Consider the following 139,492-nt stretch of genomic DNA (forward strand, 5'->3'; position numbering starts at 1 on the left):
TAACATAAGGACCTTTAAATTTATCAAATAAAAATATACAAATAAGAAACCAAGAATGACAAACAAATGTGTGTGGGACAACATAGTAGATGTTATTTGATTCAGTTCCAACAAAAGAAATGAACACCAATGGAGAAGTGAACAGTGTGGTGTGTACTATAAGGATTTTTAAATTTCAAAAAATAAGCAAGATATTGGATGTTATTTAATGCAAATGAACACTGATTACTGGCCCATGGCACTGGAAACACTACAATAAAAACACAAGTCCATTTGAAATTTATTCATTGTTGCAGTGTATTTTTATTATTATTTTTCATTATGTTGATTCCTGGGACAGCCCTATACAACTATTTCTTCTTCTTCTAATAATAATAATAATATTAATAATAATTATTATTATTAGTTATGACAAATTAATAAAATATCAAATAATCAAATAATGAATGTTTGCTCATTAGTGCAATGGAAAGAACATTTCATGGAGGTGAAAGATGAAATATTCCATTCAATGAGGCCTGCCTTGTTGAATGTAATATTTCATCTTTCACCTCCATGAAATATTCTTACCACTGCACTCACAAACAGTTATTATTTGTATACTATTGTATGTAGCCAAAGCTGTAAGAAAAAAATGAGCAGTTTTTCAGCAGACAGTAAGGGATAGAGAGCAAAAGGTGCTGGGCTCTGCTGCAGGTAACTGTAGTCCTTCAATCATAATCAAACAAGTTACACAATGAATCACAGTTCACAAGATAAAAGGTTTCTCTGTAAATGCTCACAATGTATCACTGTGGAAACGTGAACCCACACACCAACACAAACGCACACATACTCATATTCATTCGTGCAGTCAAGTTGCATTTGCATGAAATTGCTGCTGACATAATGAGAAGAAGACAAGCAGGGACGGAAAGTCTGGACCTGACAACCCGCTACATTGTAATGGTCTGATTATTTAGCTGGAGTGCTGAGGCAGATCACAGTGGATGGCAGGCAAAGCAGCGGAGCAGGGAGGGAGGAGATGCTGAGAGGAAACCAGCATTGTTTCCTGTACAGGTGATTTAGAATTTAGAAATAGAAAGTGGAAGCCTGTTACGTGTCAGTGCCCGCCAGGCCATTACAGTGTCAGGATGCTCAATAAAGCAGTCAGAGGTTGACTGAGTGAAAGAGGTACAATGAGTATACATCATCCTATGAATCATCACCACAATCATAACTATAAAAAAACATGCTCATAGAGTCTGAATCATTGCTGTGGTTATGCACATGAAAGCTGCAGCTGTCTGTTCCAGCAGCTGACACCGTCACACTGCTTAGATGTCAGTGGAATGTTAATTATCTGGTACAGAAAGTCCAGATCCTGCTAGGGTCAAAGAAATCTTCTAGGAAGTAATTCACAGCACATCAGTGCTGCTGCTGAAGAGGTTTTCCTGTTAGCAGCAATTACCAGGACACCTCAGAAAAACACTATTTTTAACAGCTTTGCTGCACTGTTTTTTTTTTTTTTTTTTTTTTTTACTATTTTTCTCTTTGCCATATTGTATTCCATTATTAGTTTCTGTTTTAGAGGGTTGGGTGAAAAGTTCTGTCCCCGATGCAATTATGTGAATAACAAGCTGCTTATAGCTTGGAATGTTCTCTATCAGACAGTGCCTTTGATTTTCTGTGTAGTCGCCTTTCCTTTTCACACATTTATGCAAACACCGGAAACGTTTTTGCATCCTACTGGTGAAGAAATCGGGTGTCTTCTCTCAGCATCAGCGACACACAGTTGCTTGCACCTCTGCCTTATTAGTGTAACAGCGTCTCTTCATGTGTTCTTTCACCTTGTGAAAAAGGAAAAAGTGGGACGGTGTGAAATCTGGACTGTACGGCGCATGTGGTAAGATCTCATGAGATTTAAGCCACTGCAGTGCATCCTGTGTTTGTCGACTCATGTCTAGATGATGATAGGTGCCAGGTTAAGGCACACCTGTGCAATAATCATGCTGTCTAATCAGCATCTTGATATGCCACACCTGTGAGGTGGGATGGATTATCTCAGCAAATGAGAAGTGCTCACTAATAAATTTAGACAGATTTGTAAAGAATATTTGAGAGAAACAGGTCTTTTTTGTATATATAAAATGTTTTAGATCTTGGAGCTCAGCTCATGAAAAATGGGAGGAAAAAAAAAGTGTTGCATTTCTATTTTTGTTCAGCGTAATTCCATTTGCATCACATGTTGCCTGTATGAGAACGTTTTGGAGTTTACATGATGCAAACAACAGAAGTGGTTTATGCACGCTATAGTGACATGACACTTCCAGGAACATGTATGGCACACAAACATTTTCCTCCTGACATTTTTTTGTCTCACCTCCTCTGATACACAGCGTGGTGCACAAAGCTGTGCTGGAATGACAGCACGGCCCTCTTTATATGTTGCTTCACTGTGAGCTGCACTTTTGGTAAGTCAAAGTGTTTCTAAGGATGACTCACTCTAAAGATTAGACCACTAATGCTCCATCTTTGTGTCTTACCGCCCACTTTCTCTTTTTCTGCCTCCCTCTCTCTTGCCTTTGGCTTATTTTCTCTCTGTCTTCATGTTCTTTTCTTTGTCTGACTCTCTCTTGTTCCATTATGTGTCTGCTCAGGCCCTGGACAGGCCACACAGTCCAGTTTGTCTACTTGAGTTTTGCTGACAGGATTACGACATAAGATGTAACTGATTTGAACAGTTGGTTTCATGCCAAAATGTAAAAAGTAAATAACACAAACAGGTAGCACACTAAGACTATCAGGTTTGAAATATGTTGGTGTTCAATGTCATCACTGATCTGCAACACATGGAGAACCACCACCCTTCTGGCTAACAGACAACCTGCTACACTACTTGAGTCACAGTTGCCAAACAGCATATTGTTTTCACATCAGTCGTATTTTAGTTTGTTTGACGATTTTTTATTTTGAGTAATTATATCCAATTCTAATATTATTTGTTTCTATATTCTATACCACTTCATCATGAAGCTGTATAACTGAGGATACAAAATGCAAAACATGCACTGTGCACAATTTCTTCAGTCACAGCCACAGAAGCTTGTAACTTCTTCTGGGCGTCTTGGTGGCTTTCCTCACTCTTCTCCTTCTTGCACAGTCACTCAGTTTTTTAGAACTGTCTACTCCACACAGATTTACCATAGAGTGCCATGCTGTTTGTATTTCTTGATAATTGATGTAAATTAAGTTCAAGACATATTTAGTGACTTGGAAATGTTCATGTATCCATCCCCTGACTTGTCTGAAGAAAACGCCCAATTAAACTGATTATTTACATGTATTATACCAAAGGGGCTGATTACTTATGCAACATATCATCTTGGCTTTTATATTTTTAATTAATTTATATCAAGTTGTAGAGATTTATTTTCAGTTTGAGTCTAAGGAAGATAATTTTAGAAATTTTTATATTGAGAAGCCTGATTTACTTTTTGTATTTGAAATGCCATAACAAATGAAAATGTGTGAAATTTCAAGGGGCTGAATACTTTTGCAAGCCACTGTATGCATCCCATATGACGCAACGTCCTGCGGCACAACACCAGTCATCCAGCGGGACGCACAACACCTCTGTGAGCCTGGAATCATCAGGTCGCCCCAATGCTGCGGTGCAGCTCGTGAAGTTCGACCGCACAGTGTAGGTCATGTGTGGGACACACATGTTCATTCTGACAGCATAGTGTCCTACTGACCGGTCAGTGCACATGAGCGAGGGAGGGTGTGAGAGAGCGAGACAGTGAGAGCGTGGGTGGGAGGTCAGTGATTGACATATTTAACACATATGACATGTTTCCAGTCCATACGTTAGATGTATTTTAACATTCAGTATCGACAGGTCTTGTGAAAAGGGCAGACACAGTGCTGGCACACACCCTCCTCTCCCCATGTTTGTCATCCAGACTTTTAGACATCAGGCAGAAATCGAACCTCATTTGTCCGTCTCTTGGTGTGCATTATTTATAGTCGTAGTGCATTCTAACAGTATTCTATGCAGTCGTACTGTGTTCGAACAACATTTGACCTGCAATCATACGCACACACACGGCCGTGCACGACTCATTCAAGGTGGGATCCGCCCACATTTTAAGTGGTCGCACGGCATTCATACACGACTGTCCGAAAGTCTGTCCCTCCTGACTGCACCCTTGAAGTTTGGCTGCCCCCCTCCCTATTCTGGCTGATTCGGCTGGGCTCCTGCTCATTCATACTGTGATGGGCCTTGACCAAAGATATACGACCAAAATACACATCCAAGAACAAAATGCGAAAAATGGAAAGTGGAAATCAAGTGTAAGTGCAAGAAAGGACAAGCCAACATGAAGAACTAAAAATAAACAAGAAGGCAGTCAGAACCTAAACAATAATGACAACTAAACAATAATCCAAAACCTAAACCAAGGAACACGAGTGTAACATAAACAAGGAACTCAAACGGGACACTGAGTGAAACACCTGAACAAAACCTAAGAACACAGAATGAGCAAACAAAAAGATAGAATGACTTTGAGACAAGGGAGACATGAGGACCACACAGACAGTGGACTGATCACAAGGATGACAAACACAAATGACTGACACACACATACAGGGGAGAGAACACAACAGATTACAAACACACACACACACACAAGGCACAGACAAGACAGGGACCCACACTGATGACAGGCAGTGGAAGACACACACACACGACTCAGACACAAACCACCATTCATTTTGGATGAGGATTTTTTTTTTTTTTTAATGCCTTAAAACTAAAGACAGACCTGAACAAATTGGTATACACCCAAATCATTCCTGGCACAGGTCTTTTAACGTTTAATATTTAATGTGTTTAGATGTCAAAATTCTACATATACAGCTTTAAAATAATTATTTCTTTAGAAACTGCTTTAAAATGCTGCAGTTTTAACAAAAGTGGAAAAAATTTATGTCAGGATCTGCACCAAAATTTCAGGCATCCTTTCTGGGCCGATGCCCATCCTTCCATCCAGTTTTATAAACATTAGTCAAGAGGTTTTGGAGTAATTAAATCTCAGACAAACAAATAAACATAGCTGAAAAATACTTAACCACTTTGCATAACCAATAAACAGAGGAGTTTGGGCTGAGAGCAGTGAGAGCAAGTGCAAGACAAGAGGACAAACGTTAGAATGTAATATGAAACCAAATGAGAGGAAACAAAGTATAGATCCCAGGATGGAAAACTCACTGCAACATCTTTGCAACGCATTGTGGTGGTAAATTCTAAATGGGCACAACTAGTCCATGCTTCCAGATCTGGACGGAAAGCCTGAAACAGGAACTATGGACTTGGTGGGACAGTCGGCTCCCTGGTCTACATGATGGAGCAGGTGAAGCCGCAGCACTCCTTCAGCAGGGTGAGTCCCGTCTTTGTGATGGCAGATGAAGGCTGCTGGACCCGTGACGGTATTCGTTTGACCGGGGCACCTGAGGCACAGTAGACAAGACACAGTGGCGGGGGGGTCCACAGATATAAAGTCACATCCATATGTATTTGGACAATGATGCAATATTTCATCATTTTGCTTCTGTACACAAAACAGTGGAGCTGACATGAACACTCAGTGGGCCTCATGTATCAACGTTGTGTACGCCGATATTTGAGCGTATATGGGGTGTACGCCAAAACGGCTGCGCTACTTGGCATTTATCAATGTGGTCGTTGGCATACGCTGCGCTGAAAATATACACCAGGTTGAGAGGTGGCGTAAATTATACACCAAAATGAACCAGCGCTGGAATCCACATAAAAATGAAGATGATCAACATGATAAACAGTGCCATTATACAAATCAATGCATATGTTACATAAATAACACTTTCCTGATTATACTACATAATAATCAATACAAATCCCGCTGTTGCGGGATTGTTACGGAGCACAATCCGTGGCTACAGCGCTGACTGCAAAGACAGCGCTGCTCGCCTTTTTCTCCAGACTTCAAGCCTGGAGCCAGAGCAGCGCTGAGCTTAACTTCATGTGGTGTGATCGTTTTAGACTATGAAATTGATAATAACAACTGTAGTTTCGTCATTCCCTTAATTCGCCCGTACTGCAACCAGGTTTTGTCATCTCCATTCGGTTGTCACAATAAAATAAATACAGAAATACATTTAAAAAATAAAGAAATCTGACAGATTAGGCGTGTCTTATTAATTGAGCTAGCAAATATCCACATGTCAAGAATTATTGACATGTGAAAAGAGAATACAGTGGTCCCTCACTATAACGCCGTTCACCTGTCGTGGCCTCGGAGTCTTGCGGAGTATTTAGTCCAATTTTGCATGCCTTTTTTTTTTTTTTTTACAGTGTTCTGTGTTCTGCGTATCTGTTTATAAGAATCTTGTTGCCCAGAAGAGAAAAGAGCGCCAACAACTACTCATAACTGTGTTTGTCACACGGAAACAAACACCTGCTGCAGCGAGATGTGAGTGGGAAAAGGCGTGGCGTCAGGACGCAGAGGAGCGATCTGTGACATACTGGTCAGTCACTATTAATAATTTCTTATGTGTCCGACCTCGTTCGTTGATCGTTAAAATTAATTTGTTAGTTCTAAATGCCATCATAATTATTTATAGGAAAATGTTCTATTTTTATTTCTCAAATGTTTGGGCCTGAAAACAGTTTAGTATTATTTTCCTACTAAGGTTTGAACTTTGAGAGTGTTTACAGACGAGAGAAAAGTGAGAAAATGTTCATGCCTGATTGAGAAAGTGTATAAACTGTGTAGTGAGGGGTTTTACAGCTTTGAAACGTCAATAATAATTGTAAAAAAAATAACGCTGACTACGTCGTGGTTTCACGTATTATGGGCTATTTTTTAGAACGTAACTCCAGCGATTAATGAGGGACCACTGTAACACTTTATTGATTATATACTACAAAACAATTGATACGACAGCCGCTTTTGACGCTCTATTGGCACGCGTCGTGATTGGTGGAGTTCTTTTTCATTGCCGTCTTCCCGACTTCCATGTCGTAAAATGAGGGTGTGTCTGAAGCGGAGTCTGAATATTTCTTGGCGTGTTTATTATAATTACGATCGTTTCCACCCGCCGCATTTATCAAGTTCACGTCAGGCGTACACCAGAAATGGGCAGGTGCGCACTGCTTGATACATGTGACGGTGACTTTGGTGTATTTCAAGTAATTTACGCCACAAGTGTGCAACATTGATACATGAGGCCCAGTGTGTGCTTATAGTGTCAATTTTCAGTTTTAATTCAATAGGGTTAAGAAAATACTACATTAATCATTTAAGAATTACAGCCATTTTTATACACAGACCCTCCATAAGTAATTGGAATAATTAATTATACAGGGATCCCAAACGCCCGCTATTTAGCAGAATTCCTCTATTTTTTTAGCCAAGATGATAAAACATTTGTTTTGATGGGTGAAAAGATGATCAGAATGTGTATTGCTCATTTTGACAAGCTTTCATATGTTTTGGTCGGTGTCGGTTGCTTCCGTTGACATTCGGGATCACTCGGGAGTAAAATACCGCGAGACTGTGCGCGATAAAACGAGAAAACAAATGCTAGCTCCCTCGCCGCGTTTTTCGCTAGAAAACATGCTAAACATCGTCGCATTTTTAGGTATGATATGTTTAATAGGTTAAAATACAGTTTGGGTTTGGTATATATCGCGTAGTGCTTTTGTTTTGATATAATAACGTGTTGCTCGCTCGGGTGAGCACGCGAGTATTCACATTGTAAGATGTTGTGGAAGAAAGATATCCTCCATAAGAGAGACAGCGGGACGGTGACAGCTTTGGATGCGGGGATAAAGAATTTGTGGAATTAGTCGTGGTTGGAAAAACAAGTCGACGGATGCACGCTTTCAGATTTCATTTTAAAACACAAAGATCCGGGGAAAGCCCTTTGTAATCTGTGCGATGGAAAGGTGATAAAGTATGGTGGCAAAGGTTGGCTGTCACTGAAACAACATTGTGAGGGAAGCAAGCATGCTGAGAAGAAGAGATTGAGAAAACAGAATTACAAACTACCTGGTGAGTCATTTTCATAAGTTACAATTCTTAGTAAGGAATGATAGGGCATATATACTACTGTTGGCCAGTGCTCTTGAAACAAAAGCTCATGCAAACAGGGTGGCCAAGAAACCTTCCAAAAAGGCACTGCTTAAACACCAAAAGAAAGAGAAAGCCAAGTCAGAGAAGCCAAGGAAAAGATCATCAGATTCCAATGCAGTACAATCTATCAAAAAAGAAAGATTTAAATCGAAATGAGTCAAGTTTTTACTATACATCATGTACATTTGTATATAGCTATCATATATTCATGACTTATAGTCATATAGTGAAGAGATTTTCAAGCAAATCAAAACATTGAACTAATGAAATAAACAATGGATGTTGAACATTTTGGCATTGTATATATTCACTGATATGGTGAAGTGAATGGCTCAACAAAAACAGTGAACATTTGAAATGAACTATGGATGCTGTTGTACATTCTTGGAATGGCTAATATTGATATGGTGATATTTTCTCAATAAAACACTGAGCTATTGATGCAGTGGTACAGTTGCATGAAAAAGTTATTATTAGCATTATTCATCCCATTTGTGTTGGGTTGTATTTAGCGTGCAAATATGGTTCCATTTACCATGCAAATTGGGTTTCATACATTTACCATTGCACGCTGCGAACCCCACCCACGCACACACTAGTGGGGGCTTCATTTAGCTAACGATTTGATCGAGCTAATTGACGGTGCTAATTCTTCTAACACAAATACTCCACTATGCCATAAGCCATCTGTTCGGATGAAAACCTAGACAGATCTCTAACGCAATTTAACGAACGAAATATGTCATGAGGTGAAAGATGGAAAATTCCATCTTTCACCTCATGAAATGTTTTGTTCCATTGAACTCAAACATTCATTATTTGTATTGTATTACAGTTAATACAAATCAACAGTTTAAAAAAACCCAGGGGATTGATACATGAACATTTTCAACAATCATTAAGAAATGCATGCAGTATGGTACTGTCCGGTAAATCTATCTCAAAAACTGACCATGCAAGTAGGACGCTAGTGAGGGAAGAAACCAAGACATCCATGACAACTCTGAAGGAATTATAGGCTTCTGTACCTGTGTCTGGAGAAACAGTGGGGATACTGTAAGTTTTCTCTGTGGCATCACCAGTTATACAGTTTCATGGTGGAGTGGAACAGAGAAGGACTACAAGAAAGCAGATCACCTACTGTATGTGCTTTCTGACAAACTAACTGAGCATTCATATTGTCTATGATATTTTTATTTCATAGATTTTTTAAAGCAAATTATGATTTGTATTACAGTATAATGAATGTCACCAGATTTTAAAATTAATAGTTGTTTTTATTATGTTATGATGTGTCGTTATATACAATCATGTATACAAATATTTTACACAATAAAATAAATTATGAATTATTATGTAAAACAATCCTTGTCTGTGTCACTCCACTTTGAAGCTGCATAACCCATGATTCAACAGCCAAGAGTTGCATGACGAAACATTTCTGCAATCACAGGTACAGAATCCGATAATTCCATCAGAGTTGTGTGGGCATCTTGTTGGCTTCCCTCACTAGTATTTTTCTTGCACAGTCACTCAGTTTTTCAGAACTGCCTACTCCACACACATTTACCATCATATATCATACAGTTTGAATTTCTTAATGACTGAGGAAAATAAGGTTCAAGACATATTCAGTGACTTGTAAATGTTAATGTATTCATCCCCTGACTTGTTTGAAGAAAACTGGTTGTACAAGTGACAGTTTGTATGACAAAGCAATCATATTTCGTTTGTCCAGTTACCTATAACCTCATAAAATAGACTCGTGTGTAAAAATGTCTGTATCTCCTAAAAATGTAAAATTATATTTTTACTAAACCCACTTGAATCAAAGCTGAAAGTCTACACAATACAACATCTTTATTATTTAATTTAATCTCTACTGTGGTGGTGGTCAATGCACTGTCCAAATACTTATGGACCTGACTATAAGTTGTTGCCTGCTCTCGCTTCCTCTCTTGGCCTTGGTGCACACTGAGTTCAGATGAAAAATGACTTTGATAAGAAGGATGCAGACACTTTCCATTTCTGTACAATCCATCCGTGACTATCAGAGACACTCTAAGCAAGGATAACATTTGATAAAAGAATCAAAATTCAAAAAGGAATGAAAATCTGCTGAACTCTTTCTCTGAAGCAGTTAAGAGCCTGGTACCATTGGGGAGAGGATTAATTGTGCATGAACTGAGTATACAAATTTCGGGCGTTTGTTGTCGTCCTTAACAAAATTGGCCTGAAATGACAAATCCTCAGTATGAATTACGGATATAGTAATAATATATAGCGAATTTACAGTGGTGGGCACAGCTAACCAAAAAGTTAGCTTCGATAACCATGAATCACTGAAAAGTTATCTTTTATGCCGATAAACTGCTAAAAAAAAATTATCTTTATTCCAGATAACCGATAACTATTAGTATAGATTTGGACACGGTCACATCAGATTACACTGTCGGCTTCTGATAAACCAGTTTCACTTTAAGCACTGCAGGGGCTGCTGGGTAAATTCAAGGATCACAAACACAAAGAAAGCACGAAAAATGAATAAACAAAAAAATAAAACCCCAAACACTGTCATCATCTTTCAGAAGCAGTAAAACACAGTATTAGAAGTCACAGTTTATCTCGGTATTAGATACACTATCATTTACGAACTAAAAGCTGCTGCTTTTTTCACACGATTTCAGCCCTGCGGCTCAAACAACTGAAATACATCCATTAATACATTGATTGGCAGAGTAAAATACACGTAGTAAATATAAATTCTTACCTGTTAGTTTCAGCAGGGGTGGTGGCCAAGACGCTAATGTGCTTGGTTTCAGTGCAGAAGGTTCCGGGTTCAAATCCCACCCCTGCCACATTTCTCCATGTAATGTGGAGTTGCGTCAGGAAGGGCATCTGGCGTAAAACCTATGCCAATTCAACATGCAGATCCACCTTGGATGTGCTGTGATGTCCCCGAGTGCAAACAAGGGAATAGCCGAAGGGACTTACTTTTTTACCTGTTAGTTTCAGTGGGATTCATCTGAATAAATAATCCACATAAAGCATCCTTTTTTAAATCGAAAACAGTGTCTAAACGTGAAGAAAAGTCCCTCCCTCAGTACACATAGCTGCGCCATGACAGCTCCTCTCCCCCACCGAGTCTTGGCAATTAAATTACAGCCACAAAGAAATAAAATAAAATAAGGTTATAAATAGTCTGTTTTGTTTTTGTGTCGAGTGGACAAGTCACTGTAACGTCCAAAGTGAACCTACCCACAATGCTCTCTGTGTCGACCGGCCAATCACGTTTTGTGCTTAATGATGATGTCATCAGCAAGCGACATGCAGCCAGTCTGCTCAGTGGCTATAAACACACCGTAAACGGACTAAAAAGTTTGATTTTAGGTTTTACAAACGTTTTTGACCGTTAAACTTTACCAGCAAAGAAAATGTTATCGGATTGAAAGTTATCGGAACTAAATTTATCGGAAGATAATTGGTCCGATGATGGTTTTAAAACTTATCTGAAAAGCTAATCCGCTAACAAAAACATTAGCTTTGATAATTCTCTGCTATCAGATTATCTGAACTGTGCCCACCAATGCGAATATATGACGAACAATCATAGATGTATAACGCATGTATTGAGGAAACGGATCGGACGCATTGCGATTATCACGGAAGTATTACAGATGTATTGTGAATGCATCGCGCACGTGATACAGGAACAGTGGTTGTATTGCGCATGCACAGCATCTGCACTGCGGTCATAAAAGAAGTGCACTCGGGCCTTTTGGCATCACTATTCACACCAACACCACAGCCTCTGGAGCAATTGCTGGACTTGGACAAGTTGACTAGTACTGTAATGATCATAGAGTTGATGTTTATGTTGTCATACAAGGGTTAACTTTTCATGAGTTTGGGGAGCGGGAGGAGAGAAGCCACTCTGGGTTGTGAGACGGTGTTTTTTTTTTTAAAAAGAGACAGTTCAGCGTGAGTTGCGGCTGTAACAGCAACTCTTCCTTTTGTTGCAGTTAAATAAACGTTCTGAAAGAGAACCGAGGTCCATGGCTGACTTCTATGCAGCTGGGGTTTTACAGTATGTTGTTGGATGGCAGCAACTCTCACACTGCGTCTTTGGGGATCCATAACTACATCTATACATCTCTACAGCAGGACCGGCACTGACTGGCAGGTATGTCGATTTCTGCCACATATAGTACCCTGGGTTTACGTGATGTGTTATGCAGTAGCAAATTGTCTGCAAATCAGATGCAAAGCAGACGTAATACAAATGCTTTACCCGTGGCCAATCTGTCTGCATTCGCTACAACTTATTTTAGTTTGTGATGTGGACGTGATAGGCACGCTATATATCCATTTTACACACTGTCCCAGTCCGCTGCCAAGCCACAATACCCCGTCAGTTGCGGATATCAGCGGATAACAGCGGATATACAGCGCATAGTTTGAGTATGTAAGGCAGATGTCATCTGCAGCCAAAGTTTTGTGCAGCTCAAAAATCCTGGCAACGCAAAAACATGCCTTTGCAGATAATTGCGGATGTGTGCGGATGTCAGCCGACTCATACAAGCATGTTTCAAGGATATTGTGGACCTTTATAATATGAGCCAATTTTGTGCACAATCCATATGCAAATCTTCCTAAACACCAGTGGGACCGGGCCCGAAGATTTTGCTAACATATTTGTTTTTTGTTTTTTTTGTTTGTGTGTTTTAAGGACAGTTACTGCAACGTGACTGCACTTTGTAAATGGATACCTGTTTTCTTCACAGTTCTTGGGAACTTAGACTTCAGAAAATCAGCCATTTCTTTATCTTCTTCTTTCTCCCTGTAAAAATGGAGAAGACCAATATAAAATACTGTATGTTCTGGTGCACAAGTTGTAAAAATGCCTCTTCAATAGGAAAAACATGTCAGGGTTTGGACTTTGTTGTATTATCTTTGCTCTGTTTAATTAGTTTATTTTATATGATTTCTCTTGCTGGGTTTTTCCTGCTTGGCCTTTGTCTGTCCCTATCTCTCTTGGTGGTGGGCAGGGCACACTGTTGGGCCACACCCTTATTCTGGTGCTTTCCACACACCTGTTCCTAATTGGTAGCTCATCACCATGGTGTATATAAGCTTCATGGATTGCACTGTTTATTCGCCAGCTCTCTGTGCTTTATGCCATCACTTCATAGCCTGTTTCGTAAGTTTGTCTTGACCTGTTTTCTAGCTGTGTTTTGGACTGCCTGCCTGTTTACTGGACCACGCCTTAGCAAAAATCAGCAACAGTGTCAGATTTTTCTGATACTGTTGCTGATTTTTGACTGTCTTTCTGTGTACCAGACCCTGCTTTATGTACCAGTAAAACCCCTTTGCCAAATCCCATCTGAGTCTGAGCTCTGCATTTATGTCCAGCCATTTGGTACCACTGGTTCTAATAAAACTCATATATACCTTAAGTTGCACCATTTTTTTTCTGAATTATCAGCTTGTTAATTTGGGATTTATGTATATTGTGTACTTTGTATTATTGTCATTTTTTCTTTTATTATGAGAGTTTAATTTTGTTTAGTGCTTTGATTTCTGGGAAAGATCAATTATAAATAGTCATTGTAATTATTATTAATAAGTAAGTAAGTAAAATTTGTTTGTATAGCACTTTTCATGATAAAATCACAAAGTGCTGTACAAGAATTTAAGAACACAGAAATAAAAATACAGAAACTAAAAACAGCAATAACATAAAACTACTTAAAAGCAAGTCTGTACAAACAGGCCTTGAGCTTCTCCTTAAAGGTTCCAGCAAATTCCATGGAACATAGGTGTAGTGGCAGTGGATTCCACAGTTTGGGAGCCACAACCTCAAATGCACAGTCTCCTTTGGTCTTCAGCATTGACCTTGGTACAACTAACAGGTTCTGGTCCCAGGACCTCAGAGACCTGCTTGTCACATACGGGTGCAAGAGTTCACTGATGTAGAGTGGTATCTGACCATGCAGAGCTCTAAAAGTCATCACCGATATTTTAAATTGCAGGCTGAACCGAATTTGGAGCCAAAGCAAACAAGACAGAATGGATGTTACATGAAACCACCTAGAAAACCTTGTAAGGAGCTTTGCAGAAGCATTCTGGACCATTTGTAGGCGGTCCAGTGAAGACTTACTGAGGCTAGGGAACAGCTTTTCAGCTTTTTGGTAACATTCCAAAAAATACTGTAAATCAACAATCAGGTGCAACAAGAGGCACTTGGAGTGCATCATTTTCTGCCAAGAATCCTTTCATTAGCTTTTAAATTTTGCAGACATCCAAGCAACACTCAATTTGCAATCACAAAAGCGTGACCAACAAAGCACTGAGCCGTCACCAGCTACTAGCTAACTTTTTTATTTGTATTGTACCCCAGACTGTGATGTGACTGAATCCTTCAGCAAGAGAATGTGACCAGTCGAAGTGACAGACAAGCCAAAGATGCACAACTCGTGTTACACTATAAAAATTATCAGGGTGATTCAACTTAAAAAAAAATTGTTTTTTAAGGCAGCAATTGAACTTAAGTAAACCCAACTTCAAGAAACACTTTTATTCAACTCAGGAAGGTAAGTTATATAAGTTGGCCATGACCCAGATCATTTTTAGTCTGTAGCAGCAGCACTGTGAACCAAGTGAAGACTTCTAACATTGGTGTGCAGCAAAGCACTAAATAAGACATTAAAATAATCAGTGCACCATAAAACAAAAATATAAATCGATGTCTCTGCATCAGCCATAGACAGAATCTTTGCCATATTTCACAAATAATCCATGGGCTGGGTTTGCTTGCCATCCAACCCGATGGAGCTTGAGAGGTGCTGCAAAAAGGAATGGGCAAAACTGCCCAAAAACAGGTGTGCCAAGCTTGTGGTATCATATTCAAGAAGACTTGAGGCTGTAATTGCTGCCAAAGGTGCATCAACAAAGTATTGAGTAAAGGGTGGGAATACTTATGTACATGTGATTTCTTAGATTTTAATTTTTAATAAATTTGCAAAAAATTCAAATCAACTTTTTTCACGTTGTCATTATGGGGTGTTGTGACTAGAATTTTGGGGGAAACATTTAATTTCCTTCATTTTGGAATGAGTCTGTAATATACCAAAATGTGGAAAAAGTGAAGCACTCAAATCAAGTCAATTTTATTTATATAGTGCCAAATCACAACAAACAGTTACCCCAAGGTGCTTTATATTGTAAGGCAAGGCCATACAATAATTACGTAAAAACCCCAACGGTCAAAACGACCCCCTGTGAGCAAGCACTTGGCAACAGTGGGAAGGAAAAACTCCCTTTTAACAGGAAGAAACCTCCAGCAGAACCAGGCTCAGGGAGGGTCTTCTGCTGGGACTGGTTGGGGCTGAGGGAGAGAACCAGGAAAAAGACATGCTGTGGAGGGGAGCAGAGATCAATCACTAATGATTAAATGCAGAGTGGTGCATACAGAGCAAAAAGAGAAAGAAACACTCAGTGCATCATGGGAACCCCCCAGCAGTCTAAGTCTATAGCAGCATAACTAAGGGATGGTTCAGGGTCACCTGATCCAGCCCTAACTATACGCTTTAGCAAAAAGGAAAGTTTTAAGCCTAATCTTAAAAGTAGAGAGGGTGTCAGTCTCCCTGATCCGAATTGGGAGCTGGTTCCAGAGGAGAGGAGCCTGAAAGCTGAAGGCTCTGCCTCCCATTATACTCTTACAAACCCTAGGAACTACAAGTAAGCCTGCAGTCTGAGAGCGAAGCGCTCTATTGGGGTGATATGGTACTATGAGGTCCCTAAGATAAGATGGGACCTGATTATTCAAAACCTTATAAGTAAGAAGAAGAATTTTAAATTCTATTCTAGAATTAACAGGAAGCCAATGAAGAGAGGCCAATATGGGTGAGATATGCTCTCTCCTTCTAGTCCCTGTTAGCACTCTAGCTGCAGCATTTTGAATTAACTGAAGGCTTTTCAGGGAACTTTTAGGACAACCTGATAATAATGAATTACAATAGTCCAGCCTAGAGGAAATAAATGCATGAATTAGTTTTTCAGCATCACTCTGAGACAAGACCTTTCTAATTTTAGAGATATTGTGCAAATGCAAAAAAGCAGTCCTACATATTTGTTTAATATGCGCATTGAATGACATATCCTGATCAAAAATGACTCCAAGATTTCTCACAGTATTACTAGAGGTCAGGGTAATGCCATCCAGAGTAAGGATCTGGTTAGACACCATGTTTCTAAGATTTGTGGGGCCAAGTACAATAACTTCAGTTTTATCTGAGTTTAAAAGCAGGAAATTAGAGGTCATCCATGTCTTTATGTCTGTAAGACAATCCTGCAGTTTAGCTAATTGGTGTGTGTCCTCTGGCTTCATGGATAGATAAAGCTGGGTATCATCTGCGTAACAATGAAAATTTAAGCAATGCCGTCTAATAATACTGCCGAAGGGAAACATGTATAAAGTGAATAAAATTGGTCCTAGCACAGAACCTTGTGGAACTCTATAATTAACCTTAGTTGACATGGAAAACCTACAAAGCCTACTTTTAGTACACAGAAAATTCACAGGAGGTATTGATAAGGGAATCGATAAAGAATAGGATTGATAAGTGAAATCGATAATGGCATCGATATCGATAAAATCTTATCTATACCCATCCCTAGTCAGAAGGCTGATAATGCCGCACACGTCCCTGAAAACGAATGCAGCATAAAAGATGCGGGCGCGTAGAGCATAACATTTCTATGAGCGTGAGAAGGGACACACAGTAGAGACATGGGAGCGCAGTCAGCATACATACACAGTCATGTACGTTTCAGCATACATTAAAGTACACAATGTCAACTGAGGCAAAACACGTGTTCTGTTGCAACACTTAGTATATGCACCTTCGGATATAAAACGTTCTATTCAAGCAGTATGAAAACTGAATTCCATCTATTCCCGCAAAGAAAGCTCCTCTGGTAGCTAAAATAGCCTCATTTTTTGAGTAATTGACTGCTTTGCAGTTCTCCCAATATAGATAGAGAATCAGAAAAAGAGGTGCAGGCGTGCAGCAGAACTGTGAACACAGGAGGATTCGGCAAAGGCAACACTTGTTAATGTTAGCAGCTGCCCTTCTATCGAGATGACTGCAAGTCAAGTGCTGTAGCCGCAGAAAAGAACATTTCATCTTAAAATGAGATTCTGTACCACACGTTGTAAAGTTGTGGTACAGAATCTTATAATCTTAATAATTAGAATCTTATAATCTTATAATCTTAATACAGAAACTTCCTAGCACAGAACCTTGTGGAACTCTATAATTAACCTTAGCCTGTGAAGAAGATTCCCCATTTACATGAACAAATTGTAATCTATTAGATAAATATGATTCAAACCACCGCAGCGCAGTGCCTTTAATACCTATAGCATGCTCTAATCTCTGTAATAAAATTTTATGGTCAACAGTATCAAAAGCAGCACTGAGGTCTAACAGAACAAGCACAGAGATGAGTCCACTGTCTGAGGCCATAAGAAGATCATTTGTAACCTTCACTAATGCTGTTTCTGTACTATGATGAATTCTAAACTCTTCAAATAGACCATTCCTCTGCAGATGATTAGTTAGCTGTTTTACAACTACCCTTTCAAGAATTTCTGAGAGAAAAGGAAGGTTGGAGATTGGCCTATAATTAGCTAAGATAGCTGGGTCAAGTGATGGCTTTTTAAGTAATGGTTTAATTACTGCCACCTTAAAAGCCTGTGGTACATAGCCAACTAATAAAGATAGATTGATCATATTTAAGATCGAAGCATTAATTAATGGTAGGGCTTCCTTGAGCAGCCTGGTAGGAATGGGGTCCAATAGACATGTTGATGGTTTGGAGGAAGTAACTAATGAAAATAACTCAGACAGAACAATCGGAGAGAAAGAGTCTAACCAAATACCGGCATCACTGAAAGCAGCCAAAGATAACGATATGTCTTTGGGATGGTTATGAGTAATTTTTTCTCTAATAGTTAAAATTTTATTAGCAAAGAAAGTCATGAAGTCATTACTAGTTAAAGTTAAAGGAATACTCAGCTCAATAGAGCTCTGACTCTTTGTCAGCCTGGCTACAGTGCTGAAAAGAAACCTGGGGTTGTTCTTATTTTCTTCAATTAGTGATGAGTAGTAAGATGTCCTAGCTTTACGGAGGGCTTTTTTATAGAGCAACAGACTCTTTTTCCAGGCTAAGTGAAGATCTTCTAAATTAGTGAGACGCCATTTCCTCTCCAACTTACGGGTTATCTGCTTTAAGCTGCGAGTTTGTGAGTTATACCACAGAGTCAGGCACTTCTGATTTAAAGCTCTCTTTTTCAGAGGAGCTACAGCATCCGAAGTTGTCTTCAATGAGGATGTAAAACTATTGACGAGATACTCTATCTCACTTACAGAGTTTAGGTAGCTACTCTGCACTGTGTTGGTATATGGCATTAGAGAACATAAAGAAGGAATCATATCCTTAAACCTAGTTACAGCGCTTTCTGAAAGACTTCTAGTGTAATGAAACTTATTCCGCACTGCTGGGTAGTCCATCAGAGTAAATGTAAATGTTAAAGAAATGATCAGACAGAAGGGAGTTTTCAGGGAATACTGTTAAGTCTTCAATTTCCATACCATAAGTCAGAACAAGATCTAAGATATGGTTAAAGTGGTGGGTGGACTCATTTACATTTTGAGCAAAGCCAATTGAGTCTAATAATAGATTAAATGCAGTGTTGAGGCTGTCATTCTCAGCATCTGTGTGGATGTTAAAATCGCCCACTATAATTATCTTATCTGAGCTAAGCACTAAGTCAGACAAAAGGTCTGAAAATTCACAGAGAAACTCACAGTAACGACCAGGTGGACGATAGATAATAACAAATAAAACTGGTTTTTGGGACTTCCAATTTGGATGGACAAGACTAAGAGTCAAGCTTTCAAATGAATTAAAGCTCTGTCTGGGTTTTTGATTAATTAAGAAGCTGGAATGGAAGATTGCTGCTAATCCTCCACCTCGGCCTGTGCTACGAACGTTCTGGCAGTTAGTGTGACTCGGGGGTGTTGACTCATTTAAACTAACATATTCATCCTGCTGTAACCAGGTTTCTGTAAGGCAGAATAAATCAATATGTTGATCAATTATTATATAATTTACTAACAGGGACTTAGAAGAGAGAGACCTAATGTTTAATAGACCACATTTAACTGTTTTAGTCTGTGGTGCAGTTGAAGGTGCTATATTATTTTTTCTTTTTGAATTTTTATGCTTAAATAGATTTTTACTGGTTACTGGTGGTCTGGGAGCAGGCACCGTCTCTACGGGGATGGGGTAATGAGGGTATGGCAGGGGGAGAGAAGCTGCAGAGAGGTGTGTAAGACTACAACTCTGCTTCCTGGTCCCAACCCTGGATAGTCACGGTTTGGAGGATTTAAGAAAATTGGCCAGATTTCTAGAAATGAGAGCCGCTTCATCCAAAGTGGGATGGATGCCGTCTCTCCTAACAAGACCAGGTTTTCCCCAGAAGCTTTGCCAATTATCTATGAAGCCCACCTCTTTTTTCTTTTTTTTTTTTGGACACCACTCAGACAGCCAGCAATTCAAGGAGAACATGCAGCTAAACATGTCACTCCCGCTCCGATTGGGGAGGGGCCCAGAGAAAACTACAGAGTCCGACATTGTTTTTGCAAAGTTACACACCGATTCAATGTTAATTTTAGTGACCTCCGATTGGCGTAACCGGGTGTCATTACTGCCGACGTGAATTACAATCTTAACAAATTTACGCTTAGCCTTAGCCAGCAGTTTCAAATTTCCTTCAATGTCGCCTGCTCTGGCCCCCGGAAGACAATCGACTATGGTTGCTGGTGTCGCTAACTTCACATTTCTCAAAACAGAGTCGCCAATAACCAGAGTTTGATCCTCGGTGGGTGTGTCGCCGAGTGGGGAAAAACGGTTAGAAATGTGAATGAGTTGGAGGTGTACACGGGGCTTCTGTTTAGGGCTACGCTTCCTCCTCACAGTCACCCAGTCAGCCTGCTTTCCCGGCTGCTTGGGATCTGCTGGAGGGGAACTAACGGCGGCTAAGCTACCTTGGTCCGCACCGACTACAGGGGCCTGGCTAGCTGTAGAATTTTCCATGGTGCGGAGCCGAGTCTCCAATTCGCCAGCCTGGCCTCCAAAGCTACGAATAAGCTACACTTATTACAAGTACCATTACTGCTAAAGGAGGCCGAGGAATAACTAAACATTTCACACCCAGAGCAGAAAAGTGCAGGACAGACAGGAGAAGCCACCATGCTAAATCGGCTAAGAGCTAGTAGCTGTGCTAAGCTAGCGGATTCCTAAAAACACAAAGTGAATAATGTGTAAATAATTTAGAGGTGATTCAGCAGAGGGAGTGCTTTAGTTAAGGCACGTGAAGATTACACTGTGAAACAAATCGTTATCTAGTTAACTAGATCAATCTAACTGCGCAGATTAAACAGCTAACAGATACAGCAAAACACCGCTGTGCTCCGGAACAGGAAGTGATACAATACCGCAGTGAGAGCCAACCACCAGTGAGCAAGCACTGTGAATACTTTCCAGATACACTGTAATAACAGTGTATTTAAAAAAACTGAGTAAAGCTCAAAATCCTTATAATAGCTTTTGCTTCCATACATACAAATGCATTGGCAACACTGCACATTTAATTTCAAACCAAAACATGACGAAAAATGTATCAAGTTTGTTATTACTTTACAGAAACTGAAGAAGAAGTAATATTAGGCTGTTCAAGAAGAAAATAGCATTGTGCATTTTTCTTTACAAACTCAAATGCTCAAATGAAGATTTATCTTTCCTGTGAATCACTGAACTAATATTTAGTTGTATAACCACTGGGCAGCACGGTGGCTTAGTGGTTAGCACTGTTGCCTCACAGCAAGAAGGTCAGGTGATCGATTCCCACCTGTGGCCTTTCTGTGTGGAGTTTACATGTTCTCCCCGTGTTTGTGTGGGCTCTCACCGGGTGCTCCGGCTTCCTCCCACATCCAAAGACATGCAAGTTAGGTGGACTGGAAACTTTAAATTGTCCGTAGGTGTGTGTGTGGGTGTAAATGTGTTTTTGTCTATATGTGGCCCTGCGACAGAATGGCGTCCTGTCCAGGGTGTACCCCGCCTCATGCCCTGTGACTGCTGGAATAGGATCCAGCCCCCTGCGACCCTTAATTGGAGTAAGCGGTTGAAGTTGAGTGAGTGAGTATATAACCAGTGTTTCTGAGACCCGTCACATCTGTGTTGCATGGAGTCGACCAACTTTTGGCACCTGTGAGCAGGTATTCCAGCCCAGGACGGTTGGACCCCATTCCACAATTCCTCTACATTTCTTGATTTGCCTCAAAAACATGCTTCACTGTCTTCACAGTGTACTGTGGATTGAATTCAGTTTTTGGTGGTCATCTGACAAACTGTCTCCAGCCCCTAGACCCAAAAAGAACAATCTTGCTTTCATGGGTCCACAGAATTTTGCACCATTTCTCTTTAATCCAGTTGTCTGTGTTGAATACTTGGCCTCCAAAGTCAAGGTCAAACAAGGTTGACGTCCATTGGATTCTATAACATATAACATGATACCTAAATATAACAGATGGTGCAAACTATCCCTTTTTGAATCCCTATCACCTCAACCAATAATTTGTATCACTTTTTACCAAAAATGGAGCATCTTTTAACTTTTGACCTCTGTACAAACTGCAGGAAAATTAGTTGTCAGTCTAATCAGTCCACTGTTCTGACGTGAACATTTTTATTAATCTATCATACAAACCAGTTTTTTTCCTTTTTATTTGCAACAACATGTATTGCTTAATAAAATACATAATTTCCAATAGAATATATCACATAACACCCTATTGTACATGGGCTCAGCAAAAGTTAATATTCAATACACAAGTGCTCCAAATACATAGTCAAAGTAAATGTGCATCTCGATGCAATGCTCCACTTTTTCAAGGCTGTTGCATATAGTTGTAAACAATGTGAAAGGGCTTTCTTTTTCTTGACTAAAACATATGTCTGCTCTATGCTTTGCTGCACATTGAAAAGATAAATACATATATGATTACAGGCTACAATATGTTGTTACTTGTGACCCATTTCAGCTATTATGAGTAACTTGATATTTAATAAACTTCGCTGTGAATTTCAAGGGCAAACATATTGTACATAACTCATTATGTATTGTTAAAAAACATCTTTCAACAGATGAAAGAAGCAGACCTGAGCCGTTCAAACTCCACATCATCCACGAGGAAATCTCTGGTCTCCACCAGCTTGTGGATCTGCTGCAGAAGTTCTTCTTCCTTCTGCCGATCCTCACTAGACTTGTCGTTATCTGCAACAGATATAACTATATCAATTATTATTTATTATTATTTAGTTTAGACGTACCCAGGCAACATCAAATTTACACAATTATTTAATATAAGTTATATAAAAGACATGCAGGTTCGGTGAATTGGAAACTTTAAAATTGTCCAGGTCTCCCTTGCAAAAGAGGTCTCGATCTCAATGGGACTAACCTGATCAAATAAAGTTTAAATTAAAAACACAATGCTAAAATACCCTCGGCCGTATGAGCATAAAAATAGGAAACAGAATGTGACCTTTTGACCTCTTAAAATAGGTCAAGGTTAGCCATCTTTGAACAAGTCCAAAATCTGTGTTCCAAGAATGTTCCCTGTGAGTTTGAAGACCCTGGCTGTAATAAGACTGGAATTACGCTGAGCACAGGGAGACGGATGGACAGACAGATGGACGCAAAGTCTTCGCAATACCCAATGGTCATATTTTGGCCTTGGGTAAAAAATGAGGAAAAGACATTTGACCTACAAACCTAAAGAGAATTTTCAGGTCTATGGAAAGCTTAAATAAAAGTTCCATCTTCTCAAGAGGACAAAAAAATTCTGAAAGTGCATCATGGTCAAGATCGAGGCCCATGTGTTCCTTGCCAACAGAGGTGTCTAAGCCACTGGTTTACACTCAACACCAAGTCCAAGCAAGCAGCGAACAGTGGAGGAGCCAGAACATACACTACCAGTCAAAGGTGTGGACACACTTTCTCACTCAACTGAATGAATCAGCTGGCAATAATGTCCAGCAAAGTCTTGGGGGTCCTGCAAATTCTCAAGACTATTTGCAGCATCAGCTCTTCCCCATTTAGTGAACCTGCTCCCATCCCTGAAGGTGTTGAACATGCTCCTAATAATCTCACCCAGTCTGCTTAGATGTCAAATATGTGAGCGGAACGTAAACTACAGTTAAGTTGCATACTTCAAAAACACAATTATTTAAAGCTCTGAATGTGTCAATCAGGTTCTGGAGAACTTTTTTTTTTTAGCAGTTACACAAGATTCAGCATGTTGAGGAGGTGAGCAAGTTTTTTTGTATTTTTTTCCTGTGTATTTGATTCTTACCTGGTACGGCCACTAATTTGTGCAGCTCCTTCTTCAGACGAGTGATCTCCTTGCACAGTTGAATGTCATCCATCCTGCACAGACATAACACACAAACACTGAAATCATTCAATAAATTGAGCAACATTAGCTGTTTGTTCCCCTCCTCCTCCCAGGGTCTTTGGCCAAGTTCTACCAAACTTGGTCTGTGGATGAAGGTCAATGCCTGAACTGCATTTAAAGGTTTGTTTTGGCAAAGGTCAAGGTCATGAGATCAAAGGTAAAACTTTAGAATTTTCACTCCAATGTCTGTCAGATGTGGCACATATATGTTGGTGAATTTTGGAAGTATCCAGGCAACATCAAATTTACCAATAGTCAATAACTGGTGCCACAGTCAAAGGTCAAAATGTATGTTCTACTCCAATGTCCCCCAAATGTGGCAAACATACATACGAGGTCTGTCAATAAAGTATAGGTCCTTTTTATTTTGTCAAAAACTATATGGATTTCATTCATATGTTTTTACGTCAGACATGCTTGAACCCTCGTGCGCATGCGTGAGTTTTTCCACGCCTGTCGGTGACGTCATTCACCTGTGAGCACTCCTTGTGGGAGGAGTCGTCCAGCCCCTCGTCGGAATTCCTTTGTCTGAAAAGTTGCTGAGAGACTGGCGCTTTGTTTGATCAAAATTTTTTCTAAACCTGTGAGACACATCGAAGTGGACACGGTTCGAAAAATTAAGCTGGTTTTCAGTGAAAATTTTAACGGCTGATGAGAGATTTTGAGGCGATACTGTCGCTTTAAGGACTTCCCACGGTGCGAGACGTCGCGCAGCGCTCTCAGGCGCCGTCGTCGGCTTGTTTCAAGCTGAAAACCTCCACATTTCAGGCTCTATTGATCCAGGACGTCGTGAGAGAACAGAGAAGTTTCAGAAGAAGTTGGTTTCAGCATTTTATCCGGATATTCCACTGTTAAAGGAAATTTTTTTAATGAAAGACGTGCGGACGGATTGCAGCGTCGGCTCGCAGCCGCCGCGACGCTCCGCCACAGGAAAAACACCTCTGTTGGAAGCCTTAAGGACAAGTTGGAACATGTCCAGCTGTTAAACAATTTCTCATATACTCACTCCACTGAAAGCCATCAAAAGCCGCCTGGATTTTACAAATGGTTATCAACACGGAGGTGTTTTTCCTGTGTCGCCGCACCGCGTCAGCTGCGTCCCGAGGAGAGGGAACAAACAGCTAATGTTGCTCGTTCAGCTTGTAACTGATCCATCACGCTGGGTGACTTATTTGGCAACAGTGACTTGAAACTGGATCATGCAATGTCAAAGTCTGTCATTCACATTTTATAAAATCCAGGAAATTGACCCTGGCACTTTTAGAAATGGGTACCAATCTTGGCTGGGGAAGTAACCGGTGTCAGACTGGCGTCCGTCCTGTCCAGGTGTACTCATAGACTCGTCCCTTTCACATTACAATATGCAGGGATAAACACCGACCTGATGGGCCTCAGGGCATACATAGGATGACTACTTCTATGTGCTTTTGATCAATCAGGGTTGTAACAACTTTGTTGCTTTGGTAGACTGCATTCAATTTGCATACATTGCTGACGTGGAGTGACAACACGAGTTGTGAGTGCTTTGCAAACAGTGTGTGACTACAGATGTACAGACCGGTATGTGTAATCTGGAAGGAATCCAGGATATGAATTGTATAGATACATATCTGTTGTGTTCACATTATAGTAGCGTATACTGTGTGCATCTCCGTTATTTGATGTGCAACAAAGGAGGCTTGTCTTGTGTTTGGCACTAGAACTCACTGGAATGAGTTTGTGTGAAATTAACACAGTTAATTAAATTAACAGTTACTTGGACAAGCTCTGATAAGGCGTACTCTTTGCTTGTGAGGGAGCATCAGCCATGATACTTTGGCAATGTTTCATCATACCCATTTCTTCCAGCACGTTGATGCCTCAGTGTGGAGCGCCTCAGCGATTGAACAAAAGCCAAGCAGACGCCCGCGTATCACCTGGCTGTGACAGATGGATGGCTACTTTCAGGAGGCAGAAATAGACCACTTGTCTGTCTGCGGGTGGTTGCCTTCTAGGACTCGAGCCGATTCTGCGGTGCGGTGGATATGGCGACATGTGGCACCAGCACATGCTACCAGACCTAACCTGCTCAAGGAGGTGAACCACACTAAAGGTCTAATTTGATGAATGTAAACATGCTGACCCTTGTACGCAATGATAGTGGTGCAGCTTAGCTCAAATTTCCATAAAAATGGTTCATTTTGTGATAAAAGCATGGAATTTGGCACACATTCTAAATTAACTAATGTTAGTTATCATGTTACGGGGTAACATATACGTCACAGAATCCAGTGAATGTCAACCTTGTTTGACCTTTACTTTGAAGACCAAGCATTCAACACAGTCAAAACTATTCCATTTATTAATCCTTTTATTTCAACCAATAATTTGCACCACCTTTTACCAAAATTGGAGCAACTTTAACTTTTGACCCCTGTACAAACTGAAACTGATCTTTGCCACCATTTTTGCAGTTTTTACCCCATAACTCCAGAACATTCAGTCATAGATAGTCCAAACTATACCTTTTTGGAATCGTTAGAATCAGACAAAAAAATGTGGTATAGTTTTCAACATGACTGGAGCATTTTTAAATTTTGACCCCTATGTAAATTTTTATTGACCCCTAGCTCATTAGAAATCAGCCCCAGGATGCCTCCATATCTGAAAATAAACATTATTTAATATAGAATATGTGTGCAAAATTCCATGCTTTTATCACAAAATGAGCAGCTGTTTTGCTGTGCCGCCCCACTATGAAGAGTGGGGCGGCACAGCAAAACAGTTGCTCAATTGGTGACTGGACTCTCAATGGAGGAGAGGTTAATGCTAACAACAAACATGACAGAATTTCAACAACACATTATTTTCAAGTCAAGACCAAAGTAACAAACATAGACCTCTATGGGGGAAAACCAGCATTCAAATGATCCCGTCTGGTTTGATACACAAAGAGTTTGAAGTCCAAAGTAAGTGAAAATGATGTTATAAACATTTCGCAATGTGTGTAAGCAGAAGAAAAGATAGTGACAAAGATACTTGTGTTTTAGTCAAGATCACAATAAACTGAACACCTTTAGTAATTGCTGTTGCTTTAAATATAAAGGAGCTGTAGCTGACCACACCCCCATTCCTTGCGAGAGCGTCTGTGAGTGTCAGTCGTGGTTCGTGGGTGTGTCTCACCAAGCAAACAAGAGTCTAGGCTTTTAGCACTCACATATATCTGAGCTCTGACTCTCTCCTGACCAGGATGTCCCTGATCCTGTCAATCTTGAAGAGCTCGCCTTCGATGTCGTCCTCTGTGATGCTGGAGTCCGCCATGGACACCACGTCATCCTCTGATGTCACAAAGACATAAGGGACAGGACATAGTAAAGAAACACAGTATTGATTAATGCAAAACACATCTGTGAAAAATATTAAAGATTGTGAATTTCAGTTTTTTTCCAGAGCTCCACTGATCTGCTCCACACTGTAAACACACAAGAATCTGCATTTTAAACTGATTTAAAGTACTGCTGCAAATGAGACATAGGGCGTGCTGCCTGACAAGGAGCAGAGAGTGTCACGGCCAAATTACCATGTGCCGGTTTTACACGACTCACACAGCTGCTCCCCGGCCCACAACACACACACACACACACACACACACACACACACAGATTAATTGAGAAAACTGAGGCCAGCAGGTCAGTTGGGTGGAAGATAAACCCCCCGCCTGCTGCGGCTGTCAGATCCACTGCAGTCTTTTCCACCAGAGGTCAGTTATTTGAGTTGGTGCATCCCACAGGTGCAACTGGTGATCACACAACCGACAAAATAACTAACAATCTCTCACAATGTGCATTTTTCTCCCCATATAGTTACGAAATAGCACATACAAAACCAGAGGACTTTTAATTGGATGTCAGGACTGATTTTAATTGGGCAATGAAAAAAAAATCTTCCTTGGCTGTTAGAGGAAACACTGTGACAAATTCTATTTTTTGCATTGCAGTACACATTTGTGAGCTGAAAAGTGATTTAACACAAGATGCATTTAACTGGATGTTTCACATGAGCACAGAACGTGCAGTTTTTGAAAAGTCCGGAAAATGTGTATAGTCCAAGGGTTTAGAAAAGTCTCAGCATGTAGACAGGATATCTCAAAAACAATAAATGTCATCATCTTATAACTCACCAAATTAGAAGAGCATATAATGAGGAAAAACACTTTGATGCACCAGATGCTCAAATGAAAAATCAACTTTGTTTTGTCTGTGCAATATCCCCTACATGTCACCTTCTGGATAGCTAGTAGCTGCTAGACTGATGATGAATTAGAAGCAGGTGTGGTTGTTGGTGAGGCAGAACATTTCAGAACATAAATGTACTAAATGTTTGTGTTTTTGCCTGTTTCATGGTTTTTACATTCTAAAACTTGAATAGCTTTCAAATTTAAAGGTTTATTGTGACCTTATAGAATATTACATGTACTGACAGCCAGGTTTTACAAAGTTTACCAGGTAGATGCGTTACCCCTTGTCATCAGTCCTGTTTGTAATTTTCATGGACAAGATTTCAAGGCACAGTCAGGGATCGGAGGGTGTCCAGTTTGGTGACATCAGAATTACTTCTCTGCTTTTTGTAGATGATGTGGTTCTATTGGCTTCATCCCATGTGCACTTGGCAGGTTTGAGGCCGAGTGTGAAGCGAATGGGATGAGGCTCAGCACCTCCAAATCTGAGACCATGACCTTCTGCTGGAAAAGGGTGGATTATCCCCTCTGGCTCAGTGGAGAGTTATTATGATCTGGACCATGAACGGAGGTAAGATGGAGTGTGAGATCAACAGATGTATTAGTGCTGCATCTAAGGTCCTGTGGACACTGTAGTGAACCATGGTGTCAAAGAAAAGGCTGAGCCAGAAGGCGTGACTGGATTTACTAGTAAATTTATGCTCCTATCCTTACCTTCATTGTTATCAGCTCTGGGTGATGCCTGAAAGATTAAGTTTGAGGATACAAGCAGCAGAACTGATGTTCTTCCATCAGGTATCTGGGCTGACACTCAGAGACAGGGTGAGAAACTTAACTATCTGGAAGGGACTAGGCATAGAGCTGCTACTCCTTCACATCAAAAGGCGATACCCCAGATGGTTCTGATATCTGGTAAACATGCCACCTGGTCATCTCCCTAGGGGGTCTAGAAGGCATGTCCAGCTGAGAGGAGGCTCTGGGGAAGACCCAGGACATACTGGAGAGATGATTTCACCCATGTGGCTTGGGAACTCCCCAGGATCATCCAGGAAAAGGTAGAGGACTTAGCAAAGGACAGGGAAGTGCTCCATGAGCTGCTCAGTCAGCTGCTACTGTGATCTGGACCTAGATAATTAGCAGAAATTTAATGACCTCCACACAAAAGATTTTGTATTAGTTCAGCCGTAAAGAAAGAGAAAGTGAGTGAGATGGCCAAACGTGTTATATGGTGAATGTAGTCATGAGAGAGAAAGAGTTCTTGCTCAGAAAAAAATGAGTAAAACCACACAGAACTGTTGCTTTCTGATTGTTTACAATAACACAATCACAAAGCCACACGACCCTGTGGGAAGGATTTTGTATGAAAGCAGCCAAAGCACACTTCTTCCTGATCTCTTAGGTTTGGGTTTGAAGGTACACATGACTTGAAATAAGCTTGTTTGTTAGTTTCTTTCATTTCCAAAGAAGTGGAGGCCTGGCGGCCAGCACGGCCACTGCTGCTTGTTCTTACAAGACCCAAATTAGAGCACAATGCTGACAAATTAACATTTACTTTGAAAATCAAACGCATCTAAAATGTTGGGATGTTTAAAACCAACAGTCATATTTAAAGAGTTTTCTCAAACATGAAGCAGGAATAGTGTTGTATTGTTGAGCGTTCTGTGAGCGCAAATGTCTTGATTCTCTCACTGTACTTATTAATTTTAATTTAAAAAAAAATCTAATTTAATCAAATCATCAGTTAATGTTAGAGTGAATCCCTTTTGGATGCATTTTAGACAGATCAGAAAATTACCTCTCAGGGACAAATGTCAAAGTACAACTTAGAACTCTGGATCAGTACAAGTAAACACAATGCAAGGTTGCGAAAGGTTTTGTCCCTCCTGGTAATTATGAAATCTACCACCTAATGGAATGAGGCTGGAGGTTATATACAGTTGTGGTTGTGACGTTTACATGCAGTGGTCATAATTTTGGGCTTTTAATGATGTTTTTGGACTGTTCTTTTGTCATGGTGGAATGCCTGGATCACTCTTCTTGGCAGAATTAGTAAAGTTCAATTAAATTTGTTGGTTTCTTGGCACGGACCCAACTTTAAAGCATAGTCCACAAATGTTCAATAGTGTTGAGGTCGAGGCTTTGGGAAGGCCATTCCAGAAGTTTAATGTTAGCCTGCTTTATGCACCCACAACCAGTTTTGATGTCGTTTGGGATCATTGTCCTGTTGAAACACCCAATTGTGGATGTTTCAACCATCTAGCTGTTGATCTGAGGTAAGGTTGAAGAATTTGGAGGTAGACCCCCTTCTTCATTGTTCCCTCCATTTTGTGCAATGCACCAGTACCACTGGCAGCAAAACAGCCGCAGAGCAAGATGCTACCACCACCATGCTTGACAGTTGGTACAGTGTTCTTAGGTTTGACAGCCTCACCTTTACTCCTCCAAACAAACTTCTTGTCACTGTGGTCAAATAGCTCAGTCTTTGTCTTGTCTGACCAAAAAATCTTTGTCCATAAGGTATTTGGCTTGTCCATGTGGGCAGTGGCAAATTCAGTCTAGATTGAAAATGTCTACTTTGGAGACAGGGATTGTTGGCACCCTCTCAATCCATGGTGATAGAAAACTCACTTCACTCTCGACAGTGACGCTGGTGTTGTTATGTGGGCCGCTGAAGAGGAGGTACTGCTGGCCCACCACCACCAGAGGGCGCCCTGCTTGGAGTGCGGGCTCCAAGCACGAGAGGGCGCCGGACCCTGAAGAAGTGACAGCTGTCATTCATCCCCTGCACCAGCTGTCACTCGTTCATCATCAGCATCACCATCTTAAAAGCCGGATCGGAACTCCACCTCCTCGCTGAGAAATCGACTACCGTGAGGTAATTTTCTCTGCTGACTTTAACACAGTGTTTAGGATTCTGACCTTTTGTTGCAGCCGGTATCCTGTGGTGTTCACCCTTATCTGGAAGTGGCGTGGAGCGTGACGACGACAACCGCGCTACAGATAAGTGGTCACACTAGGAGCTGCACGAGTGTGTGATTCGGAGGTGGAGGTTCTCCTCCTAACTGTGCACAGACTGTAGACCACTGAGTGTAAGGATTTACACTCACTCATCTTTTTCTGCTTTCTGCCAGCAGTACCAGGGTCGACAGCCGAAGACAGAGGTCACCTGGGGATTCGGGACTTGGCGGCTCCGGTGTTCTTCAGACCGTTGGTGGTGGAGGCCGTGTGGGACGCGGTCTCTCTCTCGTCGGGGTCTTCTATCTTCGAGCCTGCCCACACGTCACCTGGTGTTCATTGACTTTGCAATTTCTGTACATTTAGTTGTGTATTGTCACAACAGTAAATTGTTACCTTTTGGCTTACTCATTGTCCGTTCATTTGCGCCCCCTGTTGTGGGTCCGTGCTACGACACCTTCCCAACAGGATTTCTCGGCCAATCGTCATGGATTCCGAGGGGCGTCAGCTCGAGCGTGAACGGCCAATGGCAGAGCCAGGAGCGCAGGCGTCAGCGGGAGGCGTGTTGGGTGAGCTGCAGCAGATCTTAACCGCCTTCACGGCTCGGTTGGATTTAGTGACCGAGCAGAATGTCCTCCTTAATCGGAGAGTGGAGGCTCTCACCGCCAGGGTGGAAGCGCACGATCAGGGCGCTGCTGCAGCTCCTCCTCTGGCTGGTCCTGGGCCTGAATCAGACGTACCACTGGTCGTTCAACAAACCCCCCCACCATCCCCTGAAGCTTACATAAGCCCTCCGGAGCCGTACGGGGGCTGTGTCGAGATGTGCGCGGACTTCCTCATGCAGTGTTCGCTCGTCTTTTCACAGCGCCCTGTCATGTACGCCTCAGATGCTAGCCGGGTAGCTTATGTTATCAATCTGCTTCGAGGAGAGGCACGCGCATGGGCTACGGCGCTTTGGGAGCAGAACTCACGGCTCCTAACGTCTTATGCTGGGTTTGTACGGGAGTTCAAACAAGTGTTTGATCATCCTAACAGAGGCGAGACTGCTTCAAACGTGCTGCTGTCGATAAGACAGGGGCGCCGTAGCGCAGCCGAGTATGCAGTCGACTTCCGCATCGCGGCAGCGAGGTCCGGCTGGAATAACGTTGCGCTCCGCGCCGCCTTCGTAAATGGACTGTCACCGGTCCTCAAGGAGCACCTACTGGCGAAGGAGGAACCGCGGGATTTTGACGGGCTTGTCGATTTGGTTATACGCTTAGACAACCGTTTGACTGAGCATCGTCGGGAGCAGGCCGGGGGGTGTGACCGGGTACGAGCCGTCCCTCCCCCTTCCGGTTCCGATAAGACATTGTCCCCACGCTTCACTGCCAGAGGGCCCCGTGGGGCTACAGCTCCCCCTGCTGAGGAGGCTATGGACACGAGCAGGGCCAAAGTAAAATTAAGTGACAGACAAAGGAGACTGGCCCGCGGGGAGTGTTTTGTCTGCGGCTCTTGTGAGCATATGCAGAGGGACTGCCCTGAACGGTCAAACTACAACGCCCGTCCTTAGAATCTGGGCTAAGGGTGGGCCATAACACACACGCGGAAAGACCCCGCAGATCGGCACGAATCCCAGTGACAATCCTTTGTGAGGAGTTAACCCTTCACGCCCCAGCACTGATAGACACGGGGTCAGAGGGGAATCTGCTGGACAGCAGATGGGCAAGGGAAGTAGGGCTCCCTCTGGTGGCTCTGCCGGCACCATTGCAGGTGCGAGCACTAGATGGCACCCTGCTCCCATTGATCACACATCAGACACAACCAGTGACATTGGTTGTGTCTGGGAATCACAGGGAGGAGATAGTGTTCCATGTAACACCATCTACCTCCCGAGTGATTTTGGGCTTTCCATGGATGGTGAAGCACAATCCCCGGGTTGATTGGCCGTCCGGGGTTGTGACGCAGTGGAGCGAAGCCTGCCACCGGGAGTGTTTAGGATCCTCGGTTCCCCCCGGCACTACAGCTAATGAGGAGGTCACAGTCCCCCCCAATCTATCGGCGGTGCCAGAGGAGTACCACGATCTTGCTGACGTTTTCAGCAAAGATCTGGCGCTCACTCTTCCTCCGCACCGGCCGTACGATTGTGCCATCGATTTAGTCCCGGGCGTTGAGTACCCGTCCAGTAGGTTGTACAACCTCTCACGTCCGGAACGCGAATCAATGGAGACCTACATCCGGGACTCCTTAGCTGCCGGGCTGATCCGAAACTCCACCTCCCCGATGGGTGCTGGTTTCTTTTTTGTGGGCAAGAAAGACGGCGGACTCCGTCCATGCATTGATTACAGAGGGCTGAACGAGATCACGGTTCGCAACCGATACCCGTTACCTCTGTTAGATTCAGTGTTCACGCCCCTGCATGGAGCCCAAATCTTTACGAAATTGGATCTTAGAAATGCGTACCACCTGGTTCGGATCCGGAAGGGAGACGAATGGAAGACGGCATTCAACACCCCGTTAGGTCACTTCGAGTACCTGGTCATGCCGTTCGGCCTCACTAACGCCCCCGCGACGTTCCAAGCTTTGGTAAATGACGTCTTGCGGGACTTCCTGCATCGGTTCGTCTTCGTATATCTGGACGATATACTCATCTTTTCTCCGGACCCTGAGACCCATGTCCAGCATGTACGTCAGGTCCTACAGCGGTTGTTGGAGAACCGGCTGTTTGTGAAGGGCGAGAAGTGCGAGTTCCACCGCACTTCTTTGTCCTTCCTGGGGTTCATCATCTCCTCCAACTCCGTCGCCCCTGATCCGGCTAAGGTTGCGGCGGTGAGAGATTGGCCCCAACCAACAAGCCGCAGGAAACTACAGCAGTTCCTCGGTTTTGCAAATTTTTACAGGAGGTTCATCAAAGGTTACAGTCAGGTAGTTAGCCCCCTGACTGCCCTGACCTCCACCAAGGTCCCCTTTGCCTGGTCGGATCGGTGCGAAGCCGCGTTCCAGGAGTTGAAACGCCGGTTCTCGACTGCGCCAGTTCTGGTGCAGCCTGATCCTGATCGCCAGTACGTAGTAGAAGTGGACGCCTCTGACTCAGGGATAGGAGCCGTGCTGTCCCAGAGCGTGGAGGCTGATAAGGTTCTCCATCCTTGTGCCTTTTATTCCCGCAGGTTGACCCCAGCTGAACGGAACTATGACGTCGGCAATCGGGAACTTCTTGCGGTGAAGGAGGCCCTTGAAGAGTGGAGACACCTGCTGGAGGGGGCTTCGTTGCCCTTCACGGTTTTCACTGACCATCGGAACCTGGAGTACATCCGGACCGCCAAGCGGCTGAACCCCAGGCAAGCCCGCTGGTCTCTGTTCTTCGGGCGCTTTGACTTCCGGATTACATACCGTCCCGGGACCAAGAACCAAAAACCAGATGCATTGTCCCGGGTGCACGAAGAAGAAGCCAAAGCGGGGCTGTCGAACCCCACCGAGACCATCATCCCCGAGTCCACTGTCGTGGCCGCCCTTACCTGGGACGTGGAGAAGACCGTCCGGGAGGCCCTGACCAGGAGCCCGGACCCGGGGACTGGCCCCAAGGACAGACTGTACGTCCCACCAGAGGCAAGAGCTGCCGTATTGGACTTCTGTCACGGGTCCAAGCTCTCCTGTCATCCCGGGGTGCGTAGGACCGTGGCAGTAGTCCAGCAGCGCTTCTGGTGGGCGTCCCTGGAAACCGACGTCCGGGACTACATCCAGGCCTGTACCATCTGCGCCAGGGGCAAGGCAGACCATCGGAGGACGACGGGCCTCCTCCAACCCCTGCCGGTGCCTCATCGCCCCTGGTCTCACATCGGCCAGGATTTCATCACGGGCCTCCTGCCGTCCCAGGGCAACAACGTAATCCTCACGATAGTGGACCGGTTCTCCAAGGCGGCCCACTTCGTGGCCCTCCCGAAGCTCCCGACGGCCCAGGAGACGGCAGACCTCCTGGTCCACCACGTCATGCGGCTGCATGGGATACCGTCGGACATCGTCTTGGATTGTGGTCCCCAGTTCTCTTCACAGGTGTGGAAGAGTTTCTGCAAGGAGCTGGGGGCCACCGTGAGTCTCTCGTCCGGGTACCACCCCCAGACCAACGGCCAGGCAGAGCGGGCCAACCAGGAGTTGGAGCAGGCCCTTCTGTGTGTCACCTCCGCACATCCGGCGGCCTGGAGTCACCATCTGGCCTGGATCGAGTATGCCCACAACAGCCAAGTTTCGTCTGCCACCGGCCTCTCCCCTTTTGAGGTGTGTTTGGGGTACCAGCCCCCATTATTCCCGCTGGTGGAGGGAGAGGTCGGTGTGCCCTCGGTCCAGGCCCACCTTCGGAGATGTCGCCGGGTGTGGCGGACCGCCCGCTCTGCCCTGTTAAAGGCCCGGACGAGGGCCAAGTCCCATGCCGACCGCCGACGGTCCCCGGCCCCCACGTTCCAGCCCGGGCAGGAGGTGTGGCTCTCGACCAAGGACATTCCCCTCTGTGTGGACTCCCCCAAACTGAAAGACAGATACATCGGACCCTTCCCAATCCTCAAGATCATCAACCCAGCCGCGGTGAAGCTCCGACTCCCAGCTTCACTGCGGATCCACCCGGTATTCCACATGTCCCACATAAAGCCTCGCCACACCTCGCCCCTCTGTGCACCTGGACCTACGCCGCCTCCTGCCCGGCTCATCGACGGGGAACCTGCTTGGACGGTCCGCAGGCTCCTGGACGTCCGTCGTAAGGGCCGGGGGTTCCAATATCTGGTGGACTGGGAGGGGTATGGACCTGAAGAACGCTCCTGGGTGAAGAGGAGCTTCATCCTGGACCCGGCCCTCCTGGCCGAGTTCTACAGCCGACACCCGGACAAGCCCGGTCGGGCGCCAGGAGGCGCCCGTTGAGGGGGGGGTCCTGTTATGTGGGCCGCTGAAGAGGAGGTACTGCTGGCCCACCACCACCAGAGGGCGCCCTGCTTGGAGTGCGGGCTCCAAGCACGAGAGGGCGCCGGACCCTGAAGAAGTGACAGCTGTCATTCATCCCCTGCACCAGCTGTCACTCGTTCATCATCAGCATCACCATCTTAAAAGCCGGATCGGAACTCCACCTCCTCGCCGAGAAATCGACTACCGTGAGGTAATTTTCTCTGCTGACTTTAACACAGTGTTTAGGATTCTGACCTTTTGTTGCAGCCGGTATCCTGTGGTGTTCACCCTTATCTGGAAGTGGCGTGGAGCGTGACGACGACAACCGCGCTACAGATAAGTGGTCACACTAGGAGCTGCACGAGTGTGTGATTCGGAGGTGGAGGTTCTCCTCCTAACTGTGCACAGACTGTAGACCACTGAGTGTAAGGATTTACACTCACTCATCTTTTTCTGCTTTCTGCCAGCAGTACCAGGGTCGACAGCCGAAGACAGAGGTCACCTGGGGATTCGGGACTTGGCGGCTCCGGTGTTCTTCAGACCGTTGGTGGTGGAGGCCGTGTGGGACGCAGTCTCTCTCTCGTCGGGGTCTTCTATCTTCAAGCCTGCCCACACGTCACCTGGTGTTCATTGACTTTGCAATTTCTGTACATTTAGTTGTGTATTGTCACAACAGTAAATTGTTACCTTTTGGCTTACTCATTGTCCGTTCATTTGCGCCCCCTGTTGTGGGTCCGTGCTACGACACCTTCCCAACAGGTGTTCCAGCAGTTTCCAGTTCATGGCAGACCTGAGTTGGTGGTTCCTGGGTTGTTCCTGAACATCCTAACCAATTTTCTCTCATCTGAGGGTGACAGTTTGGATCTTCCTCCAGACCTTGGCAAAGTGGTGACACATCAGACTAACTTGCACTTATGATTGTTTGAACTGACGATCTTGGAATCTTTAGTTGTTTAGGAATGGTAGGAATTAGAAATGGCCCTGAGAAATCTTTCCAACCTGTGTATTGATTAATTGATTGATTTTTATTAAAGTGTCATGCATCACTGGACTTATAAGACACTCCATATACAAAACAAGATAACCACATACATTTCACAAGTTCCATAATTTCAAGATACAACAGGGTACAACACCTGTTGCCTCCTTTCCCAGGCTTTATAGACAAAAACAGCAAAAGTGAATGTTTCTTTTTCAAAAATCCAACTCAAGATTTTCTCCCCAGAAAACCAAAACACATCTACATTATTTTTTTGCACACACTGAAATAAAGTCTTAAATCAGAATACAAAGGAGACACACACACACACACACACACACACACATACTCATCTTCAACCACTTAGTCCAATTCAGGGTCGCAGGGGGCTGGAGCCAATCCCAGCAGTTATAGAGCGTGAGTCGGGGTACACCCAGGACAGGACGCCAGTCTGTCACAGGGCCACATATAGACAAACAAACACATTCACACCCACTTGCACACCTATGGACAATTTAAAGATTCCAATCAACCTAACCCACGTCTTTGGATGTGGGAGGAAACTGGAGCACCCGGAGGAAACCCACGCAAACACGGGGAGAACATGCAAACTCCACACAGAAAGGCCACAGGCAGGTATTGAACCCATGACTTTCTTGCTGTGAGGCAACAGTGCTAACCACTAAGCCACCATGCAGCCATACAAAGGACAGTAAAGAACAAAATGATACTCATCTTCCACAGCATCAAGGTCACAAAAAATACAAACTCTCTCCTGTTCGGAAAGACCCTTATATCTTCCCACTTCCACTGCCAGAGGAAGACTACCAGATCTAATCTGGGCACAAAGGGGCTGCTGTTTCAGAGACAAATTTAACTTCACATAAGGCTCAGTCTGGTATTCCTCCTTAAATTGTATATAATTCCTTAGTTTTGTTTCTTATAGATACCATTTTTCCATTGTATTTTATAATAATTAAAAAAATTGTTTTAAGAAATTTAAATTACACTGCAATTTATTCATGTAGATGTAATTCAAATTCTAAATTGTGAATAAGTTAGTTATTTCTTTGGCCCATGGATAATTATTTGAACAATCCCATAAGAAAATTTTTTTGGTCAGCCTATCCTCTGGCAGCTGAATGAAGTGGTTCCATAAATGAAGCATCTCTACTCTTTGCTTTATAACACAGGGCTCCCACCCCATGTCACCTTCTACAGTTAATTTAGCAGCGAACTTATGAACACCTAAGAAGCATCTAAACACTCTGTTTTGAAGACTACTAATATGTTTGACTTGCTCAAAGCCCCACACACCCGCAGCATAAAACAAATTAGAACCAACCATTGTGTCGTAAATGTTGTGTGGGCCGCCCGAAGAGGAGGTACTGCTGGCCAATGCCAGAGGGCGCCCTGCCTGTTGTCGGGTTTCAGGCACTAGAGGGCGCAGTGGCCACCCAGGAGCCAGGACTGACAGCTGTCAGTAATTATCATCAGCTTCACTATAAGAGCCTGGAGGAGACACCACATCTCTGCCGAGATATCAGCTTACCTCACAGGTAAACTCTCAGCCGTTATTGTGCCGTTCACGCACTTTTCCTGTTTATAAGTCTGGCAGTTGTAACCTAGTATACTTGCAGCTTGGAGCTGGGTGGTGGAGATTGGAAGGAGTCTGCGTTTTCTACTCCTCCCTTATCATTTAAGTATACTATTGGTGCTGCACATACTTAGTGTTCCTGTTTCTTGGGAGTGGTGGATTATTCCTTCAGGAGGGACTGGTGACTTATTTTTGCTGACTGCTTACTGGGTGTCCACACACCCACCCTTAACCTGTTTTTGTTCCTGCCAGCAGTACCGGATTTGACAGCTGGAAGCAGAGGCCACCTGGGGACTCGGGACTTGGCGGCTTCGATATACTGCAGGTCTTCGTTGGTGGTGGAACCTTGTGGACCCCGGCTCTTCTCTGGATAGGCGTCTCCTACCCTCGGGCCTGCCCACATGTCACTTATTGTATCTTGTGATCGACTGTCTAAAAGCAGTATTCGACCTGTTGAGCACATTTGCCGCCATATATTGTATTTATTGTATTATCTATTGACCGTTCATTTGCACCCCCTGTTGTGGGTCCGTGCATTACACTTTCCCCAACAGGATATCTCGGCCAACGTCATGGATCCCGAGGGGCACAACCCACCCCTTGAACAGTCAATGGAGACGCAAGGTGCACAGGCTTCTGCAGGAGGAATAATGGGTGAGTTGCAGCGATTCTTGGCCGCCTTCACTGCTCGGTTGGATTTGGTAACCGAGCAGAATGTACTACTCAATCGTAGGTTGGAGGCTCTCACCGCACAGGTGGAAGCACGTGCACAGGGCGCGGCTGCTGCTCCTCCTCCTGCCGACCTGCTGCTCCTCCTCCTGCCGACCTGTTACAGAACAGGGACCCTCCAGTGGCCGTTCAATGGACCCCTCCCATCCCCTGAAGCATACATAAGTCCCCCGGAGCCGTACGGAGGCTGTGTAGAGACGTGCATGGACTTCTTAATGCAGTGCTCACTCATCTTCACTCAGCATCCAGTAATGTACGCGTCAGACACCAGCAGGGTGGCTTATGTTGTCAATTTGCTTCGAGGTGAGGCACGCGCCTGGGCTACGGTGCTTTGGAAGCAGAATTCATGGCTCCTAACGACATACACTGGGTTCGTACGGGAATACAGACAAGTGTTTGATCACCCTAATCGAGGCAAATCTGCTTCCACTCTGCTGCTGTCCATTCGACAGGGGCGTCGGAGCGCTGCAGAGTATGCAGTCGACTTCCGTGTCGCGGCCGCGAGGGCTGGCTGGAATACAGTAGCGCTCCGCGCCGCCTTCGTAAATGGACTGTCTTCGGTCCTGAAGGAGCACCTGGTGGGTAGAGATGAGCCGCGGGATTTAGACGGGCTTATTGATTTAGTCATACGTTTAGACAACCGATTGGAAGAACGTCGACGGGAGCGAGACGAAGGACGTGGCCGGGCATGCGCCGCCCCTCTCCCTTCCCGGTCCGAAGCAGCCCCGCCTTCCCCACGCTCCAGAGCCAGAATGCTCCGTGTGACGACAGCTCCCCCTGCTGACGAAGCTATGGACACGAGCAGGGCCAAAATAAAATTAGAAAACAGACAGAGGAGGCTGGTCCGTGGAGAGTGCTTTTTCTGCGGCTCTAATGAGCATTTGCAGAAACAATGCCCCAAGTGGTTAAACACCAATGCTCACCCTTAGAGACTGGGCTAAGGGGGGGCCATAACACACACGTGGGTAATGCACGAAAATCCGCACGAATCCCAGTTGTGATCCTCTGTGGGGATTTAACCCTTCAAGCCCCAGCACTAATCGACACAGGGTCAGAAGGGAATCTGCTAGATAGTAGATGGGCTAAAGAAGTAGGGCTCCCTCTAGTGGCCCTTCCTTCACCAGTGAGGGCACGGGCACTAGATGGCACCCTCCTTCCACTAATAACACACCAGACACAGCCCTTAACACTGGTCGTGTCTGGAAACCACAGGGAGGAGATCGTGTTCTTCGTAACACCTTCTACCTCCAGAGTTATTTTGGGCTATCCATGGATTAGTAAGCACAATCCCTGGATTGATTGGCCGTCTGGGGTTGTGGCTCAATGGAGCGAAACCTGCCACCGGGAGTGTTTAAGATCCTCGGTCCCACCCGGTGTGACTGCTAAAGAGGAGGTTCGCGTCCCTCCCAATCTCACGGCAGTGCCAGCTGAGTACCACGATCTTGCTGACGTTTTCAGCAAAGATCTGGCACTCACGCTTCCCCCGCATCGACCGTATGATTGTGCCATTGATTTGATCCCGGGCGCTGAGTTTCTGTCCAGCAAACTGTACACCCTCTCACGCCCCGAGCGCGAATCGATGGAGACCTACATCCGGGACTCTTTAGCTGCTGGGTTGATCCAGAACTCTTCCTCCCCGTTAGGTGCTGGTTTCTTTTTTGTGGGCAAGAAGGACGGCGGACTCCGTCCATGCATTGATTTTAGAGGGCTGAACGAGATCACGGTTCGCAACCGATACCCATTGCCTCTATTAGAGTCAGTGTTCACGCCCCTGCATGGAGCCAAAATATTTACGAAATTGGATCTTAGGAATGCGTATCACCTGGTTCGGATCCGGAAGGGAGACGAATGGAAGATGGCATTTAACACCCCGTTAGGTCACTTTGAGTACCTGGTCATGCCATTCGGCCTCACTAACGCCCCCGCGACGTTCTTGCGGGATTTCCTGCATCGGTTCGTCTTCATATACCTGGACGATATCCTCATCTTCTCCCCGGATCCTGAGACTCATGTGCAGCATATACGTCAGGTCCTGCAGCGGTTGTTGGTGAACCGGCTGTTTGTGAAGGGCAAGAAGTGTGAGTTCCACCGTACTTCTTTGTCCTTCCTGGGGTTCATCATCTCCCCCAACTCCGTCGCCCCCGATCCGGCCAAGGTAGCGGCGGTGAGAGATTGGCCCCAACCGGCAAGCCGTAGGAAGCTGCAACAGTTCCTCGGCTTCGCTAATTTCTATTGGAGGTTTATCAAGGGCTATAGTCAGGTTGTTGGTCCCCTTACAGCCCTGACCTCCCCAAAAGTTCCCTTCACGTGGTCGGATCAGTGCGAAGCCGCGTTTAGGGAGTTGAAACGCCGGTTCTCTACTGCACCAGTTCTGGTGCAGCCCGATCCTAGCCACCAATTTGTTATGGAAGTAGATGCCTCTGACTAAGGGATAGGAGCTGTGCTGTCCCAGAGCGGGGAGTCTGATAAGGTTCTCCACCCCTGTGCCTATTTCTCCCGCAGGTTGACCCCAGCAGAGCGGAATTATGACGTCGGCAATCGGGAGCTCCTGGCGGTGAAGGAAGCCCTGGAGGAGTGGAGACACTTGTTGGAGGGAGCTGTGGTTCCATTCACGGTTTTCACTGACCATCGGAACCTGGAGTATATTCGGACCGCTAGGCGTCTGAACCCCAGGCAAGCCCGTTGGTCTCTAATTTTTGGACGTTTTGACTTCAGGATCACCTATCGCCCCGGGACCAAGAACCAGCGGTCAGATGCACTGTCCCGGGTGCATGAAGAAGAAGTCAAAACGGAGCTGTCGGATCCACCAGAAAACATCATCCCGGAGTCCACTATCGTCGCCACACTGACGTGGGACGTGGAGAACATCGTCAGGGAGGCCCTGACGCATCACCTGGACCCCGGCAGTGGACCACCTAACCGTTTGTACGTCCCACCAGACACTAGGACTGCAGTTTTGGACTTCTGTCACGATTCTAAGCTCACCTGCCATCCAGGGGTGCGAAGGACCGTGGCAGTTGTCCGGCAGCGGTTCTGGTGGGCGTCTTTGGAAGCTAACGTATGGGAGTATGTCTGGGCCTGTACCACCTGTGCCAGGGGCAAGGCAGTCCACCAACCGGAGAAGGGACTCCTCCAGCCGCTGTCAGTGCCTCATCGCCCCTGGTCCCACATCGGCCTGGACTTCATCACGGGTCTCCCTGTGTCCCAGGGAATGACAACCATCCTGACGATAGTGGACCGGTTCTCCAAGGCGGCCCACTTCGCGGCCCTCCCGACGCTCCCGACGGCCCAGGAGACTGCAGACCTACTGGTCCACCACGTCATACGTCTGCATGGTGTCCCTGCGAACATCGTCTCGGATCGTGGTCCCCAGTTCTCCTCGCAAGTCTGGAGGAGTTTCTGTAGGGAACAGGGGGCCACCGTGAGCCTTTCTTCCGGGTACCACCCACAGACCAACGGACAAGCAGAGCGGGCTAATCAAGAGCTGGAACAGGCCCTACGGTGTATGACCTCCGCGCACCTGACGGCCTGGAGTCAACATCTGGCCTGGATCAAGTACGCTCATAACAGTCAAGTTTAATCAGCAACCGGCCTCTCCCCATTTGAAGCGTGTTTGGGGTACCAGCCCCCATTGTTTCCAGCTGTGGAGGGATAGGTCGGGGTTCCCTCGGTCCAGGACCACCTCAGGAGGTGCCGTCGGGTGTGGCGAACAGCCCGCTCTGCCCTGCTGAAAGCCCGGACGAGGGCGAAGAGCCATGCAGACTGCCGACGCGCCCCGGCCCCAGAATATTAGCCCGGGCAGGAGGTCTGGCTGTCAACAAAGAACATTCCTCTCAACACGGAGTCACCCAAACTGATGGACAGGTATATCGGACCATTTAAGATCACCAAAATCATCAGTCCAGCCGCAGTGAAGCTTCACTGCGGATCCATCCAGTTTTCCATGTCTCCAAAATCAAACCATACCACACCTCGGACCTTTGCACCCCCGGACCAGTGCCGCCTCCTGCCCGCATCATCGACGGCGAGCCTGCGTGGACAATCCGCAGGCTCCTGGATGTTCGCTGGAGGGGTCAGGGTCTCTAATATCTGGAGGACTGGGAGGGTTACGGACCTGAAGAACGCTCCTGGGTGAAGAGGAGCTTCATCCTGGATCCGGCCATCCTGGCCGAGTTCTACCAGCGACACACCGACAAGCCTGGTCTGGCGCCCGTTGAGGGGGGGGTCCTGTTGTGTGGGCCGCCCGAAGAGGAGGTACTGCTGGCCAATGCCAGAGGGCGCCCTGCCTGTTGTCGGGTTTCAGGCACTAGAGGGCGCAGTGGCCACCCAGGACTGACAGCTGTCAGTAATTATCATCAGCTTCACTATAAGAGCCTGGAGGAGACACCACATCTCTGCCGAGATATCAGCTTACCTCACAGGTAAACTCTCAGCCGTTATTGTGCCGTTCGCACACTTTTCCTGTTTATAAGTCTGGCAGTTGTAACCTAGTATACTTGCAGCTTGGAGCTGGGTGGTGGAGATTGGAAGGAGTCGGCGTTTTCTACTCCTCCCTTATCATTTAAGTATACTATTGGTGCTGCACATACTTAGTGTTCCTGTTTCCTGGGAGTGGTGGATTATTCCTTCAGGAGGGACTGGTGACTTATTTTTGCTGACTGCTTACTGGGTGTCCACACACCCACCCTTAACCTGTTTTTGTTCCTGCCAGCAGTACCGGATCTGACAGCTGGAAGCAGAGGCCACCTGGGGACTCGGGATTTGGCGGCTTCGGTATACTGCAGGTCTTCAGTGGCAGCGGAACCTTGTGGACCCCGGCTCTTCTCTGGATAGGTGTCTCCTACCCTCGGGCCTGCCCACACGTCACTTATTGTATCTTGTGATTGACTGTCTAAAAGCAGTATTCGACCTGTTGTGCACATTTGCCGCAATAAATTGTATTTATTGGATTATCTATTGACCGTTCATTTTCACCCCCTGTTGTGGGTCCGTGCATTACACTTTCCCCAACAGTAAAGTTTTGTAAACGCAGAGAAACCTACATCTGGTAGGATCTTCATTCTACTCTGTATTGATCCTAGAGCTCTCCCAGCAGATTCTGATAAGTGTTTAGTTCCCTCACTAAAACATAAATTCATTAAAAACCAGTCTAAGGTATTTATATGAACTTGGAAATTCTAAAGATAGCTCTCCATACATAAAACTGTATGAGCATCTCTGTTCACATTTCTTTCTGAAGTGAATTAGCTGTGTCTTATCCTTATTCAGAGACAGTAAACCTGTGTAAATCTACAATTCTCCTTTTTAGTGCTTCACCGAGTTGCTTGGACTTTCCCATTGTCCTGAGTGTTGGTCAGTCCAGTGAGTGCTGGCAAACATTGTTTTTATGCTGCCAAAAATAAACTACAGTTGCAGTCAATCATGATTATTAACGAGGAGTTAATAGGCCTTAACGTTGTCATGCAAAAAGAAATTTTTAGGACCTTCAGCATCACTTAAAATTTTTAAGTGAATGTGTGTGTGTGTGTGTATATATATATATATATAAAAGCCTGTATGTATAATTTTGACCCTGTGTGAATTAGAGAAGATTCAAAATAAATTCCAACTTGTGCATTCAGTTTTTTTTATGTATACAGTACAATCATTCCACCCTCGCAAGAGAACAGTTTGAAGACATCTTAAAAGCCCCAAACTACCACGATATTCATACCCATTATGAACGTATGTAAACATCTGACCACAACTGCATGTCCAAAGGACTGTGATAAACCCTACACGTTTGTTTGTGAACAAGGATATGTTTGTTGGGTCAAGGAGCATTTGATGAAATGTTTGTGATTTTTTTCCTTTTATCAGAGGTCAGGGTTACAACCAAAGGTCAGCAAACACAAAGGACAGCATGAAGGTCAAAGCTACCTCTGCCTTTTATTCAAATTACAGACCAGTGAATCTGATAGATACATGCTGATGTAGATTGCTGAATGTTAATCCTGATTCTGACTCTTGTACACATTACCATTTGATCCTGATTGCTGATTCTTTATTCTGTTTGTGATCTTTCATCCAGATTAATGGTCTTTGATCCTGATTCTGACCCTTGTACACATTGACATTTGATCCTGATTGCTGATTCTTTATTCTGTTTGTGATCTTTCATCCAGATTGATGGTCTTTGATCCTGATTCTGACCCTTGTACACATTGACATTTGATCCTGATTGCTGATTCTTTATTGTTTGTGATCTTTCATCCAGATTGATGGTCTTTGATCCTGATTCTGACCCTCCTATGCACTGACATTTGATCCTATTTTTGAATGTGATGACATTTCATCTGAATAGATAATCTTTGATCCTGATCACAAATATTGATTCCAGTCATGGCCCTGTTTGTTGAGCCTTAGCCGTGATCTTTGACCCTGGCCCTTTATCCTGATCTTTGCCAACCTCTGATCTGCCCTCTAATCTGGATCCACTCCAAAATGTAATGGGTTTGTGCTTTGCTGATAGCACCTCGCCTTCACCAAATATCCCTTTTATTAGTTTTTGTGTAATTCTAACACACACAAAAAGCAAACAGACACCAGTAAAAACATCCCATCATTGGCACAATTAAATACAAATTTCCTTCTTTAAATTGATCCATCACCCTTAAACACAAACATCTATTTGCCAAAATGTTTACTCAATATATATCAATCATCACTTAAAAAGATGTTTGTGCTCTGTGCAGCTCATTAAAATCCTGGTTAATCTGTCCCAGTGTCCCCATACAATTTGCTTGGTAGAAAAGACATCAAAGCATGTCACGAATGCAGCACACACACACACACACACACAAAACAGCTGCTAAAACCGGAGTCAAATAACCATTCATTCGGTTTAATATTTCACTGAACTCTCCTGATAATTCTAATAAAATACACATAAATTTCAGTTGGACTGACCTCCAGCTCTGGTAGTTGACCTCAGAGGTTCCATTCAGACTCTTTCAGCTAAATGCAGGAAACCAGAGGAGCACTACTCCTGCCAGGGTCCTGCAGTCCCCTTTATTTTATAACCCTAACCAACCTGTAATCCCCTGTCCACTTTAGTAAACTCCCACATCTAAAAGTACATTTCTGTACCAAAGTACATCTATAAATAGCTAATCATAGTATCAAGAAGAGCTGCCCTTATTCCTTCTTGTGGCCTTATATTACATTACTTACATCAGACTTACATATATTCACCTTTCAGCTTTACATGCGCTTACTTTTATATTTGAACGATTTGATGTGGTTAGTTGGGCAGCACGGTGGCTGAGTGATTAACACTGTTGCCTCACAGGAAGGTTATGGGATCGATTCTCACTTGTGGCTTTTCTGTGTGGAGTTTGTGTGACTTCCTCCCACGTCCACGACATGCAGGTGAATTGGAAACTAAACTGTCCGGAGGTGTGTGAATGTGTCTGTGGCCCTGCGACAGACTGGCGTCCTGTGTACCCGAGAGGTACACAGCTATAGAGGTCACCTTCACACAGACACGCTGACCACTGTTATTACATAAGGAAATGATTTTAAAGGAGGGATTAAAGGAACACCTCCCACTGTGAAAGAGGATCTTTAAAGGAAACATTTCACATTTCAACATTTGACATCATCAAGCAAAAAGCCTTAAAGACATCAAGAGTCATACAGCGTTCTCAAACTGAAAAAGAAAATATTATGACATCATAAGGCAAGAATGTCAACAGCCAACATGACAGAACATGTTTTGACACTGAATCAGCAGATGAAGGAAAATGTTCTGCACGAGACAGATCAAAGAAACTTTCTGAGTCACTACCCGAACGCACGCGCGCGCGCACATCCACACGAAAAGCAAAGTCTGATAACCACCTCAATGGAATCGACCCTCTTCTGTCCCAAACATCTTCACAAAACCAGTCGGCTACATTTTGAATGAGTATCACTACTTTTGTAGTGCACGCGGCATGTGACACGAGGCAAATCAGCCTCCGTGTGATCAATAATCACCATCTGACGTGTACGTCACCCGAGGAGGCACCTGTGGATTCTTGACGTTCGGAGCCTCAAACACACACTTCATCAGGAACTGACAGAAAACACACCATCAGGACAAACATTCTGGAAATCCCTCAACAAACTGCACAGCACGTCGAGCACATGCAGCGCCGATCTTAAGATCGATTAAAAAGTGACTGGTTTCTGTCTGAGGTGACCTGCTTTGCTGGTGGCCGTGGTGGCTTCAGTGCGCTCCAGAGAACCGTACTGAGAAGATCCTCCTCGCTTCTTCTCCATGGATCCAGCAGCAGCTCCCTCACACGAGGGGAAGACGCAGGTCCTGCAGCTCGGTCTGTGTTCAGTCCATTAAGTCCTCGTCTCTCAGTACTCTGGACACACACAGATGTCCCGGCGGTCCAAACACCTCTGGCAGGTGTCTCCGCTTGTGCGCAGCGCCGCGTGCAGGAGACGCGTCCGTTAATACCCACTACCGCCACCTGGCGATCGTGAGGGACAGTTACACCGGAGGAAAACAAAAAAAAACAAAAACAAAAAAACAAAAACGGATTTTCAACTTTTACCACAAAAAATAAATATTTTTATATCATCATCACAATCACATTAGAAACATGTGGTTTTAGTTTGACCTAACAGATTTATGTTAAACAAATTCTTTAATTTTCATACAATAAAAGATTTCTGCAATATTCACATTAACATAGATGAAAAACCTGCTCACGAGACTCAGATATACATCAAAACACGACAAAGTGCAGAAAAACGGTGATAGATTAGTGGTAACAGAAAACAGCTTGTGTCTGTACAGTGGTGTAAATGGTGCAGGGGAATTTGGTTAGAATGAATCTTTAAGTACAATCAAGAAGTGTGACTGGTCCCAGATTCATTCTTCTGCTTCACAATGACCCCAAACGCAACCAAAAATTAGAAAGTAGTGTCTTCAATGAACAAGTGGGTCTTGCACAAGATGGTATGACTCCAAATTATTCAGTCTACAAACAGTTCTCCAACATGCTTGGAACAACTTAGTCCTCAGTTCATTAAGAACAACTTTGTGGACAAGTGCCTCAGAGAATTGGTGCCGTTAAAAGAAAAGGCAGCATCCTAAAAAATGAATTACACCCACACATAGCGGTAACACATGGGAGTATTGTTTTGGACGTCTTTGTCTCTCAAAGAACAAAATAACTGAATTTTGAGATCAGTTGGGCCAAACATCATGGAATGGTTGAGGGTCAGCAAAGGACAAAACGACTTGATTTTGAAGATATTTTTTTAAATGCTGGTTTCCTGTGGTTACTACTAAAATCCACTGTAAAGAAACCATCAGATTTCTTTATTTGCTGCAAATTGATGTTTTGCCCCCCTACAACCAAAGATGTGATAAGACGGGGTAACACCCCCAGTCAATCGTAAGGGCCCAAACCTCTGCAATGAATACTGGATGCAGGAAACACAAATTTGCCTCAGACTCAGAGTCATGTTGCAGACAGTACAAGGCCAGAGTCACAGTCCACGAGGCAGCCAAGACACCTCATTTAAAAAAAAAAAGAAAAAAGGGTTTATAACTACACATATGTAGTGACAACAACGCATCAGATTTTTACATTTTATTATAAAATATAACCACTGTATAATAATGTAATAAAACAATTTTACATAATTACAGGTTGATTCATAACAATAACCTCTTCATATAGGATTTGATTTTACAAAGTGCAAAATACATCATGAATTTTAAACTCATGATTTGAAACATATATACACACACACACACAAACTTGGCCACTGTTAAATCTGTAAACACCCTATGTAGATGAGATGATGAATGTACTGTAGGTTGTAAAATAATGACATATTTACACATGTAGTATGAAGTAATCACATACATAGTACATGATGTATGTTAAACTGGTGCACCAGTGCTCCCTTTAAAAAAATGTGTGTGGAGAGAGAGAGAGAGAGAGAGAGACTTATTTGGGTAAACCTCGATTATAAAACCTCATCTGATAATTACATGGATTTTTCAAGTTCAAGTTTTTGCATTTTATGCATACTGAGCAGCACGTCGCAGCATGCGTTGGGGTAGAAAACTGTCAATGTGGGGACCAACAATGGGCTTTTCATTTTCTAACTGTCCATGTTAGACTATAGCATACAGCAGTTGTCTTTTTTGTTGTTGTTGTAGTAAATCCTAATATTGCTCATAGTTTTAGCTTCTGAATAGACCAGAATGCAGTTTAACAAATTTGTAAAACATCTCTAAGCACTGAGTGCCCACATCATTTATATACTGTACAATGGTGCACGAATAAGTCATTCAAGACAAAAACAACAGATAAACAATCGACGTGTCCTGTCAGCACTCATCGTACCAGTTTTTCAACAATCTACACATTTCAAAAGGGGGTCAAATGATTCTTCAGAGGAGTTTGTACGTCTGCATATTGGTGTGTATTGGTGTGTGTGTGCATGCGCATGTCATGGAGGCAGTTTATGATTAAAAAGTAGTGTGTCTACAGAAAGCCCTCTTGTTCAAATCCAGACTTTAAATTTCCTTCAGACTGATTACTGATGCAGATTTTGTAAAAGACATGTCACACATTCACGACTTGGGGCATGAAGATGTTTCTGAGTTAATTTGTAGGCCATTGATGTGCATTGTGGGGAATGTTGTAACCATTCATATAACATTATTGTAAGTGCTGTGGGAGCCCGCAACAAGTCTGAAACCATGTCAAGCAACTCACAGTAAAGTGTTAACAGGCCATAGCAAACTTATTATCCATACTGGCTGGAACTTCCCAACATATTTTCTGAAACAATGGACATTTGCCAGACTCATGCTTCTCATCCAATGCTTCGATCATTATGGGGAAGCTCCAGCTAGCTGCTAAGGAGCCACTCACATTAAAGAAATAACCAGGTTACAACTTGCCCACGTCCTAAAACTTGAGGAATCACCAGAACCATGGTGAGAAGAGTGTGTGACTGATCAGGGAGGTCGTGGCTGATCACTGGATGAAAACAATGGTTGTGGGTGGTTTTTGAGTATGTTTGCTATCCAGCTGGATCTGAATAGACAAAGTCACTATCTCAGCAGGAGCATGTGTAGTGTGGCTAAAAGTTCCGCTAGCTCTTCTGGTTAAAAGGTCAATTGGGAATAAAACGTAACGAATGAATGCAATGTGCATACACACTGACAATGTTTTACAGGCTTTAAATCTGTAGTATATTAAACTCTCATGAAAATATAAAAGGTTGGATGTCTGTACTTTCATTCTTAGCAAATTTAGTGTGAACAAGTTACAGAATTATTGAAAGGGGAGCAACAAATTTCATGTATTCTGTGAAATGAACCAGTAATACGTTATAGAAGCTTATTAGAACCATTTTCCTGATGTTTCTACTGTTGATTGACATAAATACGACATCTGAATGAGCTGGGATACCGCTTTTTACAGGAAACATGAATGCCCAATGTTTTAAGTAGATCATAACAACTGCTTTAGCAAGATTTTAAAACAAACATAGCTTCTTATTCAGTCAAATGGTGACCAAGTGGTTAGTGCGCTTGGTTTCAGTGCGGAAGGTTCCCGGTTCAAACCCTACTATAACACTTATACTGAATCCTTAGGGAAACTACAACGTGGCTGAACTTTATAAGCTCAACACCTTTATAGACCCGGCAGATGTGCATAAGTCAGCAATATCTTCCCCTAAGAACATGATGTATGGGTGAGTCTTAGACTACAGGCACTTATTATGTCCTTTGATCATATTGTATGAAAAACAGAAAAAAGGGGAAATTTCACACTTTTATAGTTATCTTTACAATGAAAGTGTATTAAGAAATGTGTTCTAGTAGTCTATGATGACTTTTTCACCTTTTTTCAGCATCATTATATGCAAATATTGCCGTTTTGTGCTTGTCCCACACCCAGACTTTTGATCTTCAATGATAGAAATGAATGGTAAAGAAACGTTTTTTCTAATGTTTTAAAATATCTCTGAATAAAATATCAGTAAAATAATCAAAACATAATTGGGGTATTCAATGTCATACAACTGTTGTGATTTTTTTAAACAAAATGTAGTTGTCCCACACTATTGCCGTAATTTCCACCACAACACTGTAATGTCCCTAAACAGTTTGTATGAAAGATTGTTTGGGTAGTTTCTATGGAGATAAACAGTGACATCAGAGCACATGTATATAGCGCCAAATCACAACAAACAGTTGCCCCAAGGTGCTTTATATTGTAAGGCAATGGTGTGGTGGAAATTACATTTACAAGGCCAATAGTGCCCGTAGTTAAAGAATCACCCGTATGTCCTTAAATGCACAAGCTTGTGGATATTTGTGGGGAACTCTTGGTGAACCCACCTGCAGCCAGTCTGCTCTGCGTATGACTGATCCTGTCAGATCTCAGGGATGGGAGACTACACAAGCTGGGTTTACACATAATAATGACAAGTCACAAATGCCACATTATCTAAATTTGTGACCGAGGATCACAAATTTGAAGATTTGGAGCAGAGGCTTCAAATTCTTGCTCTGGTAGTCTGACTTCTGTCTTGGAGTCAAGACAGAAGTCAGACTACCAGAGCAAGAATTTTAGGTGAGGAAGCTTCTGTGACTAGAAGCGAAACGTCCTCCCGTCAAGCAACCCAGTCCAGTCGAAGATTCAAGCTTCTCTACTATGGAAACCACCTGGGCAACTGAGAGCCTTTACAGAAACTCACCTGGCTATATCATTAATGCTCATGACTACTTGAAACAGACATGTGGAGGGATACAACAGTTGTGGTTGGACTGGCAAGTTCATAAAGATACCACCAGGAATCTTTGAGTTTGATAACCTGCACCCAATCAACAATGACCTCCTCCCAAGTCATACATGCATGACAATCACTGAAGTTTGTATGATACGTATGGATCATCATTGGGGTTTTTATATACATATTTTGTGAATGCCTGCTGGATCTGTTCTTTGGAATAATAGAAATCTGCACCTACTTCCTCAAGTATGCACAGTGGTTCACTCATGAAGAGTGAAATTGAGATTCAAATTTAAATTTCAGTGTATTAAGACTATATCCCTGTTCCAGTGAACCCAAGTTCACTTTTGTAGGACTAAATGACATTTAGATTCCCAAAGATTCGCAATGTGAATCAGAGGTTATCCCTTCTCTTTTCATGCATCACACCAGACGCATCATGGAAGCAGCATCTATTGACACACACACACACACACACACACACACACACACACACACACACACACACACACACACACACACACACATACACACACACACACACACACACACACACACACACACACACACACACACACACCGTAGACAGTCCCAACTGTTAAGTCTCTAATCAGGGTGACCGTGTCACACTGAGCATGGGTCAGTTGACGATACCAGCAAATGTGTTAATTGGTAGAGAGAGTCCTTTGCTCATATATTTGCTCAGTCCAGCGTCTTTGTTGTCTCTCAAGTTCAATTTGGATTTCGATCTCATGATTTGCTGGACACAGTATCCAGGATCGAGGCATGGGCTGATGTCAATGCTATAAGGCAAACATCACAAACATCATTAAGCAAAATGCACTATCATCTTACATGTTAAACTTCATGAAGCAAATCTTAATTTTTAAGATGAGGCCCCACCAAAGCAGTGTGGGCACAGCTTGCCCAGTTACAAAATTTATACGAGAAAAAAAAAGTCACCCACAATGGTACTGCTCTCATATTAGCTAGCCATGCTATGTTAGCTAAATTAAGAATATCATTCCCTACCATAAACCATTCCAAAACCAGACTGAAACACATTGCAGTAAGTTGTAAGACTATACAATGTGCAAAAACAGTCACATAATTCATTTGTTATCTGTTATTAGTTTGATAGCTTGGCAAAGTCGCTACAAATGTTCTCTGAGATAACCTGTAAAATGGCTGACATATTAGCTACCCATGACACATAAATGGTCTTTTTTCAATAAGTCTGTCCTAACAAGTACAAACTACTCTAAAAATATACCATGCCATATACCATGTAGTAAGCTCCAAGACCACACTGATAGTAAAATACACCATCTTCACATAATTAATTCATTACTGAGAAATAGCTAAACTAGTGAACTAGCCAAGCCCAGTCAATACAATGGCTTTCAATGTCATTTTAGCTAGTGTTCTAATGATGATTTCCCACAGTTGTCATTCAGATATACAACCCCTGGCAAAAATGATGGAATCACCGGCCTCGGAGGATGTTCATTCAGTTGTTTAATTTTGTAGAAAAAAAGCAGATCACAGACATGACACAAAACTAAAGTCATTTCAAATGGCAACTTTTGAAACACTATAAGAAATCAGGAAAAAAATTGTGGCAGTCAGTAACGGTTACTTTTTTAGACCAAGCAGAGGGAAACAAATATGGACTCACTCAATTCTGAGGAATAAATTATGGAATCACCCTGTAAATTTTCATCCCCAAAACTAACAACTGCATCAAATCAGATCTGCTCGTTAGTCTGCATCTAAAAAGGAGTGATCACACCTTGGAGAGCTGTTGCACCAAGTGGACTGACAGGAATCATGGCTCCAACACGAGAGATGCCAATTGAAACAAAGGAGAGGATTATCAAACTCTTAAAAGAGGGTAAATCATCACACAATGTTGCAAAAGATGTTGGTTGTTCACAGTCAGCTGTGTCTAAACTCTGGACCAGATACAAACAACATGGGAAGGTTGTTAAAGGCAAACATACTGGTAGGCCAAGGAAGACATCAAAGCGTCAAGACAGAAAACTTAAAGCAATATGTCTCAAAAATCAAAAAGGCACAACAAAACAAATGAGGAACGAATGGGAGGAAACTGGAGTCAACGTCTGTGACCAAACTGTAAGAAACCGCCTAAAGGAAATGGGATTTATATACAGAAAAGCTAAACGAAAGCCATCATTAACACTTAAACAGAAAAAAACAAGGTTACAATGGGCTAAGGAAAAGCAATCGTGGACTGTGGATTACTGGATGAAAGTCATATTCAGTGATGAATCTCAAATCTGCATTGGGCAAGGTGATGATGCTGGAACTTTTGTTTGGTGCCGTTCCAATGAGATTTATAAAGATGACTGCCTGAAGAGAACATGTAAATTTCCACAGTCATTGATGATACGGGCTGCATGTCAGGTAAAGGCACTGGGGAGATGGCTGTCATTACATCATCAATAAATGTACAAGTTTACGTTGATATTTTAGACACTTTTCTTATCCCATCAATTGAAAGGATGTTTGGGGATGATGAAATCATTTTTCAAGATGATAATGCATCTTTCCATAGAGCAAAAACTGTGAAAACATTCCTTGCAAAAAGACACATAGGGTCAATGTCATGGCCTGCAAATAGTCCGGATCTTAATCCAATTGAAAATCTTTGGTGGAAGTTGAAGAAAATGGTCCATGACAAGGCTCCAACCTGCAAAGCTGATCTGGCAACAGCAATCAGAGAAAGTTGGAGCCAGATTGATGAAGAGTACTGTTTGTCACTCATTAAGTCCATGCCTCAGAGACTGCAAGCTGTTATAAAAGCCAGAGGTGGTGCAACAAAATACTAGTGATGTGTTGGAGCGTTCTTTTGTTTTTCATGATTCCATAATTTTTCCTCAGAATTGAGTGATTCCATATTTTTTTCCCTCTGCTTGGTCTAAAAAAGTAACCGTTACTGACTGCCACAATTTTTTTTCTTGATTTCTTATAATGTTTCTTAAAGCCAGAAAGTTGCCATTTGAAATGACTTTAGTTTTGTGTCATGTCTGTGATCTGCTTTTTTTCTACAAAATTAAACAAGTGAATGAACATCCTCCGAGGCCGGTGATTCCATAATTTTTGCCAGGGGTTGTAGCCCCTGTGACTCTTAATTGGACTAAGTGGGTATAGAAAATGGATGGATGGATTAAACAGAAATGTTTAAATAACCCTTTGGCATCACTCTACATGTATTTCTTGTTTTAAAACGATGTTTATTTACCTTTGCACATGTTTGAAGGTCCTGCGACAATCTCTGTCCAGTGTAACAGTTAAGGATCTACCTTCAGACGTGTGGATCTTGATACTACTGATCTGAAACTTGAATAAAAATAAAAGAGAGAAGAATTTGTTTTAAGAAAAACTAATTACTTTCAGATTTATGATATATATATATATATATATATATATATATATATATATATATATATATATATATATATATATATATATATATATTTGAGTACTCAACAGGCTGAAAGACTTTCTCTTCTTCACTCACCACAGTGTTATTTTTACTTTTTGCTTGAGGTTCATTGAACGACAGCGTTAAACAGTTCAAATCTAAGGAACAAAAGAGAAAATAATAAAGTCATAAAACGTTTAGAAAGATGCTGTAGTCAGGTGTGCACATAACTGATGCTCAGATGCTCATGCGTGTTAAAAATGAATGATGCACAGCAGAAAGCATGGAGGGAAGTGCTTTCCCTAGAAGTTGTTTGCCATTTTTCTCCTGAGAAGCACTTCCCTGTGTGTCTTTTGATTAGTGTTATTTCTTTTTAGCACGCATAAAGACCTGATCACCAATTATGTGGATGTCTGGTTATATTGTTTTGACAGTTGAATTCCAATTTAACAAATTAATCATATATTATTTAACTGATCCAGGTGCAGTCAGGGATTAAAAAGTGTTCAGTCTGGTGACTTCAGAATCTCTGCTTTTTGCAAATTATGTGGTTCTGTTCACTTCAGACTGTGACCTTTGATGTTCACTTGGCGGGTTTGAAGCAAAATGTGAAGCAACTGGGATAAGGATCATTCACCTTCAGATCTGAGACCACAGTCCTGTGTCGGAAAGGGTGGACTGTCCACTCTGGCTCAGGAGAGAATTACTACACCAAGTGGAGGAGTTCAAGTATTTCAGGGTCCTTTTCACAAGTGGGGGCAAGAAGGAGCGCGAGATCACCAGATGGATTGGGGCTGCTTTTGAGGTCCTGCGAACACTGTACTGGACCATCATGGTGAAGAAAGAGCTGAGCCAGAATGTGAGACTCTTGATTTACCAGTGAATTTACACTCTTATCCTCACCTATGGTCATGAGCTTTGGGCAATGCCTCAAAGATCAAGTATGTGGATACAAGCGGCAGAAATGAGGTTCCTCCATCAGGTGGAGAGGGTTAGCAGTTTTAAGTTCTTGGGTGTGACAGTGACGGAGGACCTGTCCTGGGGCATTCACATTGCCTCAGTTGTGGGAAAGGCCCAACAACGCCTCTATTATCTCAGGAAGCTGAGAAGTGCCCGTATCCCTAGATGCCTGATGGTGAACTTTTATAACTGTGCCATCAGTAGTGTGCTGACATATGGGTTGTTAGTGTGGTTCTTCAGCTGCACTAAGGCTGATCAGCAGGCACTTCAGCGAGTGGTGAAAATAGCGGGGAGTATCATTGGGACGACTCTCCCAGAGATTAACACTATCTATCCCACTCGCTGTTTTAATAGAGTGCGTAATATCCTGCGAGACCAGCACCATCCTGCTTATCACTTTTTCCATCTGTTGCCTTCAGGGAGAAGGTATAGGGCCGTAAAGGCCAGAACATCTAGACTGGCCAATAGCCTGTATCCTCAAGCTGTCAGATTATTGAACTCTACCCTCCCCCCCTCTCTGCCTCCCTCCCACGGACTATAACTATATCAATTGCATTGAGTTCATAATCAATCAATCAATCAATCAATTTTATTTATATAGCGCCAAATCACAACAAACAGTTGCCCCAAGGCGCTTTATATTGTAAGGTAAGGCCATACAATAATTACGTAAAAACCCCAACGGTCAAAACGACCCCCTGTGAGCAAGCACTTGGCGACAGTGGGAAGGAAAAACTCCCTTTTAACAGGAAGAAACCTCCAGCAGAACCAGGCTCAGGGAGGGGCAGTCTTCTGCTGGGACTGGTTGGGACTGAGGGAGAGAACCAGGAAAAAGACATGCTGTGGAGGGGAGCAGAGATCAATCACTAATGATTAAATGCAGAGTGGTGCATACAGAGCAAAAAGAGAAAGAAACACTCAGTGCATCATGGGAACCCCCCAGCAGTCTAAGTCTATAGCAGCATAACTAAGGGATGGTTCAGGGTCACCTGATCCAGCCCTAACTATAAGCTTTAGCAAAAAGGAAAGTTTTAAGCCTAATCTTAAAAGTAGAGAGGGTGTCTGTCTCCCTGATCTGAATTGGGAGCTGGTTCCAGAGGAGAGGAGCCTGAAAGCTGAAGGCTCTGCCTCCCATTATACTCTTACAAACCCTAGGAACTACAAGTAAGCCTGCAGTCTGAGAGCGAAGCGCTCTATTGGGGTGATATGGTACTATGAGGTCCCTAAGATAAGACGGGACCTGATTATTAAAAACCTTATAAGTAAGAAGAAGAATTTTAAATTCTATTCTAGAATTAACAGGAAGCCAATGAAGAGAGGCCAATATGGGTGAGATATGCTCTCTCCTTCTAGTCCCCGTTAGTACTCTAGCTGAAGCATTTTGAATTAACTGAAGGCTTTTCAGGGAACTTTTAGGACAACCTGATAATAATGAATTACAATAGTCCAGCCTAGAGGAAATAAATGCATGAATTAGTTTTTCAGCATCACTCTGAGAAAAGACCTTTCTAATTTTAGAGATATTGCGTAAATGCAAAAAAGCAGTCCTACATATTTGTTTAATATGTGCTTTGAATGACATATCCTGATCAAAAATGACTCCAAGATTTCTCACAGTATTACTAGAGGTCAGGGTAATGCCATCCAGAGTAAGGATATGGTTAGACACCATGTTTCTAAGATTTGTGGGGCCAAGTACAAATCAACAATCAACTACTACAATTACTAATCAATTGTAGTAGCACTGAACTGGTTTTTGCATTGCTGCACATTGTTATTATTTATTTATTTAGAAATTGCCCTCTTCCCCCATGTCCCTCCTTCTGTGGATTATAGCCATCAATTAATAGTATTGAACTGGTTTCTGCATTGCTGCACAGTGTCACCATTTTTATATTTATTTATTTGGTCTGTTCTTACTCTTAATGCATTTTTTCAATAGCTTGTTTTTATATTGCTGTCAAATGTCACTGTACAGATGTTATAAATGTTACATGGGGTATTTAGGGGGTTATTTATTGCACTGGTTGCTCTTTTTAACTACGTATGTGGATGCTCCAGATGTAATTTCGTTGTTCTTTGTGGCAATGACAATAAATGCTTGAATCTGAATCTCGGGTATCTTGGCTTATACTCAGGGACAGGGTGAGAAGCTTGACTATCAGGGAAGGGTGTGGTGTAGAGCCACTGCTCCTTCACATCATAATGAGTCAGCTGAGGAGGTTCATGCATCTGGTGATGATGCCCCCTGGTCATGTTCCTAGGGAGGTCTTCCAGGTATGTCCAACTGGAAGGAAGCTCTGAGGAAGACCCAGGACACGCTGGAGAGATTACATCTCCCAACTGGCTTGGGAAAACCTTTAGACAGGGCTGAGCCAGGTAGAAACTGCCATTTTTTCCTGTCAAGGTTTTCTCAACGGATTCCGGTACTTCAGACCATACTAATCAAAATAAGATTTTGTGCCATCTTGAAATTTGTGCAGAACCCAAGAAACAAAAGGGATTAATGTGTTAGAGACAATAATGAACCTTCTGTTTCACTGGAGGGAACAGCGCTGATGTGAGCCTCCGTCATTCTCCGTGACATTCCTTTGTCCACGTCTCGGCCGCTCAGTGTTACCTTCACAGAAAGACCAAAAACTAAATGTACAAAAATTATGCAAACAAGGGATCACAGGTTATTTATTTATACAAGAGAATCGTCCACAAACACATTCTGCAAAATATAAAACTCAAACATCAAGCACACCTTCAAGAGAAGTAAAAAGGCAATAATGGATCTAAAATGAGCTCACTTTCTTGTAATTCATAGAGACAACAGCTCCACACATGTCAGCGGCCTTCAAGGTGCCCTTCTTCTGCTTTTCTGTTGGAGACAGTGTGTTGTTAACCGTTTATATACAATACACATTACATGTGCATACATTCATAGATCCCTGTGCACAGGCATGTAATTAAACACACTATCATAAAAACAATCTCAGAAAATTTAAAAATAGTAGGTCCCTTGGAAGGTGTCTGCATTGGGATTGATAACATTTCTGCACTTTTGTAAGCCTGTTTATTAAAATAATGCAGCTTAATCCATATTGCAGCTTTTCAGAATATGTATTTCATTGCAACAAATCGAGGACCTGGATTTGCAAGTCATTTTTCTTGTCTGTACAACAGACAGCTTTCATCAAAATCACACAAGTGTTTATGAAATTTATCAAAACATAAAAAAACAAAACACAACAACAACAACAAAACAAAAAAAAAAAAACCTGATCCCATTCCCCGCTCTTTAGTAAACCTGATAATTTACACTCAAGTCACCTTTTAGTGATGCAAAGAGCTGTTTGAACTCTGGAAACACCATATCTAGATGAGTAAGGAACACGTCTTCCACTGTATCCTTTGTACAGGACAAGGACATCTAATAGAATAGACAAAAAGATGTGAAAAGTGGCCTTGTTCAACTATATGTACAATAACTGAAGTTTGGTTAGCACACAGTCCCTATAGTAACAACAAGGCCAATTCATTTGTTTTTGCTTAGCGCTCCTACACACATAGTACGGATGTGGCCGCATTGCACATAAAGCACGAACCGTATGCAATTCATGTAAAATCGGAGCTCCCTCTAACGCCTCGTACAGCTGTCGCTACAATGATTTGCGCACACCAGTGGCTGAAGGACAGAGTGCGCCCTGTGAGAGCCCATTCGATCCCCCTCGCGGCAGGTGTCAGCCAAATTCCAGGTGATACACACGAACATCTAACACCGCTGGCTTGACACTTAGAAAAGCTGTGGTCATTTGGGTTGTTAGCACAAAAATAGTGAGCAGACGATAACTTTTGAGCTGGCTGTGAAATCTGTCTAAGTGCCCCAAAGAGTGTGGCGTTGCAAAACAGCGACACAGATGTTGCATGTCAGTGTTGGCTCCCCCCGCAACACATGTGCCGTGTGTGTGAATCGCGCATGTGTTGCGCTCCCCCATCCATCACACATGTAGCGTTCCGAGGGGGAAGCGCACTTGCATGAACTGCTGATATGGCGCACACAGCACAGTGTGCCACCTCCCAGCTGCTGACCAGAGATTCACCTCAGAAGAGTCCAACAACCACCGGGAACAAATCTGATGTACTCCTGAGAACAGGGAAACAGCTCTTACTTCAGTAATATAGTTATCAGATCACACATTACAACTGTTGTGGTACCCCATGCTCCTGCAGTGCCCCTACAGGACACCTCGAGGGACCCAGCCATACGCCTTCTCCAAATTCAGAAGTAGGAAATTACATGACATCCAGTTTTTCACTGAAACTAGACAACCTTTCTAAAATTCTCCAGTAATTTAATACTGAATGTCACTGGCATGAAAGTGAACAATTAACATCAACACTGAAGTTTGAAAAGATGTCCTCCTTCAGCTTCAATATGGCGTACTCCCCCCCTCCTCCCCCCCCCCCCCCCCCCCCCCCCCCCCCCCCCCCCCCCCCCAAAAAAAAAGCTCTCTGGTCTTCATGTTGGTTCATCCTTTTTACCAACACCTTCTGTCTTTTCAGTTGAAATTCAAGGCTAAAATGGAGTCGATCCACAGTCGGCACAATTTAATGATAGCACACACTTTGAAAGGGGCACACGTGAGACACAAGAAACACCTTTCGGCCACATGCCCCCATACTTTTGCTCACCCCGAAATTGAGTGGTCTGACTGAAACGGTGCTACAGTCTGTGCTGTTGAACACATCTAGATGTAAATACCACGATAAAGAAGCTGACATTCTAAACTATCTTCTCAGTCATGTTTTGACCTCAAACCCAATTATCTTCAGCCTACAGCAAAAACAATGGGAATTGGCCATGTTGTTCCAATACTTGCGGAGGAATCTGTACATGCCTAATGTAAAATTTACACTGAAAATAAATCATGTACCTTAACGGAGTAGATGGTGAAGTAGACAGGCTGCCTCCCAGTTCTGACGTAGTAGGAAATCCAATCTGATATGAAGGGCTCTGCTGGTCTTCCTGAGCTCTCCTTTTGCTGAAGAAGAAAACAGACATGTAAGTGAACCTTCTTTCTTGTATGATGTACCCACAGCCTGCAATTATACAGTTGTGTTAAAAAAAATAATAGCAGTGTATTTAAATAAGTGAGTAAAGCTCAAAAATCCTTACAATTGCTTTTATTTCCCCAAGGTGCTTTATATTGTAAGGCAAAGCCATACAATAATTATGGAAAAACCCCAACAGTCAAAACGACCCCCTGTGAGCAAGCACTTGGCGACAGTGGGAAGGAAAAACTCCCTTTTAACAGGAAGAAACCTCCAGCAGAACCAGGCAGTCTTCTGCTGGGACTGGTTGGGGCTCAGGGAGAGAACCAGGAAAAAGACATGCTGTGGAGGGGAGCAGAGATCAATCACTAATGATTAAATGCAGAGTGGTGCATACAGAGCAAAAAGAGAAAGAAACACTCAGTGCATCATGGGAACCCCCCAGCAGTCTAAGTCTATAGCAGCATAACTAAGGGATGGTTCAGGGACACCTGATCCAGCCCTAACTATAAGCTTTAGCAAAAAGGAAAGTTTTAAGCCCAATCTTAAAAGTAGAGAGGGTGTCTGTCTCCCTGATCCGAACTGGGAGCTGGTTCCAGAGGAGAGGAGCCTGAAAGCTGAAGGCTCTGCCTCCCATTCTACTCTTACAAACCCTAGGAACTACAAGTAAGCCTGCAGTCTGAGAGCGAAGCGCTCTATTGGAGTGATATGGTACTAAGAGGTCCCTAAGATAAGATGGGACCTGATTATTCAAAACCTTATAAGTAAGAAGAAGAATTTTAAATTCTATTCTAGAATTAACAGGAAGCCAATGAAGAGATGCCAATATGGGTGAGATATGCTCTCCCCTTCTAGTCCCTGTCAGTACTCTAGCTGCAGCATTTTGAATTAACTGAAGGCTTTTCAGGGAACTTTTAGGACAACCTGATAATAATGAATTACAGTAGTCCAGCCTAGAGGAAATAAATGCATGAATTAGTTTTTCAGCATCACTCTGAGACAAGACCTTTCTAATTTTAGAGATACTGCGCAAATGCAAAAAAGCAGTCCTACATATTTGTTTAATATGCGCATTGAATGACATATCCTGATCAAAAATGACTCCAAGATTTCTCACAGTATTACTAGAGGTCAGGGTAATGCCATCCAGAGTAAGGATCTGGTTAGACACCATGTTTCTAAGATTTGTGGGGCCAAGTACAATAACTTCAGTTTTATCTGAGTTTAAAAGCAGGAAATTAGAGGTCATCCATGTCTTTATGTCTGTAAGACAATCCTGCAGTTTAGCTAATTGGTGTGTGTCCTCTGGCTTCATGGACAGATAAAGCTGGGTATCATCTGCGTAACAATGAAAATTTAAGCAATGCTGTCTAATAATACTGCCTAAGGGAAGCATGTATAAAGTGAATAAAATTGGTCCTAGCACAGAACCTTGTGAAACTCCATAATTAACCTTAGTCTGTGAAGAAGATTCCCCATTTACATGAACAAATTGTAATCTATTAGATAAATATGATTCAAACCACCGCAGCGCAGTGCCTTTAATACCTATGGCATGCTCTAATCTCTGTAATAAAATTTTATGGTCAACAGTATCAAAAGCAGCACTGAGGTCTAACAGAACAAGCACAGAGATGAGTCCACTGTCTGAGGCCATAAGAAGATCATTTGTAACCTTCACTAATGCTGTTTCTGTACTACGATGAATTCTAAACCCTGACTGAAACTCTTCAAATAGACCATTCCTCTGCAGATGATCAGTTAGCTGTTTTACAACTACCCTTTCAAGAATTTTTGAGAGAAAAGGAAGGTTGGAGATTGGCCTATAATTAGCTAAGATAGCTGGGTCAAGTGATGGCTTTTTAAGTAATGGTTTAATTACTGCCACCTTAAAAGCCTGTGGTACATAGCCAACTAATAAAGACAGACTGATCATATTTAAGATCGAAGCATTAATTAATGGTAGGGCTTCCTTGAGCAGCCTGGTAGGAATGGGGTCTAATAGACATGTTTATGGTTTGGAGGAAGTAACTAATGAAAGTAACTCAGAACAATCGCAGAGAAAGAGCCTAACCAAATACTGGCATCACTGAAAGCAGCCAAAGAGAACGATATGTCTTTGGGATGGCTATGAGTAATTTTTTCTCTAATAGTTAAAATTTTATAAGCAAAGAAAGTCATGAAGTCATTACTAGTTAAAGTTAAAGGAATACTCGGCTCAATAGAGCCCTGACTCTTTGTCAGCCTGGCTACAGTCCTGAAAAGAAACCTGGGGTTGTTCTTATTTTCTTCAAATAGTGATGAGTAGTAAGATGTCCTAGCTTTATGGAGGGCTTTTTTATAGAGCAACAGACTCTTTTTCCAGGCTAAGTGAAGATCTTCTAAATTAGTGAGATGCCATTTCCTCTCCAACTTACAGGCTATCTGCTTTAAGCTGCGAGTTTGTGAGTAATACCACGGAGTCAGGCACTTCTGATTTAAGGTTCTCTTTTTCAGAGGAGCTACAGCATCCAAAGCTGTCCTCAATGAGGATATAAAACTATTGACGAGATAATCTATCTCACTCACAGAGTTTAGGTAGCTACTCTGCCCTGTGTTGGTATATGGCATTGGAGAACATAAAGAAGGAATCATATCCTTAAACCTAGTTACAGTGCTTTCTGAAAGACTTCTACTGTAATGAAACTTATTCCCCACTGCTGGGTAGTCCATCAGAGTAAATGTAAATGTTATTAAGAAATGATCAGACAGAAGGGGGTTTTCAGGGAATACTGTTAAGTCTTCAATTTCCAATCCATAAGTCAGAACAAGATCTAAGGTATGATTAAAGTGGTGGGTGGACTAATTTACATTTTGAGCAAAGCCAATCGATTCTAACAATAGATTAAATGCAGTGTTGAGGCTGTCATTCTCAGCATCTGTGTGGATGTTAAAATCGCCCACTATAATTATCTTATCTGAGCTAAGCACTAAGTCAGACAAAAGGTCTGAAAATTCACAGAGAAACTCACAGTAACGACCAGGTGGACGATAGATAATAACAAATAAAACTGGTTTTTGGGACTTCCAATTTGGATGGACAAGACTAAGAGACAAGCTTTCAAATGAATTAAAGCTCTGTCTGGGTTTCTGAAAGTGACAAAATAGAAAGTGACAAAAAAGGAATATTCAAATAAAAAAATAAATAGATAGATAAATAATAAATAAATAAATAAATAAATAGCAATGTCTGCATTTTTCTGTCTGTGAAAAAAAGCAGGTGTCAAACAGGTGGCACTTGCAGCATATGTTGTACATGCTGGTTGTAGTGCATTTCTCTCTGCAAATCTGAGTAAAACGGGTCATTCCTGACGTTCAGCACAACAGCATACTTCAAAAAGTTGATTGGCGAGGGGAAAACAATAGGCTGCTTAGCTAAAATAATCTCAAATGCTTTAAAATGGCAACCAAAACCAGAAAGACGTGGAAGAAAACGACATGGGGATGTTTCTCATACTATGGTGTTGGGCCTATTTATCACATATCAGGGATCATGGATCAGTTTGAATACATCAGAATACTCAAAGAGGTCATGTTGCCTTATACTAAAGAGAAAATGCCTTTGAAATGAGTGTTTGAAAAAGTCAACGACTCCAAAAGCAAGTGAACAGCATCTTGGTTCGAGACCGTTATGCAGTAGCCAGCCCAATCCTGGGACTGTAATCCAAGAGAAAACTTATGGGGTGACATCAAAAATGCTGTTTCTGAGGCAAAACCAAGAAATGCAGAGAAATTGTGGAATGTAGTCCAATTGTCCTGGGCTGGACCTGTTCATAGGTGCCAGAAGTTGGTTGACTCCATGCAAAACAGATGTGAAACAGTTCTCAGAAACAGTGGTTATACAACTAAATATTGGTTCAGTGATTCACAGGAAATCTAAATCTTCAAGGATTTTTCAGTTTATACAGTAAATGTTTGAGTTTGTAAAGAAAAATTCAGACACTTGCTATTTTTTTGAACAGCCTTATGCTCCCTTTTCACTTTCTGTAAACTATATTTCTGTACATTTGCATGTACAGAAATAAAAGCTATTATGAGAATTTTGCTATTTACTCTTTAAATGCAACTGTTTGAACACAACTGTATATGGTATCAAATAAATATACATTACCGGTCAAAGGTTTGGACACATGTTCCCATTTAACTGAATGAAATTTAACTGATTGAAATAAATACACAGAAAAGTATTCATTCAATCATTTTCTGAACACTTATTCCAATTTTAGGTCATGGAGGGCTGGAGCCTATCCCAGTCGGCATTGAGTCAGAGTCGGGGCACACTGTGGACAGGCAGCCCATCTGTCACAGGACCCACGCACAGACAAACACATTCACGCTCACTCTCAAATACGATCAATTTAGATGTCACCAATTCACTGAATCTGCATGTCTATGGAAGTGGGAGGAAGCCAAGGAGAACATGCAAACTCCACACAGAAAGGACCAGGTTGGAAGTGAACCTGGGACCGGCTCACTTTGCAGAAACAATGCCAACCACTAAGCCACCGTGCTGCCCACATACAAATTATCTTTAACTCTATTTATTTTATAGATAGATGATCTTGTCCATCTGAATGGCAGCAAGGTTTAATTTCCAGGAGTATCAAGGCATCTTTACACTGAAACCTTGTATCATATGAAGATTTTAGATGCAAAACGCTATACATTTTTCTCAATTGGGGGAAAATGTAATTGAGAATGTGAATTCACAGCAAAATGCATTAGGAATTTCACAGGTTTGCATAAATAAAATGAGAATTTACACACTGATAGTGACCTAAGGGGCCAAATGCATGTTGGTGTCAACTAAAAAAATTGTGGTTTGGCCTTATGTGTTTTGCATCTCAGTTCTTCATATTTACATCCCCCATAGTAACAGATTGGATGCAACTTACTGCGTTTCATAATATCCAAATAACAGATGACCCGTTGTCCAAAAGAACTGTAATGATATCTGAGTGTAATGTCTAGAAATGAAACGTACTTCACATATAGAACATGTGTAAGTATTACTATTAGTACGGCTCAAGGCAATTTACCTAGGTTAACGAACAGGACACCTGTGAAACAAATTGCATTTTTCTGAGTAATATTTTACCATCTTCGCTAGTTTTGGAATCATGCAGCCCAAACTCTTGACATTACAGTTGTACCATGAGTCCACCATGCTTAGGTAGGAACCCAGAGTGCAGAGGTCCCTCTCAGAGTCCTTAAGGTTGTCCTATAAAAAAACATAAAGAACATGAAGGTGATAAACATAAATATGCCAACCATCTCAATTCATTATACAATAAGCTTTACAAAGTAATCTCATGTACAGTACCAGTAAACCACACACTTTTCCCAATCAAATAAGTGGGTAAATGCTTTTTGTTCCACAACTGGCTTAGTTCAGATTTGTTTTGTGCTGAAAATTCTGTTTGTTAAACACCGCCCCCGCCGAAGGCAAAAAGGAATGACGATAAGCAGGCGCCAGAAAGGGTGGGTGTTGATGGGAGAAGGAGGGAATGGAACATGTTTCAGTCCTGTGAAAAGCAGTTTATTGTCTTTGTGAGATGAGATAATAAACAGCCAATCTTCCCCAGGCCGAAACAAATCCCTCTGGAGGAGACAGTTGGGCAATTTGACCTTCAGGCTTGATAAGCCTGTAATGTTATTGTTACAGCAGTGAAATCACTTTTTAACAGTTCCACTTGCACAACCAAATCTCAATTATGAATTAAGAATATTCCCAATTATGAATTAAGAATATTCACCGGCCTCTGAAATCTTCAGCTTCAAGTGCAAGGCACGCATCTGCTCCAAGATGTCATCCAATTTGCGTCTGAGTTCAAGAGTCATCGCAGTCTAAGAATGCACTGCCTTGCCAACCTCGTTAATCATGATGGACAAGCGAGGGGCCGTGGTTCTTGATGCCACCGTCTTGCCAATTTTCCGGTAGATCAGGGCAGCACATAAGCCAAAAAGTACCAGCCCTGCTACCATGAGACCAAAAATGAATAAATCCTCGACGTCCTCAATGGAGAAAGGTGTCAAGCATGCCACACGTCAGGAACTCCAGGAGAGCCCGCAGGATACATTCCATCTGGGCAGGTAGGATCCCCCGGTCCTGACCTTCTTGTAGAAAAAATGGTGTCAATAGTGTTCAGAGACCAGCTGATCAATTCCATGATTAATCCAATAGTAGTCCAATAGATCCAGAATCCAATATAATTTGAGGAATTCACAGTCTGGTGAAGTAGGGCCTTGAAGGTCAAAGGCAGAGAACAGAGATAAGAGACAGTGGAGGAGATGCGACCGCCCTCGTCGGAGTCCCAAGCTATGAGCAAGCTTTTTATGCCTTTTGCCACATGTCTGGGGCACTCCATGTTGTAAATTAATGTAAATGACTTTTATTTTCTTTGTAGCAGCCGGGCAGTCAGGCCCCTTCTGCTGGGGTCGGGTTGAGCTCAGCTCTTCACAGCTGCCTGACTGCTGCAAAACATATAACCCTAACATTTGTGATGTTAGGGTTTACAAATGTTTTTGACCATTTGAGTTTACTTACTATGCCAGCAAAAAATGTTAGCAGACTAAAAGTTAGTGAAACTAAATTTAGCGGAAGCTAATTTGTCCGCTGATGGTTTTCGAAGTTAGCTGAAAAGCAAATCTGCTACCAAAAAAGTTAGCTTCGCAAATTAGCAGTGAGTGGAACTGTGTCCACCACTAGGTACAGCCTGTCAGTAACTTGGAGGCAGTGGCCACCAAAGCTCCTGGAGGTGAAAGGTGTAGCAAGGCAAGTCCCCCCCCCCCCCCCCAATGTTTACTCTGACTTTGTTGAATGATTATTTTCAATTCCCTTCGGTTGTTTATTTTACACATATTATGTTGCCTGTCTCAGAGACACAGACAGAGACAGACAGAGAGAGAAACGACACACCAGACATATAGGTCGATAGATGTCGAACTGCATTTATTTTCCTTCATACACATCAGCCACATGGGGTGAGCAGCCAGTACATTCTGAGTGCCGGTCCCAAGCCTGGATAAATGAGGAGGGTTGTGTCAGGAAGGGCATCCAGCGTAAAACAAGCCAAGACAACTATGCAGACTAAGAATCGAATTTCCATACCGGATCAGTCGAGGCCTGGGTTAACAACGTCCGCCACCGGTGCTGTTGCCCAACAGGGTGCTGGTGGAAATTGGGCTACTGCTTGGCGAAGACGACTAAGAAGAGGAGAGGAGAGCACTTCCACAAACAGCGGGAGAAGAAGAAAACTAGAAGGGTGGAAATGGGTAGGAAATGTTGGTTGTATGACTGGTAAAGGGAGAGAGCTGGCTGATATGATGGAGAGGAGAAAGGTAGACATATTGTGTGTGCAAGAGACCAAGTGGAAGGGAAGTAAGAGCAGGAGCATTGGCGGTGGGTACAAGTTGTACCATGGTGAGGACAGGAAGAGAAATGGTGTTGGGGTCATTTTAAAGGAAGAGTATGTTAAAAGTGTGTTGGAGGTTAAGCGAGTGTCTGACAGGGTGATGAGTGTGAAATTGGAAATTGAAGGGGTGATGATGAATATCATCAGTGCATATGCCCCACAGGTAGGTTGTGAGATGAAGGAGAAAGAAGATTTCTGGAGTGTGTTAGATGAGGTGGTGGAGAGTGTGCCCAAGCATGAAAGAGTGGTGATAGGAGTGGACTTCAATGGGCATGTTGGTGGTGGGAACAGAGGTGATGAGAAAGTAATGGGTAGATATGGTATCAAGGATAGGAATGGGGAAGGACAGATGGTAGTTGATTTTGCAAAAAGGATGGAAATGGCTGTGGTAAATACCTACTTTAAGAAAAGGGAGGAGCACAGGGTAACATACACTCAACAAAAATATAAACGCAACACTTTTGGTTTTGCTCCCATTTTGTATGAGATGAACTCAAAGATCTAAAACTTTTTCCACATACACAATATCACCATTTCCCTCAAATATTGTTCACAAACCAGTCTAAATCTGTGATAGTGAGCACGTCTCCTTTGCTGAGATAATCCATCCCACCTCACAGGTGTGCCATATCAAGATGCTGATTAGACACCATGATTAGTGCACAGGTGTGCCTTAGACTGCCCACAATAAAAGGCCACTCTGAAAGGTGCAGTTTTATCACATAGCACAATGCCACAGATGTCGCAAGATTTGAGGGAGTGTGCAATTGGCATGCTGACAGCAGGAATGTCAACCAGAGCTGTTGCTCGTGTATTGAATGTTCATTTCTCTACCATAAGCCATCTCCAAAGCCATTTCAGAGAATTTGGCAGTACATCCAACCAGCCTCATAACCGCAGACCACGTGTAACCACACCAGCCCAGGACCTCCACATCCAGCATGTTCACCTCCAAGATCGACTGAGACCAGCCACTCGGACAGCTGCTGAAACAATCGGTTTGCATAACCAAAGAATTTCTGCACAAACCATCAGAAACCGTCTCAGGGAAGCTCATTTGCATGCTCGTCATCCTCATCGGGGTCTCGACCTGACTCCAGTTCGTCGTCGTAACCGACTTGAGTGGGCAAATGCTCACATTCGCTGGCGTTTGGCACGTTGGAGAGGTGTTCTCTTCACGGATGAATCCCGGTTCACACTGTCCAGAGCAGATGGCAGACAGCGTGTGTGGCGTCGTGTGGGTGAGCGGTTTTCTGATGTCAATGTTGTGGATCGAGTGGCCCATGGTGGCGGTGGGGTTATGGTATGGGCAGGCGTCTGTTATGGACGAAGAACACAGGTGCATTTTATTGATGGCATCTTGAATGCACAGAGATACCGTGACGAGATCCTGAGGCCCACTGTTGTGCCATACATCCAAGAACATCACCTCATGTTGCAGCAGGATAATGCACGGCCCCATGTTGCAAGGATCTGTACACAATTCTTGGAAGCTGAAAATGTTCCAGTTCTTGCAAGGCCGGCATACTCACCGGACATGTCACCCATTGAGCATGTTTGGGATGCTCTGGACCGGCGTATACGACAGCATGTACCAGTTCCTGCCAATATCCAGCAACTTCGCACAGCCATTGAAGAGGAGTGGACCAACATTCCACAGGTCACAATTGACAACCTGATCAACTCTATGCGAAGGAGATGTGTTGCACTGCATGAGGCAAATGGTGGTCACACCAGATACTGACTGGTATCCTCCCCCAATAAAACAAAATTGCACCTTTCAGAGTAGCCTTTTATTGTGGGCAGTCTAAGGCACACCTGTGCACTAATCAGCATCTTGATATGGCACACCTGTGAGGTGGGATGGATTATCTCAGCAAAGGAGAAGTGCTCACTATCACAGATTTAGACTGGTTTGTGAACAATATTTGAGGGAAATGGTGATATTGTGTATGTGGAAAAAGTTTTAGATCTTTGAGTTCATCTCATACAAAATGGGAGCAAAACCAAAAGTGTTGCCTTTATATTTTTGTTGAGTGTATAAGAGTGGAGGAAGGTGCACACAGGTGGACTACAGTTTTTATAGGAGATGCAAGCTAAAAGAAATCAGAGACTGTAAGGTGGTGGCAGGAGAGAGTGTCGTTAGACAGCATAGGATGGTTGTTTGTAGGATGACTTTAGAGGTAAAGAAGAAGAAGCGAGTGAGAGCTCAACAAAGGAACAGATGGTGGAAGCTGAAGGAGGAAGACTGTTGTGTGAAATTTAGCGAGCAGGTGAGAGAAGCACTGGTTGGAGGGAAGCAATTTTAGACAACTAGAAAAGTACTGCAGATGTGGTGAGGGAGACAGCTAGGACAGTACTGGGTATGACATCTGGACAGTGGAAGGAAGACAAGGAGACTTGGTGGTGGAATGAAGAGGTCCAGGAAAGCATAAGGAGAAAAGAGGTTGGCGAAAAAGTTTTGGGACAGTCGGAGAGATGAAGAAAGTAGACAGGAGTACAAGGAGATGCGGTGTAAGGCGAAAAGAGAAGTGGCAAAAGCGAAGGAAAAGGCATAATGCGAGCTGTACAAGAAGTTGAATAGTAAGGAAGGAGAAAAGGACTTGTACCGATTGGCCAGACAAAGGGACAGAGCTGGAAAGGATGTGCAGCAGGTTAGGGTGGTAAAAGATGCACATGGTAATGTGCTGACAAGTGAGGAGTGTGTGCTGAGAAGGTGGAGGGAATATTTTGAAGAGCTGATGAATGAAGAAAATGAGCAAGAGAAAAGGCTGGATGATGTGGTGAGAGTAAGTCAGGAAGTACAAGAGATTAGTAAGGAAGTCATGAGGGCTGCTATGAAGAGGATGAAGAGTGGAAAGGCAGTTGGTCCAGATGACATTCCAGTGGAGGCATGGAAATGTCTAGGAGAGATGGCAGTGGAGTTTCTAACCAGATTGTTTAATAAAATCTTGGAAAGTGAGAGGATGCCTGAGGAGTGGAGACGAAGTGTGCTGGTTCCTATTTTCAAGAACAAATCAAATCAAATTAAATCTATTTATATAGCGCTCATAACAAGGGTGATGTGCAGAGCTGCAGTAACTACAGAGGCATAAAGTTGATCAGCCACAGCATGAGGTTATGGGAAAGAGTAGTAGAAGCTAGGCTTAGAAAACAGGTGAAGATCTGTGAGCAGCAATATGGTTTCATGTTGAGAAAGAGCACTACAGATGCCATGTTTGCTCTGAGAATACTGTTGGAGAAGTATAGAGAAGGCCAGAAAGATTTACATTGTGTGTTTGTGGACTTAGAAAAAGCTTATGATAGGGTGCCAAGAGAAGAGCTGTGGTATTGCATGAGGAAGTCTGGAGTGGCAGAGAAGTATGTTAGGGTAGTGCAGGTCATGTACAAGAATAGTCTGACAGCGGTGAGATGCGCAGTAGGAATGACAGACTCATTAATTCAAGGTGGAGGTGGGGTTATACCAAGGATCAGCTCTGAGTCCTCTCTTGTTCGCAGTGGTGATGGACAGGTTGACGGATGAGATCAGACAGGAGTCCCCATGGACTATGATGTTTGCAGATAACATTGTGATCTGTAGTGAGAGTAGAGAGCAAGTTGAGTCTAGTCTGGAGAGGTGGAGATATGTTTTGGAGAGAAGGGGAATGAAAGTCAGTAGAAGCAAGACTGAGTACATGTGTGTGAATGGGAGGGAGCCCAGTGGAATAGTGCAGTTACAAGGAGTAGAAGTGGTGAAAGATGAGTTTAAATATTTGGGGTCGACTATTCAAAGTAATGGAGAATGTGGTAAAGAGGTGAAGAAGAGAGTGCAGGCAGGGTGGAGTGGGTGGAGAAAGGTGGCAGGAGTGATTTGTGACCGAAGAATATCAGCAAGACTGAAGGGGAAAGTTTAAACAAAGTCCACAATCCACAGAAAGTCCACAGAGGATGATACAATACAAATCTGTAGGTTATTCCGTCTAGCCCTTGATTGCATATCATCCAGTTTATCTGTAATCATTTTCTGCTCTTGTATTATTTCAAGTAGTGCACAGTTTGCTTCATGACTCCATGACTCCTCCGTGCGTGTCAGAGCGACACTTATCTTGTCGTTTTGTTCTCCAATGTCTGTGGTCATTTTCGCAAACATCTGGTCAGAATTTTCTTTGGGTTCTCTCAGCTCACTTCTCATTTGAGCTGTAACGTCTTCTTTCAATGTTTTTAAGTCTGTTTCAGTTCGCTGCTATCCAAGCTGCTTTGAAATGACATCATGTTAGCTTCAGGTATTAGTCTGCTCTCCTTAATTGAGTGAGTTTCTTTACCTTGAATGTCCGGGCTCTTTTAACCCATTTATGCGCAGATTTTTTTTTTTTTATAAGTGGAAAAAGTTGCATTAGCACCTTTGAGATTTTTTTATTTCGAGTAGAAAATGACAGTGGTACACTTCAGCAAAATTGCTGCCAGTGGGGCAAAACGGGTTAATTCCCCATTTTTGTTGAACCTCCGCTCCTGTTCTTAGTTTCAAGGTTTGTCCTCATGTGTATTTTGAGTTCTCCCATCATCACTAACCTTGGATTATCAAACTCCGCTCAAGCACAGTTTATGCGTCCATGCTGTACTACCTTCCCACCAGAAGTCCACTATGCTACATTTTTAATTCTTTTCTGACTGTGCTATTTTAAGTGTCAACATTTTATCAACACTAACTTTAATAATACTAATTATTTAAATAAACATGATGACTACATTGTAAGAGGCATTTTCATACAATGACTTGTGTCATAACTGGGAGTCTAGAAGTTATTTTTCTTTTTGATTTGTGCTGGTGACGGTAAGACGGCAAGAGGAAGTAGTTTTACCTTGTCAAGAGAGAAGGTAGTTGGATCCTTACGGACAGGAATGTAGTAAAACTGGAAGGCAATTTTCATTGTAAGAGAAACCCGCTGAGCTTCTCTTTTTCTGTAAAGGCAAACCAAAGATTTATGAATAACACAAAGTGAGTCCACATAAGATTCATTGGAAAATATCCTCAGGGAGTGTTCATATTTTATCTTAACTGGAGTTTATGGGGCATGAAGGTCACAGAAAAAAAAAAAATCAGGCGGCTACTTGTTCTTGTCTTTTGATTTACAGTACTGGGTTTACTTGGGGAAGAAAGCAAGAACTTTCCCCTCTCCCCAAAGATTATTCACATACAGAAGACTTTCTTAAAGAGTGGTTACTGGACCCCTAGTGGTGCTTGAGTATCTTCTTAAAAATCACATTTTCAATTAATACTGTATTCCAACATAAACATGTTAAACATGTTTAACATCTTTGAGAAACATGATCCTCAAACAGTTTAAACATGTCTACAATTGTTGTAATTTGTAATGTATTGTTGGTTTGGGTAGTCTTGAGATTTTTTTTTTAAATTGGTTAAATGGTGGTTGGAATGAAAAAGTTTGAGAGACACTGGCCTAAGATCATGAACCTTGGGAAATGACCAAGAAAAAAAAAAAAAGAAGAAGAAGAAAAAAGATACAAGCGGCAGAAATTAGGTTCCTCCCTTTGGTATCTGTCTCAGGGACAGGGTGTGAAGCTCAAATATTAGTGAAGGATTAAGTAGAGCTGCTGCTTCTTCACTATCAAAGGAGCCAGCTGAGGTGGTTGGGGCCTTTGGTGAGGATGCTCTCTGGACATCTCCCTAGGGAGATCTTCCAAGCACGTCTGACTGGGAGGAGGCCTTGGTGAAGACCAAGGACACGCTGGAGGGATTATATCTCCCAGCTGGCTTGGGAACACCTGGGAACTCCTGGGGATCCCTCACGAAATGTTACAGGACATGGCTGATGACAGGGAAGTGTGGAGTGAGCTACTTGGTCTACTGCCACCATGACCCAGACCCAGATAAGCGGGAGAAAATGAATAAATGAATGAACAGTCTTGGTCCGTTCTGTTGTTAAACACTCTACCTGTTGAAAAAGAAGGTTGATGTACTTATGACTTGGCAATGAATCCCTCACCTGAAGAAGAAGTATGCTTTGGCAAGCTGGCCGAGTACCCTGTCGTCCCCCATGGCAACTATCTTGGCAGTGAATCGTTTCTGATGCTTGGAAAAGGAGTTTTGACTTCCACTGCTCCCTGTTCTCCTCTGCAGTGTTGTCCCTCTTCCTCCTCTCCCTTCACTTCCTCCCACTCCAAAACTTGGATCATCCCCCAACATAATCATACTGTACTTTATGTTTGGTTTGATCCTGATGCATTTCTGTCGTGACAGCTTCTTTGGCTCTTGCTCACTGATAGAAAGAAGAGCTTTAATGTCATACTTTAACTCTAAAATAGTCTTAAATGTGTAAAGCAAAGTCAAAAACTGATGAAGAAAAGCCCAAGAACACTATTCATTGCCTTGAAAAACATTTTTTTGTCTGCAAGCTTGTTTAAATAGTAATAATATAAAATAGTAAAAAAAAAAAAAAAAAAAAAAAAAATTAGTAATAGTAAATTTGTGTGCACAGCGAAAAGAATAATGGTAACAAATGGAAAGTAGGCAATTATTATAAAACCAGAATGCTCTTTAAAAGGTCTGACATTCATAAAATGTGTAATGGAAATCGCATGGCCACGACTTACTTTTTCTGAAATTCACACGTGTTCATGTCAGCTGCATCCACATATGATAATGAAGGCTCAGAGCTGGAGAGATCCCTTTCTATGCCGCTGTCAGTGGACTGGATGGAGATCCGAGTAACATCAGATGGCACTGGCTCACCAGACATATCTCCCAGCTCAAAATCTTCATTCTCCTGGCTGAAGGAAAACGACTCCGACAAAGAGCTGGAACGAAAGCACTTTGCCAGCTCTCGCCCTGCCAACATTTAAACAGTCATTACACTCATGTGAGGCAGGTATAACACATTTCATCAAAGGGGGCACGTTATACACCTTTACAGCAAGTTAAAGGTGATGCCACACTATGACAGACTGAGTAAACTCATTAGTAATGAACTGAAATAATTTGTCCAGTGGCAAATATTACTTAATTCATCAGTCTCCATTGGATTTGGGGCTCTGATGGATGGATGAGTCACATGGCCACTGGCAACACAAAGAGCCATATTCAGCAACAACTTTCCCGGTTCCAACTTATATGCGGGCTGGGGGGAGGCAGATGTGAGTGGGATTCGCCGAGTTCTGAACGTAAATGTGGTTAGAATCTGGCTCACTCTGGGATCATGACGCCATAGTTCTTCACTACATTCATATGTTGACAGCGTCTTTTCATTGTACTGGCATTCAGTGCAGCTGCAACAGCAAGGACAGCAAACAACCTTCTTTCTCTGCAGCACCTTCTCACCAAGAGACTCTGCCTCAGTGAGCTTTGATATCCAGAACAAAAACACACACGCCCACACTGTCTTTTTCTTCAGTTAAGTGTGACCTTGGCTAAGTGAACATGTGTGCTGCACGCTGCTGTGTAGGGAACTCTCCTCTCTCGCCTCATGCTGAATTGACACCCCATGCTGGAGCTTGGGCCAATCAGAAGCCCAGTCTGAAGCATCAGACAGCCACAGGATATGAACAAATGAGTATCGTAGAAGTAATAAACAAGTACAGGACAAAACTGTTAAACATACAACCACTGGGAAAGCTCTATGCCTGATGTTCATTCAAAGTTTTAAGCATACACAAAACTTTTCGATGGACTCACTGTACATCAGATGACAATGAATGCATTTAACAAATGAGAAAAGCACTTGTCACAGAAGAAAAACGAACACAAACAGATATCTAAAATTCATACCAGTTCCTCATATGTTTCCTTGATCAGTCATAGTGTGACAGGCACTTATATAAAGTACAAGGAGTCTGAAAAACAAGTAAGGATTGCAGTCAAAACTACTCCACAAACTCAAATCAAATCAATTTTATTTATATAGCGCCAAATCACAACAAACAGTTGCCCCAAGGCGCTTTATATTGTAAGGCAAAGCCATACAATAATTATGGAAAAACCCCAACGGTCAAAACGACCCCCTGTGAGCAAGCACTTGGCGACAGTGGGAAGGAAAAACTCCCTTTTAACAGGAAGAAACCTCCAGCAGAACCAGGCACAGGGAGGGGCAGTCTTGTGCTGGGACTGGTTGGGACTGAGGGAGAGAACCAGGAAAAAGACATGCTGTGGAGGGGAGCAGAGATCAATCACTAATGATTAAATGCAGAGTGGTGCATACAGAGCAAAAAGAGAAAGAAACACTCAGTGCATCATGGGAACCCCCCAGCAGTCTAAGTCTATAGCAGCATAACTAAGGGATGGTTCAGGGTCACCTGATCCAGCCCTAACTATAAGCTTTAGCAAAAAGGAAAGTTTTAAGCCTAATCTTAAAAGTAGAGAGGGTGTCTGTCTCCCTGATCTGAATTGGGAGCTGGTTCCACAGGAGAGGAGCCAGAAAGCTGAAGGCTCTGCCTCCCATTCTACTCTTACAAACCCTAGGAACTACAAGTAAGCCTGCAGTCCGAGAGCGAAGCGCTCTATTGGGGTGATATGGTACTATGAGGTCCCTAAGATAAGATGGGACCTGATTATTCAAAACCTTATAAGTAAGAAGAAGAATTTTAAATTCTATTCTAGAATTAACAGGAAGCCAATGAAGAGAGGCCAATATGGGTGAAATATGCTCTCTCCTTCTAGTCCCCGTCAGTACTCTAGCTGCAGCATTTTGAATTAACTGAAGGCTTTTCAGGGAACTTTTAGGACAACCTGATAATAATGAATTACAATAGTCCAGCCTAGAGGAAATAAATGCATGAATTAGTTTTTCAGCATCACTCTGAGACAAGACCTTTCTAATTTTAGAGATATTGCGCAAATGCAAAAAAGCAGTCCTACATATTTGCTTAATATGTGCATTGAAGGACATATCCTGATCAAAAATGACTCCAAGATTTCTCACAGTATTACTAGAGGTCAGGGTAATGCCATCCAGAGTAAGGATCTGGTTAGACACCATGTTTCTAAGATTTGTGGGGCCAAGTACAATAACTTCAGTTTTATCTGAGTTTAAAAGCAGGAAATTAGAGGTCATCCATGTCTTTATGTCTGTAAGACAATCCTGCAATTTAGCCAATTGATGTGTGTCCTCTGGCTTCATGGATAGATAAAGCTGGGTATAATCTGCGTAACAATGAGAATTTAAGCAATGCTATCTAATAATACTGCCTAAGGGAAGCATGTATAAAGTGAATAAAATTGGTCCTAGCACAGAACCTTGTGGAACTCCATAATTAACCTTAGTCTGTGAAGAAGATTCCCCATTTACATGAACAAATTGTAATCTATTAGATAAATATGATTCAAACCACCGCAGCGCAGTGCCTTTAATACCTATGGCATGCTATAATCTCTGTAATAAACGTTTATGGTCAACAGTATCAAAAGCAGCACTGAGGTCTAACAGGACAAGCACAGAGATGAGTCCACTGTCTGAGGCCAAAAGAAGATCATTTGTAACCTTCACTAATGGATGCGGCTTCAATTTCCATACCATAAGTCAGAACAAGATCTAAGGTATGATTAAAGTGGTGGGTGGACTCATTTACATTTTGAGCAAAGCCAATTGAGTCTAACAATAGATTAAATGCAGTGTTGAGGCTGTCATTCTCAGCATTTGTGTGGATGTTAAAATCGCCCACTATAATTATCTTATCTGAGCTAAGCACTAAGTCAGACAAAAGGTCCGAAAATTCACAGAGAAACTCACAGTAACGACCAGGTGGACGATAGATAATAACAAATAAAACTGGTTTTTGGGACTTCCAATTTGGATGGACAAGACTAAGAGTCAAGCTTTAAAATGAATTAAAGCTCTGTCTGGGTTTTTGATTAATTAAGAAGCTGGAGTGGAAGATTGCTGCTAATCCTCCGCCTCGGCCAGTGCTACGAGCGTTCTGGCAGTTAGTGTGACTCGGGGGTGTTGACTCATTTAAACTAACATAATCATCCTGCTGTAACCAGGTTTCTGTAAGGCAGAATAAATCAATATGATGATCAATTATTATATCATTTACTAACAGGGACTTAGAAGAGAGAGACCCAATGTTTAATAGACCACATTTAACTGTTTTAGTCTGTGGTGCAGTTGAAGGTGCTATGTTATTTTTTCTTTTTGAATTTTTATGCTTAAATAGATTTTTACTGGTTGTTGGTGGTCTGGGAGCAGGCACCGTCTCTACGGGGATGGGGTAATGAGGGGATGGCAGCGAAGAGAAGCTGCAGAGAGGCGTGTAAGACTACAACTCTGCTTCCTGGTCCCAACCCTGGACAGTCACGGTTTGGAAGATTTAATAAATCTGGCCAGATTTCTAGAAATGAGAGCTGCTCCATCCAAAGTGGGATGGATGCCGTCTCTCCTAACAAGACCAGGTTTTCCCCAGAAGCTTTGCCAATTATCAATGAAGCCTACCTCATTTTTTGGACACCACTCAGACAGCCAGCAATTCAAGGAGAACATGCGGCTAAACATGTCACTCCCGGTCCGATTGGGGAGGGGCCCAGAGAAAACTACAGAGTCCAACATTGTTTTTGCAAAGTTACACACTGATTCAATGTTAATTTTAGTGACCTCCGATTGGCGTAACCGGGTGTCATTACTGCCGACGTGAATTACAATCTTACTAAATTTACGCTTAGCCTTAGCCAGCAGTTTCAAATTTCCTTCGATGTCGCCTGCTCTGGCCCCCGGAAGACAACTGACTATGGTTGCTGGTGTCGCTAACTTCACATTTCTCATAACAGAGTCGCCAATAACCAGAGTTTGTTCCTCGGCGGGTGTGTCGCCGAGTGGAGAAAAACAGTTAGAAATGTGAACGGGTTGGCGGTGTACACGGGGCTTCTGTTTAGAACTACGCTTCCTCCTCACAGTCACCCAGTCGGCCTGCTTTCCCGGCTGCTCGGGATCTGCTGGAGGGGAACTAACGGCGGCTAAGCTACCTTGGTCCGCACCGACTACAAGGGCCTGGCTAGCTGTAGGATTTTCCAAGGTGCGGAGCCGAGTATCCAATTCGCAAAGCTACGAATAAGCTACACTTATTACAAGTACCATTACTGCTAAAGGAGGCCGAGGAATAACTAAACATTTCACACCCAGAGCAGAAAAGTGCGGGAGAGACAGGAGAAGCCGCCATGCTAAACCGGCTAAGAGCTAGTAGCTGCGCTAAGCTAGCGGATTCCTAAAAACACACAAAGTGAACAATGTGTAAATAATTTAGAGGTGATTCAGCAGAGGGAGTGCTTTAGTTAAGGCACGTGAAGATTACACTGTGAAAGAAATCGTTATCTAGTTAACTAGATCAATCTAACTGCGCAGATTAAACAGCTAACAGATACAGCAAAACACCGCTGTGCTCTGGAACAGGAAGTGATACAATACCGCAGTGAGAGGCAACCACCAGTAGAGGCCAGTAGTGGTTACAGAGGGGTTAAAGATTAACCCCACAAACTCAGAGGAGACAATTCCTAACAAAGCAAATTTTTAGGTCTCCAAGAACCCTGTGTCTGTTGCTTTAAGTGAAAAGGAGCTGTTACTTGCCTCAACCCCTCCAACAGATGGGGCAGTGCAGCATCTTTCTCCCACAGAACAATAGGGGGCGCGTTTGACAGAGGAAACAGGAGTACAGATTTGGCAACTTTATTACAGTCCATCTTGTTGGTACCAGGTTGGACCCTTTTCCTTTCACAACTGTGTTAACATTTAAGTTCACTTTTCTACAACCATACTCATATTAAAACATTATGGGAAAATTCCCTTTGATGACTGCTTTGCTCATGAGAAGTGCTTTATAAAAATATTCCCTTGGGAAGTGAATCCATGAGAGATTCTGATACAGGACTGCTGTATCAGAAGTTCAAAAACCCACACATTCTAGGACTTTGCAGAGGCTTAGAATGAGAGTCTGAACATATTTAACTGTGAAAAATAGACAATTAATCAAGCATAATTGGATGGCTTTAATACCGTTTTGAACTCCCTCAGACACACTCTGTGTAGTGATTAACTGTAAATGTTCTCATCTAATCTGTATATTTCATGCTACTATTTGTTGAATGACCTGTTGTGTGCAGATTTGCAGTCACTTGCAGATTTTCTCCTCTTCTAGCAAACAGCACATTACGATTAACATATTAAAAACCAAAAGAAAAATGACACAGAGACAAGATCACGTATTTTGCTTCTGCTGCTTTATCACTTGCCTTAATTCCTCTGCATTTAATTTCTACTGTTAAATGTGTTACAGTGCACACATGCCATAATTATTCAATTTCTTACTCAGCAGCAGTTTATATTACTGTACAATGCAAAATTTGTTGTCCACCCACATTTTGCAATGCTTTTATTTGCACCAAACCAGTTCTGTGAGCTGGTGAATGTATTCAACAGGCAAACCTGACCCAACCTTAACTGTAGGGTGTACATTTACTGAGTTTAGATATGGTGAATCTCAATTAGGTTCACACTTTAAAATAGACTCTGCTCAGTAAGTTACAAAACATACAACCAAAAATTATGGAATCACTGGCCTCGGAGGATGTTCATTCAGTTGTTTAATTTTGTAGAAAAAAGCAGATCACAGACATGACACAAAACTAAAGTCATTTCAAATGGCAACTTTCTGGCTTTAAGAAACACTATAAGAAATCAAGAAAAAAGATTGTGACAGTCAGTAACGGTTACTTTTTTAGACCAAGCAGAGGAAAAAAATATGGAATCACTCAATTCTGAGGAATAAATTATGGAATCACCCTGTAAATTTTTATCCCCCAAACTAACACCTGCATCAAATCAGATCTACTCGTTGACATTGACCCTATGCCATGACATTGACCCTATGTGTCTTTTTGCAAGGAATGTTTTCACAGTTTTTGCTCTATGGCAAGATGCATTATCATCTTGAAAAATGATTTCATCATCCCCAAACATCCTTTCAATTGTCCAAAATATCAACATAAACTTGTGCATTTATTGATGATGTAATGACAGCCATCTCCCCAGTGCCTTTACCTGACATGCAGCCCCATATCATCAATGACTGTGGAAATTTACATGTTCTCTTCAGGCAGTCATCTTTATAAATCTCACTGGAACGGCACCAAACAAAAGTTCTAGCATCATCACCTTGCCCAATGCAGATTCGAGATTCATCACTGAATATGACTTTCTTCCAGTCATCCACAGTCCACGATTGCTTTTCCTTAGCCCATTGTAACCTTGTTTTTTTCTGTTTAGGTGTTAATGATGCCTTTCGTTTAGCTTTTCTGTATGTAAATCCCATTTCCTTTAGGCAGTTTCTTACAGTTCGGTCACAGACGTTGACTCCAGTTTCCTCCCATTCGTTCATCATTTGTTTTGTTGCACATTTTTCGATTTTTGAGACATATTGCTTTAAGTTTTCTGTCTTGACGCTTTGATGTCTTCCTTGGTCTACCAGTATGTTTGCCTTTAACAACCTTCCCATGTTGTTTGTATTTGGTCCAGAGTTTAGACACAGCTGACTGTGAACAACCAACATCTTTTGCAACATTGCGTGATGATTTACCCTCTTTTAAGAGTTTGATAATCCTCTCCTTTGTTTCATTTGACATCTCTCGTGTTGGAGCCATGATTCATGTCAGTCCACTTGGTGCAACAGCTCTCCAAGGTGTGATCACTCCTTTTTAGATGCAGACTAACGAGCAGATCTGATATGATGCAGGTGTTAGTTTTGGGGATGAAAATTTACAGGGTGATTCCATAATTTTTTCCTCAGAATTGAGTGATTCCATATTTTTTTCCTCTGCTTGGTCTAAAAAAGTAACCGTTACTGACTGCCACAATCTTTTTTTCTTGATTTCTTATAGTGTTTCTTAAAGCCAGAAAGTTGACATTTGAAATGACTTTAGTTTTGTGTCATGTCTGTGATCTGCTTTTTTTCTACAAAATTAAACAACTGAATGAACATCCTCCGAGGCCGGTGATTCCATAATTTTTTCCAGGGGTTGTAGTGACGCTTTGGAATTACAATATATAGTGTAAATATATCCTCCAGAGCTTCTAAAAATGTTCTGTATTCTTGATGCCAAATGGCTAAATGTAAGTAATTTTTTTTTTTTTTAAATTTGAAATATGAGAAATCCAGGATCCCGATCTGGTCCTTTTCCAAAGTCCCGTCACATGTTCCCAAACATACGCCCTGCATTCCAGTGTACTTCAGGAAAATTTGTTTAAAATATTTGGACTTATTCTGTTGATAAACACACAGGCAGACAGACAGTTAAATAGTATAGAAAAGGTGAAAATAGTGGGCACACTCTAAAGTCTAAAATATAACGTAATGCTAAAATACCATCAGCCGTATGAACACTGTGTTCTTTATAATTTGCAAATGTTTCATTAATGATCAAGATCCTATTGTCTTACGTACAATTTGTACACGTTCAAATCAAATCATCATTTGTTCATGTTGTGTGCAAATCAAGGAATATTTGTAGATCACCCTCTGTGCATTTGCAGTTATTAATGAGACAAATTTAACTCCACAGGAAGTTGGCTTTGAGCTAGTGAAAGTTAGTGTCAAAACACACACACACACACACACACACACACACACACACACACACACACACACACACACACACACACACACACACACACACACACACACACACACACACACACACACACACACACACAACTATAGTAGCCATTGCATCATCATCTTCATTCGGCTGCTCCCGTTAGGTGTCACCACAGCAGATCAATTATTTCCATCTCACCCTGTCCTCTGTATCGTCCTCTGTCACACCAACCACCAGCATGTCCTCCCCCACCACATTCATAAACCTCCTCTTTGGCCTCCCTCTTCTCCTCCTGCCTGGTGGCTCCATCCTCAGCATCTTTCTCTCTCTATATCCTGGATCCCTCCTCTGCACATGTCCAAACCATCTTAATTTGTCCATGCTCGTCACTCTCAAAGAGAATCACATCATCTTCAGCTCTGCCTCCTGTCTTTTTGTTAGTGCCACAGTCTCTAAGCCGTACAACATAGCTGGTCTCACTACTGTATTGTAAACTTTCCCCTTCACACTTGCAGATATTCACAAATCATTCCTGGCACCTTTCTCCTCCCACTTCACCCTGCTTGCACTTTCTCCTTCACCGCTCTACCACACTCTTCATTGCTTTGGACAGCTGAAGTGGAAACTTTAAATTGTCCATAGGTGTGTGTGCAGGTATGAATGTGTTTGTCTGTAGGGATAATTGACGCTAAACACATTTTTAAATAACATAATAAAAGTGACTGAATAATGTTTATTACTCAAAAAGTAATATGAATCAATTGCGAAATTACAGTAGTTGACAAGTGCAGCCCTAAAGTAGATTCTACTTAATCAGCTTGTGTAAAATAAATTAAATTCTCTTATGTTCATTCATTTTAGTTGTGAGTCAGCCACTCACAAATATCCAGATCCTGTGTCCACAGGTGGAAGCTCATCTCCGGGTTGGGAAGAGGGCAATTGCGCAGAGGCTGATGGGACAATGATCCTGAAACACCCACACAAACAAAGGAAGAGAGACAGGATCAGGCCCAAACTGTCACAACAACACTCAAAACAACACGCTCCCTCACTTCCGTGCTTGACAGCTTCTGTCCATCCCGGTGTAGACCAGCTGGGCAGAAAGGGGAGTGAGGTCATCAGATGAGTTGCTGTTATCATAACAGTTGGGATAAAAGTGGATGTCATGGAAATAGACAACCGGAAAAATACAAAACAGACAACTGACTTGAATGAACTGGTGAAAGAGGAAACTGGCTGAAGGAGGCACATATTTGATCTCAGTAAAGGCTAACGTCTCAGGCTTTGTGGCCGCAGCGAACACATCCATTACCAGTCACGAGTGCTTGAGTAGGACTCTGGCAATGACTGAACTTGCATTTATATTGTTGTAGGGCTCAGAAGACAGAGAAAATGAAGGGCTGACCGCCACAAAATTATAATTTCATGGTTTAAAAAAGAATTATTGCACTAAAGATGATCGGCCCATGTAGTTTTCTTAACACACATTGACACACAATCTACTTTTTCAGCAATATTTCCCTTTCAGTAATGACATTCACAATCCATGTGACTATGGCACACCGCCTACTACATAGTAGTAATGACAGTACTTGACACAAACATGGGAGTCGGACACAATTGTGTGTGAGGCTGGCGGGAGGGGCTGCAGTACCTCTGCCTCAGAGACACTCCAGCTGTTCTGTTTCCTTTTCACAAAGGTCATACCTGAGTGTGTGTTTGCCACTATTTTGTTGTACAGCTGCCGAAGACGGTCTCTCAGTGTGCCTCCTTCCCCTCTGCTGCCTTCTTCCACCCTGTGCTCCAGTGTCGCCAGCACTTCCTGAAAGTACGGCTCAATGTCTTGGCCCATGTCCTGCGCCAGAACACACAGGAAGATAAACACATACAAATTATGTATTAATAGCAGTGGTTAAGGGTCACTTGGTTGTTTGAGTAGAGGTGTTACTTTAGGACCACAGCCAGGACACACTTCCACCAGGCAGCTCAGAGAACAGCCCGAAGATGTTTTACATGACAATAGACTGTATGTATAGTACATGACACATACTTTTGGGGCAGAAACTCCTTTAAAAAATGCTAGAAAAATAAATAAATAAATAAATAAAAATTGAGAACTTAAAAATCAGATATTTAGAAATCCAGTGTCATTAAGTAGGTTTCAAATCAAGCTCATGGGTCAGACTAGGGGCTAAAAACAGCAATTAAAGTGAACACAACTTTCAATAAACATTTACTGCACCACACACTCTGGACTCAACCACATTTACGTCAACATTCTGGGAAGCTTTTTTGAAAATGAACACAGGGTTGCCAGGCCTTTGTAAAAAAAACAAAAAAAACAAAGAAATAAAACCAGCTACCACAAAAACAAGGCCAATACCAGAACCTAAAGAAAGAAAAAAGATGAAACTGCTCACGGGCAGCATAAAATATAATTTGCAATACTTCAAAAGTAGAACAATTCCATAGAAGACCGCAGACCTGGGAACATGGCTCCGCCACACAGTAATGGAGATTTAAACATTACTGACTTTGAGGGTTAGTCTGAGACACTTTTCAGCCTTGATGGCCTCTTGCATACCTAAAATGATAAATTATGCAATACAGGATTTATAAATCATACTGCACTTTTTGGGGAGTAGATGACGAGGATGTACTTTGCAGCTTTGCTCACTGGCAACAATTAACTCTCATCAGTTAGGCAAGAAACTTTTTTTGTAACCCAATGCTCTTGAATAAAGACTGTACTTGTACTACCCAAGTTGGAATACTAACATTATTCATAATCACTAAATAAAACAGTCATGTCAGTGACATGACATTGTAGATCCAGGCCCTACTATGGTCAGCAATCACACTGCACACGTAACACACAGGAAGCCAAGTGTACTATGTGCAGACCACCTCTGACAGTGGGCTCAGGAAGGTAATTCTGAACTCTCTTCTGGGCATGGAAATATAAAAAAGAAAACTACTCTTTGCATCTGTCATGCAAAGCTGTGTGAGTTCAAAGAAAAATTACCAGAGGACAAAAGCAAAGCTGAGATAGACTGACGAATATGTGACTCAGAAAGTCTGCAGGGAAATTAAAACACCAGCACACCACCATATACACATCCACAAAGAAAGGCCCAGGAAAAAAGTGAGCACAACTAAAGTGCTATTCTACCACATTAGCTCCACCCCACTGACCTTTAGGGCTTGAGCCAGTTTGGGTCCTTGGCACTGCTCGAATCCTAATGCAGCCTGAATGGAGTGTTGGACCACATTTCGCATATGATCTAAAGGGCTCATTAATCCTTCTGGACCTGATGCAGATGCCTCAATATCCGCCGAAATCATTTGTCCCAAGGCACCAGAGAAGATATCAGGGTCGGCAAACACAAAAACCCTAGACAAATCGAGATGCAAGTCTTGATTGGTGTGGGACCTGGACAGGTTGCCACTGAAATAAAATGTGTGTCTGTACAACAGAATTTATTTTAAGGTTTAATTACCAATTAACTCACCTCTCCTGAAAGGAATAGTGCACATTTTTGAGTCTTTGCTCTGCTACGATCATCCTCTGGTACATCAACCCTGTAGGTCAAACTGACATTAAAAAGCTACCACAAACATGTTTGACACATAGACCGCCTGGGAGATCTGGTGTTCAGTACCACAAATGGCCGAGGTGTTCAACAAACTGCCCAAGCCAGTATCTGAGATCAGCTCCACCGACTTCACCCAACTTGAACGCTTTATTGTACTCTTATACAGTCGAACATCAACATTCACAACAGTAAATGAAGCTAGGAAGCATTTATTTGCTTAAATGGAAATCGTAGTCTGGAGCACATCCCACCCAGTGCTGCAGCCTCGCACCAGCATCTCAAGCGCGCGGTATATCAGGCTGGACATGTGTGGGGACAGGCAATGGTCCCATGTCCTGTACTCCTATCCCTTGATGACAGGGGATGGTGCAAGGATGAGGCAGGAAACTGGAGTCCTTTGTGGACCATGTTGCCTGAAGCTGGCCTTGCTTGTAGAGATCTGATCAAGTGCAACTGCAAGAAGGGTTGCACAGGAAGATGCAGCTGTTATAAAGACACACTCCAGTCCACTGAGCTCTGTGGATGCACTCGACAGTGCAATAAGTGACAACAGAATCAGAGATTGAGAGCCATATATTTATCATTGTCATCTGCTGAATGATTTATATTTGTATTTTTTGTGTGAGGAAAGAAACTGTACTGATCATCCAAATTTGATCCACACACTGTTTGCATGCACCCCTAATCTAGATTTGATTTGCACGTGGTTTGCATAAAAAGCCATATCTCCTGTAAAAATTAAGATAGGGAAGAAATAAAAAAAAAAAAAGTTTGTCTAGTTTAATACATGCCAACATGTGATAATAGAACAATATTGCAAGTATAAATCATTCCACCAGGGAAAAAGTTTTATGTACCCTCAACTCCTAAATAAATTCATTTTTACAGAATGGTGTCAAACCAGCCAGTCTTTCTCAAAATTTGGACATACATAAATAAGGTTTTCATAAGATGCATACTACAGACTACCTCAAATAACATGGGTAAACAAATGGGGGTGACAGGAGCAGGTTTGTATAACTTAGTGAAGACAAAACAACATTTGTGATCTGAAAAGAGTATAAAATGAGAATACATATAAGCCTATTTTGAAGGCCAAAAAGAGATGGGTCCATTAATTTTACAGCTTGTTTCCATCTATTTTTGGAATCAGTACCCTTTAAATAGGTCATATGGAAATTTTGGTGCTTGGTTCCAAAAGTGCACAAGTTGGCCCCTTATGTGCACCTATCCCGTCCACTATTGAGTTTGTTGTATTTTTCTACAAATTCAAATATGAGAATCTGCTTCTTATTAACCATTTACTGCAGTAACAACTTTAAAAATTGTTATGGAAAAACAAGTCTTGTCTTTTGTTATCTTTTGATTGTGTGTACTTGACAATCTACCATGGCCCACACAGTTGCAACTGCAAAACCACAGGTTTTACACAGTCACTATGATGTGGTATAAGCATGGGGTTTTTACGTTTTGGAATAAAAATTGTTGTTTGAGAGTTACAGAAGTAGCAGAGTGAGATAACTGACAATAGACCCTCGGGTGTGTTGCACACAGGGAAGACTGGATCAGTGGGCATGTCTTAAAAAGACATGACATGCAATCAGATACCGTCAGTAACATCAGTATCATCAGTAAATCATGTAGCAGAAACATGGCCAACAGGATCTGATGTAGTTCATACCAGAGAATGGGGAAGAACATTGATTTAAATCTCTGAACCTGGCAGAATTACAGTTGCCAGGTGGATGGACTAAGTATTTCAGGAAATGGTCATCTACTGGGATTTTTATGTACAATCATCTCTAAGCGCTTCAGATAATGGTTTCAAAAAGAAGAACCATCTACTAAGTGCTGGTTCTTTGGGTAAGAATGCCTTGTTGATGGCACAGGTCGGAGAAGAATGCTCAGACTGGTTTGAGCAAATACAAAGGCATCAGTTCCCACATACTAATTTGTTACAACCACGGTATGCAGGACAGCATTTTTGAACACACCGCATGTTTAATTTTGAAGCAGATAGACAACAACAGCACACTGAGTGTGACTGCTGTCAGCTAAGAGGAAACTGATACTATTTAATTATTTAATAGTGAAGGGACAGTGCAAGCTCATGTACATCACCATACAGTGAAGAAAACAAGCCAGATTATAGTTGTTGTTGGATCGCTTCCCACCAGGGGCCTTTCTGTGTGGAGTTTGCATGTTTTCCCCGTGTTTGCATGGGTTCCCTCCAGGTGCTCCAGCTTCCTCCCACATCCAAAGGCATGCAGGTTCGGTGAATTGGTGAATTGGACACGTTAAATTGATTGTAGGTTTGAATGTGTCAGTCTGTCTATATATGGAACTACAACAGGCTGGTGTCCTGCCCAGCTTGGGTATGTCCACTCCTGGAGGACTATGAGATGTTTACTTTCATGTGTAAAGTGTTCAAGCTAATGGAGGCAATAGTTTTTTGTGTTGTGTGTTGTAGTGTTCAAGTACACATGGGATAGATCTTCCCGTTACTCGTGCTGTGGACGGGGTAAACTTAACAGTGCTAATGTGTATGATTAGTAAGCCTTAAATTACTAGTTTGGAACATCTGCCCTCAATGGAAATTACACTATCTTAACAAAAGGTACATGTGTAAACATTTTTGAAAGGGATATAGTATGTATCAGCAAACACAATCAATCAATCAATTTTTATTTATATAGCGCCAAATCACAACAAACAGTTGCCCCAAGGCGCTTTATATTGTAAGGCAAGGCCATACAATAATTACGTAAAAACCCCAACAGTCAAAACAACCCCCTGTGAGCAAGCACTTGGCGAAAGTGGGAAGGAAAAACTCCCTTTTAACAGGAAGAAACCTCCAGCAGAACCAGGCTCAGGGAGGGGCAGTCTTCTCCTGGGACTGGTTGGGGCTGAGGGAGAGAACCAGGAAAAAGACATGCTGTGGAGGGGAGCAGAGATCAATCACTAATGATTAAATGCAGAGTGGTGCATACAGAGCAAAAAGAGAAAGAAACACTCAGTGCATCATGGGAACCCCCCAGCAGTCTACGTCTATAGCAGCATAACTAAGGGATGGTTCAGGGTCACCTGATCCAGCCCTAACTATAAGCTTTAACAAAAAGGAAAGTTTTAAGCCTAATCTTAAAAGTAGAGAGGGTGTCTGTCTCCCTGATCCGAATTGGGAGCTGGTTCCACAGGAGAGGAGCCTGAAAGCTGAAGGCTCTGCCTCCCATTCTACTCTTACAAACCCTAGGAACTACAAGTAAGCCTGCAGTCTGAGAGCGAAGCGCTCTATTGGGGTGATATGGACTATGAGGTCCCTAAGATAAGATGGGACCTGATTATTCAAAACCTTATAAGTAAGAAGAAGAATTTTAAATTCTATTCTAGAATTAACAGGAAGCCAATGGAGAGAGGCCAATATGGATGAGATATGCTCTCTCCTTCTAGTCCCCGTTAGTACTCTAGCTGCAGCATTTTGAATTAACTGAAGGCTTTTCAAGGAACTTTTAGGACAACCTGATAATAATGAATTACAATAGTCCAGCCTAGAGGAAATAAATGCATGAATTAGTTTTTCAGCATCACTCTGAGACAAGACCTTTCTAATTTTAGAGATATTGCGTAAATGCAAAAAAGCAGTCCTACATATTTGTTTAATATGCGCTTTGAATGACATATCCTGATCAAAAATGACTCCAAGATTTCTCACAGTATTACTAGAGGTCAGGGTAATGCCATCCAGAGTAAGGATCTGGTTAGACACCATGTTTCTAAGATTTGTGGGGCCAAGTACAATAACTTCAGTTTTATCTGAGTTTAAAAGCAGGAAATTAGAGGTCATCCATGTCTTTATGTCTGTAAGACAATCCTGCAGTTTAGCTAATTGGTGTGTGTCCTCTGGCTTCATGGATACATAAAGCTGGATACCCAGCTTTATCTGCATACCAATGAAAATTTAAGCAATGCCGTCTAATAATACTGCCTAATGGTTTAATTACTGCCACCTTAAAAGCCTGTGGTACATAGCCAACTAGTAAAGATAGATTGATCATATTTAAGATCGAAGCATTAAATAATGGTAGGGCTTCCTTGAGCAGCCTGGTAGGAATGGGGTCTAATAGACATGTTGATGGTTTGGATGAAGTAACTAATGAAAATAACTCAGACAGAACAATCTGAGAGAGAGTCTAACCAAATACCGGCGTCACTGAAAGCAGCCAAAGATAACGATACGTCTTTGGGATGGTTACGAGTTATTTTTTCTCTAATAGTTAAAATTTTATTAGCAAAGAAAGTCATGAAGTCATTACTAGTTAAAGTTAAAGGAATACTCGGCTCAATAGAGCTCTGACTCTTTGTCAGCCTGGCTACAGTGCTGAAAAGAAACCTGGGGTTGTTCTTATTTTCTTCAATTAGTGATGAGTAGTAAGATGTCCTAGCTTTACAGAGGGCTTTTTTATAGAGCAACAGACTCTTTTTCCAGGCTAAGTGAAGATCTTCTAAATTAGTGAGACGCCATTTCCTCTCCAATTTACGGGTTATCTGCTTTAAGCTGGGAGTTTGTGAGTTATACCACGGAGTCAGGCACTTCTGACAAACACAAGAATAGAAAACCTTGGCAACGTGAAATCAAATGTAACAGATTACCATAAGAGAAGTGGTCATGGATGACACTGGTTTAACAGCTTCAGCATCTCCACCGGGGTCCAAATTCTACCATACATACTGATCAATGACAGATGTCAAACTCAAACCACAGTAAAACAAGAACAATACCTGGAACAGACGTTTCAGTTTTTATCTGTCTTGTAAAGTTGAGGCTGATGGCGCAGTAGGGATGTGGGTAGGTCAGAAGGCGCTTACAAAAGCCATAAACCCGCTTGTACAGTTCATCAGGAATGTAGGCTGTCTGGAATATTGGTAATCACACACACACACACACACACACACACACACACACACACACACACACACACACACACACACACACACACACACACACACACACACACACACACACACACACACACACACACACACACACACACACACACACACACAATGTCACAATCCATATCTTTGCAGGAAAAAAACTATTCATTTTCAGCTTCTGCTTCTTCAGTTACCAATGGATAATGATCACTTTGGTATTGCTAAGATATGAGGAAAACCTGATAATTAATGCTGACCTACAGTATATACCGTAACTTAAAATGTACAGTTCCTTGTTTGTTTTGTGCCAGAACCTGTGTGACTGCTTTCCTTCTTCCTGACAGTGCTGAAACTTCCTCCTGTCTTATCCAAAATACATGTTTGCTGTGTGATAATTGTCACGCATGAAATGAATGTAGACAAATAATTGCAAACTGAGTACCTACCTGAATGATTGTGTACATGAGCGTGTGGAGCAGTGGGATGATGAACTTGCGACAGTCCCATCGCTCTGCCTGTACAGAAAATGCAAGTTGTGTCAAGCAGCTCCTTGAATTTTGGCAGAAGAGCACACATTGATGCTGATATACTTGAACAAGTTAAATACATATGAGGAGCAAATGAGAAGTTTTGAGCCTGACACAGAAAAAAGTAGGGCATGGTTCTCCATCTGTGAATTTTGTGAAACCTATGTTTCTCAACATGGCACACAACGAGTCAAAACTTAGAAATGCTACTGGAAAACCACATCCTACTTTTATTTTGCATCAGGCTCAAAAATGGTTAACCGCCCCTCATATATATATATATATATATATATATATATATATATATATATATATATATATATAAAATACAAATAATGGATGTAAGGAGTCCAACATAGAGAAATATTGGATGAAGAAAAGTTACGTATATTGGACAAGGCGTAGCCTAGTCCAATACAACGTTTCTGAATCCAATATTTCTCTATGTTGGACGACTTGCCATCCATCAATTGTTATGTTCCCCGCCCCCCCAAATTAAGCAAACAACAAAAAGTCAAGTAAATTAGATCAATTTATTTTGTTGTCAACAGCATATGAATGCTTCTAAAACATCAGTAGCGTGCTTGTCTACTTTCTTAGTGTTTCTGGCATCCTTGGAATTCAATATTTCCACCAGTTACTCCTCTGTGAACTCGGCAAACCTCGCTGGCAGACGATTTTCTGCTGTTGTTGACATGTTTGTTGCCATTTTTTCAACCAGCGTCTGTCAGCACGTTCCTGACCTCCGCTACGTCATTAGTGACGTCATCTCATGAATAACTGTATGCCGCGCTCTGACTGGGTAGCTGTTGGCAGTAAGCTCTAACGCTATTGGTCAGTGGGAACCGATCCAATATAACTTTTGGTCCTAGCCTTTTTGGATCCCTTTGGATCCAACATAACTTTATGGTGCCAAGCATGCCAAAATACAGGTAAATGATGGACAGAAAGGCTAATCTATGATTGGCTATTGCAATCTGAGTGGAGAACATACATATATATATATATATATATATATACGAGGTCTATTAGAAAAGAAACCGACCGTTTTATTTAAAAAAAAAAAAACCTATATGGATTTGCTTCATATGTTTTTATGTCAGCCAAGCTTGAACCTTCGTGCGCATGCGTGAGTTTTTCCACGCCTGTCGGTTGCGTCATTCGCCTGTGAGCACGCCTTGTGGGAGGAGTGGTCCAGCCCCCTCGTTGGAATTCCTTTGTCTGAGAAGTTGCTGAGAGACTGGCGCTGTGCTTCATCAAAATTTTTTCAAAAACTGTGAGGCACGTCCGAGTGGACACCATTCGAGAAATTCAGCTGGTTTTCGGTGAAAATTTTAACGGCTGATGAGAGATTTTGGAATGTTACTATCGCTTTTTTTTTTTTTTTTTTAATGAAAGACGTGCGGACGGATTGGCGCATCGGCTTGCAGCCGGCACAGCGCGCCCGCCACAGGAAAAAAACCTCCGTGTTGATAACCATTTGTAAAATCCAGACGGCTTTTGGTGGCTTTCAGTTGAGTGAGTATCTGAGAAATTGTTTAACAGCAGGGCATGTTCCAACTTGTCCTTAAGGCTTCCAACGGAGGTGTTTTTCCTGTGGCGGGCGCGCCGACGCGCCAATCCGTCCGCACGTCTTTCATTAAAAAAATCTCCTTTAACAGTGGAATGTCCAGATAAACTGCTGATTCCGAGCTCTTCTGAAACTTCTCTGTTCTCTCACGACGTCCTGGGTCAACAGAGGCTTAAACTTGGAGGTTTTTAGCTTGAAACAGGATGACGACGTCGCCTCGTAGCGCTGTGCGACGTCACACTCCGTGGGAAGTCCTTAAAGCGATAGTTACATTCCAAAATCTCTCATCAGCCGTTAAAATTTTCACTGAAAACCAGCTGAATTTCTCGAATGGTGTCCACTCAGATGTGCCTCACAGTTTTTGAAAAAATTTTGATGAAGCACAGCGCCAGTCTCTCAGCAACTTCTCAGACAAAGGAATTCCGACGAGGGGGCTGGACCACTCCTTCCACAAGGCGTGATCACAGGCGAATGATGTCACCGACAGGCGTGAAAAAACTCTCACATGCCCACGAGGGTTCAAGCTTGGCTGATGTAATCACACGTGATTCAAATCCATATGGTTTTTTAAAAAAATAATAAGGTCCGATACTTTTCTAATAGACCTCGTACATATACATATATATAACAACAGCTGCACTAGATGGGCAACAATGAGACAACACCCAAAACAGGAATGGTTTTACAGGTGGCGGTCACTGACATTTTTTCCCTCCTCATCTTTTCTGACTGATTTTTCACTAGTTTTGTATTTGGCTAGAATCAGTGCCACTGCTGGTACCATGGTGCAGTACCTGGACCCTACAGAGGTTGCACAGGTAGTCCAACTCCTCCAGGATGGCACATCAATAAGTGCCATTGCCAGAAGGTTTGCTGTCTCTCTGAGCACAGTCTCAAGAGCAAGGAGAAGATTCCAGGAGACAGCCAGCGAAATTTGATTGACAGCCCAATGCCCAAATTCATCCAAGGGTTTCCTACCTGAAGGATTCTCTGCCCAAATGCTGTGGTCTTCTTCGTTTCAGCAGACTTCCATGTCTGAGAGCAGGGCTGTCAGTCATATCTAACTCTTCAGAAACGACCTATCACAGCACAGCCAGTACCGACCCTGGTCCCCCCCCCCCATTGTGCCAAATCCACTTTGAGAGAGCGAGGTGATTTCTGAGTGGTTGTTTGGTGCGCTGGTCACATATTCCTCCTCACTCACAGCACCTTTCTCGTCACTTGGGGAGCAGTTTCCTCTGAGTGCGCACAAATGCAGAGATAATTTGTGCACTCGAAGTTAATGTCTATGCGTGTGAAATAATATAATACCCCCGAATGCAGGTTTTATCGCCTGAGTGCTTTTGGCACTAATCTGATGCCTCTCTAAAAACACAGTGGGGGTGTTCGAGTGTAATCCAGAGTGCAGACACGTACTTTAGTGACCAATGACACAGAAGTTTGAACGGGAGTGTTTTAGAAATAAAGCTTTGCTAACGTCAGAGATGTTTCTGCATAGACAGTGAGTGAATTATAGGACCTAACCACATGTAAACTGTTAAAGGTGCCTTTAAAAAAAAAAAAAAGATGACACAATGTGACCTCTTTAAATTGAGATTCTAAATTATTTCACACGACCACAACACTCAAGAATTACCTTCTCCAGTTCCTTTATCAGCACCCACACTAGAGCCAAGCTGTTAGCAGGGTTGTTCTGTACCTTTTTATGAAGTGTCCATCGCAGCATTCCTGCACACACACACACAAATCATTTCCATAGCACTAAGCACAGCCTCATTACATGTGCCACTTTTCTCCATTACAGTTCTATTCCAAAACTGTGACTAACCCCAGTTCTGCTGACACAGTACTGTGATTAGTATCAGCCTGAGAATCATACTGGGCTGACTAAATATCTATCCAAGGGTGGAATAGGGTGAAGTGTTAACTTACAACAACAAAAACAAGTTTTGTACTTTTGAAAAGCCAAAAATGTAAGTTTACACACGCTTAAAACTTGAGAATGTGAGCTATCTGACTGCATGCCAACATCTTCTAAATATACATATTTTTTTAATATAATGTTGCATCATGACGCCATCTATTATGGATCTGCACTCCTTCACCCTAACCACCACCAAGAAAGCCATCTACAGTCAACTTAATAACAGTCACATCTGCACTACAGTAAACTCATCAGCAGGAACATTTTATTCTTGACCGAATTAAAACATTATCAGTGTACCTTTGTTGAAGTAGTCTGGAGACTGTGGGGAGTCTGTTTCCTTTAGCAGCAGAGCCTGAATGCTGCGGTACAGTTCTGATTCCGGAACTGTTGGGGAGCAAAGACCTCATAAAGTCAAGAGATCCAGTGTAAATAAATAAATAAATAAATTGATACAGACTGAAAACTCCTTTGTCTCTCAGGCCATCAGACTGTACAACTCCTCACTCGGGGGGTAGGAGGAGTAACAGGAAGACAGAGGACGGGAATGAGAATGAGAGGAACAATAGTAGCCAGTAAACCCGTATTGATCAGTATGCCTGGTATTTATATTGCAAGCTGTTTTTCTTTTTTACTTTCACTTTTGATACTCTGTGTGCTTCTTACCCTGTGTGCTGTTTATAATGCTGCTGGAACCTCAATTTACCTGAGGGAGTCTTCCCAAGGGACCAATAAAGTTCTATCTAATCTAATCTACAAAAATTAAACATTTTTTTAAATGAACATAACCAAACTACAGAACAGCACAGAGCCTTCCTGAAGTGAAAACATGCATTTTGATATCAATCAGTACTGTGACCGTCTGCATGCGTCTGACAGGAAAACATGTTACATACAGTATTTGTGCCAGGGTTTACAGGCAAGTCTGTGTGTTATATGCACACACCTGTGGGCTCCATGATGCACCGCTTGCTCTGGTTAAGCCACTGGATCTTGTTCATTATGTCTCACATTGTGTTAGTAAACCCTACAGGTGGAAAGAAAGAAAAGACATACTGAAGACAATCTGTCACCTATGAGACCAGACGCTTGTTGGGTGGACCGGCTGTCACTGCTTCAAAATTATGATGACTGACAGTAAATACTGTAAGTGATGAAGGTTGAGTGCGGTCTTCTGACACCTCAGTGTAAACACAGAGGGGACCTGGCCTCCATGGTGGCAGGTGGGCAGATAATAAAAATGCTCCTTCAGTGTGTTTTAAAGCTGTAACATTACTCACCCTTTCAACAAGTTAATGTAGGTTCCTATGTGACTTCAAAACAGAGTTAAAAATTTTAAATAAAAAATACTCCATAGAAACAAACTTTGCATTTTAAATAAACCCAATTTTCAGCTCTCTAAGAAATGGCCCATTTCTCTGCCTGTTGCTCAAAGGGGAAGCCTTCCTCTTGCCACACCCCCCTTCCCTTTAAAAATGGATGCATACCTCATAGAAGACAAGAGACATGAACATGTCACAAAGGTGGAATTACTGGTTCAGTTATCATGTTTCACATAGTAATCAAGAGCCCAAAGGTGGACTTATGTAACGTACATCACAGAAGTCAAAGATGAGCCTTTTCAGAGCTACATTTTGCTCACAGTACAGTAGTTTATACATGCACACATACAAAATTATGGGACTCATGAAGTGTGTAACATTAAAACTCCACCATGTAAACTAGGGCAATACTTAACCTCACAAGTCTCACCAAGCCAAACTTCAAACTTAGTGACATGACCTTGTGTGCCATATTTCACCTTTGTATACAAAGTCTTTGTCAAGATATTGTGTACACAATGTTTCAGAGACATGGGCCTCTTGTGGCCACAATGACTGAAATGAGGTCAACATCAGCTAGATCAAATTTTCACAATATTACAGAGGTAATGGAACGCATGCTTAATGATTTCTCTAATGTGTAGGTCAGTGTGATAAATGAGAAGTAATATCTGACCAAGAGGTGCTATATAGAGAGAGAAGAAGAGAGAGCCTAATATGGACCCCTGGGGTACCCCATATTTTACTGGAACAAGATTTGAAATAGTGTTGATATACAAGACACAATGAGAATGACTAGATAAGTAAGATGTCAACTACGAGAGAACAATGGCAGTAATACCAAAATACTTCTCAATCCTACACCATAATACACCACCTGGTCCTTTCTGTGTGCAGTTTGCATGTTCTCCCAGTGCTCCTGTGGGTATCCCCCGGGGGCTCCGACTTCCTCCCACTTCCAAAGACGTGGTTTAGGTGAACTGGTGACTTTAAGTTGACCATAGGTGTGACTGTTTGTCTGGCTGCCTGTCCAGGGTGTACCCTGCCACTCACCCAATAATGGCTAGGATAGGCTACAGCTTGCCTATGATGTTTAACTGGAATCAGAAGGTGTAAAAAAAAATGAAGGTTTCTGAGACTCTGCACCTTGGTGGCTACAACCAGAAAAAACCTTAACATCTAACTTATCTGAGGTCTTAGTGGGTTTTCAGTTTGATAAACAGTCTTTGTGACAACAGAGTGCACGCACGCACGCACACACACACGTCCCAGATCTGCTCTCCCTTCAGTGATGCATTTAAAAATAAATAAATAAATAAATGACTACAGTATAAACATTCCATCATCTACAAGCTTTAAATACCTCAGTGTTTCAGAGCAACATGTCCAAAACAACCTGAAACAAATCTTTTCACTCATCAAGTACACTAAAACATCAACAATAATTCAGTTCATTAAATTCAGCCAACGTGTCCAAACCTTATCTGTAGGAACAGATGAGCCAACACAACTGCCAAAAACCCATCTTCATCAGTCACTGCAGCTGGCACTCAAAATGTAACAGGTGTAAAGCAGAGCAGAAAAGGCTGGAAATTCACTGTGCGCTGAAGAGGTGCACAGCAGACAGACAGAGCTGCAGGAAAGCCGTTTATAAAGTGAGGTGGTGGCTGTGCACAAAGAGGAGGAGACAGTGCCTGTAAATGACAAGTAACCTGTTTGACCTGTGCTCAGCTGAAGGCCTAGCCTATTTTTGTTTTTTTTTTTTGTTACCAATTTTAAATTTGTGACTTGTGCCATTCTTCATTTGCTCCTCTTTTACTCTCCTCTTGCATCTCTTCCTCCCTTCAGTTAAGCTCTGTCAGTCACGGCACTGGGGTAACCTCATCCGCTGCATGTGCACAAAGAAAGAACTCAATGTGACAGATTTAGACTTCAGACTGAGTCAGCAGCCGAACGGAGCCTGCTAGGCCACAGCTTTCCGGCTGCCTTTCAGCAGCATCTGTGTTTTTTTGTTTTATTCTCTTCAGCTCTCGCACACAGGCATACAAATAAATGTGCAGGTGAGTGCGTGCACATGACGTGTATGTGCATGCTGGAGTTTCTAGATGCACGCATAAGCATTGTGCGTGGTATAAACATCAACACCAACACTTCATGGGCATGCACGCTCATGCACATACATGTCTGTCTTTAAATTTCTTTCAGAAAATGAGTGGAGAAGGTGACAGATGCCGCACTTTGCAGTAGCAACATTTACACTTAGACAGTGCACCCTTGTTCCCACTATTAATAGTAGAATAAAATAGAAATAAAATATATAAAATTAAAATTCAAAATAAAGAAAAAAAATATAATATGTACAGCAAAGTGTGCAATAATAATGTACAATGTGCAGTAATAATGTACAGTAACAGTATATTAGAGCTGATATATGGATTAGCAGTATACACCAGATGTCATGGGTGTCTAATATACTGATCAAGGATAGATCAGCTTTTATTATACAGTGTGATAGTTTGTTTTTATTTACAATTTTAGTTGTTTCCTCACATCATTTATATTACATATAATCAGTGTTGTGAAAGTAACTGACAAGTTACTTTTGTAGTTGCTTTATATAGTTATTTTATGCAGTTACTTCATTAGCAGCTTTATGCAATTACTTTATTACAATCTGCCAAAAACTTGCAATTACTAAGTAGTGTAACTAATAAGGTAACTAGTAATCTAACTTGGATACTCTTAAGACTGAGCAATCAGCAAATAACTAATCAGCAACTTTTCTGAGTACTAAATCTTAAAAATAACCATAACCAGATTATGAGTTATTTTATTAATTACATTCAGCAGCTGCCGACCATTTGTCCACAGCTGCTAATGAAGCAATTTATTATTAGTATTTATTTATTTAATGCCTGATAGCGCGTAATAGAACAGGCTGCATCCGTCATCTAGTGGATTAAATAGAAATCGATGGTGAGAAGGTATTGCGTGTTCATGTTTGAATGTGGAGAATTGTAGATGTCCCTCTGCTCAGTGCTTCACAATAGTAATGGAGCAGATAACTGTAACAACTGTTCATTTCTGGAAAAAAGGACCAAAATTGGCACACATACACCTTAGACCAGGGGTGGCCAAGTTCGGTCCTCAAGAGCCACCTTCCTGACACTCTTAGTTGTCTCCCTGCTCCATCACACCTGAATCCAATGAAAGGCTCATTAAAAGTCTGCTAACAAGTCTTTCATTGGATTCAGGTGTGTTGGAGCAGGGAGACAACTAAGAGTGTCAGGAAGGTGGCTCTTGAGGACCGAACTTGGCCACCCCTGCCTTAACTAAGAGTGTCAGGAAGGTGGCTCTCGAGGACCGAACTTGGCCACCCCTGCCTTAGACATTACTCTTTTGTAAAAACACAATAGCTACCTACATTTTCAATAGGCAGACAGGTAGGGGTCAATTGAAGAATTACACAGGTCAAAATTTAAAAATGCTCCAATCATGTTGAAAACTATACTACATTATTTGTCTGATCATGAAGATTCCAAAAGGGTATAGTTTGGACTATCTATGACTGAATATTATGGAGGTCAATTTCAGTTTGTAAAGTTAAAGTTGGTCCAATTTTGGTAAAAAGTGGTGCAAATTATTGGTTGCACTGATAGGATTAACAAACTGAATAGTTTTAACTGTGTTGAATGCTTGGTCTATAAGGTAAAGGTCAAACAATGTCGACGTCTATTGGATTCTATGGCATGTGACATATGTTACCCTATTAACTCAACCAATAATTTGCATCATGTTTTACAATAATTGGGGCAACTAACTTCTGACTCCTGTACAAACTGAAAGTGACCTTTGTCACCATTCTTGCTGTTTTTACCCCATAACTCCATAACATTCAGTCATAGATAGTCCAAACTATACCTTTTTGGAATAGTTATGATTAGACACATAATGTGGTATAGCTTTCAATGTGATTAATTAATTTTGACCCCTGTGCAATTCTTCATTGACCCCTATTTGGCCCCCAACTGAAAATTCAAATGGCTAACGTTATTTGTCTAAAATATATACACAGTCACATTTTGGTGCTTGTAACCAGATTTGAACAATTCCTCTGCAAATGTTCTGTTATCTGCTGCACTATTGGGCTCTGTGGCTTTGTAGCTGCAGTGGAGTTGAGGAGACCAACTGCCTCTCAGTGAGAACAAAGACTAGATCAATATGTGCTTTCACTTTTGAGTCGCCAAACACCAGAAAAGTCTCCAGTGACGCCAGGAAAAGTAGCTAGATTTGTCGCTAGTTGCTTTTGAGAAAATAAGTCGTGAAGAAGGTTTGGAAAGTCACCAGATTTAGCGAGAAAGTCACCAAGTTGGCAACAGTGCAAAGAGGGACTCAAGTTTCAACATGTGTCATCCATGTGTTGTTTTGAATAAGTGGGGTTGGCTCCCCCTCTGCCCACTGGGAACCAATGAGATAAGATTTGTAAGGATAGAGTCTGTCCTTGACCACGCCCACACTGCCTTTCATAAAAAGTGTTTCTATTTCTTTGTTCGGGGCTCTCACTGGCAGATCTCCTGCATGTGTGAAGTTTGTGAGAGACCAGGCCTGAATTTCACCGCAACTTTGAATAAATTTAAACTGAGAAATAGTTTGTTTCCGGAACTTAATTAGGACTGAATTAAAAGAACCAGAAGCAGCCAAAACTACTGTGCTGCAGTTCGGGCTAACCACTCGGGCAGCATCACATACAGCAATGGAAAGTGAAACAGGTGAAATAACACCGCTTGTCTCACCCTTCCCAACTAAAGCTGTTCACTAGAGGAGGTCATAGTACGACTGTCTGTTGCAACACAGCACCTGCATTACTGAATGTGCATCTCTGAGATCAGAATGTTACACACCTGTTTGCAACAACTGCGCTGTAAATTCCGTATGTGTTTGTTTGAGGGGCGGGGGTGAAATTCCAGGTAGGGATACAGAAGCAATGCGATAACCCAACTCCAAACTCAATAAAAAAAAAAAAAAAAAACAGGTATTAACCCAAAACTCCACACTGTAAAGACAATGATCATATACCTATAAGTGATGCACCAATATGATTGGATAAAACACTAAAAAATAAATAGCAATACACCCTTTTACGTGGATGGGTAATATTTTTCATACCACCTGAGTAATCAGCCAATCCGGACAGCGGAGCGGCGCCACGACGAAGAGGCGTGGTCAGAGGAACTGTGAAATACTGGTGAGTCACTATTAATAATTTCTTATGTGTCCAACCTCGTAGGTTGATCGTTAAAATTAAATTCATTAGTTCTAAAAGCCATCATAATTATTTATAGGAAAATGTTCTATATTTTTCTAATAAGGTTTGAACTTTGAGTGTTTACATAGGACAGAAAAGTGAGAAAATGTTAATGCCTGTTTGAGAAAAGTGTATAAAGTGTGTAGTGAGGGGTTTTATGGCCTTAAAACATCTATAATAATTGTAAAAAATAAGGCTGACTACTTCGCGGATTTCGCCTATCACGGGTTATTTTTAGAACGTAACTCCCTTTCGCGGGCTCGCAGTTTCGCGGATTTGTTTGGTGCAATTTTGCATGCTTCTTTTTTTTTTTTTTTTTTTTTAAACAGCGCATTGTGTTCTGCGTCCTTATCAGGCGGGCCGGTCGGCATCACTGCGATTGCTCTCACTGCCTCCGATGCTCTTACTGAGTCTGTGGGCTCGGTAAGCGCCGCAACGGGCCACTCACACCGCCCCCCTATCGGCTGTGCCAAGCTGCATCCAACTCCAGCAACATATCCAGAGACTACGCTCGCTGTTTTGATGCGCAGCGCCCGCTGCATGGTCTCGGTAACCGCAGCCGCAGAGCTCTGTGGCCATGACTTGGATTCTTTGCGGGTCCCGCATCCGTAACCCCAGAGGCAGTGAGCGAAGGGAGAGCACGCGCACTGTGTTCTGCGTGCATTTATCATTTACAGGTATATGATAAAATCATTATCAAGTTGTTCACCAATGAATATGGCTTTATACACACTGAAGAAAACCATACACCCTGAAGCCGAAGGTGTATAAAGCCATATTCATTGGTGAACAACTTGATAACTGATAATATTTTGTTCCCAGAACTGAGTCGAGTTTCCATAATGTGACTGTGAACACATATCTGTACCCACACCACGATTAATACACACACACGCACGCACGCACGCACGCACACACACACACACACACACACACACACACACACACACACACACACACACACACACACACACACACACACACACACACACACACACACACACACACACACACACACACACCAGGAAGTGAAAATGGACCTGAGTCACACTGTTGAAACAACATAAAGTGAACAAACTATCTGGACCTGTGTGGTTTTTCACAGCATTGCTGTGATTTATTGCACTTAAACAGAATGAAAGACAGGTTACACGAACTGGACAATAAAGAGTGCACTTGCACATGTTTCACTCTCTCTTCTCAGTACCTTCTCTGGCCATGCTGTGGGGCATGATGGGTATTGAGGGAAGTTTGAATCCTGTATCTCTGGAGGATGGTCCCAAACTGGGAGGTGGCTACAGACAGAGTTGACAATCATTATAGGAAGAAGATAATGCAGCACTGGAATAAACTGCACAATACATGAGGTAAAGGTGAAAAGGTTGTGGTGCAAAAACCGAGAAAAAAAAAAAAATCAGTTTCATAGGTAACCAATCAGACTCATTTCAGCGCCATTTGAACTTTCGTTGCAGAGCAGGTTGAACGGCAGCTAAAGGGTGACTGGACTGAGCTTCAGCTACTGTCCAACAAAATTACTCCTTGTGTCCAAAAGCCTGAACCGCGACATAGCCATCTAATATTGTCATGTCACTGTTGTTCTGGGTTTGAAACTAGTTGTGTTCTACATTATTAGGAATGCTGCCGGAGGCATGTACTCTTGTGATTGTCTTGGTCTCTATGCAACAATGTTTATACTTTAGCAAGATATCGCTGGAATGCCTGATTCAGTTTTGTTTACCCTTTGGAGGTACACTGAGCCTATGGATGAGAATAAGCTATTTGATTTTGGTTACAATCAGTCATGTCAATACATGCACATAAGGTGCCGTGTCCATATAGCATTTATTTTTTCTGGACACCTGTGTCTTTTTTCCATTTGCTCTAAATGGGAATGGAGAGCATGTGGCCATGTACGAGTACTTTTTAGTCACCATACATTATAAGATAGTTCTTAACTGTTTATTATTGTTACAGAAACAAATCCCATGAGGGGCGTGCATCTCCCAGAGGAGAAGGAAGGCTCAGGTGTTCAGAATACTGCCTTATTGCATGGTTGTGAGACACAGACACTATGTTACGAGGCCTCTTCAGATGATCCTAGGGTATTGCCAAGTAGGCACTCCGTATCACTTGGCTGTGACAGATAAATGACTGGTTGGGGGGTGGATCAATGATCTGTATATAGTACTGGATAGCTCACTGCCCAATATTTCTGAACCAAACCGGCCGTCATATTACCACTCCGATGTTCCGCTACTGAACGCTCTTTTCTATTGATCTTTAATGAGGTGCACGCAAGTTTATTCTTTGTGATTTTGTTAAAAAATGCCTTCATGTACAGCTATAAACTGTGCAAATCGCCAGATCAAAGGCTGTGGATGAACATTTCACCTGGCCGCCAGTTTGCTTCAGCGGACTGTATGGAGTGTGTGGTCCAATGAGCTATACAGATATATACAGATCAGTGGGGTGGACCAGTGTTCTGCCTGCTGGATTCTATCCAGGACCCAAGATGGTTCCATAGCATGGTGGATGCGGTGATGCAGAAAAACAGTAAATGCTGTCAGACCTGACAAACTTTTAAACTTGGAAGAACTTGTGCATGTGAGAAACCTAAAATGGAAGCTCCTAGCATCGATGTGTGATGGAAACACTCTTTGGATTAAAAGTTCTGCAAAGTATCATAGCTGCTCAGTGTGAAGAAAGGCAAAATGGTGCTGTGATGTTCCAACATATTTTTTATGATTAGCTTTACATAAACCCAATGAGTGTACTTGAGGTCAGGTACACTCTAAAATACCTGACCAATTTTTTTCCACCAACAAACTACAACCCTTGTCAAAAACTGCACTTGTACCACCATCTTTTGGAATCACTGCAAGTAAAAGAATACACAGCCACAGCAGTTTCAGCAAGGTACATTAGTGGTTAGCATTGTTGCCTCACAGCTAAAAGGTCATGGGATTGATTCCCACCTGTGGCCTTTCTGTGTGGAGTGTGCATGTTCTCCCCGTGTTTGTGTGGGTTCCCTCTGGGTGCTTCGGCTTCCTCCCACACATCAAAAGACATGCAGGTTAGGTGGAATGGACAACTTAAATTGTCCATGGGTGTGCTTGCGGGTGTGACTGTGGCCCTGCCACAGACTGGCATTCTGTCCAGGGCGTACCCTGCCTCACGCCCTTTGACGACTGGGATAGGCTCTAGTCCCCCTGTGACCCTTAACTGAAGTAAGCAGTTTAAGAGGAGTGAGTTTGTGAGTGAAATTCCTGTCCTCATAGATGGCTGGCACATCCATCTACTCCTCACCAGAGCAAGGAACTATCACCTCACTTCTCAACAATCCTGACAAAATCTCAAAGAATGTACCAGAGAAAAAACAGGACCACTTGTTTCCATTCAGGCATGTGGCAGACATCTCAGAAAACAGGAAGTACCTGACAGTGACGTGTGGAAGTGTGTTCACAGAGGTTGTGTTTGGGTGTTGCAAATCTCAAATTTATTAGCCTGGGGTTATAAATGATGAACTTTTACCTAAAACTCATAAAAATGACTTTGGTTTTGCCAGACCTTGAAAAAACCTCCCGCACCTAAGACAGTTTCATATTTCACATTAAAACACCCAGCAGCTCTAACACTCTTTATTATAAGATGTCAGTTTTACATACAATACACATGAGGAATACATGAAAATGAGTACATGGGTGATTCTTTAACTACGGGCACTATTGGCCTTGTAAATGTAATTTCCACCACACCATTGCCTTACAATATAAAGCTCCTTGGGGCAACTGTTTGTTGTGATTTGGCGCTATATACATGTGCTCTGATGTCACTGTTTATCTCCATAGAAAATACCCAAACAATCTTTCATACAAACTGTTTAAAGGGACATTACAGTGTTGTGGTGGAAATTACGGTAATAGTGTGGGACAACTACATTTTGTTTAAAAAAATCACCACAGTTGTATGACACTGAATACCCCAATTATGTTTTGATTATTTTACTGATATTTTATTCAGAGATATTTTAAAACATTAGAAAAAACGTTTACCATTCATTTTTATCATTGAAGATCAAAAGTCTGGGTGTGGGACAAGCACAAAACGGCAATATTTGCATATAATGATGCTGAAAAAAGGTGAAAAAGTCATCACAGACTACTAGAACAAATTTCTTAACGCACTTTCATTGTAAAGATAACTATAAAAGTGTGAAATTCCCCCTTTTTTCTGTTTTTCATACAATATGATCAAAGGACATAATAAGTGCCCGTAGTCTAAGAATCACTCACATATAGCGTTTGTAGTGTTTTTAATAGTGTTTCAGATTTGTGTATTAGTGTTAATAAATTTGCTGTTATGATATTTGTCTGTTTTGCAAGGAGAACGAACCTCCTCCATCACCTTTACAGCTCTCTCAGCTACTATGTTGGAGCGAGGCACATCAGGGCCACACTCACCACTGCTGCTTCCTTCCTCACTATCACTGGATTCAGAGATAACCGTTTGGCTTGTCGAGGGTTCTGATGTGTGTTTGGCCCTTTTTTGATGGATGTAATTTTGACATAGGAGCCACTTTCACAGTTGTATATCCCACCCTGCCTCCTGATTCAATTTGTCTTTTGTACAGTTCTTTGTCTTCACTACAAAGCCAATTTCCATTTGTTTTTGTAATATCGAACAGATGAGCAAGATTTTCTTCAAATTCTGCATTTGGTCGCGTTCTGTGTTTTTCAAAAGATGTGATAAGTTTGTCAACCTTTGCAGACACTTGTTTGGAAAGAACAGGAAAATTCAGCTTCTCCCAAAGCTCAACAATTCCTCAGCTATTTTTTCTGAGTCGGTCATGTCGTCCTTTCAATTCATCAAAAATTACCAAGAATCTTCCAACGATATCTCTGTTGGAAGGCATTTTACATAATGGTTCACTCATATCCTGTTTTAGCTCTGGTATACAAGGACGGCGCTTTGTGCTTGATTTCAAAGTTGTGCCCATTTTTCCCCAGCTACTTCCACTGCTGATTTTGACATTTTACTTTGCAAGCACATATTTCCAAAAAGAAGAACTCAACAGCAGATCCTCCAAAGCAATACTGCAAAGAAAGCAAAACTGTATGAATGATGTGATGTGAACAACTATACACTGGTGTAAATGCTATGAACTACAAAAGCAAAGCACTGCAATAAATCAGCTCATCACATTATTTATACATTTTATTTTATCTGTTATCAATTTTATCTAGTTTACCTTTATTTTTAATTTCTTTTAATTATTGTTTATTAATATATTTTAGCAATATTTATTTGTATATATTTTCTTGTTATTTCTTGATACTTGTTAATTCTCTTCTTGTTACGTTACTTTTAAACAGTATTGTGTAAACTCATATATTTTTAAAAGTGATGTGGTGCTAGGTGCAGGAGGTTTTTTTCATGATCCAATGAAATAAACTTCAAAAAAGTGATCTATGGGTAAAATTTCATCAAATGCAACATCAGGAGAATGAAAGTTTTGAAAAACGTTTTGTAGTCATAACCCTAGTGAGCGTGGCTGGAAATTCCCAAACTGAGGGAGAGGGGTTATAAGTAACATCTCTCACTTGTCAATCTGGACAAAGTGGAGCAAAGGAAATCACCTGTGGAATACACAGTTGGCAGGAAAACAAGGAAATGAGATTAAACATACTGAGAGAGTTTAGGAACACCACATCCACATTTCACATTATGAAACATGTAGAGAAAATGTTACATGGGCTTTTAAAAAGCCAAGTTCACAAACAAGAACATCAAACTCACTGCCCTAAAAATCAGCCACTGACCTTCAACCTTGATTGTTGGAAACTCTAACAAAAACCATTACTTCTTCCCACCAACAGCCCCAATGTACCTGCCAAGTGTGATCACAATTGGATTAGGAGTTGTCAAAATATTGTGCCAAGTTACATGCATACAAACCTAGTTGCGTAGAGACCAAGGTGATCACAAGACCGTTACCGCAGGCAGCACTGCTAAAAAGTACAGATAGACCGTTAGCCTGGAGATTGAACTCTCTATAGTTTTTTTGGTTTGATGACCATCTCTTGGTGCGGCATGATGATCTCCCAAACAGCATACATACTTTTTTCCATGAGTGAAACTCTTCCACATTAGCAAGAACCACTGGTCCAAAGGACAGCTACACTGTCCATCAAGTTCATGTGATATTTTTAAAAATCTCCAGGGAAATAAAACTAAAATTTTGCCATCTGATGTGGACAATCAAGTGCTTTACAATTATGCTCCACATTCACATACGAGGGCTGTCAATAAAGTATAGGTCCTTTTTATTTTTTTCAAAAACTATATGGATTTCATTCATATGTTTTTACGTCAGACATGCTTGAACCCTCGTGCGCATGCGTGAGTTTTTCCACGCCTGTCGGTGACGTCATTCGCCTGTGAGCACTCCTTGTGGGAGGAGTCGTCCAGCCCCTCGTCGGAATTCCTTTGTCTGAGAAGTTGCTGTAATGTAATGATCAATCGATTATTAATCAACTATTAAATTAATTGACAATTATTTTGTTTGATAATCCATTATTTTGAGTTGTTTAAAAACATATATACCCCAAATGCTTTGATTTTAGCTCCTTAAATGTGACTATTTTTTGTTTTATTATGCTAGGTGGTTTACTCACATCTGGCAGTAATCTGAATATCTTTGGGCTGTAGAAAAAAATAAGTCATTTAAAAGCGTTATCTTGGGCTCTGAATAACACAGATCAACATTTTTACCAATTTTTGACATTTTATGGACCTAACAACTACTTGCCTAATCAAGAAAATAACTGATCAATTATGCCAATAATCGTTAGTAGCAGCCATAGTCACATGGGTGTGGTGAGTAAGAACTAGGAAACCTCCTGTTGGAAGCAGGAGTACTACCACTGTGCTCCTTATAAAATTTACCTCATAATCTTCGTAACAGCAGTATGATGATATGTAAGACTGTGTGGACAGTTTTCTCAGCAGCCTGCTTTCGTCACAATTCAAACAGGTGTGTGGAAAAAAAACATAAAAATCAGCAAAATGATTGCAGAAATATGATGCTGCTATTTGTCACAATAAATTCCTAACTGATCACACAAGTGTGGATATTTGTAAATTAGATGTTGCATTAAAATAACACGCAACAGCTTATTCATACCCCGCTGCGATGTGGTGCACCTGCAGCACTGCAACGTCACTAATGATGAACACTTGCTCACATTAGACTCAAACTGAACATCATCATGTTCTGGTCATTGAGTCAGGGGTGATTTTACTACAACAAACATCAGAGCAGTAACAGTTATGTGAAATGCAATCCACATAATCAAGCAATATTGTACCACCACACAGAAGCCACAACTTGTAAGATTAAAAGTGAAGACAGCTTTCTATAACAGAGCACATCTTAGTTCTGCAAAAAGTAGTACATCTCTACACGACCTGTTTTGAGTGACCACTTTATTTTCACATGCACGTGTGAATTGTGATGTCAATTTATGGATAGCATGCAAGAACAACTACGAGGTCTGTCAAAGTATAGGTCCTTTTTTTTTTTCAAAAACTATATGGATTTCATTCATATGTTTTTACGTCAGACATGCTTGAGCCCTCGTGCGCATGCGTGAGTTTTTCCACGCCTGTCGGTGACGTCATTCGCCTGTGAGCACTCCTTGTGGGAGGAGTCGTCCAGCCCCTCGTTGGAATTCCTTTGTCTGAGAAGTTGCTGAGAGACTGGCGCTTTGTTTGATCAAAATCTTTTCTAAACCTGTGAGACACATCGAAGTGGACACGGTTCGAAAAATTAAGCTGGTTTTCGGTGAAAATTTTAACGGCTGATGAGAGATTTTGAGGTGATACTGTCGCTTTAAGGACTTCCCACGGAGCGAGACGTCGTACAGCACTCCCAGGCGCTGTCGTCAGCCTGTTTCAAGCTGAAAACCTCCACATTTCAGGCTCTATTGATCCAGGACGTCGTGAGAGAACAGAGAAGTTTCAGAAGAAGTCGGTTTCAGCATTTTATCCGGATATTCCACTGTTAAAGGAGATTTTTTAATGAAAGACGTGCGGACGGATTGCAGCGTCGGCTCGCAGCCGCCACGACGCTCCACTACAGGAAAAACACCTCTGTTGGAAGCCTTAAGGACAAGTTGGAACATGTCCAGCTGTTAAACAATTTCTCATATACTCACTCCACTGAAAGCCATCAAAAGCCGCCTGGATTTTACAAATGGTTATCAACACGGAGGTGTTTTTCCTGTGCCGCCGCACCGCACCGGCTGCGTCCCGACGCGCGGACCCGTCCGCAAGTCTTTCATTAAAAAAAATCTCCTTTAACAGTGGAATATCTGGATAAAATGCTGAAACCGACTTCTGAAACTTCTCTGTTCTCGCACAACGTCCTGGATCAATAGAGCCTGAAATGTGGAGGTTTTCAGCTTGAAACAGGCTGATGACGGCGCCTGGGAGCGCTGCACAACATCTTGCTCCGTGGGAAGTCCTTAAAGCGACAGTATCACCTCAAAATCTCTCATCAGCTGTTAAAATTTTCACCGAAAACCAGCTTAATTTTTTGAACCGTGTCCACTTCGATGTGTGTCACAGGTTTAGAAAAAAGTTTGATCAAACAAAGCGCCAGTCTCTCAGCAACTTCTCAGACAAAGGAATTCCGATGAGGGGCTGGACGACTCCTCCCACAAGGAGTGCTCACAGGCGAATGACGTCACCGACAGGCGTGGAAAAACTCACGCATGCACACGAGGGTTCAAGTATGTCTGACGTAAAAACATATGAATGAAATCCATATAGTTTTTGAAAAAAATAAAAAGGACCTATACTTTATTGACAGCCCTCGTATATTTTCCAGAGAAAAAGTCACAGTTTTTTGTTTGGTTTTTTTTACTTGTTTGGCTGGTCCAAAGTGACATATACTACAGAAAATATGATGCATTACCTAAATTAAAAAAGCCACATCAGGGCAAGAGGGTTGATTCATATACTCTGCGTTAGAGCCCGACGATATGGATTTTTTGCGGCGAAATTCATCGGCACGAAGCTGATGGCGCAGCAACAGCGCCTCCGTGATGAAGCCTCACAGGACATGTTGTGGCATGTCCACCTCATCCACAATTTCTCGGATAGTCACACGACTGAAAAGCCACCGAAAGTCGTCTCAATCTTCTGAATGGTGCAAGATCTGGGCATGTCAGGGCATGTCCTGTGAGACTTGATGCTTTTGCTGCGCCACCAGCGTCATGCCGATGAATTTCGCCGCCGCTCTTTTCATGGCAAAATCTTCTTTCACAGTGGAATGTGCTGAAAAAGTGCTGATGTCCACCTCTTCCGCAATTTCTCGGATAATCACACGATGGTTCCACATCACCATAACGTTCACTTTGGAAATGATCTGGTCATTTCAGCGTGTCAATGCCGCCCGGACCGCGGCGCGCCCGCCACCGTTGTGCAGCCGTCTTTAAACCGTTTGTACCGCTCCTTAATCTGTGTGATGCCGAGAGGATCGTCACCAAAAGCCGTCTGAATAATACGAATGGTTTCCACCTGGCTGTGGCCCAGTTTCTAACAAAATTTGATGCAGTCGCGCTGCCCCAGTCGTTCTGCCATTTCCTTGCAAAGAAAAAACGACGAGAGACTCCACCCATCCTCACACAAAGGCTGCTTACAAGGAAATGACGCAACCGACAGGTGTGAAAAAAATCACGCATACACACGAAGGTTCAAGGTTTGCTCATGCAAACACACATGATTCAAATCCATCAGGTTTTTGAAAAAAATAAAAAGGTCTGTTAGTTTTCTAACAGACCTCGTATTTTGCGAGCATTTTTCTAAGTGTGTTCAGTCGCAGATCTCCATTGAAAATGCATTAACATCCGTGTACTTCATCAATATTTTGCCCGGTTAGGAGATGAAATGTCGCTGTCCATGAAGGGACGTTTTCATTTCAAAGAAAAAAAAATTATATACAGATAATATCATAAAATGCATTAAAATTGTAATCCTGCGAACTAATCCCCATTTTTACTAAATATACCTGTAATCTGAATACGTCTTTTTTCTGTAACTGTAGCGGAATACAGTTAACTTTTTTGTATCCTAATTACGTAACGCTGTTACATGTATTCCGTTACTCCCCAAGCCTGCTGGTTAGTGTCTACTTCTTACAACCACACTACAAGATTCATATATGGAATTGCTCTTAGGGTTTAGATCAATATCTTACTTCCAATGCCAGTCAGGTTGATGAATAGATTTTCTTTTTTGTGACATTTTAGGAGGGAGCAGAATTCATGTTTCCCTCAACACTGGCACGTTGCCACACATGTGCACCTGTTTGGTCTGACTGAATGACCAAATAGTGAATATTTCATTCTTAATCTCTGCAGATGCTGTCTACAACAATACAGAAAATCTGCAGATTTACACCACACTAAGAACTTGAAAAACAAGGCCCAATCAACTGTCCAACTAGACAATATGAGGATTTATGCTGGCAAAGCTAATGTGCTAAATCCATCAGACAAGAGGAAAAAGAACAGGAAGAGGCAGGGACATGTGCAAAGGGGTTTTCCTGGAAGGCGCTTGTGTGGTCTTGCGTTACCTGCACTGTGAACGGGTTCATTTGGTTCAAGAAGGGTCAAACGTGTGTCAGTCAGGAAGATTTGTACACAGTGTAAGCAGATAAATTACAAGACTGTTACTTGTTCACACAGAGTCTGCAGTTATACAGCAACTGGCCACTAGAGGATGCTAGAAATGACTTCACCCAAAAACCTGGTCCCATTTTTAATACAGACAATTTGTGCCAGAATTTTTAGTATTTGTGTATTTGAAATGTGTTCAGTCACTTTCTATGGGACCTGAAAATGATCACATTTACATGCCACATTTGACACAGAGTTTCCCCCAGCAGGGCCTTGGCACGGCTCGCGTGTGTCACATGCTGCTCAGCACAGATCAGTACAACCTGTCAAAGAACCGGCTATGCTTGTGCCAGTTTTCAACATGTTCAATATTTTTAAGAGCCCAGCCAGACTCCTGGCCGACCTCGAGTGAAAATGTAAAGCGACCCAGTCCAGGATCAGTACAACTCTCCATCCAGTTTTTGCAACAATCCATGAAAGTTTTACTTTGAGATATTAAGAGTTCAGGTTAGAGTGTAAACCAAATTGGCCCAATTCTGCATAAAGTTGCGCTAGGCCTTCCCAAGCCTGCTCTGGAGCTCTGGGCAGCAAACACGGTCAGGCAAATGCTGCTTGGGGAACCCAGCAAAAGTGTGCCACGATGTAGCTCTACCAGGTACAGAACCAAACTCAGCTAAGTGGAAGAGGCGGTTGAGCAAGATGCCACTGTGACAACCAACCTGTCCGTCGTTTTCCAAACAGCACTAGAAACTAGCTGGTTGGACAGCAACAAATAACTTCATTGTTCCAGAAATGGCATAATAAGAAGTAGGAATGTTTTTTGTAAACTTTAGACTGAATACCTTCATATCGCATGTCACATGCTAGCAAAACTCACTGAATGTCTTGGCCATGGGCCACAAATCTTTGGGCATGAGCCAGCATACATGTGCCTCAGTGATGGGGACCCCAGCAACTGGAAAATCAAGGGGATGCCCACGTTTCACCTTGCTGCAGCAGATAGATGGTTATTTTTGAGAGGTGGGCGTGGCTCAGTGGTTGCTAACCAGTAGGTGCGGTTGTTCTGTGGTATGGTGATTGTGCTGAAGTGTGGCATCAGTGCACACTTCCAGATGTGACAGATAAAATGCTGCATCTTACAACACTCAAATGAATAAAAGTAGCATTGATTAAACTTCAACAACTGTGTCAAACAACTTTGAAGTTAAATGGACTCTTCCCCCATTAACACCAGAGTGATATTGAGTACTTATCATCACTTTACCGGGGCGTTGCTAGGCCGGTATCACAGATTTATGTCGACGGTATCTGGTTATACCCGCCCGCTGTACGTAAACAAATGACGTCATAGCGCGCGCGCGCAGCCCACGAACTGTCCGCAGAGGGGGAAAAAAAAAAAAAAAACTGTCCGCAGAGGAAAAGATGAAAAGGTGAGAAGTGTGTTTTGGTCCCAATATGGATATTCCGGATGATTTTCTCATGGATAGTACGACAATGAACAGCAGCTAAAGCAGCCAGCTTGATGAAGCAGAGCAGCACGCGCCAGACAGCGCGAGACACGACAAAAGTGAGCCAACTTTTTATGTACACGTTACGTGTTGTGTATCTCAGTAAAAAGTGATAATAATGCAAATAACATGCTGTTGTCGTGCGGTACGCATTTTTCTGAGTCCCTCCGTCCATCCCGTCATCTACAATGAAAGCTATTCGCCCGAGTTAGACGAGACGAGTTAGACTGTCATTTTGGGCGACGGAGCATGGACGTCGGGCCTCTTGAAAATGCATACCGCCCTCCAAAAGCATGTTATTGTATTAATATAATTCATACAGTAATTGTTAACACAGTACTTCACTTAATGCTATAAAAGAGTGATTAGATTAATGGTTTCTGCATGAAATACTCTGAACTCCATTCTTGCTGATTATAGCAAGACTGTGTGTGGACAAAGAAAGCATTGTTGTCATAGAGTAGAGGGCCTGTAGATAACCAAAGAGCTGTAGGGAACAGAGAGTATGAGTTGTTTGTGATTTCACTCCGGCACTGAGCAACTGTGATTTGATTTGAACAAGAAACATCATTAAAAAAAGGACATTCATTTTAAAAGCTTTCTAATACTTTAGCCACATGACTGATGTCTAAGAAATTCTACATTGAAATAGTCTTTATGTTGCATAAATAAACTCTTTCTGTTGTCTGCACCCAGTTTCTCAGGGTCATCACAACAGATACCATAGAGATTTGCACTGAGATGTTTTGGACCGGATGCGAGTCCTGACACAACTCCAGAAAATGCATCAGACTGTAATTTACTGAAATGATATTTAATTATGTTTGTGTTCAAATGGTCAAATGAAGAGAGTACAGGGCAGTAGCCAGCCTAAAATTTGATCAGCTCCAAAACATTCAATCACAACATGAACATACATTTTCCAGACCAAACCTTCAACATCATAATCCATATATCCACTGTACACCAAGTCCAGTTAGAAAAACCAGGGTTTTTCTTTTTAGACTTGCTGATAATTAATCGTTCAGCGGTGTAGATAGCTATACTGTGATGAAAATAATGTTTTGAAAATATTAAGACTCCCTCAGACAGAAAATAAGAGGATTATTCTGCATGTAAGAGCATTATACTACACAAGTGTTTTAACAATAAGGATATTATCTTCCCTTTTCCTCCAGCAATGGAATACAAAACAAGGCAAAGCTTATTGTTTATTGTGAACAAGATCCCCACTAGTTGCCCCTCATTCGAGGTGTACGTATAACCCCGAGAGATCTGTCTGCTTTGACATCAAGATATAAACAGAGGTACACAAAAATATACATTAATACCAAACTATGTATTACACATAAATATACATTTAAAGCTCACTGGAGTTCTTATCCAATGGAGCCACCTTTGCGATCTTCCACACATTAGGACAGACAAACCCTCTCTGACATAAATTAAAAATGTGGCATAAGGGCTTTGCCACTGCCTTATCCAATAGCTGAAGGAGTTTACCATCTATGTTGTCAAGCCCACAGCGTTTGTCTGTCTTAACTGTCAACAATAATCTTTCCATATCTTCCTCCTTAATAGTCTTAAATTCAAAACAACAATCCTTATCGCCCATAATTTCATTCTTTATAATAGAGTCAGACAATTTACCGGTTACTGGCAGCATCTGGTCCCTTATTGTATTTACTTTACTGATGAAGAAATTATTACAATAATTAGCAATATCAAAGGTTTTGGTTAAAAAAAGCCCCATTTAGTTCTAGAAATGAAATTCTATGAAATGTTACTCATTTTACTTCTGCCCATTTCGTCAGTAATTGTTCTTCACATTTTTTACTGACTCCATTACTCTCCTCAAATTTCTCCTTTTTCCTATTTAGCTTTGTGATATTAAGCTTGTCAATCTATTGAGTGCCCAAATTAATAGCAGCTTTTTTCAGTGGGTCTCTTTCTTTTATAAGGCTTCTTAGTTCATCATCCAGCCAAGAGGCTTTAGTTGATCTCAGAGAATTTCTTAATTGGAGCCTGTTTCTCACACACAGCAGCAAATAACTTCATGAAGGTATCCAATGCAGACTATGTAGGTTGATGTCTCAACTCATGTCAACATCTTGGATCAAAATACTGCACAACAATCATTGATGAGGTAATTACCCCAATAAACTTCAACTAGACAGTAAACAATAAGTAAACAGTAACAGCAAAATTGGTAAATGGAAAATTCCAGAAATCACTACACAGAAACATTATTAGATGCGCATACTAGGGCACACACACACACACACACACACACACACACACACACACACACACACACACACACACACACACACACACACACACACAGTGTACCCTAGTATACACAGAGTGTGTATTTATCTATAAATATATTCGACTGACTCTCATACTATAAAAGTGCTCAAAACATTCCATGTCTGCCTTTGGTGTTCATTTAGCCAACAAAGTTATAAAAAACTGTATGTTAGTATTATTTTCACCTTGGTTATCTTATCAAAGCGGCTCACAATATATTTCATGTTGTAACTGGGTTGTTAATATTGCCTGCTTTTGGTTTCATTCTTTTGTTTGCTACACATGGTCAGTAAGCTATTACAGTTTTTTCTTTAAAGAGTCACAAGGCAAGATCCATGTGCAACATTAGCAGTATACAAGCTGCCCGGAGGTATGACCAGAGGGTTATAGATTCAATTCCTGAAGCATAAAGTTAGGGGAGGGGAAAATCAAAAATGGACCCTTGAGCAAGGTCCTGTATCTCCAAATTGCTCCCAGTGGGCAGTTGTGCGCATTACTCGTCATCACCCCAAAATCTGTGTGTGTCTGTGTGTGAATGGGTGAATGTGAAGCATCACTGTGGTTTGAGCATCCTTATACCCCGTCACAAATAGCCAGAATCACGCAGAATGGCGTCAGAATGACGAATCGGCACACATCTGAAAAGTGTTATATTTCAGTTCCAAAACATTCTGAGAGCTATCTGTGAGAGTCCACATAGTTGGTCAAAATCAGCCAGGGGCCCCCGTGTGATGCACATGACTGACCTGTAAGTAAGATTTCTTATAATACATCAAAGATGTACACAGTATTCAGAGGCTTAATTCATAACAATGATTTAATATGACTTGAGCCATAAAAAGTGAACACACCCTTTACAACTCCACCACAACTAACTAATCCATAACTATAAGATTTAAGTGGATATATTATGGAATGGCTTAAAACAAATGGAGGAGCTATGAAAGAAAAAATGTTATTAAAAGAACTTCCTATTTATGTGCACTGAAATGTACTGAATGACTTTTATGAACTGTGAGAAACACGTTTCCTACTGAGGATAAAAGGCCGGATATAAAATCATCTGAAGATCTGTAAGCTGCAATGTCTCAGCCGGAGATCCATTCAGAAACACGACAGGCTACTTCCCCAAGACCACGAAGCAGACGCTATAAACCAATAAGACGCTGTTATTCAAAGCTGCTCAGTTAAAGCAAATAAAGCCAAGCACCAACATACAGCCGGATGCACTCTCATCTGACTCAGGTCAAGAGTGGGATCATCAGTGCAGGTTGCGTGATCCCACTGAGCTTTCAGAGTGGCTGCACACACCCCATGTCACAATATTGGTCCAAAAATGAATACAGCAGGTCTGCAATAAGGTTTGTCTGTATTCGGCATGCACTGCCAAGATTCTATCAGCCTCATGATGTTGTATGCAAAATCAGTGCTTAGTAAGTAATTAAAGTAAGTCTTTCAGATCGTTTTATTGGATGCTTTATTGTTAGTCTATGGCAAAAAGCATATACTGGCCCTATTTTCCTCTGTCTTCCAGCATTGGCCAAAAAGCCAAACGTGTTTGTCCAAACATGTCAAAAAACTAAACATGTCAGAGACCTATGCACTGACTAGTCCAATAAATATTTATTTAAGTCATCACCTTTGCCTGGATTACTTTTAACATTTTAATTTTGAGTTAAATGAGCTATTGTTTCAGCTCACATACCCCTTTACACAGTAGGTGTCCAAAGTATTCCAGAAAGAATATCGATGTCATTATCAACTCCCCTTATCAATGGACATCATCATCATACAAACATGTAGTTCTTGTCAAAAGCATTTACTTTCAGATATTAACTTAACTCCATAGACCTTGAGCTGTGGTCTTGCAGCCGGCTACGCTGCACTTCAACATCAATGTAAATCATAGAGAACGGAGGACGTTTCATTCTGGGAAGAGAAAAAATTGTTTTGGTCGGTTTGTAATTTGTTTTCTGTAGTTTCTGATTTTCTGTAATTGAAGTCATCAATTCCAACCAAAATCTACAGTGAGGAAAATAAGTATTTGAATACCCTGCGATTTTGCAAGTTCTCCCACTTAGAAATCATGGAGGGTTCTGAAATTTTCATCCTAGGTGCATGTCCACTGTCAGAGACATAATTGAAAAAAAAAATCCGGAAATCACAATGTTTGATTTTTTAATAATTTATTTGTATGTTACTGCTGCAAATAAGTATTTCAACACCTGTGAAAATCAATGTTAATATTTGGTACAGTAGCCTTTGCAAGTTTGCAATTACAGAGGTCAAATGTTTCCTGTTGTTTTTCACCAGGTTTGCAAACACTGCAGCAGGGATTTTGGCCCATTTCTCAACACAGATCTTATAGGATTATAGTTGTAGTACATGTTACTGATAAATATCTGTTAATGGGTCACTGTATAGCTATTGTACATAGTTACACGGCATTCTGTGTTGTAACACCAACATTTGTCTCTTGCAGAATAAACGTGTGAGCATTTTTCGCACTCATTTATGCTCACACGTTTCACCCACGATGGCCAACATCAACTGCCCTGCACCAGGCTGCGGCGTCAGCTGGCCCAGTTCAACTCCTCCAGAAGTCCTCATCCGCCTCCTGGATATACACGGCAGCACAGCCCACCCTCCACCCAACACAGCTACTGCCATTACGACCTCGGCGGAGAAGGTGAAATGGCCCACTGTCTCGGCGGCTGGCTCTAGCGCGGAATGGTCCTACTTTCTGCAATGGTGGAATGACTATAAAGCGGCCACACACCTTACTGGACAGGATATTGTTTACCAGCTCCTGGAATGTTGCGATGACTTGCTGAGGAAAGACCTCACCCGCACATTCGGCTCTCTCTCAAGCAGTGCCGAAGCCACAGTCCTTCAAAACATGAAAACGCTTGCTGTCCACCAGGAGAACATGATGGTAGCTCGCGTCCAACTTCATAATATGCAACAGGACAGGGATGAACCTGTTAGAGCATTTGCTGCACGCTTGAGAGGACAGGCTAGTGTGTGCAATTTCTCAATTACATGCCCCAAACCTGGCTGCTCACAGGATGTGGACTATAGTGATGATATGATACGGGATGCACTGATACGTGGAATCTGTGATGATGAAATCCGTCTAGACATCCTTGGCCAATCTAATCAGAAATCGACATTAGAGGACACTATTCAAGCGATCGAGGCCAAGGAAAGTGGCAAGCGCTCGGCTGGGCGCCTCTTCCTTGGTAGTGACATAGTTACTGCAGCAGCCACCAGCTCCTACAGGCGTCAGGAGAGATCAAGTTTACAGACCAGGAGTAGTAGCACTCCCCATCCCAACCAGAGCAACCCCTTGTGTGAGTATTGTGGCAGGCAAGGTCATTCTGGCAATAGGAAGGAACGCATGAAGGCATGCCCCGCCTATAATCACACGTGCACCAAGTGCGGCCTACTGCACCACCATGAGAGTGTCTGTCGCCGCTCACAGCGGCAGAAAACATGCGAGTCCACCCCAGCCCCAGGCGGTGCCACAGCAGTGTTTGAAACCTTGTGCTCCGTTGAGGCCCTCTCCTCAGACAACGCTGCCCGCCAGCCCCCCGATGACCCCACAGTGGCCCAAACTATCAAACTGGAACATCACGTGTTTAATGACCTGTGTGAGGCATGGGAAAGGCGTACATCTGACCCCCAGCCCTTCATAGAGGTCTCTGTGCAGGCAGTCCCTTCGGACACTAGTGATATTGGCCTTGTGCCCACATTCCTTAGCCCCTCCACGCCTGTCACTGTCCCCGTTACAGCTGACACAGGGTGCCAGTCCTGCCTCGCTGGTGAGTCAGTCCTGTTGAAGCTTGGGTTACAGTCCTGACATCTTATCCCCACTACAATGAAGATGTCTGCCGCCAACAGCCAATCCATCAACATACTGGGAGCTATACCTCTCCGCATATCAGGCACATCCCCAGCCAGTGATCCACGCACTACTCATCAGCTTGTTTATATCACACCATCAACTGACAGATTCTTCCTATCCAAACAGGCCTGTGTTGCGCCCGGAATCATCCCCTCCAGTTTCCCAACTGTTGGTGTGGCACACTCGCTCACTACTGTATGATTCTACTGTACTGCTTGACGAAAAACATCTGTGTGATTGCCCTCAACGACAGGCTCCACCTACACGCCCTACATCTCTTCCAATCCCTGCCACTGAGGAGAATCGCGATAGACTGGGGAAGTGGCTGCTGGACTACTATGCATCAAGCACATTCAATATCTGTCAACATCAGCCCCTCCCCATGATGTCAGGTCCCCCCATGCACCTCATGATAGATCCGGATGCTACACCAGTGGCCCACCATACCCCCATCCCGGTCCCAATACATAGGCAGGAAGAGGTCAAGGCAGGCCTTGATCAAGACGTCCGTCTTGGAGTCATTGCACCTGTACCGGTGGGAACGCCTGTGACATGGTGTCATCAGATGGTTGTGTGCCCAAAGAAATCAGGCAAACCACAACGCACAGTCGATTTCCAGGCACTTAATCGCCATGCTACCAGAGAAACGCACCACACCCAGTCGCCATTCCACCAGGCTCGCGCCATTCCACCAAACACTAGGAAAACGGTGTTCGATGCCTGGAATGGGTATCATAGTATCCCGCTGCATGAAGATGACAGGCACTTGACAACATTTATAACACCCTGGGGTCGATATCGATACCGTGTCGCCCCCCAAAGGCTACGTTGCCTCAGGTGATGCATACAGTAGGCACTTTGATGAATTCGTCACTGACATCCCCCATAAGGTGAAGATCGTCGATGACACACTGATGTGGGTGGATGATATCCATGGCAGCTTCTTACAGGCTGTTGACTGGCTTGACATGTGTGGACGTAATGGCGTCATTCTTAACCCCTCCAAGTTCGTATTTGCCAAAGAGTCTGTCAAGTTTGCGAGCTTCCAAATTGACCCTACAACAGTGCGACCCTGCCCTAAATGTATTGAGGCCATTCAGAACTTCCCAATCCCGAAAAACATTACAGACATGCATAGCTGGTTTGGGTTGGTCAATCAGGTGTCATACGCCTTTGCATCTGCAGAGAGAATACAGCCATTCCGCCAGTTCCTGAAACCAGGAATCAGGTTTGATTGGACCGACAACATGAACACGCCGTTCAAGGAAACCAATGCCCTCATCATCAACGAGATCAAAAAGGGTGTAGCAATCTTTGACAAATCTAAGCCCACATGCCTGGCCACAGACTGGAGCAAGGATGGCTTAAGGTTTTGGCTCTTCCAGAAGCATTGCACATGCCCCTCATCGCGGCCATTCTGCTGCCCAGATGGATGGCAGATTACCCTGGTCGACAGTAGATTTACGTCGGGCGCAGAGTCCAGGTATGCGCCTATTGAAGGGGAAGCATTAGCTGTCGTGGATGCCCTGGACAAGGCCCGCCACTCTGTCATCGGTTGCCCTGAACTCATCCTAGCTGTCGATTACAAACCCCTCCTTAAAGTACTAGGCGACAGGCGAATGGATGACATCCCAAATCCCCACCTACGGAACCTGAAGGAGAAGACCCTGCGCTACCGCTTTTGCGTTGTTCACATCCCTGGAGCCCAGCATGCTGCTACAGATGACCTGTCCAGACACCCGGTGGGGAAACCATCACACTTGGAGCTACCTGATGACTTGTCTGCTTTGTGCATCACACCAACCCTACCCCCCAATGTCCTGGCCCGTCTACGTTGCACCGACATGACGATCACTGAGGTATGTTCATATGACTCCACTGATAACACAGTGATCAAATCAGTTTCATGGGATGACGTCCGCCTGGCCACCTCGAGTGATCCAACCATGGTGGAATTGCTGAACCTCATCGAGGACGGCTTCCTAGAGCTTAAGGCATGCCTCCCCCCAGCACTCAGACCATACCATCAATATAGGGAATATTTGAGCAGTTTTGACGGTGTCGCCCTCTACCGTGACCGAGTCATCATCCCGGCGTCCCTGCATAATAGGGTGCTTGAGGCCCTCCACTTAGCCCATCAAGGCATCACTCAGATGTGCTCCAGGACAGAGTCGTCCTTCTTCTGGCCAGATATGACCCCTGCTATCACAAAGCTACGAGAATGATGCACTGCCTGCAACCACATGGCTCCCTCTCAGCCCAGTGCCCCTCCCACGCCCCCCTTACTGCCTGCGTACCTGTTCCAATGTGTTGCGGCTGATTACTTCTCATACCAAGGCAGACATTTCCTCGTCATCGTCGATCACTACATCAACTGGCCAATTGTGGAGGAAAGTGCCAACGGAGCATCGGGCTTGATCACGGCCCTTCGTCGCACTTTTGTCACCTATGGAACTGCGGAGGAATTGTCGTCTGATGGTGGACCAGAATTCACGGCACTCTCGACAGAACGCTTCCTTAGTGATTGGCGCATCCGACAACGCCTCTCCTCTGTGGCATTCCCTCACAGAAACTGTCGGGTGGAGGTGGGTGTCAAAACTGTCAAACGCATGATAACTGACAATATAGTTGATGGGTCGTTGAACACTGACAAATTTCAAAGAGCTATGTTACAATACCGTAATACACCGGACCGAGACACCCATCTCTCCCCAGCCATGGGCCTTTTCGGGAGGCCCATAAGGGATTTCATTCCCATCCATCCAGGCAAATACCAACCCCACCCGACATGGCGTTCGACGCTTGTGGCCAGAGAGGAAGCGCTATGCAACCGCTACATGCGTGATGCCGAACGCCTCTCTGAACACACCCGCACATTACCCCCCTTAAAGGTCGGTGACCCTGTCCGCATCCAAAACCAAATCGGCCCTCACCCAACCAAGTGGGACAAGACTGGTATTGTCATCGAAGTGCGACAGTTAAATCAGTATGTGAATCGGATTGACAGATCAGGCCGTGTCACCCTGTGTAATCACCAGTTCCTTCGCCAATACACCCCAGTTATCCAGAGAGATCACTTGATGATGGCCCCTGGTTTGCCATTGATGGTCCGGCTTGACAAGACCCACGGAGCCCCGCCCGAGGTGTTGCCACACGGGCCACCTGCATCTCCGATACCCGCAATCCCAGCACCTGCCAATACTCCTCCTGCAGGCACAGTGGAGCCTACAACCCCGGACTGCTCACCAGGAATGTCCACACCATGGTCACCAGGCCCTTCTCCGCCGCGGACTGATTTCGTCCCATCCACTGGACGCATGCCCTGAGCCCTCAGAGCTCTCCAGGACTTCAACTCACCAGGACTCAAGGAGGATGTACTCCCAACCACTGCTGCTGGGCATCGTACCCGCCATGGCCTGCCCCCTCCCCCTTAGCTTATATGGAGGCCGCTGTGATGCTTGGGAAGAGGGTAGTCTATCGCTGTGACCCTTCATTATCCATTGTCCTTTTTCATTTAAATTTGATACACTTATTTTATGACTACCAGTGATTGTGCTTTGAATATCAGTCTTTGCCGTATCATTCCAAAGACTTGGGGGGGGGGGGGGGGGGGGGGGGGCATATAGGATTATAGTTGTAGTACATGTTACTGATAAATATCTGTTAATGGGTCACTGTATAGCTATTGTACATAATTACATGGCATTCTGTGTTGTAACACCCACATTTGTCTCTTGCAGAATAAACGTGTGAGCATTTCTCGCTGGCAAGTTGAGTAAAGAGTTCGGCACTCATTTAGATCTTCTCTAGATCAGCCAGGTTACTGGCTGTCGCTGAGAAACACGGAGTTTGAGCTCCCTCCAAAGATTTTCTATTGGGTTTAGGTCTGGAGACTGGCTAAGCCACTCTAGAACCTTGATATGCTTCTTATGGAGCCAATCCTTGGTTATCCTGGCTGTGTGCTTTGGGTCACTGTCATGTTGGAAGACCCATCCACGACCCATCTTCAATGCTCTAACTGAGGGAAGCAGGTTGTTCCCCAAAATCTCGCAACACATGGCCCTGGTCATCCTATCGTTAATACAGTGCAGTCGTCCTGTCTCGTGCAGAAAAACACCCCCAAAGCATGATGCTTTCACCCCCATGCTTCACAGTAGGGACAGTGTTTTTGGGATGGTACTCAGCATTCTTCTTCCTCCAAACACGGCGAGTGGAATTAAGACCAAAAAGTTCTATTTTGGTCTCATCTGCCCACTTACCTTTCTCCCATGACTCCTCTGGATCATCCAAATGGTCATGGGCAAACTTAAGATGGGCCTGGACGTGTGCTGATTTAAGCAGGGGAACCTTCCGTGCCATGCATGATTTTAACCCATGACGTCTTAGTGTATTACCCACAGTAACCTTGGAAACAGTGGCGCCAGCTCTCTTCAGGTCATTGACCAGCTTCTCCCGTGCAGTTCTGGGCTGATTCCTCACCTTTCTTAGTATCACTGATATGCCACAAAGTTGGATCTTGCATGGAGCCCCAGTCAAAGGGAGATTGACAGTCATGTTTAGCTTCTTCCATTTTCTAATAATTGATCCAACTGTTGACCTTTTTTCACCAAGCTGCTTGGCAATTGCCCTGTAGCCCTTTCCAGCCTTGTGGAGGTCTAAAATTTTGTCTCTGGTGTCTTTGGACAGCTCTTTGGTCTTAGCCACGTTAGTAGTTGAAGTCTTACTGATTGTATGGGGTGGACAGGTGTCTTTATGCAGCTAATGACCTCAAATAGGTGCTTCTAATTTGGAATAATAAGTGGAGTGGAGGTGGACTTTTTAGAGGTGGACTAACAGGTCTTTGAGGGCCAGAATGCTTGCTGATTGGCAGGTGTTTAAACACTTATTTGCCGCAGTAACATCCAAATAAATTATAAAAAAAAAAAAAAAAAAAAAAAAAAAAATCACATTGTGATTTCCATTTTTTTTTTTTTTAGATTATGTCCCTCACAGTGGACATGCACCTAAGATGAAAATTTCAGACCCCTCCATGATTTCTAAGTAGGAGAACTTGCAAAATCGCAGGGTGTTCAAATACTTATTTTCCTCACTGTATCTTTCCAACTTTACTCGCCGGAGAGCCGCACAGCGTTTGGAGCTTTGGAATTACTCCCACAAAACAGAGGATATCATTATTAATATGCAAATGTCGCGGACATGAATGAGCGAAGCTCGTCAACATCTCACCATGTCATTTAGGTCCTTCAGACTTTATTTTGAGTAAATGCTTCAGGGGTGCATCAGCATGGCAAAAACCTGTCAGTTTGGTGTGATTATTAGTCCATAGTTCAAATGACGTCTTCAGTTCAAATCTGAAGCAAACGTTTTTCTTCTTATACTAAGGTGGATTAGAACTTTTTGTGGTACACAGCACACACTACTGGACAGGAGGAACCTAGCAGTCAATGTGACTCACTGATTTGAAAATGCAGGTCTTTCAACCAGACGTGTGGTGCTGTGACATGTCAATCATCTGTGTCCAATCAGATTTCAGGGAAGTCCAGTCAAACCCCGGCCTCCACTCTAGCTCCACCCATGCCAGGAAGTGTTCAACATTTCCTGTTTCACTGTGACTGAGAATTTGGCACTTCCTGTTTGAGTGTGAGCTTGCCACTGAGATCCCATGAGATTCCATGGGATCTCGTGTGTCAATCCAGGAAGTGTTTAACATTTGAACATTTCCTGTTTTACTGTGGATTTGAATTTTGGCACTTCCTGTTTAGGATGCCCTGTACCATGAGTGAGCTTTGCGCCGCTGCGCACCGCTTCGCTCACATTATTATTATCATTATTATCATTTTCTTTTAATTAGGGACAGTAACTTGAATTTAAAAACTGGCGAAGCGGGTCCTGCTCATGCCAGAGAACCATTGTGTGTGCTGCCTCACAAAAATTTAATAAGGAATGAATAAAAAACTCTGATGTAGAATGGAGGACGATTCTCATTTTTACCCGCAACAAGACAAGTTAGTGACTTTAATCAGCACAGAGATGACGCACGATTGACATCTTTAAATGGCTTTTTTTTTGGGGGGGGGGGGGGGTAATGAAGAAATTGCAGACCCACTGCTTCTAAGAGAAGCAGTGAAGCAGTGCTTCATTGCTTCGCAGCTTCTCAGAAACAGTGGGTCTTGCAGTCAACGTAGAGAAATGATCATTCACCCGATACACACCCCCAAAAACAATGTGAACTGAAGAACCGATAGGGGAATCATTAAGCAAAAAGGCTATTGATGTTGGTGTATCAAATCATTTCTTAATGATTCTTAACAGGAACCGGTTTTCGATACCCATCCCTACTTCTGATGGTTTCTACTGAGCAATATAATTGGAAAATATTGTCAAATGACAGAAGACCTTTGAATAACCAGGTCACCTAATTGAACTTAGTCTTTAGCCTCAGCTGATGTGCTCAGTTTTTGGATCCACACATACAACAAGCACTGTATAGTTTGCTCTAATTGTGGTAAGCCACTTTCTCTTACAAAAATCTGCAGATAGACAAAATGTAACAAAACTGGTTTACTTTTTTCCCTTGTAGCCGAACATGCTCAGTAAAATTTTCACGATCATTTCCGTGTGTACATGGTGCACAGCTTGTCACAGATTAATTCACTTGCTGTCTCTGACATGAGAGTTTAAAAAGGTAACAGGAGATGGAGCTGAAATAGTTATCCACATTTTGTTTATGAAATATTTATTTAATTCTTTAATCAAGCTCAAATTCTGGTCAGTGCTTACATCCCACCGACGGCTAACATGCCCGAGGCACAACGCACACTTGCTGACCAGATACTGCATGTGGAGCGGACGAAACCGGACTCTTTAGTTATTGTTTTTGGTGACTTTAACAAAAGTAATCTCTCTCACGAACTTTGCAAAAACAGACAGCTCATCAAATGTCCAACCAGAGAGGACAGAATTCTGGATCACTGTTACACAACCATGAGCAATGCTTATCATGCCATTCCCCGTGCTGCACTGGGCCACTCTGACCATGCCATGGTCCACCTGATTCCTACCTACAGGCAGAAACGAAAGCTCTGCAAACCTGTAGTGAGGCCATCTAAACTGTGGAGCAGTGAGGCTGTGGAGGATCAACAGGCATACTGAGAAAAACAGACTGGGATGTGTTCAAGACTGCCACCAACAGTCTGGATGAGTACAAGACGCTGTAACTTCATATATCAGCTTCTGTGATTTGCCAGAAGGTACATCTAAGATCCAAGCCTAGATTTGATGTTTTGGTGAAAGAATTAAATAAATGTATTTATTGTTGGGTCAGTGGCTGAAGTTTCATCTCTTGAAAACTACATGGCACACCTGCTCTGAATACATGAGAAGTTTTCAGGACTGTCACGGAAAGCTTTTCCTCATTTACAAAACTCAACACGGATCCACCAAAAAAATAATGATAATAAAATAAATAAATAAATAAATAATAATAATAATAATAATACTTAATTTAGTCAAATTTGAAGTCAGTCTGGTTAAATCGTTACCTGGCTGATTTTGTTTTTCTATCTATCCATCCATCCATTTTCTTCCGCTTTATCCGGAATCGGGTCGCGGGACAGCAGCTCAAGCAAAGCCGCACAGACCTCCTGATCCACACACACCTCCCTCAGCTCCTCCGGGGGAACCCCAAGGCGTTCCCAAGCCAGCCAAGAGATGTAGTCCCTCCAGCGTGTCCTGGGTCTTCCCCGGGGCCTCCTCCCAATGGGACGTGCCCGGAACACCTCTCCAGCAAGGCGTCCAGGGGGCATCCGGAAAAGATGCCCGAGCCACCTCAACTGACTCCTTTCGATGTGGAGGAGCAGTGGCTCGACTCCGAGCTCCTCCCGAGTGACCAAGCTCCTCACCCTATCTCTAAGGGATCGCCCAGCCACCCTGCAGAGGAAACTCATCTCGGCCACCTGTACTCGCGATCTCATTCTTTCGGTCATGAGCCAAATCTCATGACCATAGGTGAGGATTGGAACGTAGATCGATCGGTAAATCGAGAGCTTTGCCCCCCTACTCAGCTCTCTCTTCACCACGACGGTCCGATACAGCGACAGCATCACGGCAGATGCTGCACCGATCCGTCTATCAATCTCACGCTCCATCCGTCCCTCACTCATGAACAAGACCCCGAGATACTTAAACTCCTCCACTTGAGGCAAGGACACTCCACCGACCTGAAGAGGGCAAAGCACCTTTTTCCGGTCGAGAACCATGGCCTCGGATTTGGAGGTGCTGATTTTCATCCCGGACGCTTCACACTCAGCTGCAAACTGCCCCAGTGCACGCTGAAGGTCCTGATTTGACGAAGCCAACAGAACCACATCGTCCGCAAACAGCAGAGATGAGATTCTATGGTTCCCAAACCAGACCCCCTCTACACCCTGGCTGCGCCTAGAAATTCTGTCCATAAAAATAATGAACAGAACCGGTGACAAAGGGCAGCCCTGGCGGAGGCCAACGTGCACTGGAAACAGGTTTGACTTACTACCGGCAATGTGGACCAAGCTCCTGCTGCGGTTGTACAGGTCGTACACGGTCGAACGCCTTCTCCAGATCCACAAAACACATGTGGACTGGTTGGGTGAACTCCCATGAACCCTCGAGCACCCGATGAAGCGTGTAGAGCTGGTCCAGTGTGCCGCGACCAGGACGAAAACCACACTGCTCCTCCTGAATCCGAGGTTCGGCCATCGGTTGAATTCTCCTCTCCAGTACTCTGGAATAGACCTTACCGGGGAGGCTGAGGAGTGTGATCCCCCTATAGTTGGAACACACCCTCCTGTCCCCCTTCTTAAACAGAGGGACCACCACCCCGGTCTGCCAATCCAGAGGCACTGTCCCCGATCGCCACGCGATGTTGCAGAGGCGTGTCAGCCAAGACAGTCCCACAACATCCAGAGACTTAAGGTACTCAGGACGGATTTCATCCACCCCAGGAGCCTTGCCACCGAGGAGCTTTCTAACCACCTCTGTGACTTCGACCTGGGTAATGGATGAGTCCGCCTCTGAGTCCCCAGTCTCTGCTTCCTCTTCGGAAGACGTGACGATGGGATTGAGGAGATCCTCGAAGTATTCCTTCCACCGCCCGACAACATCCCCAGTCAGGGTCAACAGCTCCCCACCCGCACCATAAACAGTGCTAGTGGAGAGCTGCTTCCGCCTCCTGAGGCGTCGGACGGTTTGCCAGAATCTCCTCGAGGCCGACCGATAGTCTTCCTCCATGGCCTCCCCAAACTCCTCCCAGACCCGAGTTTTTGTCTCTGCGACCGCACGGGCTGCGGCACGCTTGGCCTGCCGGTACCCGTCAGCTGCCTCCGGAGTCCCACCTACCAACAAAGATAAGTAGGACTCCTTCTTCAGCTTGACGGCATCCCTTATTTCCGACGTCCACCACCGGGTTTGGGGATTGCCGCCGCAACAGGCACCAGAGACCTTGTGACCACAGCTACGAGCGGCCGCATCGACAATGGAGGTGGAGCACATGGTCCACTCGGACTCCATGTCTCCAACCTCCCCCGGGATCTGGGAGAAGCTCTCCCGGAGGTGGGAGTTGAAGACTTCACTGACAGAGGGTTCTGCCAGTCGTTCCCAGCAGACCCTCAGGATACGTTTGGGCCTGCCAGGTCTGACCGGTATCCTCCCCTCCCAGCGGATCCAACTCACCTCCAGGTGGTGATCGGTCGACAGCTCTGCCCCTCTCTTCACTCGAGTGTCCGAGACGCATGGCCTAAGATCAGATGATATGACTACAAAGTCAATCATCGACCTCCGGCTCAGGGTGTCCTGGTGCCACGTGCACTTATGGACACCCTTGTGCTCGAACATGGTGTTCGTGATGGACAAACTGTGACTAGCACAGAAGTCCAACAACTGAACACCACTCGGGTTCAGATCGGGGAGGCCGTGCTTCCCGATCACCCCCCTCCAGGTCTCACTGTCGTCGCCCACGTGGGCGTTGAAATCCCCCAGGAGAACAATGGAGTCCCCAGTCGGAGCGCTATTTAGTACCCCTCCCAGAGACTCCAAGAAGGTCGGGTACTCTGCACTGCCGCTCGGCCCGTAGGCCAAGACAAGGGTGAGAGACCTGTCCTCGACACGAAGGCGTAGGGACGCAACCCTCTCATTCACTGGGGTGAACTCCAACACATGGCGACTGAGCTGGGGAGCAATAAGCAATGCGACCCCAGCTCTCTGCCTCTCCCCGCCCTCGACCGCCACCCAATCCTCTCTGCACCCAACCCCCATGGCACCCTCTGTAGAGGGCGAGCCCACGTCGTTCTTTCGGGCTGAGCCCGGCCGGGCCCCATGAGCTAAGGCCCGACCACCAGGCACTCGCGCGCGAGCCCCAACCCCAGGCCTGGCCTCAGGGTGGGGCCCCGGCTCCGCCATACCAGGCGACGTCTCGGTCCTTGATTTTTTACTGGTCATGGAGGTTCTGAACTGCCCTTAGTCTGACCCATCACCTAGGACCTGTTTGCCTTGGGAGACCCTACAAGGGGCACAAAGCCCCCGACAACATAGCTCCTAGGATCATCCGGGTATGCAAACTCCCCCACCACGATAAGGTGGCAGCTAGAGAGGGAGTTTGTTTGTTTGTTTTGTTTGTTTTTCTAATCCAGTTAAAAAAATCCTTGCGTTATTTAATGGCACTTTCTCAAATGGTCGCGACGGAACGTTCGCCTCCGCCCGGAGCATCTGCTGAAATAAATAAACAATGGCTTTGCAAATATCAGTGACAGAACTGTAAAGTGCAGAAGACATTCAGGTGTCTCACAAACTCACATGAACACTCTCGTCTCAGAGAAAGTCACGCCTTAGTTCAGAATACACACACCCCCACCCCCCCTGCAGCTGTGGTTCACAAACAGAAGAGGAGTTTTCCTGGATTGAAAACTCCACAGGTGTTATTGCGATTAGTCAGTGGAGTACAAATCTCTACCGTTGGTCAAAATTATACCATGTAATGGTTAAACCGGATGTACTGTGCAGCCCTACTGAAGAGGATTTGTATGGTTCAACATCATACCGGTCAGATGACATTTTAGTGACAAAGTAGGAAGGCCAGAAGTAGGGGTCCCAATTCTTCTCAAAAGACAGTCCCATACACCACATCCCAGTCTGAGACGTGTTGCCTCCTCTGAAGTTCAAACCCACACTCTCCGACTACTGTGCCAGGCATTAATGGCAGATTAATAGAGGAAAGCAGGGTGTAGAAATACCATGTGTAATGTGAGGGGTCTTAACATTTTTGTGCAATATATAATTAATACAGTCTGTCCGGCCCTTTAGGGCCTTTTAAGAGAAAGGGTCAGCACTGATCATTTGAAATGGACTTATTGCGCATTTAAAGTGAAGCAGTTTGTTTGCACACACACACACACAGTTGTATGTAAAATTTGGGCATCCCTGATGATTTTCATAATTTTCCTTTATAAATCATTGGCTGTTTGGATCAGCAATTTCAGTTAAATATATCATATAGCAGACACAGTGATATTTGAGAAGTGAAATGAAGTTTATAGGATTTACATAAAGCGTGAAATAATTCTTTTTTTCCATTCACTTTTTTATTGAAAAGGATGCATTCATTACAAACTGTTTAAACATATAAGATGAGTCCTTTTCTTGCTTTTACATTTTTGAATAAATGAACAAAACAACATTGTGGCTTTAACTGAGTATTGCAGGTACTTTTTTTTTACATATACAGAAAGAACTATATCCAGTCATCTTATTACAGTTTCCGGAGATTGGTACAGAGTTTCAATACCACCAGGATTCAAACATTATATAAAATCACTTCTATACGGGGATATGAACCTGATCCACCCCCTCCAAATATTATAAAATGTTTCTTTCTGGGTTCTTAAGGAAAATGTCAATTTTCCAATTTAAACATTTCTAAAACAGTGTTAAACCAGTCTTCTAATGTTGGGGGGGGGGGGGGGGGGGGGGTTGGATTTAACCATTTCGTGTAATTGATTTTTTACTGGCTCCTAGAAGAACCTGGAGCAGCCTCAGATCCCCTCCTCCATCAACAGTCGCAATCAAACCAAGATACAGGCTTATAAAATCATTATTAATTTGAACCTTGAAGACAACTTTCAGAGCCTTATGGATTCCAGACCAGTATTGATTTAAAACCGGGCAAGACCAAAACACATGGAAATGGTCTGCCTCTAGATAGCCGCATTTTCTATAACATTCTGCATTTAAATTTTTATATTTACTCTGCAGGGGTGTTCTAAAAAAAATCTTATGTTTTTCCAGCAGTGCTCTCTCCAGCATAGTGAACTAGTGGAGTACCACTGGAAACTACAAATTTTCTCCCAGTTGTCATTAGATATAGCTACTCCCACTTCCATTTCCCATTTTTTCTTAATGTGAAGAGTATTGTCATTTTTAGCATTCAGGAGCGCAGTATATTACTTGGAGATAACGTTTTTCAGGGAGCCCTCATACGACGCTTCAATAGTTTTGTAGAAATCATATTCTTCTGGTGTAAGTTTTGCAATGTTGCATTGATTGTTAAAATAGTCTCGCATCTGTAGGAATCTGAAGAAATCATTCCACCCCAAACCATTGTTTGTTTGTAGTGACCGAAAGCTGTGGAGTATTTCCTTGTGTGTAAAAGAATGAAAAGTTGTTAATCCGTTTTTTGTCCATAATTTGAATAGTCCATCATTTAAGTTTGGTTTGAAATCAGTGTCATATGCACACCATCTGAAGATTTTTAGCATATTTTCCGATTGAAATAATTCTTTAAACAAAATTAGGCAGGTCCATAAATTTGGGCACCCCAACAGAAAAAAAAAAATCCATCAATATTTAGTAGATCCTCCTTTTGCAGAAATAACAGCCTCTAAACACTTCCTATAGCTTCCAATAAGAGTCTGGATTCTGGTTGAAGGTATTTTGGACCATTCTTTACAAAACATCTCAGGTTTGTTGATTTCTGAGCATGACCAGCCCACTTAATAATACACCACAGATTTTCAATGATATTCAGGTCTGGCGACCGAGATGGCCATTCCAGAACGTTGTACTTGTTCCTCTGCATGAATGCTGTAGTAGATTTTGAGCAGTGTTTAGGGTAGTTGTCTTGTTGAAAGATCCAGCCCCAGCACAATTTAAACTTTGTCACTGATTCATGAACATTGTTCTCAAGAATCTGCTGATACTGACTGGAATCCATGTGACCCTCAGCTTTAACAAGATTTCCAGTACCTGCACTGGCTACACAGCATGATGGAACCATCTCCAAATTTTACCATAGGTAGCAAGTGTTTTTCTTGTTATGCTGTGTTCTTTTTCAGCCATGCATACTGCCTCTTGTTATGTTCAAATAACTCAATTTTAGTTTCATCAGTCCACACCACTTTATTCCAAACTGAAGCTGGCTTGTCCAAATGTGCTTTAGCATACCTCAAGCGACTCTGTTTGTGGCGTGTACACAGAAAAGGCTTCCTCTGCATTACAGCATCATACAGCATCTCTTTGTGCAAAGTGCACTATGTAGTTGAACGATGCAGAGAGACACTATCTGCAGCAAGACCATGTTGTAGGTCTTTGGAGCAGGTCTGTGAGTTGACTATGACTGTTCTCACCATCCTTCGCGTCATCTTATCTGAGATTTTTCTTGGCCTGCCACTTCGGGCCTTAACTAGTACTATGACTGCAGTCTTCCATTTCCTCACTACATTCCTCACAGTGGAAAGTGACAGCTGAAATCTGTGAGATAGCTTTTTGTATCCTTCCCCTAAACCATGATGTTGAACAATCTTTGTTTTCAGATCATTTGAGAGTTGTTTAGAGGCTCCCATGTTGCCATTCATTAGAAGAGATGCAAAGAGGGGAAACATTTGCAAATGGCCACCTTAAATACCCTTTCTCATGATTGGATTCACCTGTGTAAGAAGGTCAAGGGTCAATAAGCTTACTAAACCAATTTTGTGTTCCAATAATTAGTGCTAAATGCATTCAAATCAATAAAATGACAAGGGTGCCCAAAATTATGTATCTGCCTAATTTTGTTTAAATAATTATTGCACACTTTCTGTAAATCCTAGAAACTTCATTTCACTTCTCAAATATCAGTGTGTTTGCCTGCTATATGATATATTTAACTGAAATTTCTGATCCAGACAACCAATGATTTACAAAGGAAAATCATGAAAATTATCAGGGGTGCCCAAACTTTTGCATCCAATAGCCAGTGGACCAAACACGGAAAACAGAGAGAGGGGGAACACACTAAACATAAAAATCTGCATGATGGCACAGCAACATTGTGCCATTGCTTAGGGAGAGCCCTGCCACTACTGATACTGTATTGTTTTAAAACACAAAAGTTATTTTTATCCGATTCCAAAAATATTCGATAGCTGCAGCCCTAGTTGTGAGCCTGCACTATCTAAGCTCCACCCTGGTTTGTAAATCTCAATTTTATGGCTCCATATAAGTGGAAACTATGTGACATCTTTGTACATCATGTTTATTTTGCAGTCAGTGCACTGGTCTGTAGTACTGTAAATCTCATTATTACTACATTGGTCACAACTGGATGGTGGAACATTCAAAAAGGGCATTATTTTAAAGTGTCTGTAGGTTCAGTGGAAACTGATTTCTTCAATTAACTTTAGCTCATGCAAACAAAGGCAATATGCCAGGGTGTCACTATTCAGTGCAGGGCTGTCACAATGACAGACCAATGTAATGGTTGGAGAAAATAATTGCTCAGCAAAGGGACATCATGATACATATGCTCATTCTGCACCCTTTCCCTACTGATTTGAAAGATCTCTTACGAGTGCATCGTGGAATTATAAGTACATAAGCAAGAGCCACGAGTTCCATCTCACGTTTTCCAGCAACTGAGTAATTCCATTTTGACAAAAACCTTTCAACACATTAGAGAGCAGGTAGAAGAGTGGTAAGGACGAGGAGGAGTAAAGCTACCAATGTGTAGACCAGGGGTTCAATTTTGTATTCATGCTACCTATGTCCTTGGACAAGACACTTCATCTGCATTGTCTCAGCCCACCCAGCTGTAAATTGGTACTGACCTGTCCATGGAGATGCATAAACTCGCATCTGTTTCACTCCATAAAATCCAGAGATAAACCCCGTAACCAATGGACCTCAAGGCCTCTTGGACTTCCTACTTAGTTTCAATGTGCGCCCCTTCCAAAATTATATATTCAATATTTACACATTACTCCATCATCATTGTCCTTTTACTTGAACATGCGTGCAGTATGAACTAGGGCTGCATGGTATGACCTAAAATTCATATCGCGGTATAAATTGAATCACTTCACGGTAACAGTATATAAAATGTTAAAGCAATATACACCTGGCCATAAAACAGCCGAATAGCCAACTGTCCAATCACTTCTAATCAAAAATGGGTGACGATAAACAAACTGTTTTGCCATTCCTACAGTCTAATCCATTGTCACCATCACTAATATTTGTGATAGTTTCAATTTACACCAACAGAGCATCTGGAAGCAAACCCTAAATAACCATGTTTTTGATTGTGGGAGGAAAGTCATAAAGACATGTGAACATGGAAGCGCCACACAGAAAGGTCCAGGCAGGAAGTGATCCCGGGACCTTCTTGCTGTGAGGCAACAGTGTTAGCCACTAAGCCATCATGCCACCTAAAATACACTGAATGTTCTAAAATGAAATCAAACATTACAAAAAATAATAATGGGTGGATTGTGGGCTTCTATGAAAATACTGGAAAAAACAAAATTGGATTTGTTTGATATTTTTTGCCTTGCAGCTGCAGCTGACAATCGGTCCATATCACGCATCACATTTGCAACTTTGTTTACAATTTTCACAGCACGAAATAAAACAAAACAAAAAGCAAACAAAGAAAATGAAGGAATTAACAGCAAACGAGCTCGAAGTGGACATGTAAAATTAAATGCAACAAGATGAAAACATCTTCGAACAGTCAAGAACAGATTGAAAACTTTGTTACAAACCAGAAAGCTAAAAACACAATTAGAAAAACCAAGTCGGACATGAACATACTCCATAAATATCTAAACACAGCATTGGGGAAAAAACACAGATTGAAAGCTTACCAGGTAACAACCTTGACAAAATCTGTTCTTCATGGAGGTGAAGAAACCATATGGATTTGAATCACGTGTGATTACATCAGACATGCTTGAACCCTCGTGGGTATGCGAGAGTTTTTTCACGCCTGTCAGTTACGTCATTCGCCTGTGGGCAGTCTTTGAGTGAGGAGTGGCCCACCCTCTCGTCGATTTTTTCATTGTTTAGGAATGGCTCAGAGACTGCTGCTTTGTTTGATCAAATTTTTTTCAAAACTGTAAGGCACAACTGAGTGGACACCATTCGATAAATTCCGCTGGTTTTCGGTAAAAATTTTAATGGCTGATGAGAGATTTTGGTCTGTAAGTGTCACCGTAAGGATGGCCCACGGCGCCTGATGGCAATCTGCGCTTCGAGGCGGCGGCGTCTCGCTGTTTCAAGCTGAAAACTTCCACATTTCAGGCTCTGTTCACCCAGTAAGTCGTCAGAGAACAGAGAACTTTCAGAAGAAGTCGGCATGAGGAGTTTATGCGGACATTCCACTGTTAAAGGAGATTTTGTAATGAAAGAACGTGCGGGCAGATTCGCATGTCGGGCCGGACCCGACCGTGGGGGGTCGCCACAGGAAAAACACCTCCGTTAGAAACCTTAACGGACAAGTTGGAACATGCCCAGCTGTTAAACGTTTTCTCAGATACTCACTTGTTGAAAGCCATCAAAACCTGCCTGAATTTTACAAGTGGTTTTCAACACGGAGGTGTTTTTCCTGTCGCGGCGCAGACAGATTTGCGTCGTCATCACGGAACCGACTCGGCGAATTTGCCCGCACGTTCTTTCATTACAAAATCTCCTTTAACAGTGGAATGTCCGCATAAACTCCTCATGCCGACTTCTTCTGAAACTTCTCTGTTCTCTGATGACCACCTGGGTGAACAGAGCCTTAAATTAGGATGTTTTCAGCTTGAAACAGCCAGATGGACTCCACCTCCAACCGCGCCGATCGGCTTTGTGAGCTGTCCTTAAAGCGAAAGAAACTCCACAATCTCTCATCAGCCATTAAACTTTTCACCGAGAACCAGCTGAATTTCTCGAATAGTGTCCACTCGGATATCCTTCACAGGTCCTGTAAAAATTTTGATAAAGCAACGAGCGCCGTCTCCAGCAGCGTCTCAGACAAAGGATTTCAGCCGAGAGGGCGGGACCAGTGCTCACTCAAAGCCTGCCCACAGGCGGATGACATCACCGACACGCTCACATGCGCATGAGGGTTCAAGCATGTCTGGTGTAATGGCACGTGATTCAAATCCATATAGTTTTTTTTTTTTTAGAAAACTGCCGGTTAGTTTTCTAATAAACCTCGTATATATACGAGGTCTATTAGATAATAAACCGACCCTTTTTTTTTTTTTTTTAACTATATGGATTTGAATGACGTGCGATTACACCAATCATGCTTGAACCCTCGTGCACATGCGTGAGTTTTTTCACGCGTGTCGGTGATGTCATTTCCCTGTGGGCAGGCCTTGAGTGAGATGTGGTTCAGCCCTCTCGGCTGAATTCCTTTGTTTCACACGCTGCTCGAGACGGCGCGCGTTGCTTTATCAACATTTTTCTGTACCTGTGAGGAATATCCGAGTGGACACTATTCGAGAAATTAAGCTGGTTTTCGGTGAAAAGTTTAACTGCTGATGAGAGATTATGGGGTGTTTCTGTCGGTGTAAGGACTTCCCACTGAGCGGGACGTCGTGCAGCACTTCCAGGCGCCGTTGTCGGCCTGTTTCGACCTGAAAACATCCTAATTTAAGGCTTAATTCACCCAGGACGTCGTGAGAGAACAGAGAAGATTCAGAAGAGGCCAGCATGGGGACTTTATACGGGCATTGCACTGTTTAAGGACATTTTTTAATGAAAGACGTGCGCGCAAATTCGCCGAGTCGGAATCTGTGTGCGCCGCGACAGGAAAAACACCTCCGTGTTGAAAACCATTTGTAAAATTCAGGCGGCTTTTGATGGCTTTCAACAAGTGAGTAACTGAGAAATTGTTTAACAGCTTGGGCATGTTCCAACTTGCCCGTTAAGGTTTCCAACGGAGGTGTTTTTCCTGTCGCGACCCCCAGCCGACATGCGACTCTGCCCGCACGTTCTTTCATTACAAAATGTCCGTTAACAATGGAATGTCCAAATAAACTCCTCATACCGACTTCTTCTGAAAGTTCTCTGTTCTCCGACGACTTACTGGGTCAACAGAGCCTGAAATGTGGAAGTTTTCAACTTGAAACGGCGAGACGCTGCCGCCTCGAAGTGCAGATCGCCGTCAGGCGCCGTGGGCCGTCCTTACAGCGACACTACCAGACCAAAATCTGTCATCAACCGTTAAAATTT

General features: G+C 42.9%; 2 protein-coding genes across 2 annotated transcripts; both read right to left on the reverse strand.

The window, feature by feature from the left end:
* Window positions 1-4,784: 4,784 nt before the first annotated feature.
* LOC117526547 (bMERB domain-containing protein 1-like) lies at window positions 4,785-47,556 on the reverse strand. Its single transcript, XM_034188609.1, has 6 exons — window positions 47,350-47,556; window positions 26,943-27,063; window positions 23,645-23,718; window positions 22,449-22,563; window positions 12,929-12,999; window positions 4,785-5,493 (listed from the first exon to the last, which is right to left on the reverse strand). Exons 1-6 carry the CDS (start codon window positions 47,426-47,428, stop codon window positions 5,381-5,383), a joined length of 573 nt encoding a protein of 190 aa, XP_034044500.1. The 5' UTR covers window positions 47,429-47,556; the 3' UTR covers window positions 4,785-5,380.
* A 4,408-nt stretch (window positions 47,557-51,964) lies between these two features.
* LOC117526167 (phosphoinositide 3-kinase regulatory subunit 6) lies at window positions 51,965-98,899 on the reverse strand. The gene is made up of 21 exons (XM_034188202.1): window positions 98,753-98,899; window positions 96,898-96,978; window positions 96,252-96,356; window positions 95,664-95,755; window positions 92,377-92,445; window positions 91,775-91,907; window positions 86,915-86,984; window positions 86,598-86,796; window positions 85,110-85,257; window positions 84,283-84,369; window positions 75,425-75,659; window positions 74,818-75,090; window positions 73,672-73,771; window positions 66,517-66,639; window positions 61,262-61,369; window positions 59,658-59,757; window positions 59,135-59,205; window positions 58,869-58,959; window positions 55,476-55,537; window positions 55,197-55,294; window positions 51,965-52,734 (listed from the first exon to the last, which is right to left on the reverse strand). Exons 2-21 carry the CDS (start codon window positions 96,950-96,952, stop codon window positions 52,572-52,574), a joined length of 2,382 nt encoding a protein of 793 aa, XP_034044093.1. The 5' UTR covers window positions 96,953-96,978; window positions 98,753-98,899; the 3' UTR covers window positions 51,965-52,571.
* Window positions 98,900-139,492: the final 40,593 nt, after the last annotated feature.

The sequence above is a fragment of the Thalassophryne amazonica genome, chromosome 15, assembly GCF_902500255.1.
Source record: "Thalassophryne amazonica chromosome 15, fThaAma1.1, whole genome shotgun sequence".
Taxonomy (NCBI): Eukaryota; Metazoa; Chordata; class Actinopteri; order Batrachoidiformes; family Batrachoididae; genus Thalassophryne; species Thalassophryne amazonica.

Coding starts and splice junctions, on each gene's coding strand:
- LOC117526547 (XM_034188609.1), bottom strand. CDS start 47,428: ATGGAGAAGAAGCGAGGAGGATCTTCTCAGTACGGTTCTCTGGAGCGC. Junction 23,719..26,942: donor GAGTCAGAGCTCAGATATAT/GTGAGTGCTAAA, acceptor ATGTCTGTGCAG/GATGGATGACATTCAACTGT. Junction 13,000..22,448: donor GTGGAGTTTGAACGGCTCAG/GTCTGCTTCTTT, acceptor CCATTTTTACAG/GGAGAAAGAAGAAGATAAAG.
- LOC117526167 (XM_034188202.1), bottom strand. CDS start 96,952: ATGAACAAGATCCAGTGGCTTAACCAGAGCAAGCGGTGCATCATGGAG. Junction 91,908..92,376: donor TCATGTACACAATCATTCAG/GTAGGTACTCAG, acceptor CCAATATTCCAG/ACAGCCTACATTCCTGATGA. Junction 75,660..84,282: donor GACACAGGATCTGGATATTT/GTGAGTGGCTGA, acceptor AAATGTTGGCAG/GGCGAGAGCTGGCAAAGTGC.